The sequence below is a fragment of the Myotis nattereri genome (genome assembly GCF_964212035.1).
Source record: "Myotis nattereri genome assembly, chromosome: 18".
Classification (NCBI taxonomy): domain Eukaryota; kingdom Metazoa; phylum Chordata; class Mammalia; order Chiroptera; family Vespertilionidae; genus Myotis; species Myotis nattereri.
The window spans coordinates 13138774-13244551 of NC_138093.1; the positions used below are offsets into that span (position 1 = coordinate 13138774).

Here is a 105778-nt window from a genome sequence, read left to right on the forward strand (position 1 = left end):
GACCCCAGGTGAAGTCCGGGTTGGGGGGCGAGCGCTTCTGGGCTGAGGTAAGAGGGACTTTTTCCCGGCTTGTCCCGTCGGGTGGGGGAGGTTATTTTTGAAGAAAATGAAGCCGCCCCATAAGTGATGTAACTTTCACCTCAGGAAATCTGGTCCTAAAGAGAATTCCAAGGGTCTAGTTTGCATGAGGGGGACGCTGCAAAAAAACCGCAAAGGATTCGGTCCTGCTGGAGCCCGGGGTCGGCCCCAGCTGTTCCCTAAGGAGCAGTTTCCCTTCGCGGAGCCGGAGGGGTGTCGAGCGCGGGGGGTCGTCGTGCGCATGCGCGGCGTCTCGCCACGCCTGGGGCCGCGCGCGATCATCATGATGTTTCTCCGGCTGGGACTGGCTGTAGATACCTGTCAGTTACCCCCGGGGACCAATGGGAGGGACGAACGGGACCGCCTGCTCCGCCCACTACCTCGCGCTGAGGACACTGAAGGCCTCGCGCCAGCTGTGGCTACTTTTGCGGATTTACAAATCGTGTTTTTCTCCCGCGCGTGGCCGGAGTTATCCGCCGGGTTGGAGCCCTAGGCTCCCCCGCGCTGGCGCCGCCTGGAGGCCGGATCAAGCCCTGCAGCTAAGGACGCCTCCGGTTCGCTGCCTTTAGGCGTTCATGCCTTCTCGGGGAAACCGCCAAGAACAACTTGGAGAACCCTGGGATTGTTTCTACTTTGTGACCTGACAAGTCAAAGCTCTGCCCTAAGTGGTTTTCCTCATGTAAAAAAAAATGGGGTTGTTTGAGAGGCTCAAGCACGACAATGTCTAAAAACTTTCTAAAGGAGAAAGCATGGTGGCTGTGACGTGGTTTCCTCCAAACTCAGGCGTAGGCTATTCCTCACTTGTGACCTCCCGCTGAGTAATGTTTCCCCTTGGTCCTTACAACCTCAACTACATATTTTGCCCTCCAGGTTTGAAATGCCTTCTGGACACTGCGCACACCTCAGCGTGCCGGGCCGCACTGCCCTCCAGTCTGCGCTGCTTGCAGCTCGTGGCGCCGCCTGGAGGTTGCAGAGGGCCCCTAGGTCTGTTTCCCCTCGTTAGGTGCCTTCCTGAAACCAAGATGCTTAAAACCACTGCTAGCTTCTCGGATGGTGGAGGAGAGCCAGGACGGGGCGGAGAATCCCCCCAGGCACCCGGCTTCATTATCCTCTTCAAACCAAGGTGTTCAGCCGGCTCAGGGGCCCGGTGGGTGAGCCTGGACCTACGAACCAGGAGGTCCCTGGTCAGGGCGGCTGCTGCTCCGCTGGGGGCGGGCAGGAGGCAGCCGGTCAATGATTCTCTCTCGTCATTGATGTTTCTACCTCCCTCTCCCTCTCCCTTCCTCTCTGAGATAAATAAAAATATATTTTTTAAAAACCCAAGGTGTTAAAGCCAGATTAAAGAAAAAAAAAATTTAAGGCTGCATGCACCCCTTTCACCCGCCTCTGAGGGACAGGGAAAGGGGTATAAGTGATCCTTAGTTTAAATACAGACCCAAAAGAGAAGCGCAAGAGAGACTGAACCTGTGCCTGCAGGCAGCAGCAATTTACAGGTTGAAGTCCTGGTTTCGGTTTAGTTGTGAAGGGCGGTCACGTATTATCTGTAAAGCATGGAGACTTCTCTGGGCGTGCAGGACCTTCTCAGAGCGAGTGGAAGCAACTATGTTGCAGTAAGAGCAACAGTCCTTGGGCTCCGCCAGTTAATATTTTTGTGTGTGACCTTGGTAATGCAACTGCCATATCTAAGCCTCAATTTCTTTTGTAAAGTACGGAAAGAACATATGGCAATGGGTTTGTAAAGCAGCATATACATATATGGGTTTAAATTAAGTGCTCTGTGGGAAATGGGTATTTGCCCCAAATAGACTACTACCAAGTATGCAATTCATTAAAACTCATGATATACCTCATCCTGACAGACAGTCGTGAATACTAAATTAAGGGGATGAATTCAGAGAAAGTAGTATCCCTGACAATAGAGGGATAAACATGACCCCAAGTAAGGAATCGGCTGACAGTCTTTTTAAAAAATTAGGATATCAGCTCAAACTTTGTCTTTAGAAAAACTAGAATGTGCCAAAGGGAGGATGAAGTTGTCATCCCGAGGGATTACTAAGCTGATTTCTCAGAGGTGTCCTGGGAGGTTATGGAGAAACCAGGGCCCCAGGAGGCAGAGTTCATCAGCTTGTGGAAGGCTTTGGGGACCTGAACCACAGAAGGTTCCACAGTCACAAAGCTTGAAAAGCTGTTAAGCATCTTGGGTTCTTTGGGAGCTAAGCCACAGGGGTCCAAACTATTATTGTCTCTCAGATTTACGTCCCCTTGATGCCACTACCCCACACTTGGGAACCACACAGGTATGAGTCACTCTCTGCTACTTAATTCGGCAGCTGACCCTTTAGTACTGTTGACTCATAAAAATGTAAGGTTACATGTATGAGAGAAAGGTTCAAGTACATGGATGAAACCTATGGAGCCTATGAATCCAAAAGATCACCTGCTTTTACCAGGTATATTAGGGTCCAAACAGGAAATAGATGGTATTCTCTAAATAATGAAGGGCTGTTTTTAATTTATTGGAGAGAGAGAAACATCGATGTGAGAAACACCAATGGGTTGCCTCATGTACGCACCCTGATCCTGCAACTGGCACATGTGCCCTGATGGGGAATTGAACTCTCGACCTTCTGGTGTATAGGATGACGCTCCAACCAACTGAGCCACACCAGCCAGGGCATGAAGGGATATTTTTAAAAACTGTGGGCAAGGGATGGATGGGTCAGTAACTGGAGGCTAGTAACAGTCTTAGGCCTGAAAAGTCAAAGAAGGGTAGTGGTGACTAGGAGCTGGAAGGAGAGATGGCCTTGAGAAAAGCAGTGACCTTTAATCAAAGGCCCAGGTGACCCCAGGGGAGTGGAGTCTTCCCCTCCCAGTCTTCTGCCAGAGTTCTCTATTGGCTGAATCCATTATGAAGCCAAAGTGCAGGGAGCCCATTAATGAAATTCATGCAGGTTAGTCTCCAAGGATAGAGAATAAAATACAGGAGAGAGGAGAGGAATCTGGAAGGAATGAGAAGATATCCAGCATACCTAGAGATGAAGACCTCATTCATTCCCCAAAGAAAGGTTATCTTTGATTGTCCTTGCTCAAGTACTGCTGGCCAGCAACTTTATGGAGACGCCTCCTGAATTAGTTTTGGAACAAAATTTACTTTGGGGAGTTTGAAGGAGAGGTTGCTTGGAGAATTTACATTTCCTCAGGTTCTAAACTGCAAGTGGAGATGAATTAGGCTGCCCAAAGTCAAGTAAGACAGTACTCTGATTAAAGGACAAACGATAGAGGGAAGGACACTAATGACTGAGACAGCATATGTATCTATATACTGAAGATAATACAGAACTCGCAAGATAGATATGTTTGTGTGTATGCAAAGTGCCTCACTCATTGTCACACATGTAGCAAAATCTTAAAGCATGGAAGCTGTTATTTCTATTGGCCTCTTTTTAAATATATATATATTTGTAATTGATTTCTGAGAGGGAGAGGGAGAGATAGAAACATCAATGATGAGAGAGAATCTGATTGGCTGCCTCCTGCAGGTCCCCTACTGGGCTCGAGACTGCAACCGGTAATGAACCATGACCTCCTGGTTCATACATCAATGTTCAACCACTGAGCCACTTTGGTCGGGCTACTGGCCTCTCTTTTAAACATCAATTTCCTTTACAATAAGACTTTCTTAAGCTTCAGGACTAGTAGTTAGAGTCTCTACTAACTTATTCTATAAGACATCTTGCACAAATCTTACATAGGAATAGTTATCACTAGCAATCACTAGGTTGCTCCCATTTCAACTTCTCTTGTGTTTTCTACCGATTGATCTTCTTGAAATAGAAGGCTCACTTTCACAGAGAGAAAACTCTTAAGAAGTTGCCCTAGTTCATGCTTTCCCCCCATTATTTAAGAATATGACCCTTCTTACAACTCTAGGTTCCTATCCAATTCCCTTTAACTCTCCCATATTCTTGATGATTTCTCTCACTAGGATTTTTTTTTAATATATTTTATTGATTTTTTACAGAGAGGAAGGGAGAGAGATAGAGAATTAGAAACATCGATGAGAGAGAAACATCGATCAGCTGCCTCCTGCACATTTCCTACTGGGGATATGCCCGCAACCCAGGTACATGCCCTTGACCGGAATCGAACCTGGGACCTTTCAGTCCGCAGGCCGACGCTCTATCCACTGAGCCAAACCGGTTTCGGCTCTCACTAGGATTTTAATTCAACAAGTCTGTTTTTTGTTTCTCAAGGCTCAAGTCCCTGCTCTTTTCCTCTCAGCAAAGACTGCATGTACATTTATGGGGTGCCTGCCAGACCAGACATACCTTATAAATAATATGTACACTGTATTTGTTGCCTATATGTTATTTACCAAAAAGCAATTATCTATACACAGCCTAATCCATGGTAGGTGTTCAGTTCTCTAAATATTAACATTGAAAGCTTGCCTAGAGATTCTAATTGTTGAACACAGATGCTTATAAATCCTTGACTTTGGTATTACTCTCCTGTGTTTAAGAAAGGCAACCTCATTGCCAATGGAGCAGCTTTTGCAAACACTAGTGTACACTAGATAGGGACACTCATTTTGCCAGCCAGATGGGTCTATTCAGCCCTGGCTATCAATGGGATTTGTGCCACAACCAGACTGCTGCTTGTATTTATTTAATAAATGTATGCTGAATTGGACTGAGATAGCAACAAGCACCTTATTAACTAAGAATAGCTGAGAAGCCAACAGAGCAAATCCACTATTTTCAAGCCTTCCTGAACCTGATGTCTACCCCCTCCTTCTCCGCCCCCATATCTCAGTATTGACTTTACTCCCACACAAGGCGCATAATCATTTCCTTCAGCTACTGTTCTCTCCTGGTTAATTGCTTTTAGGGAAAGGAGTGGGGTGGGGAGGGTGAGAGAAAGGAGGAAGATTTAAATTTAACAAGCTAATCAAAAGCTCTCTCTAGTCTCACTTCTTTTTTTTTCTTTTCACTTCATTTCTTACCTCAACTTGCTCTGCCTATTAAGAATACCAGCTGAGCCCTGGCCAGTGTCGCTAAATGGTTAGCGCACTCCCTCAATGCCGACCTGCTACTTCTCCCTCATTAGCTCAGCTGGACAGGGAAAACTGTCTACAGTCATGTACCACACAGTGATGTCTCATTCAAGTCATGCATGCAGTTATAATACAATGGAGATGAAAAAATCCTTTCCCCTACTAACATCGAGGTTGTAATGTCTTAGTGTTTGTGGCAGTGCTGGTGTAAACCGACTGCACTGCCAGTTGCATTTATAAAAGTATAGCACATACAGTTATGTACAGTACATAATACTTGGTAATGATAAACAACTGTTACTGGTTTATATATTTACTACACTTTTTATTATTTTAGAGTACAAATGTTTGCTGTAAGACAGTATTATGCTGGCAGCAGCCTCATAGATCTTATTTTTACCATGTCTCTTGATTGCATCATTTTCTCTTGCAGTTGATTTACTCGTTTTGTTTTTTAAAGTAAATTTAGTGTAGCCTAAGCGTACAGTGTTTGTAAAGTCCGCAGTAGTGTACACTAATGTCCTAGGCCTTTCCACTCACTCATCACTCAGACACCCAGAGCAACTTCCAGTCCTGCAGGCTTCACTCACGGTAAGGTGCACCACTCTTCATATCTATCTATCTATCTATCTATCTATATAATTTCTTTTAAATATGTTTTTATGGACTTCAGAGAGAGGGAGAGGAAGAGATAGAAACATGGATGAGAGAGATCTTGTGCGGCCGCCATCTCTCCGCTGGCCCATGCCACCTGCTGCCCTCGGACTCACTATTTTTGTCAAATAAAGACATAAGCCCTCCCCTCACCCCCAAAGAAACATCGATGAGAGAGAAACATCAATCGGCTGCCTCCTGCATGCCCCCTAGTGGGGATCAAGCCTGAAACCCGGGCATGTGCCCTGACTGGGAATCATACCAGTGACCTTTTGGTGCATGGGACAACGCTCAATCCACTGAGCCACACTGGCCGGGGCCCATTCTTCATCTTTAATACCACGTTTTTACTGTACTTTCCTAAGTTTAGATACACAAATACCATTGTGCTACAGCTGCTTACAGTATTCAGTAGAGTAACATCCTGTACAGGTTTGTAACCGAGGAGCAGCAACTATACCATACAGCCTAAGTGTGCAGTGGGCGATACAATCTAGGTTTGTATAAGTACTTTATGATGTTCACACAACAAAATTGCCTAAAGATGTATATATTTTTAAAAGACGTTATTTTTCAGAACATATCCCCATCGTTATGTGGCACATGACTACTCTGAGATTTATCTGTGATCAGGGAGAAGATACAGTTTTTGCCCAGGAGATGTAAAGAATTTCAATGACACCCTGAAATGGTTTAAGACTTTGATATTTTATTAAGAAACATCTTTATTTTAAATGACAGTACAAAAGTTGTATATATAATATAGATCTGTATAGGTGTATATACACACAAATGTTCACTCACCCCTACATACATATACACAAACTTCAAACTTGCTCATCAGAATCAAACCCTATTTTATTAAAATTCTAAATAAAAAAGAGAAGTCTTTTTTTTCTTTCTGAAAACACACTGTACATAAAGCTGTCAGACAACCTGAAGAATGGAGGACATTTTAAGAAGTATCTAGGCACCCTACCCACAGTCTTCCTCTCCTCTCCCTCCCAACACCCTACTCCCACACCCCCATCCTCTGCCCCAACACAAATGGCCTTGACAGGTCAGTATACAGGGCAAAGCCAGAGAAGGGAGCTGCTATCATTACTGATAGAACAAGATGCCTGAAACCAAGTAGGAAGCACAGTATTATAGAGTATGACCTAAATTCTCAGAAACAAACCACTTCAGAATAAACAGAAATATGTAGTAGGGATAGAGGGGAGTGGAAAGAGGAAAGACAAGGCCCATAGATTAAAAATGACTAATTAAGTTCTAGTTCCTGGGAAAGACTCAATGAGATAAGAACAATGGGGTCACAGAAACAGAAGTAAGACTAGAAAGGGGAGGAGACAGAGAGATAGGGAATCACAATTTCCTGCCATTAACGAACCAAATTGCTACTATAGAGTCTAGGAATGTCACCCACCCTCTAATCCTAGAGAGGCTCAAAAAAGAAAATAAAAGGCAGCACCAGAGGCTCAAAGCTACTTAATTCAAATTTATATTCTTCTTGCTCAATATATTGGCATAGGAAATAAGAGTACTAACTCAGAAGGGGAAAATATTCACCACATAAAATAGACATAGATAAGAGCCTAGAACAGCATAGGGGTGCTCTTGACATGTATTCCATTCTTAAGCTCCTTTTCCGGCCATACAGAGATGTCTGCACAAGCAGTAGGGAGGTGTAAGAGACTGAACAAGTGCCAGTCAAAACAGCTGCCAGAGGAGTGGAGAGGCGGCTTGCTTTGTGGAAGGGCAGCTCCACCTCTACCTCAACACTGCTCTGAATCTGTTAGCTTACCCGGGGTCATCACACCACATGCTAATCAAATCTCTGTAAAGCCAGGTCCTGGCTCTCCCTGGGGCCTCACTCCTTAGGTTTCTCATTACTACCTGTTAGAGCACAACTCTCAGAGAAGAGCCAAAACAATGATTTTTCTTCCTCAAGCTCTTTAGTGGTTACAAAAGAAACCCTCTCTCATGCATTTAATGAAATAAAATATTTCCAGGTTATACCAGGTACTTGAGAGTTGAACCTCAAATAAAGAGAAAAGTGAGAAAATACATATACATTTATAAACATACACACTAATATACACCCAGCAAAGGGGCATTAAAAATGCCCTGGTCATGCCCCTCTGGCATAGCTCAGTTGGTAGAGTGTTGTCCTGTGCACCAAAAAGTTGCCGGTTTGGGTCTGGGTCAGGGCACATACCTGGGTTGTGGGTTTGATTCCTGATTGGGGAAGCATATAGAAGGCAGGCAATCACTCTCTCTCTCTTTCTCTCTCTCTCCCCTACACACCCCCTTTCTCTCTCCTTCTTCTCTCTAAGCATATTTTAGGGTGAGGATTGGGAAAAAAGCCCTGGCAGGAGACCAATCAATGTTTCTCTCTCTCTTCCTTCCTCTCTCTCTATAAAAATCAATTAAATATATATACGTATACACACACACACACACACACACACACACACACTCTCCTGGTCACACGATACCTAATTTCAACTGGGAAAGCCCTCTGGTGAGTTCTTTCTTTTTATCAGTATAAAGAAAGAAAGAAATGTTGTATGCCATATATTTCTAACATTATTGAGCGGACACACGGATTTTAATAACACAAGGGTAAGGCTGAAGAAAGGGGAAAGGCAAAGCCAAAAATAACTGAACACAGATCTGACAGAGAAAGACCATCCTTTAAGGCACTGAATTAAAAACATAGAAAACCTAAGGCCAAGTTTTCCAATATTTCAGTTAAAAGACCTCAACTCTGGCATTACAATGAAGAGATCCCACAGAGGTAGTGATAGGAAGAGAATGTACACACAGTAATTTTCCTGAAGTCAGGAACAAGAATAGCAACGATTAATTTTTTTCTCTACTTGAGGGGTAGGCTTAAGATCAAAATGCAAAGGTCCTATATTAATACTGATATTATTAAAGCAGCTTTATTTTAAAGCAGGCAATCATCCTAGGCTCCAGGTTCCTTCTATTCAAGTACCAACTCTGAACCACTTGACTGTTATTTGATTCTCTAATCCAACCTTGCCAAAGGCCAGTTGAAATCCTCTAACCCAGAAAATCTAGCAACATTTTCCCAATTTCCGTGGCTGATCCCAAAAGAAATGCAAAATCATAAAATGGTATTGCCATTAATGCATTTAGTGTTTAACTTCTAACTACTTCAAGGGATCCTGACTTACCATTCTCTCTACAGCAATACAACTGGAGATCAAATCTTATTTCCCTTCTCTGGGATGTTAAAAGCTCTATTCCAAGTAAATAAAAACAAATACCTCTTTGCTACCCACCCCTTTCCCGGTATTTCCCTTCTCTCTCTCCCTATCCCAACCCAATCTCAAAGACCCCATCATAAAAAATGACTTGGGCTGTATGCAGTATTGTTTGTGTGTAGGAATGATAGCCTCCTATAGAAAGATAAGAACGGATAACAGCTCCCCAAAGCAGTAGGGACTCTGTATACTCAAAAGGGAGTGTTGGATGGAAGCTCCCCACTGCCAATCAGAAGCTGCCTAGAGAATGAGGTGGCTGGACCTGGATATCTTCTGCAGTGTTCACCTCCACCCCATAACAGGGCAGAAAAAAAGAAATTAAAGTCAACATATACATTAAGAACATAAACAAAACACATCTAAAATGACACCTGATGCATCTATAGTTAAGCTGAGGCTCTGAAATGGCACACAATAGCAGCTTATTGTTAGCACCTGGTTCACAAAAGGACAGAAAAAACACACACATCACAAATAGAAACGGACAATTTGACAGCAGATACCATAATTTTATCCTCACCCTTACCTAGCCTCCTCCACTGCATTTCTCCATCATCCCAACAGCCCAGAGTAATCTCTGGCCAGCTGGGAAATGCTTGGTACTCAAGTCCCTCGGGAAAACCAAGTTAAGGTGGCAAGTCATCAAGATTAATATAAAAACTGACATTTTTGCCTAGAAGCCTCTAATAGCCAATTCTGTTTGTAAATTTGGTTTGGGGAGTTATGTTTTCAGTTTATTTTGAGCCCCAAATGATTTTTCACCTCTGGAAAATTGTGGCAAATTACTTCACTAACCAAGGTAAAGAGAACCATATTAAGTGTCATGTTTTATTCCAAATTAAAAATGTATGTTTTCCCTATGATCACTAATAAAACTATATTCTAAACAGTCACTCAAATGTTTACTTGGCACATCTCCCTCTGGTTTCTTGTCATTTACAACAAAGCAAGCAAGTCAAGAATGATGGGGGCCCAATTCCTCTGTAATGTAACCTCTCCACCACCTTTCTCTCTCCATCTATATTTACTTTCTTTTGAAAAATCTCCAAGCTGGCACACAAAGAATCCAAGCAATGAAACACTTTACAAAAGTGTCTCGGCAAAGGGAGCAGGCATAGTGGGCGAGAAGGGAGTAAGGCCGATGAAGTATCTCGCCAGAATCTTTGGTTCCCTGCTCTAGGCACTGACAGTTCTTACTCCTTTTGACGGCACACAATGAGCAGCTATAAGGCACAAAGCTCTCCATAAGGTCCTACCTTAAGGAAACAGGGCAATCTACTCATCCCAAATCCAATGGCAACAAAACAACACAACATCTTCAACATTCGTCTCTCTCCCCCTTCCTTTATTGCATAGAAGAGGATGTAAGTGCTACAGAAGGGCACATTTAGAAAACTCAACAAAATTTTATAAAGTTAAAGAATTGCTATTAAAGCTTGATATTACATAAATAAATGTTTGGAAGCAAGTTGTTCTAACAACAGACTATCATCCTGATTGCAATTTTGTAAAATCCAGCCAGAGCAAAGTTTGTATCTCAACACCAGGTTGTTTCATAACCCCAAGGAGCCTCTTTCTGGCCACTTTCCAGCATTGTGACAGCACAGCCTGGAGGATTTTGGATTTATATACACTTTTTCACATAAACGACTTTTCTTTCCAGTTTTAAAAAATTATATTTCCGTTTCTTAAACTGGCAGCTGAGCTATGGACACACAATGGATGCAAATTTAGTCAGGCAATCACAGATTATTTTCAGTGAAATTAACTGAGTAGGGGGATCGCTTGCTCCTTTGGAAGTGGAATATATTCCTTTCTCTTCCCCAAAGCTTGCTCCTAACCCCCCTCCCAATTAGTTTTCTTCTGTAACAGACACAGTACATCATATTTCTAAGGCAAATTTTCAGGTCACTTGATGGTGCAACTATTAAAGGATCTGGGTGGGTCCATATTAGGAATGTTATCTTAGAAAAATTTTTTGACAGAAAGTAAAATCTTTTGATAAAAAGTCAGTTATTGCAACAACCAACCAACCTACAACATGCAGCATTCTTTTACCTCTACGCTTAAAGCAATGATGTAAGCTGGGAAATTTGGTCCTTATTTTTTTGGCCTCTCAGAAGAAGTGTTCCCTAAATTTGGCTTTGATTTTTCCAGTTGCATAGAGAGCCTTCCTGAGCCCAAGCATTATACCCTGCTACAGTTTTCTTCTTAAGGAAATCCTTAAATTTTTAAACAAGGTTTGTCCTCTGTATTTTCTTTTAAAAAGAGAAAAAAAATGGACGTAGTACAAATTGTGGCCCTTGTACGTTAAGATGAAACAGTTTCTATGGAAACTCCATGATGAGGCTCTGTGGTCCCTCCCGCCCCAGTCACTTCCATCTCTCTCTCTTCCATCTCCCCCTCTGTGACCACTACAGCATCCACCTCAGCCACCTCTTCAACCATGGTGAAATCAACTCCATTGGGCTGCTGTCGGGCCATGGCCTCCAGCTTGAGGCGGTACTGTTCTGCCTCCTGCTCTTTCTTGAGGAGCTGGTGTCGGTACTCCTGGGCTCTTCGATTGGCCTCCTGGAGCTGCTGCTGCAGTAGCTCTCTTTCCGTGCCTTCCTGTCAAAGTAAACCACATCAGAGGTCCTGGTCACAGTGTCCAGAGTGCACACAAAAGGTAAAAGTTCTGGCTTTTGATTCTTTCCCTTCTCTTCTCTCCACACTGCCAAAAACATTACCTTGTTCTCCTCCACACTGTCTGTCATCTCTTCTACCTTTGGCTTCTTAGTCAATGGCAACTTCTCGTCGTCGTCTTCCTCTTCTTCTTCAATTACAGTCTCCGCTGCAACCTGACCAGCAGGTACAGTTAGAACTACAAGCCAAAGGACACCAATTGAAGGTGATGAATACATTGTAAAACAAAGAGGTTTTACTTGTTTCAAATTAGAAAATAAACTGAAATATATTCTCTGATATCTTATTTTTCATACACCTTTGGCTTTTAGAATCAGCAGGTAAATCATGGCCCTGCAGAGAGAAACAGAAAGGATTAGAGAGGCACTAAGAAGGTCTCTGGAAGGAAATGTAAAGATGGACAGGTTTGGAAGCCATGCAGTTAAGACCCAGGTCTGAGACTCTTATATAAAGATGTCAGGAACTATGACCATTTAGCTTATGATTCTGTAGGAATAACTTGTCTAAAGAAGGCCTGATGTCTTCACAGAATTTTTTTTTTTTTGTGTGGTTAATCCTCATCTGAGGATATTTTTTCCATTGATTTTTAAAAAATATGTATTTATTGATTTCAGAGAGGAAAGGAGAGGGAGAGAGAGATGGAAACATCAATGATGAGAGAGTATCATTGATCAGCTGCCTCCGGCCCGCCCCCTATGGGGATGGAGCCCACAATCTGGGCATGTGTCCTTGACCGGAATTGAACCCAGGACCCTTCAGTCCACAGGCTGACGCTCTATATCCACTGAGCCAAACCAGCTAGGGCTTTTCCACTGATTTTTAGTGAGAATGGAAGGGAGGGGGAGAGACAGAAAGAGAAACATTAAGCCGAAACTGGTTTGGCTCAGTGGATAGAGCGTCAGCCTGCGGACTGAGAGGTCCTGGGTTCGATTCCGGTCGGGGGCGTGTGCCTGGGTTGCGGGCACATCCCCGGTGGGGGATGTGCAGGAGGCGGCTGATCGATGTTTCTCTCTCATCGATGTTTCTAACTCTCTCTGTCTCTCTCCCTTCCTCTCTGTGAAAAATCAATAAAATATATTAAAAAAAAAAAAAAAAAGAGAAACATTAATATGAGAGAGACACATCAATTGGTTGCCTCCTGCACATGCCCCGACTGGGGCTGGAGATTGAGCCTGCAAATGAGGTACATGCCCTTGACCAGAATCAAACCTGGGACCCTTCAGTCCGAGGGCAGATGCTCCAATCCCTGAGCAACACTGACCTGGGCATCCCCATGACTATTTTCTAACTACCAATTTGTGTTTCTTAGTCCCCTCACCTCTTTCACCCAGTCCCCCAATCCTGCTCCCCTCTGGCTGGGGAGCACATTTGCCCTTTCTACTGAAGACTAAAGACTGCAATTCCCTGGCTAGAGCTGAAACACTGGAAAGCAGACTGGCGCGGGAGCAGAGAGGCAGGCTGGCGCAGAGTGGAGCCGGTCAGAGATGCCTAGCTGAAGAGGGGGCTGGTGCTGGGGGCTGCCTCACACTGAGCTGCTCCAGAGCCGTGCTGTTTCACAGCCGTGCGGTATCACCACTGAGTTGTTTGCACTGAATAAAGTTTCCTTCTTCACTGCATCCCAAGTTGGGGATTCCTGTTGGCGATGAATTGGTTCCAACAACCATCACTTGACAGCATAATATTATAATGGTATCTCAGTGCAGTATTTATTTGCATTTCTTATACAAATGAAGTAGGCTGAACATATTTCCATATTTTTAAGAACCATCAGTATTTTCTTTCTGTGACCTACTGGTGCGTATTATTTGCTCTTTCTACTAGATTACGGTTTTACTTACAAATTTTATTATATATTAGAGAAATTCGCTTTGCCAGCCTGGTTCTGTTTCTTTTTTGGAGCGTCTTTGCCCCATCTAGCATCTGGCATTCTCCCATTCCTACTACTTGCCTTAATACTTCATTTTTAGAGGAGAATTGAGTGTCTAAAATACCTTTCTTTTTTTAATCCTCACCTGAGGATATTTTTTCCATTGATTTCTAGAGAGTGGAAGAGAGAGGGAAAGAGAGAGAAATATCCATGTGAGAAAAACACATTGATTGGTTGCCTCCTGCATGAGCCCTGACCAGGGTCCAGGCAAGGGAGGAGCCTGCAACCAAGGTATGTGCCCTTGACTGGAATCAAACCACAGACTGACACTCTATCCACTGAGCCAAACTGACTGGGGCTAAAATATCTTTTCATAAACAACTGTCTAATGGGATAACTCACCTTGCTGTCCATCTTGCACAGTTACAATAAATGGCTGGCCAATGCCTCCAGTAGGAATTGCAGTTTGGATATTACCCAGAGGCACTCCGTCGGTCACTATGGTGATCACCCTCTGGCCTCCACTCCCCACCACTTGCTGGATTGATGAGTCAACAGAATTTCCTTCTATGATTTCCTCTGAATTAGCTAAAGACGACAAAAGTAAATTTAAGATTTTAGCTCTTTAGAAAACCTAAGTATAGCAATTTTAGCCTCCTTGAAATTGGTAATATTGAGTATAGGAAAACTAGAAAAAACACACATTAGATTTAGCAGTACACAAAAGCAAGCTCTGACAATGCTAAGTCAGAGGAGAAAAGAAATAGAATGCATTAAATATATTCTCTAAAATGTCTTCATTGAGATGTTAATAGCATTCACTAAAGATGGGTTCTATGTACTAATATAGTCTCAAAATTCTGGTTTAAATATGCTTAGAGTTTTTTGTTTGTTTTGTGGGAAGTATCAGAGACCCCAACAAGCTAATGAGCACTAGGATTCGCCAATATGGGGTAAGATATGCTAAGTTTCCCCAACATGTTTGATCTTAAAACTTTTTTTTCCCCAGGAAGCATCTTGAAAGTCTAACTCTATAAAGCTTAGAAAAGTAACTATAAATTAGAGTAAATCTATTTCTAGAAGGAAATAGAGACATTTAGTAGTGAATTAACAATATGTTAAGTAGTCAGAGCGTTTAAGAAGTCTGACAGACAAAAACGATAAGTGGCTTCTTCTATCTGACAGATCAATAATACTAATAGCAACTAACACTGACTACTCACTATGTACCAGAACCTTTCTAGGAAGTTTACATGTATTACGTTGAGTCAAGATTTTCAGTTGCTTAGTCAATGTCCTCAATAACTATTAGGGGAAACAGCTCCTGCCACGATGGCATTCTTCTATCTAAAGAATCACAAGCAGAACTTGGCAATAAGTGGGGTATGAACTCTCCATAGGAGACATATTCATGTAATTCAATGGAAACAGAGCATTCATACCACTTAGAAACAAGAGCAGTTAAATGTTAACAGATGAAAGACTGCGATGGGTAATCTAATCTAACCGTCATGCTAGAAACAAGGAAACCGAGACCTGAAAAGGGGATTTATTCAAGATCAAAGAAAACAAGCACAAATTTCATATACTGTCCTCCTTCTGCCCTGGTGCTCACCCATACACCTCTGAGGAGGGATCTTTTTGATTGCTGCCAGTTGGAAAAACAGGATTGGAAGAATGTTCTCACTACCCAAATGTCAATGGCAGAAAGAAATCAGAACAAACTGCTTTCATTTTGGATGGAGCATTCTGTGTAGAGGGTTCCAGAAAGACTCCCAAATGACTATTTAGCCATACCTATAACTGTCTGCCTCTACCTACATGAAGCTCTCAGCCTTTTCCCAATAGACCACTATCTCTAACTGACTTGAAACCTTTTTGTTTTAAATACCAGAAGGGCACGATGTAGCATGCATTTGCCCAATTCCGTTGGAAATGCCAAAACAGCATCTCCAGGGTAAGAAAACCCAAGCCAACCTGCAATCAGAGATGTGACAGTGACAGAGGTAGCTTCCCACGCACATTGATGCTTTAATATAATACAAGATACCCAGGCTGCTATTTTGAATCATTCTATGATAGCATCAGTCACAATATAACATAGAGTATTTCCAGAAAGTCTGCTTATATAAGACTAAGATATTTCAATCTGAAACAACTGGAGTCAGAGAAAACAAACTTCAAACTGCAAAAAAATAAATAAAAAAAATCATCCAAGGAATAACTTAGTCATCCTCTGATAATATCCAGCTGTCTGATTATAGTACTTAGTGATTTTTCTTTCTGATGCTCCATGACTACATCCTTTCTCCTAGTTGTCTCTAACCATAAGTCTTTAATATTTCACGCAAAAGAAATCTGCTGGAGATTTAAGAACAAAAGAAAAAATGGTGATTCAACCAGCAGCTATCCCTTACCTACCTGTGGCTCTGTGTGAGTTGGAGAGGGGAGCTGATGCCTCAGCAAGAGCTGCAAGGGTGGCCAGCACTGAGGTGGTAGAATTTGAGAAGTGTACTGTTGAGGAGGCATGGGGGTCACCTATTTCAGTAAAAAAGGCAAATGAGGTCCAGCAAAGAGAATAAAATTGAGATGAACTAAAATGATTGAGATGCCTTATTAAATCAAAACCTCAGCTTTTCGCTTGGTCTGTGTGGCTCAGTGGTTCAGTGTTGATCCGTGAACCAGGAGATCATGGTTTGATTCTGGGTCAGGGCACATGCCTGGGTTGTGGGCTTGATTCCCAGTAGGGGCCGTGCAGGAGGCAGCCAATTGATGATGGTTTTCTCTCACTGATGTTTTTATCTATCCCTCTCCCTTCCTCTTTCTCTAAAAATCAATAAAAACATAATTTTAAAAAGCAGCAGCATTAAAGCCCTATCCAGTTTGGCTCAGTGGATAGAGCATTGAAATACAGACTGAAGGGCTCCAGGTTCGATTCCAGTCAAAGGCACATACCTCCGTTGTAGGCTGAATCCCTGGCCCTGGTCGGGACTTGTGTGGGAGGCAGCCAATCAATGTGTCTCTCTCACATGTATATTTCTCTGTGCCTCTCCCCCTCCCTTCCACTCTCTCTAAAAATCACTGGAAAAATATCCTTGGGTGAGGAGTAACAAAAACAAACAAACAAAACAGAAGCATTAAAAAAAAAAAAACACCAGTTATTTGTAAAATATTTAAAAATACTTGAAACTCCTATATAACACTCTTTATAGTAAATCTTCCCACAGAGTAAAGACTCGTCTTCCGATATGATTACTCTAGGTAATCTAACATATTTATAAATTTTAGAAGAATTTCTTTTAAAAGGTAGGTTACTTATATACTTCTCATAGCTGCGAACTATCTTAAAGCTTTTGGATGAAGACTGTGGGAGTGGAACTAAAGGTAGAGATAGTGATGATATCTCTAAAATACTCAGGGAACCAAATGGTCTGAGCAGAACACAGTGCTTGACCTCCAGAAAGGAGCCTGTTTATTTAATTACTTCTTGCAGAGCAAGATCCAGCCTTTGCCCTATTTTTTCTGCTTGGTTCATGCTTTTCTCATCACTCAGCCTATCATAACAAATGCTGGTGTAAGAACTAACAAATGGTCTGGCTGGTGAGGCTTGGTGATTGAATGTCAATTGATGAACTCAGTGGGGGGCGTGCAGGAGACAGCTGATGATGATTCTCTCTCATCATTGATGTTTCTCTCTATCCCCCTCTCTGATATATATACATAAGTGATCAAAACAAAAAACTAACAAATGAGCTCTAGCAGGTTTGGCTCAGTGGATAGAGCGTCGGCCTGCGGACTGAAGGGTCCGGGGTTCGATTCTGATCAAGGGCATGCCTGGGTTGCACTCCAACCCCAGTAGGGGGCGTGCAGGAGGCAGCCAATCAGTGGTTCTCTCTCATCATTGATGTTTCTCTCTCTCCCTCCCCCTTCCTCTCTGAAATCAATTAAAAATATACATATGTACATATATAAAAAAATAACTAACAAATGAAAAAAATAAGGTACAAGTGATTTTTAAATATATGTACATTCATGGAAGTTGGACTATATGTGATAGTAAGTCACTAGCAATCAAAAAACAAGGCCACAATTAAAACACACACACGTGTGGATGCAAATACACACACACACTGGCCACCCAACTACAGAATAGCTGTATAGAATTGTTTCATGAGAAAAGCATTATATATGATTATTCCAACCTTAGGGTACACTCTCTCCTTAAGAAAAAAAGTCCTCACCCAAGGCTATGTGGTTTTTTTTTTGTTTTGTTTTGTTTTTAGGATATGTGTTTTTTATTGATCTTTAGGGAGAGAGAGAAACATGGATGTGAGAGAGAAACATCAATAGTCTGCCTCCTGTACCGGTGATAGAACCACAACCTAGGTATGTATCCTGACCGGAAATCAAACCTGTAACCTTTTGGTGTGTGGGAAGACGCTCCAACTAACTGAGCCACCAGGCCATGGTGGTAGTCTACCTTTAATTCAATAAAAATGAATACTTGTGAAAAATCAGATTTAGTGTTCTGACACACAGTTGAAATTGAAAAGAAATAATGCAAATGACCTCTTTAGACTTATCTCAGGCAGTTCTAGGAAAATAGTTTATTGTTTAATAATGTTAATTGTTTCCTTTTCCTCAATATAAGACACAACGTCAAATAAAGTAAAATGTGCATGGATACTGTTGCTTTTGGAAGAGAAAAGGCATCATCAGTGCCAATTCTTGTTACCTATTTAAAATGTGACATATAAATAAACTCTTCAGACCAGGATTTAGGGGAGTGTGCTATGGTAGGCTAGACAATCTCAGTAAGTTAGTGAAAACTAGATGCAGAAAAACTAAGTAATTTGCCCAAGGTCATGCAGCTAGTAAATATCAGAGCCCTGATTAAAATCTAATTCATTAGATTCTGAGCTAGTACTCTTTATGAACCAATTTAAAGCTATTTATATTTGACTTTGGAGTACATCTTATCATTCTACAGAAACAGGAAATTCCTCTTCATAACACTGTTTTGCCATGATTAATGTTTAAATTAGTCTGCCCTCCTAAATCACTGCACTCATGATGACTCATAACTTTAAAATTGAAAGCAAACTTTGTAATCTGGATTTTTTAAAAATATATTTTTATGGAGTTCAGAGAGGAAGGAAGAGGGAGAGAGAGATAGAAACATCAATGATGAGAGAGAATCATTGATCGGTTGCCTCCTGCACACCCCCACTGGGGATCTAGCCTGCAACCTGGGTATGTGCCCTGACCAGGAATTGAACAGTGATCTCCAGTTGGGCTGTCATCTGGATTTTGGTATCAAAAACATCTATCAGTATAATATTCCTAGGACTCTATCAGTTAATTCTTAAAAATATTACTGGATGAAAAAGAACATATTACTTGTTGATGGGAAATAAGAAGTCCACCTACTGTTCAGGTAAAGAAAATCCTTAAACCCAGGTGAATAACACAACCTGAATATGTCTAATAACTTTTATCTGTACTGATAAAGCATCAAGTAGGCCAGTCCCCTAAAGGGGAGAGCTAGGTAGAACTGCTTCATGGTTAAGATGACATCAGAGAGATCAGCTTTATTATGTGATAGTTTAGCAATTTTGATTTGCAATTGTCACCGTATGGAAGAGAGAAAGAAGAGCAGTTTGTCAAAAGCAACACAATAAACCTGATATAAGCCTATGGGAGTCAAGTCTAAGAATCTCTATCCAAGTGTCTTCAATTTTGCTTATCATTCCAAATCAGGGTCTGGAGAATTTCAGTAGTTAAAGATCAACTCTAGCTCTTTACACATGTTTGTGAACATGTAACATTATTAGCTTCTAAAGACTTTTGGATTATAAAAGCACTTGTTCTAATCAGTGTGGCCTCAACCACTACAAATCCAAAAGGCTATGAATGTTCTGATTACATGTATATGTATATTTAAACTAAATATTTTTAATCATTTAGTAGCTGAAAGCAAGGTGATATTAAATAAGTTGATGAGCTATAAAATGAAGGTCACTACTGCCCCCTTGTGGGAAGGACACAGTCAATCTTTACTGAGAAGTTAATTTCCATTAGCTCCTGGTATTACTGAAGCCCTGCTATAAAATGGATACTGGCAGGCCCGCGTGGCTCAATGGTTGAGCCACGACCTATGAACTAGGAGGTCATGGTTTGATTCTCCATCAAGCCATGTGCCCTGGTTTCAGGCTCGATCCCCAGTGTAGGGCATGCAGGAGGCAATCAATGATTCTCTCTCATCATTGATGTTTCTCTCTCCCTCTCCCTTCCTCTCTTAAATCAATAATTTAAAAAAAAAATTAAAAAATAAAATAGCTCTAGCCAGTTTGGCTCAGTGGATAGTGTTGACCTGTGGACTGAAGGGTCCCAGGTTCAATTCCAGTCAAGGGCACATGCCCAGGTTGCGGGCTCGATCCCTAGTGGGGAGTGTGCAGGAGGCAGCCAATCAATAACTCTCTCTCATCACTGATGTTTCCCTCTCTCCCTCTTCCTTCTTCTCTGAAATTAATAAAAATATATTTTAAAATTAAAGTAAAATAAAAATTGGATCCTGAAATACAAAATATCAGTCTCACAACCTCATAAAGTGGATATTATTATATCTCAATGTTATATGTAAAGAAGGCTTAGATAAGTAGTTTTCTTACAGTGAAGCATCTAATTAATTAATAAATCAATATCTGAATGCAGATCTGAATGCACAATTCTATATTTATTGTATATATGCTCTACTTTACCATCCTGCCTCTCAGTAATAACACTTCATTCAACATCTCTCTTTGATATTAAACTTAAGTAGGAATACAGTTGCTTATTTTTAAATGAAAGTCAGAAATGGAAAAAAGACAAGAGTCAGCTGGAAAACTTATTTAAATGAGGACACAAGTGCCTTTGTTGTCAAACAAATATTTGTGAAGAGATACTGAAAACAAGGCCAGTTTTCTTCCTTTTTAGATAGATGTTTTTGTTAAAAATATACAGATTTCAAAAGGTCAACACCAAATGTTTTGTTATTTTGTTGTTATATATGTTCTCAAGAACAAATCAAAACTCTCATACTTTATTCAAATAATCACATGTACCTCTTTTATATTAGCATTCCAACAACCACTTATGTTTCTTCTGCTTTATTTGTTCATGTTTTGGATTATGAATATTTTAACTATCTTCCTTAGTAGTACTATAATGAAGTACCCCTATTATTTTCATTTTGGGGGTTAGGTATAACCCTTCAACAGATTAATGTGTAGAATATTTTACTTTTAACACAATAAGCACTCAGGTATAACCCCTATGTATGACCTCCCCTTCCCCCAGAAAGAATACATACATTAGCTTTAAAATTGATTATAAATCCTTTATTTTGGGAAGATTTTAATAAAGGTGTGGGTATCAGAGAGGCTATTCATCTCATAGGAAAACCTGGGGTTCTGTTCATTTTAAGTCTAAAATAAATGCCATGTTATCAGAATATTACCTGAGGTTGTCTTGGTGCTGGTTGAAGAAACAAGGTTAGCGAGGTTGACAACTTCTCCTGCCGTGAAGATAAACGGGGCAGCCACAGTCACAGGGTTGGCTCTTTCGGGATTAGCATTCACCTGATTCTGCATTGCTTCCTATGAAACAAGGTGGGTATTTTAAAGTCAGAACACTTATTAACCTTAGTTACACAGTTGCTGAAGGGCCAATCCTCACCCCCAATGCTCTATCAAGCAGAACTAGTTCTAGCACACAATGTCCCAGGGAGCTCAGAATTCTCATTAAGACCACTATTTATTTCTTGTTTTCTGACAAGGAAAACAGAAATGTTAGGTTGCTTTCTCAAGCTTATATCTACTTTAGAAAACAAGGTGTATTATGTGTAAAACCTTCTACACAATTCACTTAACCTCTCCGGATCTTGTATTTTTATTTGAAAATAAGGGGGGGTGGCCTAAAAAGTAATTTCCAGCACTAATATTCTATGATCAATTATCTACAAGTCAATGTGCTAGCCGGAGATCCCTACAGAGAATCTATGGAGAAGAATATTCTCCAGAGTTTTGTCCAACAACTTGTTCCATTCTGCCCTGGAGAATTCCTCAGAGAATATATAACAAGCAAATAAATGAGTGCCAGATTTTAAAGACTAGTTTCATATGCTGCACTTTTGTTTCCAGGAATGTCTACACAATTTCAGTGAAAAGAAACTTATCTTTATTTTATTCTTTTTTTACTTTCAGAAGCAGTTTTGTGTGTTTTTTTACAAACAAACATGTTCACTACTTAAAAAGTCCCAATTATGAAAGGTCTCTAAATAAGGAATTGAAAGTTGAAGAGCATAAGCAGTTTACAGGGAACCATCTGTAAGAAACAACAAACAAACAAGCCACTGAAAATGCAGCAGAAATGTCTATGTTTTCATATATAATTATCCCCTTGACTAAGAGCTTCAGCTTAAAGCAGATTATCAATTCTCTGGTCACTGTTAAATTCCTTCTTGAATATGCCCCTTCTTCCATCCTCCACTATCATTCCTGAACTCAAGCCCTCTTGGCTCTTGCCTGGCCAAACGAAAGTCACTATATGGTTCTTTAGCATTAAATCTTCTCGCCAATCTCGCCACACTCCAAATAATTATCTTTTTTTTTAAGATGGCTGGTGTAGTTCAGTTGCTTGGAGTATGATCTTATGCACCAGAGGTAATGGGTTCGATTCCTGGTCAGGGCACATATATAGGTTGTGGTTTGATACCCAGTCAGAGTGCATATGGGAGGCAACTGGTCGATGTTTCTCTTTCTCTCTCCCACCCCGCTCACTTAAAAAAAAAATCTAATATCAATCCTATATTCTAAAAATTCTATTGGATCCCCATTACCAAAATAGTCCAAACTCCTTTGTATGCCCTATAACACCCCTTACATTGAGAACCCACCTCCCAAACTCTCAAGCTTTAGCTCCCAAACTCCACTTCCCTTAACCAGTCTGTAGTCACAGAACTACTTACTCTTTCCTGAATATTCCATGTCATTTCACACCTTTATGTCTTTAATTTGCTCTTTTTCTAGCCTAGAATATCATTTTCTCACTTCTCTGCCCACTTGTCCCTCAAAACTCAGTTCAGATTCTACATCCACTTTAATTCCTGCTTTAATCATCATTAACACTCCCTATTCTGTGCTCCTGTAATAGCTGGTAAAGCCCTAGCCGGTTTGGCTCAGTGGATAGAGCGTCGCCCGGCCTGCAGACTGAAGGGTCCCAGGTTCAATTCCGGTCAAGGGCACAAGCCTGGGTTGTGTGCTCGGTCCAACGTGCAGGAGGCAGCCAATCAATGGTTCCCTCTCATCATTGATGTTTCTATCTCTCTCTTCCTCTCTGAAATCAATAAAAATATATTTTAAAAAGTAGTTGGTAGATATCTGTTTATCACCAGAGTACTGTAATGCTTTATTTCTTGTCTGACCTTCATCATGCTAAACACTCCAAGGGCAGAGCCATGTCCTCTTCATCTTTCTATTCCTAATCCTGTTATTTCCTGATATACAAGTGCTGGTTTAAGAAATTAATGGGTAGAACCATCACAGGTAACTTTTTTTTTTACCCTTATCCAAGGACATGCTTAGAGAGAGGAAAGGAGAGAGGGAGAGGGAGAGGGAGAGAGAGAAAATCATCAATGTAAGGGAGGAACATTGATCAGTTGCCTTCCGTACATGACCTGACTGGGGATTGAACCCGGAACCCAGGCATGTGTCCTTGACTGGGAATCAAACTGGCAACTTTTTGGTGTGTGGGCAACGCTCAACCAACTGAGCCACTCTGGCCGGGCAGCTAACTTTTCATTCTGAGATGGCTTCCTTTAATTCTGAGATGACTTGATGGGCTTCAGAGCTATATACTGTCTCACATCCATTGATGTACATTTAGAAAACATAAAGAGACTTTTAATATAGTCCCAAGTCAAGTTTAATGAGAAAGAAAAATTTTCATGGAGAAAAACAATCATTCTAAAGCCAAGTAAATCTAGTTTTTGTATTGGCTGCCAACACTGTTATTCAATCTCCATAAATAATTCAATGCTTTATAGAATATATGTATTTAAATATACTAATGACACTGAATCACAAGACTAAAACACATTAGAAGTACTTCTTTGATACAATAGGGGAAATTCTGTTTTGATTCAGCTCCCATAATAAATCCTTAATTTCATTCAAGTATACTCTGGGGATTAAAAACAAAATAGACCTGGAGGATGACCAGGATCTCAGCATTGTTCTTCTCCAGGGCTATGTCAAAGGCAGATTTATCAAACTTGCTGAAAGCATGGACATCAGCTCCATATTTGATAAGCAGCTCTACAACATCTCGATGGTGGTATTCTGTGGCCCAATGCAAAGCTGTCATCTTCAGCATATCCTTGGCATTCACATCTGCACCATTCTGTCATAGAAAAGTAATGTTTCACTGGTTACAACAGCACAGGTGCAAGATCCCATCACCAATACAGAGACTTTCCATAGGTTACACATATTCAAATTTAGGTCACCTTTAAGAAATATCAAAAGGAAAAACATTTCTCAAATTATCCTGATGCTGACAGACACACTGCCTTCCATGAGTGGGTCTTCTAAGGACATCACTGGGAAATTATAATAGAAAGGAAAGGAAAAGGAAAAGAACAGATTTTTGCTGTATTTATTAACAGAGCCGAGTGTCTGAAAAAAACAGGCATAAGTGCAGAGAACACCTGCAGAAAGGGAATGAAGAAAAACCAACAAAGTCTGTTTCAAAGATTAGAATATAAAATTCTCACAGTCATTATTACTCTTGAAAGAGAGACAATTCAATGCTATAAACTGTCCTCAACTTGATCTTTCCCAACCTAGTTCCCTGCCACTAGTTTAAGAAAGGAAGGTAGGTGTCCTTTTTACCATACAGACCCGCCACTATTCTTGCTTTACCCTAACGAGCAGTTCCACGATGTGTGCATGTCCATCAGCTGCAGCCATGTGCAAGGGGGTCCTGTCCACTTTGGTTCGGGCATCCCTGCTAACGCCTGCTCGAAGGAGCACTTCTGCTGTGGAGTAATGACCATACTGGGCTGCAAGGTGGAGGGGTGACGTTCCAAGCTGTGGGAAAATAATACTCACTGAATATCAACTGTGTGCAGACTCCTAAATCATTACTGGAGAGACACAAATGAACAAGAGGTGAGTTTTATGGTTCCTGCCCATGGAAAGAGAGTATCTGGTGGGGTAGACAGGACTGAATAAATGAATTAAAAAGTTAATATACTAATAGAGGAATAAACATACTATCAATTAAATAAGCGCTAAATAGAATGGATTTAAGTCAGATGGATTTATCATGTAAGATTCCCTAAAGGACATGATTTTAAACAGGGCTTAGAAGATAAAATAATGGACAGACAAGAGGATTCTGAGTCAGGGGTAAAGGTTCAAAACAATTTCTAGGCAAAGGGCAGAGACTACAAAGTTGCATGTAGAACTTGGAGTGCTAATTTAATTGCTTGTAACAGAAGTTTGTTACCACAGTAAAGCAAGGCAAAAAGACTGATGAGATTAAGAGGCAATAAACATTTAGCAGCTAAGTCCGGCCAGCGAGGCTCAGCAGTTGAGCGTCGATCTATTAACTAGGTGGTCATGGTTTGATTCCTGGTCAGGGCACATTCCTGGGTTTTGAGCTCAATTCCCAGTGTTGGGCATGCAGGAGGCAGCAAATCGATGATTCGCTCATTGATATTTCTTTCTATTTTTTTATATGTTTTTATTGATTTCAGAGAGGAAGGGAAAGGGAGAGAGAGAGCTAGAAGCATCAATGATGAGAGAGAATCATTGACCGGCTGCTGCCTGCACACCCCCTACTGGGGATCGAGCCTGCAACCTTGGCATGTGCCCTTGACTGGAATCAAACCTGGACCCTTCAGTCCGCAGGCCTATGCTCTATCCTTTAAGCCAAGCAGCTAGGGCTCATCACTGATGTTTCTCTCTCTCTCTCTCCCTTCCTCTCTGAAGTCAATAAAATATATTTTTTAAAAATGTAGCAATCAAGCCCGGCTGGGCGTGGCTCAGTGGTTGAGCATCAACCTATGAACCAAGAAGTCACTGGTTTGATTCCCGGGCAGGGCACATGCCTGGGTTTAGGCCTCGATCACCAGTGGGGGGCTTGCAGGAGGCAGCCGATCAATGATTCTCTCTCATCATGGATGTTTCTATCTCTCTCTTCCCCTTCCTTCCTCTCTGAAATCAATAAAATACATATTTTAAATGTTTTAGCGCCAAAACCGATTTGGCTCAGTGGATAGAGCGTCAGCCTGAAGGGTCCTGGGTTCGATTCCGGTCAAGGGCGTGTACCTGGGTTGCGGGCACATCCCCAGTGGGAGATGTGCAGGAGGCAGCTGATCAATGTTTCTAACTCTCTATCTCTGTTCCTCTCTGTAAAAAATCAATAAAATATATTTAAAAAAAAAAAGTTTTAGCAATAAACAAGTCTATATCATCTCAAAGGAAATCTTGTAAGAGTTACCAGCATCCACTTTGGCCAGAAACCTATTCCTGTCTTTGCTTTATGCTGGTTTATTTAAAGCCTACTTCACTCATACTTTGCTTTTCATATATTCAGCCTCTGCCTGATTGGATTTAATTCACATTGCTCTTTTCAGGCCTATTTATAAAAATGCTAATCTCATGGGTTTCCTTTCTTCCTTTCAGTGAAGTGCTAAGAACCTGCTGTCCTCAGTCCTGGGCAGTGTGGCTCAGTTGCTTAGAGCATCTTCCTGTGTACTGCAGGGTCATGGGCTCAGGGCACCTGAGGAGGGCAACCAATGTTTCTCTCTCACATCGCTGACACTCCTCTCTCTCTCTCTCTCAATAAAGAAACAATACTAGGGTGAGGATTAAGAAAAAAATAAATAAATAAAAGAAACTGCTGGCCTCTCAACTTACGAATTAACCACTCCAAAAAAGAGGACACTCACTCATTGTATTGTTAAAATTAGGCAATGTTTACATTTGCTGGGAGCCGGTCCATCCTTGCTGTTTCAAGGGACCTGGCATATATGGCATACTGTTCTTAATATGTTTGCTCACCTTCTTGGCACTATGTGTTTTAACCAAGGTCTCTGAGAAAGGTGGTTTCCCCAGGTAGGGATTTTCCCCTGAAGTTAGGGAGGGAATAAAACCCCTCAACTAAGTGCCAGGCGGGTAATTAATCACTTTAACTACGAACAATCTTGCTTAAGCTACATAATCTTTACTCCCTGGACTGGAGATAAAAAACGCCCTAACCTTTGAAATAGAGATTGATAGGATTGGAATCAACTGGTATAAATACAGATGTAAGAAGACAGAACGGGGGGAGAGACAGAAATTGGCACAGAACCTACACAGAACGTTCTCTAGAGACAGAAGAACTTCGCTGGAGAGAACATGGCAAAAGATCCTGGACAGAAACTGGCCTCAGAACCTAGAGACAGAACCTAGCGAGAGAACATGGCAAAAGATCCTGGACTGAACCTGACTACAGAAATTGGCAAGAGAACCTGACTAGAAACTGGTGACTGAACCTGGCTGGAGAACCTGGACAGAACCTGGCTGGAGAACCTAGCGAGGGAACATGGCTACAGAACCTGGCTGGAGAACCTGGAGAACCTGGCTGGAGAACCTAGCAAGACAACACGGACACAGAACCTGGCTGGAGATCCTAACCAGAACTTCACTGAAGATCCTGACCAGAACTTGGCTAGAGATCCTGGCTAGGCTGCTGATCAACTGAACGCTGTCTCCATGTCATTCCTTGTTCGCCGACTCCGTCTACACCTCTGGGGACCCCTGGACCCGCTGGGGTTGGACCCCGGCACAAAACCTATGGATGCTAAGGAAGCCCATGTTATAATCTGGACCCGGATCTTCTAAACTTCTGCTCTCCAAGCTGGCTGTCTAGGATCATAAAATTACATCTTCCTTTTTTATTTATTTATTTGATTTTAGAGAGAAAGGGAGAGGGAGAGAGAAATGGAAACATCAATGACGAGAGAGAATCACTGATCAGCAGTCTCCTGCACCGTTCCCCCCACCCCCCGTCCCCGGCTGCGAGGATCGAGCCTGCAACCCAGGCACGTGCTCTGAAAAGGAATCAAACTGTGACCTCCTGCCTCATAGATTGACGCTCAACCACCGAACCACACTGACTGGGCTAGACTATTTCTTATTAATCAGGACATTTTAGAGAAAAGGAAATAAACAGTTTATTAGTTTAGAAAGGTACTTTTATTATACTGATTTTGTTTAATTTCTAGCTAATTACAGAAGCCTATAACCCAAGTATACTACAGGGAGAATTAAACTTTTGGAAAATACTCTGAAAAGCATTATAGAAAACCACAAGTATATAATACCTTTATAATTACCATCTATACATCCATAGGAGACACTTCCAATTTGGAAAACTAAAAGAAAATGAAAACCACATATTTAGCCCTGACCGGTTTGGCTCAGTGGATAGGGCGTCGGCCTGTGGACTGAAGGGTCCCGGGTTCGATTCCGGTCAAGGGCATGTGTCTTGGTTGCGGGCACATCCCCAGTGGGGGGTGTGTAGGAGGCAGCTGATCGATGTTTCTTTCTCATTAATGTTTCTAACTCTCTATCCCTCTCCCTTCCTCCCTGTAAAATATCAATAAAATATATTTAAAAAAAAAAAAGAAAACCACATATTTAGATGAGAGAAAGAAAATAAAACTTTGTGAGGAGAATGAGGCAGAAAGTGAATTAAAAAAAAAAAATCAATAAAGTCTTTTTAGCCTTTAAGAAAAAGATTGGTGTCCTGGCCGGGTAGCTCAGTTGGTTAGAGCATCGTTCTGATATGCCAAGGTTTCTGGTTCTATCCCATCAGGGGACATACAAGAATCAACCAATGGCCCTAACTCAGCCGTGGGCAAACTACGGCCCGTGGGCCGGATCCAGCCCGTTTGAAATAAATAAAACTAAAAAAAAAAGACCGTACCCTTTTATGTAATGATGTTTACTTTGAATTTATATTAGTTCACACAAACACTCCATCCATGCTTTTGTTCCGGCCCTCCGGTCCAGTTTAAGAACCCATTGTGGCCCTCAAATCAAAAAGTTTGCCCACCCCTGCCCTAACTGGTTTGGCTCAGTGGATAGAGCATTGACCTGCGGACTGAAGGGTCCCAGGTTCGATTCCCGTCAAGGGCATGTACCTTGGTTGCAGGCACATCCCCAGTAGGGGGTGTGCAGGAGGCAGCTGATCAATGTTTCTCTCTCATCCATGTTTCTAACTCTCTATCCCTCTCCCTTACTCTCTGTAAAAAAAAATCAATAAAATATATATATTTTTAAAAAGAAATCAACCAGCCGAAGCCGGTTTGGCTCAGTGGATGGAGCGTCGGCCTGCGGACTGAAGGGTCCCAGGTTCGATTCCGGTCAAGGGCATGTACCTGGGTTGCGGGCATATCCCCAGTAGGAGATGTGCAGGAGGCAGCTGATCGATGTTTCTCTCTCATCGATGTTTCTAACTCTCTATCCCTCTCCCTTCCTCTCTGCAAAAAATCAATAAAATATATAAAAAATAAATAAATAAAAAGAAATCAACCAATGAATGTGTAAATAAGTGGAAAAACAAAGATGTTTCCCCATCCCCCTCTCAAATCAATCAATAAAAAATTTTTTAAAATAAGGAAGAAAAGGAAAACGATTGGTAACAGCACACATTGGGAATAATCAGGAGAACTTACCCAGTCGGTGGTGAACGGGGCACCATTTGCCATCAATGTCCTCACTTCATCATCTTGGCCTTTTCTTGCTGCCTCTAGCAATCTCTTCCCCAAGTCCACCAAAGACATCTTTATGCATAGGAACAGAAGTTTTCAGGAAGCTGTAAATCAAACATAAGGAGAGCTGTCTGTAAAAAGGTTTTAGAAGACTTCTTGTACTTTAATATACTTTTCAAGGTGACTTTCTGGTAGGGCGTTTCCTCATCATCTAACACAAACAATTAGATATTTGGAAAAATTTCAGGTCCCAAACAACATTTCCCTCACTTTCAATCTCCAGAATAATAATAATAATGATGATGATGATGGTAATAAATGCAACACATCACATTATGACCTTTCTAGTTTAAGGGATCAATAAAACAGCATTTCATCCTTTTGAAATGACCATGGGTAGAAATATGTCACAGGAAAGAATGACAAATAGACAAGCCAAGGGATATGGCAGACACTTTTTTAAAAATGAACAGAGTGAACCTCCCACTTCAAAGCAAACAAACGACAGTATTTATTGCCAATTATCAATTATAATTTCAGCTTTCAAGCAAAAATTAGAATTTGGGGAAATATACCTCAACCATGAGTTGATGTTTACTACAAACTTTTTGATGAAATTCATGGTGACACTAATGAGTGTGAATTTTTCAATATTGGGTAATAAAATGCATCAACACTTGGATAATCTGCATAATCTGGTGAACCAATATTTTTCAAATGACCAATGCATGTTATAAAATCATACAGGGGTAGGAAGAAGGGAAAAAGATGGCTGAGGAGAAATTACATTCACTTCCTCCCAGGCCCAAACTGGAATTACAACAAAATTATAGAACAACCAACCTGAATAACCAATTGAAAACTAGCCGAACAGAAGCCTTACAACAGAGGATTTATAGAAGCCACATCAAGACTGGACCATGTGACAGAAGGGCCACAGGACCAGAGAAGCCCAGTTCTCCGAGCTGATTGTTTAAAAGAGCTACTCAGAAGTGTGGCACCTACATTGGACTTTGCACGATTAAATATAAACCTTGCCCTGGCTGGTGCTGCCAAATGGTTTGAGCAACGGCCTGCACACTGGAGGGTTGCCAGTTCCAATTCCAGTCACGGGCATGTACCTGGGTTGCAGGTCTGATCCCCTCACCTGGCTGGGGCGCATATGAGGCAACCAATTGATGTAACATTTCTCTCTCCTTTCTCTCTCTCCCTCCCTACCCAATCCTTTCCACTCTCTCTTTAAAAAAAAAAATCCTCACTGCTCTGATGAGAATTTTTTTCTTATTCCCCCACCCCCAAATATATTTTTATTGATTTCAGAGAGGAAGGGAGAGGGAGGGAGAGACAGAAACTTCAATGATGAGAATCATGGATCGGCTGTCTCCTGCACGCCCCCTACTGGGGATCTAGCCTCCAACCTGGGCATGTGCCCTTGACTGGAATGTAACTGAGACCCTTCAGTCTGCAAGCCAGCGCTCTATCCACTGAGCCAAACCACCTAGGGCTAAAATGTATTTTTAAAATAACAGCATTTTGGCCGAAACCGGTTTGGCTCAGTGGATAGAGCGTCGGCTTGCGGACTGAAGGGTCCCAGGTTCGATTCCGGTCAAGGGCATGTACCTGGGTTGCGGGCATATCCCCAGTGGGAGATGTGCAGGAGGCAGCTGATCGATGTTTCTCTCTCATCGATGTTTCTAACTCTCTCTCTCTCTCCCTTCCTCTCTGTAAAAACTCAATAAAATATATTAAAAAAAAAAAAAAAAAAAAAAAAAAAAAAAAAAAAAAAATAACAGCATTTTGGGGGGACTAAGTGCCATTCTCCCAGTACCCACCAGATAAAAGATGTAATCTAAGAGCCCTGTCCTGTGTGGTTCAGTTGGCTGGGCGTCGTCCAGTGTCCTGGGAGGTTGCCAGCTCAAGGGCACATGCCCAGGTTGTGTGCTCCATCCCTGTGGGGGTTGTGCAGGAGGCAGCCAGCTGATTGATGTCACGCTCTCACATCAACGTCATCGATGTTTCTCTCTCACTCTCCCTTCCTCTTTCTCTAAAAATCACTGTTAAAAAAAAAAGAAAGAAAAAAGATGTAAGGGAAAACATTCTCCCTTTACTGTATGTATCTCCACTTTCCCTTCATATAAAGTGAAGAAACAAAATTTGATCTAACTTGACTCTCAGGACTTTGAAGATGAATAAAACACCCACATCCCCTCCCAAACACACACACACACACACACACACACACACACACACGAGCTTTCAATAACCGTGTTTTACTAATGAAGTGCTTGAGCTCTTGACAACAAAGTACTCTATTATTAGCCAGTAATTAGAGACTAATTACGTTGGTTGGTAGAAGAAATCGGGTGGGGATGACCTTTGTTGGCGTAAGTACAGCTCTGAGCAGAGAGACAGCTAAGTGCAGGGAGAACCGGCACTGAGGACCATGGTCTGACCTTCTTGATTTTCCCTTTTTCTACCCCACGGGTCCCCACTGAGCCGCCAGCTGCACAAACGACTGTGCAACTGGAGGCTGAGGCTCAGCTGGTCACAGCCTCCTCCCCTGGCACCCAGGCTGCAGGCTGGTCCCCAGGGCACGTACAAGCCGCAAGCGGTGAACGCAGAAGGAAGTGGAACGACAAAATGATGTTTCTCTCCCTTCCTTCCTTTCTCTCTCTCTCTTTTTTTTAAAAATTATATTTTATTGATTTTTTGCAGAGAGGACGGGAGAGGGATAGAGAGTTAGAAATATCGATGAGAGAGAAACATCGATCAGCTGCCTCCTGCACAGCCCCCACTGGGGATGTGCCCGCAACCCAGGTACATGCCCTTGACCGGAATCGAACCTGGGACCCTTCAGTCCGCAGACTGACGCTCTGTCCACTGAGCTAAATCCGGCAGGGCCCTTTCTCTCTCTCTTAAAAAAAAAACAAAACAAAAAACCACAAAACTGGAGGCGGGGCCTTTAGCCCCCTGTTCGGATTAGCGTGCTCACTGAAAACCTTCAGGCTCCTGCTGGGGCCGGGCATGAGTCCCCGTTTTCTCCTAATGGTCTGTCTTTCGGGAAGAGCCCGGGAGCCCAGGTCTCCGCGGAGGCAGCAGCCCGCCCGGGCTCCGCGCTGCCCCCTAGTGGTCACCTCGACGGCCTTGGCTTCCCTTGGTCCAGCTCCCCAGCCCCGGGTCTTGCACCCACCCCCTCCTTCACCTCCTCCCAGTCCCCTCCCCTTCCTCCCGGCAGCATCCCCTTCCTCTGCGTCCCCCGGCCCCAGGTTCCCCCGCTCCGACGAAGGGGCGCCGCTCTGTCCGCGCCCGGAAGTTCGGCGCTGTGCCGGGAAGCGGTGCAGCTTTCCACGGCCCCATCCCGCGGGCCCCCCCACACCCCCGGTCCACGCATCTTCTCTTCCCCCTCACCTCCTCGTCCGGGACGCCGCCGGTGGCGCTCTCGCCGGACCCGCCAGTTTGGTGCCGTCTCCTCCTCTCGTTTAGACTCCCTGTCAGTGACAGTTACTTTTTGGCCTTTGCATATTTTGGGGGCCTTTAACCCCCCTCGTGGAGAAATGGAGGCAACAAAATGGCGAACCCGGAAGTAGAGACTGCGGAAAACAATTTCTGGCGGAGGGATCTGTGAAGAAAAAACGAGGCTGGAACCTGCATTTCCATTCGAACAGAAGGATGAGGCACCTCTGAGGCTCGTTTGCTATCCGCCGAAGGCTCCTGGCGGTGGGAAAGCGTGTATCCGGGGAAATCCTCGGCGGGACTCTTTGGCGACGCGGAGGGTTTCGATGACGTGCCTTTCGTGACGCATAGACCCGGCAGGGGGCGGGCCCGCGGCTTGTTTTGGCGCCAAGAACCAGGCGAGCCGCTAAAGGGAAAGCGGTTCTGCCCAGGTCCTGCTCCTCTTTGCTGGCTTCTTGGGAGGCCAGCGCTAAGGATGGAGAAGCCTTGTTCCCGCGTCCCCGCCGAGGGCCAGGCTGAGGGGGACGGCCTGGCTTTGCGCGAGAAACGAACTCCTGTGCCTGACGGACATGGTTCCCCTCCCGGCCTGAGCGGAAGGACCCGGAGCCCAGCTGTCAGCGCGGACAGGGAAACCAGTAACCGAGGCATTTCTTGGGGGCGGGGGCTGGAAAACGATGGAGCGTGATGAGTTTGCAAATCCAATCCGGCGTCTCATTTACCAAACACTTGTAGCCGACCTCTGCCCAGCAGGCGCCACGAGGAAAGGACACGTCACGGACCCATCCACCCTCCATGAGATGTTGGCTTTTGACTTGGACGGTTGGCCTTTCCTGGCCTGCGAGGCGGATCTGCGTGTCCCCCCCTTTCCTGGACTTCCCTAGGTCGCCTTCATGTCATCTTGGACAGTGTTTGCAGCACGTCGCCCAGGCGCTGCCCATGTCCGTATGTCCGGCTGCCCTTTTGAAGTTGTTTCATTCCCGCTGACATCATACTCTCTGGCTCCGTGCCTTTCCCTGGAGTCGGCACCCAAACACGACTTGGAAATGAGCACAAATGGTTGCGCGGTGGTGGTTTTTTAAGTGAGCGTTTTAAGCAAGCAGGTGACATTTGGGTGCACTTGTTGGTTGTCTCGGGCACCCCGGCCGAGATGCAGAGCAGACTTCGAGCCGCGGGTGCCTGCCTTCCGAGCGCCTGGAATGACCAGCTCCAAGGTCAGCAGGCGGAGTGATTGGTCACAGCTTCCTCCCGAAATAGTTCTGCGTGGATTTCACCCTGGTCACCTACCTTTCCAACCAGAAGTGAATCATTTTAATGTATAAAGGCTACTCAAATCATTCTTCCTTCAAGTTGAAAGAAAAAATATACAAGCTAGGCCCTGACCGGTTTGACTCAGTGGACAGAGTGTCGGCCTGCGGACTGAAAGGTCCCGGGTTCGATTCCAGTCGAGGGCATGTACCTTGGCTGCGGGCATATCCCCAGTAGGGGGTGTGCAGGAAGCAGCTGATCGATGTTTCTCTCTCATCAGATGTTTTTAACTTGCTATCCTTCTCCCTTCCTCTCTGTAAAAAATCAATAAATTATAAATATATATATATATACACACACACACACACACACACAAGCTGAATGTGAAAGTAAGGCTAACGTCTGAGGTCCATACTGCTTTCCGGTGGAGAGAGAAAACTAGAATGCAGTCCTGGGGTTGAATGTCTTTATTAAAGAAATGACTAAATGCAGCACAACCAGCAGCAGGAACGATGGGAGGAGTGGGAACAGGCTGTGGGGTCAGAATGTGGTTGTTGGCTTCGTCGTCCTAAGGTAGCTGAGGCCCCGTGATCAACACACATCGCAAACGCAGGAGGGCAAGCCTAAGCTAAGGACCCACCCAAGGCCTTTTAGGAACAGAATCCAAACCTTACCAGGTACCACGATAGTCAGCAAGATTGCATCTTAAGATTTGAAATCGAGTGACTTTCCTCAAGCGTTTTCAACCCACGGTTAGGAACCAAACAGGACAGCGAGGAGGCTTGACGGAGAAACACCCTTTCGAGAGAGAGTGTAGCTGTTTCTGAAACGATCCAGGGCTTTCCCCTAGTTTCATTTTCCAAGATATATTACTCCTCTTGTTTTATACCTTTCCCCCCAATTTCTCTGAGAAAAAGAATTTATTACAAGAAGGAGCAGAATCAAAAAAGCAAGTGTCTTATCACCTTAGCCTTTTAGAAATCCTACTGTCCTGTAGCAGATAATCTCAAAATTTACTCTTCAACCCTTGAAGAAATATTTGTGTGTGCTGGCGTAGAGCAAGAAATTAGGAAAATTGGAACAATCTCAAATGAGGTCAGAAAATCAGCCCTTCCATTTTACACTACGATACTACTCTCTGGTGCCCCCATCAGGCCTGTTTTCTGGAATTAATATGGACTGGGGGGGGCGGGGGGGGGGGGAGTAACTACTCCATTGCTTGAACCCTTTACTTTGTGACTTGAGGGCTTTTGAGAGAAACATCCATTAAATAAATAAATAAATAAATAAATAAATACACAAATAAATAAGTAAGACACAACTCTGGCAAATTCATCAGCACCACCTCAACACAATAGAGGGAAGAAAGCAAGATTAATAGGGGAAGGGATGGACAATGCAGGCGTGGTGGGAGAGAAGGCTCCGGCTTAGAGCAAGTCCAGGTCGAAGGCATGGATGCTGGCGATGGGGGCCCTCCAGAAGTTGAAGGTGCTGTACGGAAGGAGGGCGTCGCCCTCGGGGTGCTTCTCCTGCTCTGTTTCGGTGGCTTGCCCGGTCATTTTGCCAGCGCTGCTGTCCTTGACCTTGTAGATGGATGTGTCTGACAGACCCAGGCTTTCCAGCTCCGACAGATCCAGTTCCGGAATGGGCATCCTCCAGAAAAGAAAGGAGCTGTACTGGCTGCTCACAGGGTCCCTCATGACTTCCTAAAGAGAAACCGCTGGTCAGTCTTCACGGTACAACAAACTCTTTGTGGTCCATTCATGGCCTTTCCCTACTTAGAATCTTCACATCCCCATCGGCCCCAAGTTCCATGGGATAAGCTTCAGGGACCCTTCCTCTTTTACCATTTTCTACTACTTCCTAACTTCCCCCCAACTTGGAATGACTTTATTTACTGCCTACTGTTTCAAGTCAATCTTTTTTTTTTTTAATATATTTTATTGATTTTTTACAGAGAGGAAGGGAGAGGGATAGAGAGTCAGAAACATCGATGAGAGAGAAACATCAATCAGCTGCCTCCTGCACACTGCATACTGGGGATGTGCCCGCAACCAAGGTACATGCCCCTGACACATGCCCCTGACCACATGCCCCTGACCGGAATCAAACCTGGGACCCTTGAGTCCACAGGCCAACACTCTATCCGCTGAGCCAAACCGGTTAGGGCGTTTCAAGTCGATCTTGAGGCTGGTTTTCAAGGCCTCTCAGAATCTGGCCCTATTCTTCCGAGTAGTGGTAGTGGTACATCTCTGCTACAGTTAATACTCATCACTCACTCCACTTTCCATCTTAAAATACTACCCAAGTTTCAAGACTCCACTCAAGTCCCTAGAGGAATTTTTTCCCTAAATTCCTATTATGTTTGCAAATACGGAACTTCTTCCTGCCTTTGGTTCATTAGGTCATGGCACCTCTCTCTGAAAAGGGCGTTCAGGACAGTTCAGCTTTCTGTTTTCCTCCCTCTCTCCTAAGCCCTATGATAGCCCTGGCCGGGTAGCTCAGTTGGTTAGAGCATTGTCCCTATACACAAAGGTTGCAGGTTAAATCCCCAGTCAGGGCACATGCAAGAATAAACCCAATGGCCCTGACTGGTGTGGCTCAGTGGATAGTGTTGGCCTGCACACCAAAGGGTCGTAGGTTCGATTCCCGATCAAGGGCACGTACCTGGGTTGCAGGTTCTATTCCTGGCCCTGATCGAAGTGCCTGTGGGGGGGGGGGGGGCAACCATTCAATGTGTCTCTCTCACATCAATGTTTTTATCCCCCTCCTTTCCATTCTCTCTCTTAAAAAAAAAAAATCAACCAATGAATGCATAAATAAGTGGAACAACAGATTGATGTTTCTCTCCCTTCTCTCTAAAACAAAAAAAAAAACTTACAATAAAAATAAATCCTATTATAAATTCACCTCTTTCAGGAGGACTTCCTTAAACTTATTCGGCTCCAGCTACCCATTTCTTCTAGCATCTCCCTTACCACTGTAGTTTTACCTGACTGTATCAGTTTGGGGTTACAGATCACTGTTACAAGTGTAGGGATAGTCTTATCTCCTTCAAGAGACTGAGAGTATCCCCAAGGGTAAAAACCAATCTACTTAGTACTTTGTGCAAAGCCCACAAGCGCTGGGCTTTGCACACAAAAGACATTCAAGGCTGCTGATTAATTTTCTCTCACTCTTTATTTAATACAATGAATACCTCGCCACTCCCATCTATTAGTCTTCAGATAAGCTTTAACAGCCTATCTATTTCTCTCTAACCTACCTCTGCTTCCGAACAAAACCCAGGTGCTAAATGAGTTTTCCTATGCTATAACAGGTCTCTTCTCTGGTCACAATGCTAGAATATATCTGATGATGGTGAGAGCAAATGGATTAGAAACTCCAGGTAAGTAAGGTAAAGTTTAGATTGGGAGGAGAAGGTGCTTTAACAGAATTAGATACTTGTCCATGCTTTCATCAGTACTTTTATCACCCTCTCTGCTCATCCTTCCCATACCCTGATGTTATGTGACTTATAAATTACCTCCCCGCAGCCTCCACTCTGCTGCTTGCTAGCCAAGGGAAGGGGCAAGAAGCATTAGCTGAAACGTTCCCAAAGGAGCAGAAAGAACATTCCACCACTGCCTCCAAAAATAGAACCCTGTTTCAAAAGGACTTCCTCCAACACACTCCATTGGCTCTCATCAGGCCTTGAGATGCCTAAATAGTGGCCTAAAATAGGTTCCAAAATGTGTTAGGCAGACATGATAACTAGTCCTGACTGGTAGTTCAGTGGTTAGAGCATCAGCCCTTGCACCAAAGAGTCATGGGTTCGATTTCTGGTCAAGGGCATATATCTGGGTTGCAGGTTCAATCCCTGGCCCTGGTCAGGGTGAGTGTGGGAGGCAACCAATTGATGTGTCTCTCTCAAATCAATGTGTGTGTGTCTCTCTCCCCCTCCCTAAAAAATAAAATATATTGGATGAGGATTGACAAAAAAAAAATAAAAAAATATATATATGTATATATATGTATATATATATACATATAATATATATATATATATATATTTCTAAACAACAAAAAACATGATAACCAGTACCCTACAGAAACCCTATCAACCCATATAATGTGAAATGTCTCTAAGTAAAAGAGGCAGAAAAAGAATGCATTAATCTAGAATATGTTTCTGTGTGAGTGTGGGAGCTTTAGGAGGGGTAAGTAGGTAGACTCAGATGTTTTTAAAGTTAAAAGCAAATGCTGAGTTGCTCTTTTTTGTCTTAGGTTCAAGCTCCAAAATAAACCCCAAGCAGAGAAGTTGCTTAGGAGTGTGATTCGGGGACTGGGACAGGGTGGGAACATGTTAGAAAGGTGAGGTCATCATCCTATGATAGGCAGCTCTGATCATCGCCGCAATAATCTGCAGAGCCATGTGCACAGAGAGTTGCAAAAATGGTTGTACCTATTAACCAATCAACCAGGGTTATAGAGATCCTAAGAAGCAAACCTTAGGAGACAAAGTGTTACTTCTGTCCACAGAGATATTTTACTAATATTATTAGCTATTTGCCTGCATAACGGGCTTCTTTTATATCCCCGCCCTTACCAGTTTTCTCCAGTGAGAGCTTAGTATAATGCTGGGCAAATATAATAGGCTCTTTAAAAAAAAAAATAGAATCGTAAGGAGGGGAGGAATTAATAGATTTTTAAAACTAGAAAACACCTTAGAAATTATCTAGTGACTTGTGAAGCCTCCCAACCAGTTTGGATTAGAACCCAGGTCTCGTAATCCCCAATCTGGACTTCTTTGATGTGTTGTACATAGATAGTTGCCTTTAGCTTTACATAATCCTATACCAATATTCTCAAAACTTGCAAGAATTCTTAGTTCCTGGAGAGCAGATACTCAGTGGGTTAGGTACTGATTGTTCTGTGGTTCCGATCTGAATGGTGAACATGCAATAGGCAATGGAGAGCAAGCTAGAATCCGAGAAAGGGAGAAGGCTCTGACAAACGGACTCCCTTCCTTACAGCCAGCATATGTCTCAAAGCTCTCCAATCCCTGAGTATCTGGCAGGGCTTCTCTTGACAATTAAAAAAGCAGAGGGAAATTGCACGAAATATTGACTTAAAAGGCCTAAAATCTCTAGGTATGGCTCAGAGACATCTACAGAGAGGACCAAATACATTCTAGAAAGATACTCATACAAGTATTGACAGCATTTAAAATCAAGTCCAGCGCATTACCTACACAGAAAATGGAAGCTAAAATAGCCTTTATGTTGATAATGAAATTTTAAAATTTAATAGAGTGAATTTAATTCCCAACTACCCAAATTTTGCAAGAGGTCTCTTTTCAGCTAGCTTTCTCTTCCCCTCTCCATTTGCTTGATTAGCAAATATATATAAAAAGAGACATTCTCACTGAACCACACAGACCCGCCCAAATACCCTTTGTCCAGCCCCCCAGTGGGAATCCAAGGTCTACCAACCAGGCCTTGCTGTGTCATGCTGCCACCGTGGGGTGGAAGGACAAGGCATGGTAACGGTGGGGAATGGAAGGGCTCCGGCATCTCACTGCATGCGCCTCATTCTGGGCTTGGATCTTTCTCATGGCCATATCCTTCCCCCACCGATTCCACTGAGCTGCAAATAAGCATTCCTTTTCCAGAATCTGTCCCTAAACCTACTAGCTTTTGTGTGCTGTACTAATTCAATATGGGATCCGGTAGTTCTCCAACACAGAGCCCCCCCACCTTCCTACCTCAAGCTGCTGCTTTCTTCGGAGCAAACGTTTGAGATGTGGAGGAGATTATTAAAGGAAATGTGAGGATTAATCTCAATATTATCTCATCCCATCCCCCAAACTGCCTCCTATGGAGACAAGTTTGGGGTGAAGGAAGACACATCAATAAGACACTACAGGGAAAAAAAAGAAACAGAGGGAAATAGAGACTAGAGCAATACAGTAGGACTAGAGATTCATAAGAAGAAGAAAAAAAACACACCACACAAATTATAGCTTGAAAGAAAGATAGAGATAACTAGACTGAAGATAAAATACACAGGACAATAAATTGTAGGCAAATAGGTACTTGACATGAGATAAATGCTAAGAAATAACTACAGGTAAATTGTTAAAAATTAATGTCTGTGTTCAGGATTATAAGGCATGGATGGAGATGTGAGCAAGAGATGGAAAACGGTGAACCAATTAACTACCGTTGTTCATAGCGGCGCCTTCTCTCCGCTAGAACTGTCCCCCAACCTCATCCTTATTTGGGGGTCCCTAACCTAACCAGAAGCAGCTGCTCTTCTATCTCTGCAGCCCCCCTCCCCCTTCCCCCTCCCCCAGTTAGTTTACCTGTTATCAGTGAATTACTAGTGTGTTCCGAAGATGGAGGGAGGACCCCAGGCTCCGGTCCCTGCTCTGGGCTGGAGAGAAAGGCAGCAGCGGGGGCTTGGCCGGCTTTGTCTTCTCGCTCCCGCTCCCTCTCCCTCTCCCTCTCCAGTGACTGAGGCTCGCCGCCGCCTCCCCCTGCAATGCAGCCCCTCCTAGGAAGGCGGGGGGCCTCCGCCCCTCCCTGCCTGACTCGGCCGATTCAAACCATAGGCTCCCGGGCGCTTTCGGAGGCAGCGGGCTGAGGCGCCTCCGCAGGCTCATTGGTCTGCACGGTGACCCCAGCCCTTCCAGCGCCCCCCGCAACCCGAGGTGCACTGAATAGGCAGCTATTGCCCTCGGATTTCAGGTTTATGGCTTAAGCATCTTCACTCTAGACGACAATGGAGGCGTGCCCCTTTATCCCCCCGATTTAAGGGTTTCAGGTGACCAAGTATTTTTGAAAATCAGGGAAATTCTCCCTCCAACCCTCCTCCTCCCGACTCGCCTCCCCACCCCCATAACGGGTGCCCTGCTCCACTGGGGGTAGAACACAGAAGATGGGGGGCGGGGGGCTCGCTGCGTCTGGGAAACTCGGGACTTGGTGGGGTCCGGGGGACATGGGGGGTTTAGGGACTCCGCTTCGCAATGCCTGGCGCGCAAAGAAAACGTGCGATTCCGGGGGGCCCAGGTTGGGTGCCGGGTCCCCGCCGACAGGTCCCCACTCCGCAGTGCGCCGAGAGGGGCGGCGGCCCGAGGGGGCTCCCGAGGCCCCGCCCAGGGCCCGCCCCGCGCGCAGCCGCCTCGGTCCGGGGTGGGGGGAGCTGTGCGCCCGCCCCCAGCCGGACGAGTTTCGTAATCGCGTCGCCGCCGTTTCCGCCCTCGGCCAGCCCCACCTCTGCCGGCCCGCCCTCGGCTCCCCACCGCGCCGAGGAGCGATCCCGGGGACCCCACACTGGCGGCCACCGAGCGGGAGCCCCCCAACCAGCTCTAGCCGGGCGCCTCGATGCCGGAGCCGAGCAGGTGAGAGCGTTGGACTTGGTCCCCGGGCGGTGCGCCCCGCCCGTCCCGCCGACCGGATGCTGGGGGTGGGGGAGGCGAGCGTCCAGGGCGGCGGGCGGGCTGGGTCGGTGGGAAAAGGGGTGCGTCCCCTGAGTAACCGCCGCCGTCCTCGCTCACGCGCCCCCCGCCCCCCCAGTGCGGCCCCTGAGGAGTAGAAGGGAAAGGGGGCTGGGGTGTTGGGGAGGTGGGAGGGGAGGTCTCCTCCGAGGCGCACTGGCCTCGGGCGGAGCCGAGCTGGGTCCGGGGAGGTCTACACCCGGGGCTGGGGTGGCCACGGAAGACCCTGACAGCGCCCGAAAGATGCCCCGAGGGGCCCCAGGCCCGGTGCAGCGCTGGGAGGAGCAGCAGAGGGTGTCGGGGTCGAGTTGGGCGGTCGGCAGAAATGGAGTTTGTGTGGCTGAAATGACAGCACGGAGGGGGTTTAGGGCCGGCTCCTGTCTCATCTGACGCCCCACCAGGCCTTCCCTGGGGCAGATGCCTGAAAAGGGGGCGTCTACCCCGACTGCCCTCGAGCCCTCGGGAGCTCTCCTGGCCTGGAGGCCCGCGGGGGAGCAGCTGCAGCCCCGGGCTGATTGCCCCTCCATTCCCTCCATGCGCTCTCTCTCCAGCTGCTGCCTGTGAAGGCTTGTCAGGCAGCGGGTTGGAGGCCTTGGGGCTGCAGGCAGCGGGACCGGGAAAACCGGTTTGGGGCAAGAACAGGACCGGGGAACTACCTATGAACATCCTTCCTCCCGGAACCTTCTCCCATCCCGTCTCCCGCTCACCCCCCATAGCTCCGCAGCTGCTCAGCCCTGAGCCCCGGTGACCGTGGTGTCCCCCCAGCTCCAGTTCGCCCTTCCTATTTGGGACTTAGGCCCGGTTCTCGGAACCACCCGACTGTCAGGATGTGGACCTCTGTGCTCTAACCCTGACCCCTCCTGCTGTTTCTCCTTCACTGGGCTTGGTACCTCTTTTAAAGAAGGAGAGTGGCAGCCAATCACTTACTTTTCTGGCCTTGTTCTCCCCACCCTCCCAGCCCCAGTTTCACCCTGCCCGGTTTTCTCCACACGCTGACACCCCCCCCCCCAAGTTTTAGGCACCCGGAGGTCCTGTGTCCGAGGGAATGGAATTTCCTGGTCACTTCGCATCATCACGGGTCATTTCATGCCAAGTCCCACACACACACTTTCCCTCCACCCAGCTCTGGCCAGGTCCCTGGAAAAGGAACAGACCCGTCCTTGTTCCCTCCGTTGCCCGGTTCCCTCTCCCTCTCTCTCCTCTCCCCCTCTTTTCTTCTCTCTCCTCCCACCATCCACTTCTGTCCACTCAGCTTTGAGCCAGGGGGGTGCTGGGGAGAGTCCAGTCTCAGTGCAGCCTGTCTGGTGGTGTTGGGGGTTTCCTCTCATTCTTCATTGTTGTCCCCATCACCCCTGCCTCCAACCCTTACCACTGGCTGCCACCGCCATCACTACAAACCCTGTGACTGACTTCCCCATTGACCACAGCTCCCCTCTCTGGACAGCTGTGTTCTGACTTCCACCCTGTCTCGTAACTCCTCCCCCCAGCAGTGGGAAGGGAAGTTAAGAGAAAGGACCTGCGTCCTTCCCGTCCTTAGAAGCTGTATCTCATGTTTGTGTGATCTCATCTCGGGGCTTTTTAAAGCACCACCAGCTACGACTCGGTTCTTAGATCCGTCTAGGTTGCCAGAGCTTCAGGGTTCGGGGCCTGGGACTGGAGGGACAGGAGGTCCATATTCATGCGTTGATAGTATTTATCAAGCTGCCCTGTCCGTGGAAACGCTGAGCTTGCCTGTGTTACAGGACTGTGGAAACGCAGTGAGCGCAGAGAAACTCAGCTGTGCCCTACCCTGGCCGGCAGTAATGAGAGTTCTTCCTGGGGCACTAACGCTTTGGGAAGTTCCTTGGGGCTGGAAGTGGTGAGGACGGAGGAGAGAACAGGTCACGGCATGAGGGGAGGAGAGAGGGGGAGAGAGAGGCGGGCGCGGAGCGGAGTGGCACGATAGGACCTGTGAAGAGGGCGGGGAGGCTGGAGAAAGATTCCTCCCGGCCGGCAACCTGTGCACAAGTCACACACACGGAGATACGGCCATGCCACGGGGGTGCACGTGCAGGGGTGCGGTGACATGGGACACAGAGAAACAGTGTGTGCAGCCTTGAGGCAAGATCTCAAGGTCAAGTCATAAAGGCGCTGCTAAATGTCTTTGGGAGGGGTTGGATCTCCGTGGAGGGAAAGGAGGAGGAACCAGGGCAGGGAATAGAACGAGAGGGCGGGAATTGCTCACTGTGGCAAGTCTTTCTTGAGGATCAACCTGCCGTACTTAGTTACCTAGGACTGAGGTGGTCAGGGTCTTAAAGAAAATGTAGGTGTTGAGGGTAAGGTAAGGGAAAGCGGGGGAGGGACAGGGGCGGAGGCCTTGTTTGTGAGAACAAAAAAACCACCATTTCCTCTTCAAAGTCACTTCGCTGCCCCTCCCCTTCTGGCCTGTACCCAGGGAGAAGGGAGGTAGAGCTTGTAGTACCCCCCAAAGTGTGCTCAGTTATGCCAATATCCTTTGGTCCCCTCCCATCCCATCATCCTAGATGCCTTCAGCCCCCTTCCTCTCCCTTGGTGCCAGCCGCTGCTACGCCTTAACCCCTTGGTGCCCTTTGGTTCCTTTCCTTCCTTTGAGAGTCTCCCTGTGAGGTTCTGCCGACTGAGGAGGTGAGGAGGTGAGTGTCGGGCACAGGACTAGGGCTTTTAAGGGAGAACCCGTGCGTCTGAGCTCTGTAGGAGGCTTCTCAGGGAGGGAGGGATTCCCCGTTCACCTTTCTTCTCTCTCTCCTTTCTGCTCCTCCAGGGTTCCAGGCCTGAGAAAGAGAACCGTGCGCCTGCCTGCCCACCTCACTGCCTGGCCCTGCTGGTTTCCCGGGGTCTGAGACACGGGCCTTTCCTGCGGCGTGAACCCAGGGTGTTGCGACACCTGAAGGGAGTGAGGAGTGGGCGGTCCAGGCACCAGGGCCAGAGCCCTCTGGGGCCTCGGGCAGCGGAGTGAAACTGGAACCATCAGGGAACATGAGTGAATTTTGGCACAAACTGGGCTGCTGTGTGGTAGAGAAACCCCAGCCGGTGAGTGTCCCTGCCCCCACCCCCACGCACAGAAATCAGTTACCGTATCCTGTCGGGGAGGCTCACCGTCTAGGACCTGCAGTCTAGAGAGCACTGGTCTAGCCTCCCTCTGTCGGGATTGTTTTGGGTGGCGAGGCAGGTGTGTGCCACAGTAAAGGGGGCCTGGGTGATGGGAGAAGTGACTAGTCCTAGCTCTCACTTCCTGTCCCTGTCCCTTCTGAGTTGGGTGGGGGTTGTAGGTGGAGCTTAAGACCTGTCAGTTTCCCCCATTGTTTCCTCATCAGCCAGGGGTGACTTTGATGTGTCCTTTCCTTGTCCAGTGTTCACTGTGCCGGCCACTGCCCTCACAGCCCTGCCTGTGTCCTCCCTGTGCTATTCCAGCGTTGCCTTTCACACCCTCGTGATTTATTTCCCTATTGTAACGCCATATTCCCTTTCCTACCGGGCCTTAGCTCTTCCCTTGGTGGTTTTCAAGACTCTTTTTTCCTTCCTCCACTGTGACTGCAGGAGGGGCTTTCAGACATAACTCCCCTATTTTCTCCAAGCAGAAGAAGAAGAGGAGGCGGATCGATCGGACCATGATTGGGGAACCAATGAATTTTGTCCACCTGACTCACATTGGCTCCGGGGAGATGGGGGCCGGAGATGGACTTGCCATGGTAATAAGGGAATGTTTGATAATGGGGTTATGGCCTAGAACGGTTCCTCTTTGAAAGTTCGAGCAGGGGTCATAACAGAATGCTTGATGGGGAAGTAAGCAGCGAGGATTCTAGTCCCGGTCACCAGTTGGGTAAACCTGGGACCTTGGCATTTCAGGTCTCTGGCATTTTAGGCTCCCTCATCTTTACAGTTAACAGATTGTTATTAATTGGGGTGGGAGATAGATACGTCTTTAAGAGTTACTTGGACGGCTTTTTCCAAAAACCGTATCCCTTCCTTCTATTCATTAAGAACTGCTGTCTCAGTGCTGTAGTAAGTCACATTGCGGTTGGGATGTTGGGGCAGGAAAAAGGCCAAGCACCTCTGTCCTAAATAACGTCTAATATGTATTTTGCTCTCAAAATAAGGGAAAGGGAAATGGGGATGGAGATGGTGAAGGAGTCTTTTCACCAATTGCAGAACTTAGATAACTATGATAGGGTCCTTTGTGGGAGGATCTTATAAGTAAAAGAATACTTTTTCTTTTTAAGTCCTCACCCAAGGACATGCTTTTATTAATTTGAGAGAGAGAGGAAGGGAGAGGAACATTGATGTGAGAGTGAAACATCAATGGGTTGCCTCCTGCACGTGCCCCGATGGGGGAATCGAATCCACGACCTTCCGGTGTATGGAACCATGCTCCAACCAACTGAGCCACACCAGCCAGGGTGTAAAAGACTAATTTTTTGTCTCATCCTCACAAAGGTCAGTGTGAAGGGAGGCATGGGAACCTCCCTTGGAAGGATGGTGATTAATTTCAACCTTTCCAGATGATTTTATCTTCAAGGAGATGGGGTCAGCCTCTTCCATGGAGGGCACAGGGGAGGTTTCTTACTGTGAGACATGAAGACTTGGGAGAGTTTCACACGTGCTTTTCCACAGACAGGTGCTGTTCAGGAGCAGATGAGATCCAAGGGAAACCGAGACAGGCCATGGAGCAATTCTAGGGGCTTGTAGCTCCAACAGGAATGGTGAGTAAATAGAGAGCACCTCCAGCACCTGCTGAGCTCTGCCTTGGAACCCTGGTCCTCTGCAAGAAAGGGAATCGAGGGAAGGAAGAATTAGACCGGGAGAGGTAGTGACGTGGGATCCAGAAAAGCAGAGAGAGAGGGACGTGCAGACAGGAATAGAGAAAAGAGCGCGCTGTGGAACTAGTCTGCACTAGGTGGTGCCTTTCTCCCCAAGACCATGGTTTTCTTTGAGGCTAATCTTTTTTTTTTTTTTTTTTTAATCAGTTTTTGCTGTCTGAAGTCTCCACTCTGTGCCCAGCCCAGAAGAGATGCTGCCTCCACCAGATCCTCCGAGAACCAGTGTCCTCAAGGCCCCCTTTTTTCCTTATCTGCCTGATAGTGCCTCAAAAGGCTTGGGGGCTGGACTCCCCCCTCCCTCCTCTGGCTGTAGCCCCTCCTGGAGATGGGGTCAAGGCAGCAGGACTGACCAAGTAACTACTGGTTGGCCAGAGGAGCTCAGCTGAAGCCCTGGACACTCTCAGATCTGAAATGGGAGTTTCTGGAAACCTGGAATGAGTTCCCTCCTCCTGAATGACAGTCTGGGTGCCACCAGTTTTTAATCTATTAGCCTGAACTCCTTAAATGGCAGGTGGGTGAGGTTACCAAGCTGGAGCTGGCTTTGCTGAGAGCTCCCTACCTCTCTGCCCTTCTCCTTCCTCCTGGAATGAACTGAAGCAGACCTCAAGCAGGGGCTGGGAGGGGGACCACTGCCTAGTCGACTCTCTTTAAATCTCAGACCTTAAGCTCACGGCCCTTCAATATCTCTCTGCCAATACCAGCGTCTTTCTCTAGGTAGGCCTCTAACCCTGTTTCTGTAGCATTGCTAGCTCCCCAGTATCTTTCCTTTTTAAAAACTAATTAAAAAGTAAATTTAAGATGCATTCTCGTAATTACCCCCACCCTGCTACTACCTCCGTCCTTACCCTTAGAAACCTTATTGTTCCCCATTGAGTAAGACTTAAGAGATGGGTCTTAACCTGATGACATTCCAGTTAGATCTTGGGGACCTGGACTGCCCTCTGCCAACCTCCCTGCTGGCCTAGGTGAGAGGAGGAAGAGGGAGCTGGAGAGAAATCCAGATGGCAGCGAAACTAGGAGTTCTGTCTCAGGTGGACTTCCTGACCCTGGAGGATGGAAGGTGGGGAGATGAATTGGTTGAGAACAATCACCTGGGAGTTTAGGAATCTTAAGATCCTCACAACCTGGGCGCAGGGAGACAGCAAGGTTTCTCAGCCTGGACACTTTTGACATTTTGGGCTGGATCATTCTTAGTACTGGGGACTGTCCTGTGCATTATAGGATGTTTAGCAGTGTCCCTGGCCCCGCCCTAGTTATCACACCCAAAAATGTCTCCAGACATTGCCAAGTGCCTCCCAGGGGGGCAAAAGCGCCTCAAGATCAGAACCAGCGCTCTAGAATCAACACATTTTTCTCTTGAGTGATTTTTATCCCCTACCACACCCCCATCCCATTATTCATCCTAAGCCTGAGCCTGGATGAACTAGACCCCCTGTAAACTAGGCTTAATAGTCTCCAACAATTTTTTACTCATTGTGTTGCTTGTGCTTGCATGGGTTGCTTGTGATGGACATGCTTCTCCCTTGCTCGGTGGAGGAGGGGTTCCTGCAGTGGTGGGATTGGGGAAGGGAGGGAGAGAAAAGCAGTAGAGCCGTAGACACCCCAGCGCTGTCCTCCCCAAACTTGAAGCTCTGTTTCTGTGCCCTAGTCCTGGAACCAGACACAAATAAGACTCAGGGAGTTTTGTCTGAAGAACGCCCCACCTGGCCGAAGAGCCTGCTTTAGGTGGGGAAGTAAGGGAGGAGCAGGGTCTTCCGGCACTTTCCATTTTCTCAGGTGTGTTTGGTCCTGCCCCCTTCCTCATGGGGAGATTAGGAGGCAGCACAGGACAGATGAGCTCCTGCCTGCTCTGTGTCCAGAACCAGGGGTCTCTCAGTAGCTCAGTAGCAGGAAGCATGGTGGTAGTGGGGGGTCAGGAATGGGGGAATGAGGATCCACTCTGCTGATTCTACCGTCTATGAAGTTTGCCCCCAGCTACAGTGACTGAGGTTCTAATTTTTTCAAGTTTCAGTGTATTTTCTAAAGTTTTCCAAGGTCTAAGATTGCTCAGAGATAACATTCCAAATCTACTCTGTGCCAGTCAAGCTAGTTGCTCTGAAAGTAGTTCATCTTGTTGCCCCAAAAGTAGCTCAATAGCATGAGGGTTTTACTAGATCTAAAGGGTTGACGGGATCGGGTAGGAAGATGGAGGCTCCTGGAATCTGGTCGCCCTGATCTTTTAGCCTCATTCTTAGGCCAGTTCTCTGGGCACGATCTTTCCTTTGGTTCTCTCTCTTTTAATTACCTTCTCTGATGTGTGTGCTGCCATCACTTTAACAATATTTAGAGTGATGGGAATGGGTTTGAGAGTCGTAATTTATATTGAAAATTTGTTGGACTTCTAAATATACTTTTCAAATAAAAAGTTGAAGCAAAATAGTCACAGAGTAATCACTACAGGTGCATATTGGATTAAACGATAGATACGGCTGATGAAGGGTAACTCCTCGAAAGTGGTTGGTGTGGGATTTTGTACCATTGTCCTTTCTGAGGAGAAGGCTAAGTATTGTGAAGGCAAGACCACCATCATCTAAGGGCTCAACTCCTGCTGAGATTTTTTCAAAAGAAGGACTTGTTTAAAAAAACAACTCTGGAAATAAGGAAGATGAACAACAACCATTTTATCCTGGGGGACAGGAGAAGCCCAAGCCAGATGCTGCTAGCTACCCAGTTCAGTTTCACAAAATTTTTGGTCTCTCCTCCCTCAGATACCTCTGTAAAAAGACACAAGACCAAACAACTTTTTTTTCTAGTTTTGTTTTTCTGTACTAAAAATACCCAGTGGGTGCTGGGATTGAAAGGGGAGGAGAGGTTGAGATGCTGACACCTCTTCTTGCAGATCAAGTGGCCATTACCTCCGGTTTCTGTCTATCTGGGTAAGGAAACAAAATAGAGAAAAGGGGGAATATTATAATGACATCTATTTCGTTTTTTCCTTGCTTCTCCCTCTGCCCACAAACCCTCATTCCCTCAACACGACTGCCCCCTATGGATGCTTTTTTATATTGAATGATGGCTTTGGACACACAAGGAGAGACACAAAAACCATTAAAATGACCATGCATACATTTTATTGTCCTTCCTCTCTCCCCAAAGGTCCTGTCATTCTGTCAACTGAGAATATTTTAGCAGGTCAACGAGAGCCTTCGGTGGTTCTTTTGGTAAAGCATAGGCCTGTTCTTCCTTAAGAATTCTTAGGTTGCTGGGGATAATACCAGAACAATTCTTGGGGATAGTGATGGTTAAGAGCATCGACACTAGAGTCAAATCTGGTCTAAGTTCTACTGTAACTCTGCCACTTACTGGCTTAATAACTTCAGTTGTAAAGTGGGGATAATAATAATACCTCATAGGCTGTTGCAGGACTGATCCAGGTAAAGTGCATATAGCAAGACCTCAAATATTGGCTGTTGTTGCTCTTAAACTGCATCAATAAGCTGAAAACTTAATTATCTTCCATATCCATCAATTATCTGCGTCAAGAATTCTTAACAATTTGGCCAGTTATCATCTAGTGACCAATAATACATGTTGCCTAATGACCAACCAGTTGTTCAAGATGTAACAGGTGGAATCCATGGCCAACAATAACGTGAATAAACCAATGCATATTAGGAATCAGTAACCAGACAGATAAGTAGCAGTTCATGCAAGCACCCGGGCTGGTTCAGGGCTTTGCAGAGCTATCGACAAAGATCCTGGCTCATCACCAAACACTTACCGGTTGCATCTTGGTGAACACTGAAGAGAGGCTGTTCCAAATATCCTCCAGCCCAGCCCTGACCTGCTTCCAAAACATAAGCGCTGGGCTGGGGCTGGGACTGGGGATGAGCCTGGGGATGGGCATGGGGGTGGTGGTGGTGGTGGTGGTGGTGGTGGTCTGAGTTTCAGACCAGAGGGCCGTGTCCAGGGGGCACTCTTCAAGACGCCGATCACAGCGACATTGCTGGTAGGTGCAAGGCCGGTGCTCTGTGCGGAGTTGGCTCAGTGCCCCAACTCGAAGGCGCCCAGAAAGGCCCTGCAGCCTCCCGGCCCGGGTCCTGCTCATGGTGCCCGACTTGCAGTGGCAGTGCCACGGGCCCCAGGGCATCAGCACCAGCCGCAGGTCCTCGGGAGGTGGCATGGATGAGGGTGAGATGCGAGACCAGCGCCTGGGGCTGGAGCCTGCTGTTGGCCAGCGGGTCAGGCTGGTGTCGTCCAGCGGCTGGTGCTCAGTGGACCTCCAGCTGCCGGGCGGCAGGCTCGTGGTCAGCCTGTATTCCGGCTCCTGGATATTCGCTGCAAACCTGGAGGTGAACCTCCTCATGGTGCTGGAAGGCGTGCTGTCCATCCCTAACTCGCTGTTATTCTTTTGGGCGTTAATCACAATCCCCTCCTCCAAAGACCCATCCTGGTCTTGCTCCCAGGAACGCAACTTGTTCATGTCCGTGAACACCGTAGAAGCCAAGAGCTCGTCGACGGCGGGGCCCGCCAGGCGGTCGGCAGTGGCCGCCACGTCATCCTCATCCTCCATTATTACCCTTCTCTTCGGGGGGACCCCGGTCCGGGAGGTGGGCCGGTAGTGGCGGGTCATCGGGCCCCTGGAGCGGAACCTGGTCGGCTGCTTCCCCGTTGAAGCCAGGCCCTGGGCCCCCGCCCCCGCCCCGGTGCCCAGGCTCAGCAGCAGCGCCCAGAGCAGCGCGCCGGCGGCGGGGACCATGGGGCTGGACCGTGTGGGGCTGGGAGGGAGGCCAGTGACCGAGGCCGGGCTCCTCCTTTCTCTCCCTCCTGCCTTCCGCTCTCACCGACCCGCCGGGTCGTTAGAACCGAGGCCCGCGGCGGGGCTCGGGTGCGCGCGCCACGCCCCTCCCCCGGGGCCCTCGCCTCCCGAAGCCCCAGGGGCTGAGCTGGAGATCCGCGGGGACCCCCGGCAGCGAGGACGCTGCGGACGGACAGACGGATTGTGATGTCAGGGGCGGGGGAAAGAGCAGGGCACTTCGTGGGCGCACAGCTTCAATCTCTCGCAATTTATTGAGCACTGCACATCTGGATTGAGTAAAGAAAGGTTTTGAAAACACTCCTTCCCAGGCTCACAGGCAGCAGGCAGGACTAAGAAGGAATGAGCGGCAGACAGCGGTTCTCCAAGCTTTTGGGGGGGCGAGGGGGGGAGCCATGGACTCCTTGCTGGCTCCCACAGGCAGGCTGGCTGTGCTCGGTGAAGCCCTGCTCTTCCCATGGCCCCTCATCGGGCGCCTGGAATACCCCAGGTGGAGAGATCTCAGCCCCTTCCTTGAAGAGGATGCAGATGACTCCTGGAGATGAAGTGACTGCCCCCGGTTCTACAGCTAAAGCAGGATGAAGACCCACAGCTTTGCACTGGCCCATACAAAAGACCACTCCTTGCTGAAAAGAAAGTCACCTGCAGAGCAGGTTCCAGACCTCAAGCTCTGCTTGGAAGGCAAGGACTGGGGAGGAATGACACACTGAGATGTACAGATCCCGTGGTACTGCGGTTGACGATGAGATGATTTACAAAACAGCTTAGATGTTTCGGGGGTAAAGGTGTAGGCAGACTGATATCTTTGCTTGGTTCGAAGGCCTTTTATTCCAATCCCAGGCTAGGTCCTTCCTGAGTCATGGAGATCCTGGTCCAGCCTAGGAGAGAGAAGAATAAATAGTACAGGAACAGGACCTGGGTTTTCTTGTTTATTTGGTATATATATATTTAATTGATTTTTTAGAGAGAGAGAGAAAGAAACATCAATCAATTGCCTCCCGCACACACCCTGACTGGGGATCAAACCCGAAATCTAGGTATGTGCCCTGGCCAGGAATAAATCCACAACCTTTTGGTGTACAGGATGATGCTCCAATCAACTAAGCCACCAGGCCAGGGCAGAACCTGGGTTTCACTCGCTGGTTTGGGGAGAAAAGCCAGGTGAATGAAAGTTGGTGATGCTTGCATTGGTCATCATTTAGGGTTCCTTTGCTCCCCAGCACCCCTCCCCGACTGGATAGTCTCTCCAATTTACTGCCAACAAACGTCCCTTTCTAATTTCTGAATCTCCTCTAAATTCTGTGCTGTGGTTATTCCTTCATTCCTTGTTGCCTCGGGACTCACATGTACAGATTTGTATTTGTTTGTGTTGGATACAGTAAAGTCCTGTCCTTAACTTTTTCTCTGCATATGTGCATATTTGCCCAGATGCTTCGGAACATCTGAAAGCAGGGCCTCAGGTTTTTAGTTCCTTTGTGTCTCCCCCAAGGCATTAAGGAAACGGATACTGGCCCTAGCTGGTTTGGCTCAGTGCATAGAGCGTCGGACTTCGGGTTGGAGGGTCCCAGGTTCGATTCCAGTCAAGGGCACATGCCCGGGTTTCGGGCTTAATCCCTAGTTGGGGGAGTGCAGGAGGCAGCCGATCAATGATTCTCTCATCATTGATGTTTCTATCTCTCCCTCTCCCTTCCTCTCTGAAATCAATAAAAGAAGAAGAAGAAAGAAAATGGATACTGGCTTTACACATCCCACCCCAAACCACTATCCTTAAGCTCAGGACTCACCGTCTGACAGCTTCTGGGATGTGGACCTGATCCAAGGAGATGAGTTGGCCCAGTTCTCCCAGGCTGTTCAGAAAACGAATTTTTCGTGTGAACTTGGAACTGAAAAGAGGGGATAAACCATATGTGTTGTATACTGGGAAGAGGGCTCCTGGAGACCCTTACAACGGGAAATGGAACAGGTGGAGAGTGGTTGAAAGACGGGAAAGAGTCATGATGGGGCCAGTTCTTCTTGATTTTGAAAATGGGAAAGAAGTGGGGAGCATCTGAGATCTTGTTCTAGAGCTTATGTTGTCAATTTGGCTCAAATGAACTCATTTAAAAAAAAATGGGAAGAAGGTAGGGGGTCCTTGTCCCCAGAGCTCCTACCTGATGAAGGGCCGAAGCAGTGCCAGGAATGCCTTCATATACCACGTGGCATGGACAACCACCAGGGCACGCAGGTTTTTCCTTAGCCTGAAGAAGAATACGAGATCATCCTATTTCTTCTTCCATCTTTCTACCTGAAGATCAGGTGGAGCTATATTCTTTAACTTCCTTCCCTTTTCTAATTTCTGGATTTTTCTGGCAACTGGGTCTAACCCCCATTCTTTTCATTACAATCTCAGCCCCATCCATCTTATTCAACCCTCCATGCTCTCATTCTTAGGAAATTCTCCTCTCAGAATCCCTCAGCTTGATCTTTGATGCCCCATTTCCCTCCCGTGTCCTTCCCTCCTCATATAAGTTCCTTTGCTACACTTCCCCATCCCTCCATGACCAGGCCCATTTATAAAACTCCAGGTGGAAGAAGGCCAGTGAGGGGAAAATAAAGAAAAGGGAAGAAGAAAGAGACAAATGAGCAAATGGAAGATGGGGGAAGAAAGGAACAAAGGAGGGGAAAAGATCTGTGGGTCAGGGAGGAAGGCAGAAGAAGAAAATGGATTGGAATTTGAAATCAATGGCAAGACCACAGGGGAAAGGTAGGGTGCCTTCTAAATGCCCGGCAATATGCCACTCTGATCTACTTTATTTTCAGAAATACCCCGCAGCAAAGGTATTTTGCCATTTTGCAAATAAGGAAACTGAGTCCCAGAAAGGTTAAAAGGTTAAGTGACTTGTTCAAAGCCATAGAGCTGATAAAAACAAAATAATCAATCCCCCTGCCTTCCCTCCCCGCCCCCCCCCCCCCCCATGCGCGCACACAAATCCAAAGTCACATAGCTGGTTGGCAAAGGCAAGATTTGAAACTTGATTTCTCTAATCCCAAGAGAGAACAGAAGACAGGAAAGGCTTGGAAAGGGGTGTAGAGGGACAAAAAAAGAGGAAGAACTAAATGGAAGTAGAAAGAATGGAAAGATGGAAAAGGGTGAGGATTGATAAAACAAAACAAGATAAAATAGGCTCATAGCCCCTTCTTCTGAGGCTCACCGCCGATCCAGAGTCCGGTAACACTGGCGTATCCAGCTCAGAGGTGGAACTTGAGCCCTGCTTGTGCCTCCATTCAAATGAACAAGCAGATAATTTTCTGCTACCAGCAGCTCCAGAGTTCCCACCATATACCTGGAGGGACAAAATTATCAGGAAAGGTTTATGTTTTGTGTTGTGGGAAATGAGGGGGACCTTACTGTAGACTCTACAACCAGCTACTGAGCAAGAAGGGGTTTCTTTCTTACTTTTCCCTCCCTAACCTCCACCCTGGAGCCCTTCAGGCCTTCCATCTCACCTAAATAAGTGTTCCATGACATAGGTATAGTTGGGAATGCTGCTTCTGGGTAGATAACAGGAAGCAAAGAGGATGACAGCATTGAGGCCCTCACCATGGTAACCTGGGAAGGATAAGGGAAAATTGACAGACCTGGTTAGGTTGAGGGACTCTGAGGATTGTGAACCCAATAACAAGGTTCCAGCTTAGGCATTTTATTCCAGAAGTCACCGTTCTCACCCCTCCACTTATGCTAGCCATTACCTCCATGAGATAGGACTTTCTTATAGGGCTCAATGACAGTCATGTCCACTCGCTGCTCCCTCTGCCCTGTCCGGAAAACCCGCCAGCGATGGCCGTCTTCTCCAGCCACATCCCACATACAACCCTGGCCCAGCCTTTCAGCTGCCTCACTGGCCCCCAGGCCCTCTGCCTGGGGTAGCTCATCTGAAAGAGAGGGATGGGGAACGATCAACAGGGCGGAATACACACCTTCAGTATCCTGTACCTTCCCCAGATGCCTAGAGTTTATTACTCAACTTCTCATTCCTCAGTTTTTCCCCATGACTCTAGCCCTAGTGTGTTCCATACACCCAGACCCTGGCAGGTTTCAATTTCCTGTGACTCGTTTTCCTCACAGTGGTCTTGAGGTAACCTTGACTCTGGTAGGTCAATGGCCCTTGACAGTATCAGTTTTTTTCCTGGATTTTTTTATTTCTTTCTTTCCACACTTCTCCTTGGGTGAGCTCACCTATTCCCATGTTTCAGTTACCACCAATAAGGTGATGACTTCCAAATTTGCCTCTTTAACCCAGGCTTCTCTCTTCACTCCAGACCCATGTCCCTACATGCCTAGACTGGACACCTCCACCTTGTCTGTCTCTGTCATCTCCTAGTCACCAGACACAAAGTGCAACTCGACGACATGCTCTTCCTCCTCTCTCCCATATTTCCTTTCTTGGTGAATGACCCATCTCCCTAGCTTCCTGAGAGAGAAAATTGTACATCCTCCAAGACTCTTTCTATCAGCCCTCAAGCCAACTGGACTCCAGATCCTCATTCTTCTACCTCCATTACATTCTTTCCACTATTACTGTCCTGGTTCAGGTTCTTACCTGGCATCAGTACAACGCTTCTAACTGGCCTCCCTGCCTTTAGTCTGTTTTCCTCCATTCCACCCTCTACACCACCACTAAAGCAAGCTTTCTGTTCTCCCCTACCTTCTTTACTGAAATGGCAATATACAATACCAGCCGTGGGCAAACTACGGCCCGCGGGCTGGATCTGGCCCGTTTGAAATGAATAAAACTATTGAAAAAAAAGACCGTACCATTTTATGTAATGATGTTTACTTTGAATTTATATTAGTTCACACAAACACTCCATCCATGCTTTTGTTCCGGCCCTCTGGTCCAGTTTAAGGACCCATTGTGGCCCTCGAGTCAAAAAGTTGGCCCACCCCTGTACTATACCCACTAATTCTCCAAAATCTTTCCATGAAAATGAAAGAGCTGCCTCATCTTAAAAAATAATTGCCTAGTACTTAGTATTCCACTGTATGGATGCACCATAATAGCATTAATATTCTACTGGGGGAGCCCTTAGGTTATTTCCAATCTTTTCAGAGCAATTAAATCTGATCATGTCATTCCCTTGATTAAAAGCATTCAATGACCCCACCCCCCAATTGCCTATCAGATAAAATCTAAATTCCTAGCATGGTAGCAAGGATCTCCATGATTTGACGTTGCTTATTTAACATAGCACTATTTTTTGTCATTCTCGCTTCACCTCTCAGCCCTTCCTATCTGAGTGATATTATAGTTTGTTGTTGTTATTTTGTTCCTGGCTCTGGGGACAGCTCCTGATGAAAAAAAGTGAAAAGGTGTTTTGTTATTCATAACAAGCCCCTTTCAAAAACATGGGTTTGTATTAATGAGGTGACATTGGAAAGCCCCTAAGGATCCGTAGCTGGTTGCCAGGGGAACCATCCATGTGATTAGAAGGTTGGAACTCTGGGGAGGGGAGAGAGGAGAGAGAGGTTGTGTTAATCACTAATGGTCAGTGAATTAATCAGTCATGTCTACATAATGGAGCCTCCATAGAAACCCTATCAGAGGGGTATGAAGAGGCTCTGGGTCAGTTAACGCATGGAGGTGCTAGGAGGGTGCTGTGCCTGGAGAGGGCCTGGAAGCTCTACACCCCTGCCCACTCACCTCGTCCTATGCATCTCTTCCTTCTGGCTGTTCCTCTTATAACAAATCTGTAATCCAGTAAGTAAATTGTTTTCCTGAGAGCTAGTGAGCCATTCTAGCAAATTATCGAACCTGAGAAGGGGGCATTGTGTAGCCAGTTGGTCAGAAACACAGGTGACAACCTGGACATGCCACTGGTGTCTGAAGCGGGGGGAGGGGCCACAGTCTCGTGGGACTGAGCCCTTAACCTCTGGGGTCTGTGCTAACTCCAGGAAGTTAGTGTCATAACTGAATCTCAGATACCTGTTAGTGCCTGGGGAGTTGGAGAATTGGTTGATGTGAGGAAAACTCACACGTCCGGTGTCAGAAGTGTTATGCGTAGAGAAGAAACAGTTTTCCTTAATATCTAAATAGTCCTGCTTAATCCTTTGAGTTCCCAACATGTCATGCTATAGTCCTAGTTGCTTCTCCAACCACCTGATAAACGACTGCTCAGAATCACCTCCTCTGTGAAGTCCTAGGCAGAACTGACCTTGTCTTTCTCCCTGCGTACATTGTACCCTATACACAGGCAGGTCATAACCTTTAACTGCACTTATTTGTATATATGTTTATTTCTTACCAAATAGGTAATTCTCTGAGGGTAGGGATCTTATTCATCTTTATAACTCCAATTTTAGCTCGGTGATGGCATGCAACAGCCATCCAATAGTTTCTCTTGATAAACAAAGGACCCCACCCCTCCTCTATTGGACTACTCTCCCATTGGATTTCTAGGTTCTACCTTTCCATCCTCAAGAGCTAATTTTGCTGACCTTACCTCTCAGTCCCCACCTTATTAGTTCTAACTTCTGAAGGGACAGAACGGAACTTGAAAGAACTAAGCAGAACTAAGCAGAAATGCACCCTCCTCCCTCTTCAAGGACGAAGCAGGGACATACTCTTCTCCCTCTCCTCTATCTTGTCTTGCAAGGCTGGGCCCTCAGCCCAAGCCGCCCCCCCCCCACCCCAGACTGACCACAAGAATGCTGGTATTGTCCTAACTCTCCCAACCACCCACCTGAGTGGACCAATGAAGCTCCAGAAATGTAGCTACGGTCCTAATAAGGCTATAGTGGAGGACGGCTCCAACCTTCAGAATGTGATGGTCACTTCCTGACCCTTATGCTATAAAACCCTGACCAATCTCTGTAACTCACGCCACCCCTAAAGCCCACCCCAAATAGCTAGCCCTATATAACCTTTGTTCTCCTGGGACACGCTCTCTCGCCTCACCGCTGCGCCGGATAGAGGCTGGGAGCCAATTCTAGAATTGATCAATAAAGACTCGTTGCTTTTGCATCGGAGGAGGCTCCCTGGTGGTGGATTGTTGGGGACCCCGAGCTCTGGGCATAACACTTCAGTCCCATTAAATCCATCCTGAGCTTTATCACGGGCCTCTACTTCTACCTGATTGTCCCTCAGGTTTCTTTCCCACCTTCCCATTCAAATTCATGTCCACTGTCCAGCTTCTCAGAGTCTGAAGGTGTCTCCAATTCGTCTATTTCCAGGTCAGTACTGTCATCAGGAGAGGAAGGTACAGAGTGGATGGGAGAAACACCATTATCTCCAGGCCCCTTCGTCAAATTCAGTCGTAACTCTGGGGCAGAAAGACGTTTACGCATGCGGCGCTGGCCACACAGGGCTAAAGTGCTGGGGGTACCTGGGTAGGGGTAGGGGGACAAAAAAATAGAAAGATGCGTGTGTGTTGGTTAGGATTCTTTGTATGTGGAATTGATAATATGGGGCGAATTCTAAAGGACTAACACAGGGGACGGTTGGGAAAAGGGAAGTAGAACTGCAAAGGGATGAGGGCGGCATAACCCTCCACTGGATTAGAATCAAGAACTTGAGGCCTAGGTCCTAATTGACCGACCTGCCTGCGAGTCTCTTTTAGGATCGTCGGGGTCTTCAGAAGAGTCAGACTCCTCAGGAAGCAATCTGGAGGGGGAAAAAGATGAAAAGGGGGGAGAAACGTAGGCTAAAGACACCAAGCCAGGTATCAATTCTCTCTCCCTGCCATGAGTTTGTTTACACCTCTGCTTTCCTACTCCCACCTCTTCAAGTTCTAATTTGCCATCCTTGCCCTCCATTTGTGACCATCACTTCCGTCTCCCAACCTCCCGCTCACCTCCTCACCTGGGGAACTCTTCGTCCTGCCATTCCTCCTTCAGCTCCAGTTCTCCAAGTCTCACGGAGGCCCCCAGTCCTGCTGCTTCTGCATTCTCCCTGACCCTAAGGTCGTCCCCCGGCCCCCGGAAGAAAAGATGATCATGAGACAAACTAGGTAATGTCTTGAGGGAACTGGATTATACGTAGGAGACACAGGAATGAAGAATAGTAATTAAGGGGCAGAGCAGAGAACAGGCCTTGAAAAGAACTTGTCTGGTAGATGTTTCTACCATCTTCACCACTTTCTGGAAACAGGTCACCCCGACTGTTAGGGCTAGGAGCAGAGGAAGGGGAGATGTCAAGCTCATCATATTTACCTCTATGGCAGTTGCTCCACCTACACAGTAGGGGTGAGAGGTATTCCACATGACAATTGGCTGGAAGCCGACAGACCTGCCCAGCTGTCACTTGGCAAAGTCCAGGAAGATGGCACCTAGGCAGGCCTGCCTTTCCTCCACCTGCTGGGGAGTGGTCAGGGGAAACCAGGTCTAGGTGGAGGGGAGAGGAAGAAGGTGAGAAGGAAGAGATTTGCTGGCGAGAGCCTGGACCCAAACTTAGTTCTGGGTCGGCTTTCCTGACAGCCATTCTGGAGTATGGGGGTTAGAAAACAGAGAATAGGGGCCTATTTATCAGACACAAAATATAGGAACTTCCTTTACAAAAACACACACTAGGGAATTACCCTGGACTCCTTAGTCACCAGTTCCCATACCATACCAACATTTCCTACCTAAAGCCACCCATCCCTTCTCTGTAAATTAATTCCTACAGCTTTTGTTTTTAGGTTGTAAAAGTAAAAATTTTTATTTTGATTGATTTCTCAATAATTCCTACAGCTTTATCGCCTCTAGGACCCAAGATTAGACGTGGTGAGAGTTGGATGGTGGGGAAAGTCCCAAGAGTATTCACTTTTTGTTTCCAGCCAAGTTAGCTAAGGTGTTACTTACCCAAGAGCCAATGTCTTTTCTCCTGCCTCTTGTGTAGTTCCCATCTTCACAAATGTGCCCCCTTCTTTAAACACCTGGAGTCCTCAGGGAATTGGTCGCCCCAGCTCTCCAACAATTCTCTACCCTTTCTCTGCCTCAGCTGTTGTTGTCTTGCCTCTAAGGAGGAAGGTGTGGAAGGGAGGTAACCTCACTCTCAAACAGGTTTTGCCACCTCCCTTCTCAATGAGCAGGTTTGCCCAAAAGAAAAACCATGCCTATGTGGGGGCGGACTTTGGGGGAGGAGAGTATATTTTCTTTTCTTTTTTTAATTGATGTTTTTAGAGAGAGGAATGGGGGAGAGAGAAACATCGATTGGTTGCCTCCAGTATGCGCCCCAACTGGAGATTGAACCTGCAACCTAGGTATGTGGCCTGACTGGGAATCGAACCCACCACCTTTTGGTGTATAGAACGCTCCAACCAACTGAGCCACACCAGCCAGGGCGGAGAGTACATTTTTTTAAACGGCCAGTCATGAAGGGCTCTCGGGAGGCAATTTGCTCTTCTTTCTAGACTCCTTATAATCTGGTAGCTGCTCTTAAAAAAAAAAAAAGGCAATGGCAAAAACCATTTGGTTGTAGGACTATCTTGGTCCTACACCTTTTAGAGCATAAGCAAAATCAGCGACACAGGAGTATATTATAAGGATGGTTCTAGAAGAAGAAACAAATGGAAGGAAAGGCTGAGGATGGGGAGAGCTAAAAGACTGTTGCTCCTTATTCCCCACAAGAGTCAACTGAAGGAAGATATTAAGTACAACAGGAAGAAAGGAGAAAACATTGAGGAGGCTAAAACAATTACCTGATGGAAAAGCCTGATTGTAGTTGTAAAAAGAGACACTAAGACCCCAACCAGGAAAAAATTATTTAATACTTTAACAAAATGCAAAATAAAGTACCCAAGTTACAAAACATAAATTCCTTTGGTTCAGTAATCACACTACTATTTTTATCTTCCAATGGCTACACACATCATCCCCTCAAAGTGAAGTCACACGGTTGTCCCCTTCGCACTGAAGACATCATGCCAAAACCATCACATACCTCACTATTCAGTGAAACTGTTGGCAACTTACATGGAATAGAGCCTGGGGGTAGGGAAAGGGGGAACAGGTTGGTGTGAAGAAAAAAGGGAACTACACATGCAAAACGAGTCGGTGGGAGGGAGCGCTTTGTTGAATCACTATGGCACGAATCAGACCCCGGTACATGCTACATGAGGCTGAGTCCCTCGGTACAATCACAGATAAATACAGACAATCCAGTGACCCTGAGCACTCCCAGGGAAAACAGAACTTCTAGTCTAGATCCTTAGTTTTATTGATGGGGAACATGAGACCTAGCGATGAAGTGTGTGGCCAAAGAACACACAGCTCATGGCAGTCCCTATTAGGACTCCATGTTTCCTTGTAATCAGACCAAGAAGAGAATGACATGGACAAGAGATTGACAGACCCGCTAAGGCAGGGGACAGAGCTGAGGCTCTCAGTGCAGTTCTGCCATCTTTGGGGAAGAGCGCCCACGAGGCCTTTCTGAGTGCCTCCTGAACGCTCAGGGGTCTTCTGAGTTTCTTCAGGCTCCCTGTGGCTTTGGGACAAGGGACCCAAAGGAACTGAGAGCCAGGCCACATGATCAGGGCAGAAGATAATGGCCTCTAACCTGCTCCCAAAAAACCCTAAAAGAGTCACAATAAGTTCAGGAAAAACATTTAGCCATCTCAGAATCAGACACCATTACCTAATGGGGCAGAAAGAGGAGTCATGGAGCTGGAAATCTAAAGGCTGAAAGCTGGAACAAGAGTTTCCGAAGCACTCTATTTTCTGCCGAGCTTAGAGTAGGTATTCCATCAATACTTCAATCAATGAGAGAACAAATGAATACATGGAGACAATGAAAGTTTGGTTCCATGGGAGATACTGGTTCTGTGAGAACCTTGCTGAGGGCACTGTTGGGGTGCACATTCTTTTTGTGCCACGCTGCTGGAACAGCATAGGAGTTACATTGTACCCCTGGGGAGTCAGTGCAGAGCTAAAGAATTAAATTAAATAAGAGAATCTGACTGGGGGAGATTGGGGGGGAAGGTAGAAAGCCATTCCTAAAGCAGCTGCTTTCTCTTACTTCTTTCTCCTCCCAGATTTACGAGAACAGGACAAGTGCACCAGACCCTGGAGCAATGAAGACAGAATTGCTGAAGCCTCTCAAAACATGCATTCGAGGTGGTTCAAGCAACCCCGCCCCCCGCCCTCTCCCCTCCCAATAGTCACTTCTTGGACAGGAAGGCAGCGGTGGATTGTGACAGCGAGATCTGGCTGCACTTCTCAAAGATGGCCTCGGCTGAGAGTTTAGGCAGCCCCTGATCCAGAGGGCACTCATCCACCAAGCTGTTCATGGGTGTGGGGGGCAATGGAGGCTCCTCTTCATCTTGACTCAGTCCAGGAATCAGGGAGGTACCTGCCCTGTCCGATTCCTTGTCCACCTGCTCCCTGGCAGCCTCAGGGTGCCCCGAAGGGATTGTCATGGAGTCAAAATATGCTGACAGGGCTTCCTGGAGCAGAGGCAGAAGTTTCTTTCGAGAGACCTGGGTGTTGCCTTGAAGATAGGCCTGGAGGTTAGGGTGAGTGCTTGGGGCAGGGGTCAGCTTCAGGGCCGGGGAGTGCGACCGTTCCAGGGCTCCACAGATCTAAAGGGGCGACAAGACGGGGAAATGGTATTTCAAGTGGTGAAGCAAACTGCGGAGGCAAACTGTTGAGGCTTCTAAGTTGGGGGCTTCTCTTACAGAGGAGAAAACATTTTTAAATCACCCAGAGTTAAGCTTTATTGCTGGCAACAAAAGGCATATCAGCTAATATACATAGTATTTTATTTATTTATTTATTTTGTAGTTAATCCTCACCCAAGGATATTTTTTCTCCCATTGATTTTTATTTATTTTATTTTTTTAATATATTTTATTGATTTTTTTTTACAGAGAGGAAGGGAGAGGGATAGAGAGTTAGAAACATCGATGAGAGAGAAACATTGATCAGCTGCCTCCTGCACACCCCCTGCAGGGGATGTGCCCGCAACTAAGGTACAGGCCCTTGACTGGAATCGAACCTGGGACCTTTCAGTCTGCAGGCTGACGCTGTATCCACTGAGCCAAACCGGTTAGGGCTCCCATTGATTTTTAGAGAGTGCAAGGGAGGGGGAGAGACAGAGAGAAACATTGATGTGAGAGAGACACATTGATTGGCTGCCTCCTGCACATGCCCCGATGGGGTCAGGGATCGAGCCTGCACTGCAATTTAGGTACGGGACATGTACCTATACTGAGGTCAAGGGAAGGACAGAGGCAGAAAGAAATGAATAGATCAAAGTGAGGGTGGGAGGTATGCCAGGGATGGTGCCAAATCTGGCCATTTATCAATACTGTATTACCTCATTTAATCCTCACAATTGCTTTATTAGACTGGTATTGCTATTACCCTCACTCACAGGTAGGGAAACTGAGGCTTAGATCAGGTGACTTCCTAACGTCATAGTATGAAGGAAGCAAAGCTGACACTGAAACCCAAGTCGGTCACCAAAGCTGGTGTTCTGAATCACCGTGTTCCTAAAACAGGAGGAAGAGAGGCAATGGTAGGGCTGACTGTGAGAAGAGGGCCCATTTCCCAGCACCAGGCAGCCTGGGCCATGGCAGTGCCATCACAGCTCCAGGGAGCAGCACCGAGGGGCTGTGGTCGGGAGAAGGGGGAGAGATACAGGAAGGTGGAGAGAGGCACTTCTACTGGCCAAAGTACCTTTTCCTTTATGGCATGATTCGTAGGAGCCACCTTTTACCCAGTGTTTACTTTGTGCCCAGCAATGTACTATTCATATATTATGTTTAATGATCACATCCAACTAATTAGGAGGTAATATTATGCTATTTACAGGCTCAGAAGTCAACTGACTTGCTTTAGCTCAAAGAGAAAGTAAGTGGCAAATCTGGGACAGAAAAGCACGTCTATTTGCCTTTAAAAACTGTAGTCTTTCCACAGTGCCCAACTTCCTTCCACTGAATGAAGTGACACTCGCTTCCTCGAGGAGGAGACAAAGGCAGAGAGGTGTGGGAAAGGGCGGGCGTACCTTTTACAGGCTCAGAGGATGACCTGGCTGTATTCAGACCAGTCTTCAGCGGCCATCACACAGCCCAAGCCACCCAAAGAGGCCCTGGACTGCCGTAGGTCCACTTTCAAATTCTCCCCGGGGCTGATGAGTAACCCACAGAGGAAAAGAAAGGGAAGCCCAGGCAAGAAAACAAACCTGCTCCCGTCACTTCCCCACAGTCAGCCTATACAGTCATTACTCCCCGCAGGGTGAGTAGTAGAAAAAGCTCTTTCCCCTGTCCAGGGCGATCGGGTAAAGAGAAAGGAATTGACTTTCAGGGGTGAGGCGTTCATGATTCAACAAAGAATCAAGTTTAACTCCAGATTCGTTTACATTCACTTTTAACCTGATTTTCAGATCTCTTCTAAGTAGGAACTCCATCTCTAATTCTTTTTGGAGTCTCTCTTTCTCAACCACAATATGATTGGGGGAATTCACAGAGACAGAGATGGAAAACGTGGGAGGGGAGGTTCTGGAAAGAGGCCAAGGGGCCTGTGTGTAGATGTAAGAACCAAGGAGCGGTCTTCACAGCGCAGGGCGGCGTGTGCAGGCAGCGCTCCGTGTGCAGGCAGCGCTCCGCGTGCAGGCAGAGCTCCGTGTGCAGGCAGCGCTCCGTGTGCAGGCAGCGCTCCGTGTGCAGGCAGCGCTCCGCGTGCAGGCAGCGCTCCGCGTGCAGGCAGCGCTCCGTGTGCAGGCAGCGCTCCGCGTGCAGGCAGAGCTCCGTGTGCAGGCAGCGCTCCGTGTGCAGGCAGCGCTCCGTGTGCAGGCAGCGCTCCGCGTGCAGGCAGAGCTCCGTGTGCAGGCAGCGCTCCGTGTGCAGGCAGAGCTCCGTGTGCAGGCAGCGCTCCGTGTGCAGGCAGAGCTCAGGCAGAGCTCCGCGTGCAGGCAGAGCTCCGCGTGCAGGCAGCGCTCCGCGTGCAGGCAGCGCTCCGTGTGCAGGCAGAGCTCCGGCGCTCCGCGTGCAGGCAGCGCTCCGTGTGCAGGCAGAGCTCCGCGTGCAGGCAGCGCTCCGTGTGCAGGCAGAGCTCCGGCGCTCCGCGTGCAGGCAGAGCTCCGCGTGCAGGCAGAGCTCCGTGTGCAGGCAGAGCTCCGCGTGCAGGCAGAGCTCCGCGTGCAGGCAGCGCTCCGTGTGCAGGCAGAGCTCCGGCGCTCCGCGTGCAGGCAGCGCTCCGTGTGCAGGCGGAGCTCCGTGTGCAGGCAGCGCTCCGTGTGCAGGCGGAGCTCCGTGTGCAGGCAGCGCTCCGCGTGCAGGCAGCGCTCCGCGTGCAGGCGGAGCTCCGCGTGCAGGCAGCGCTCCGCGTGCAGGCAGCGCTCCGCGTGCAGGCAGCGCTCCGCGTGCAGGCGGAGCTCCGTGTGCAGGCAGCGCTCCGCGTGCAGGCAGCGCTCCGCGTGCAGGCAGCGCTCCGCGTGCAGGCAGAGCTCCGTGTGCAGGCAGCGCTCCGCGTGCAGGCAGAGCTCCGCGTGCAGGCAGCGCTCCGCGTGCAGGCAGCGCTCCGCGTGCAGGCAGCGCTCCGTGTGCAGGCGGAGCTCCGTGTGCAGGCGGCGCTCCGCGTGCAGGCAGCGCTCCGTGTGCAGGCAGCGCTCCATGTGCAGGCAGAGCCCTCAGGCTGGAGGAGAGCGAGACTCACTGTCGTTCGGAGTGCGGCATGGGGACAGAAGACAGCCAGCTGCCGCACTGGCTCGTTGTGCGCGTTGAAGAAGATAGTCATGGCGACCAGGGCGTCATAGCCGTGAGCCTGGCAGAAAGCATGGAGGTCTGCAAGGAGGCCAGACCTCTGCAGGAAGGCCTGAAAGAGAAGAGACGGGCAGGGATGAGGGCTACAGCTGGAACCCCCTTGTCACCACCAACAAAAATGCTTATGAAGAGTTTCTTCGCATCTTAACCTGGGACTTGTACTCCATAAGAAAGGGTACCTAGTACTTACTCTGCTATCTATGTGCTGGGAGGCAGTGTGTAGAATGGGCAGAATACAGGTTTTGGGTTCAGACAAAATTGATTTGAAAATCAGCTCTATTACTTATTAGCTATTGATCAAGGAATGATATTAACCTCCCTGGACTTAAGTTTCCTCATCTATAAAATGAGCATAAAACATCTATCTACCAAGCATGACTCTTTTACTAGGGAAAATGATAATGTTTCCGATCCTTGGCTGTGATTATGGTACTTGGTAAGCCTTTTACATTCTATTGTTTGTTTCCCAAACTAGATTATGAGTCATAAGGGAAGAGGTCATGCTATTTTGTTTTTATTTAATTATTTAGTATTTTTATATAGCATTTAGTAGAAAGCTGTGCAGACTATGAGAGTATGTGTTCAGATCAGGCTGTTGAAGGATTTAAACCAATATGATATGGAACCAGGAATTAAAATACCATTATCATAGTTATATTCATTTACCCATTCAACAAAATTTACTGAGCATCCACTTTGTGCCAGGTCCTGTCAAAGGTGCTGCAGGTATAGCAGAAACAAAAGAAATAGGGCCCTTGCTCTGGCAGAGCTGATAAACGAACAGAGGAGTATAGACGATAAACAAGGAAACCACGAACTATGATTATTTCAGTGTATTGAGTGCTAGGAAGAAAGTAAGATAACAGTTAGAGATTTTTGAACAGGGAGGATATTATTTCAGTTAGGATGGTCAGGAAAACACTCTTTAAAAATATATATTTTTTTATTGATTTGAGAAAGGAAGGAAGAGGGGGAGAGAGATAGAAACATCAATGAGAGAGAATCATTGATCAGCTGCCTCCTGCATGCCCCCTTCTGGGGATCGAGCCTGCAACCTGGGCATGTGTCCTGATAGGGAATCAAACCGAGACCTCCTGGTTCAGAGGTTGATGCTCAACCACTGAGCCATGCTGGCCAGGCTGGAAAAGCCTCTTAAAAGAGGAGACTCCTGAACTAAGACCTGAATGACAGGAAGGAGCCAGCTCCTGTCAAAGGGAAAAGCAAGTACAAAGGCCCTGAGTTGGGAATGAACTTAATGATTCCAAGGAACGGAAAGGGAATCATATGGCTGCCGTACTGTGAGTGGGGGGAGCAGGGCTGGAGTGAGGTCAGAGAGAAGGACAGGGGCCAGACCAAGGTGGGCCCTCTAAACCATAATAAGGCCTTTACGTTTTATTAGAAGTGCAATGAAAAGCCAGTAAAGGAAGGGGGTGATATGATCTAAGTTACTATTAGTGTCATCACTCTGGCTGCTGTGGAGAGAATGGTTTGTAGGGGTACAAAAGTGGAGGCTGGTAAACTGTGGGGGCTAGTATAGTAATACGGTGAGAGACAATGACTGTGGGAGTTACAAGAGCTGGAGAAACACAGGCAGGTACAAGGTGTGTGTGGAGGAGAGTCAGATGTGAGGGGCAAGGTTATCTACATAACTGAAGGTTTTCTTTCCCCATCTACATCTTGCTTTTACCTCCAAATCCATATATATTGCACTAATGGCCACCTTGATGCCTTGTCTGAAAATGGTCTTCTGGTCCTTTCTCAGCATCTGCTCAGTGGTCAGGCCTAGAAAATAGATGTGAGACTATGAGTCAAAAAAGAGAGCCCAGGGTCCCAAGACTAGGAAGAGGAAGACATCAAGGTGGGTCATGGGAGAGGAAAAACACAGCCTTTCTTTTGGGCAATAAAAAGGGCTAACTGAAAATGTGATTATATGATAAAAATTACCTTCAATTACTGGGTCACAACAGTTACCTTTAGAGCAAGGGACTTGGAGAGAAGGGTACATGTAGTATTTTACTTTCAACTAGAGGCCTGGTGCATGAAATTCGTGCACAGGTAGGGTCCTTAGGCATGGCCGGTGATCAGGGCCCTTTGTGGGGCAACTGGCGGGGCGATCGGGGGGCCCCCACTGGCACCTGCCTTGGTTGGCCTGGGGCCTGCAGGCTGAGGGCAGCTCCTGCGTTGAGCATCTGCCCCCTGGTGGTCAGTGTACGCCATAGCGACCAGTTGTTCCGCCATTCGGTTGATTTGCATATTAGGCATTTATTATGTAGGATGATGAGAGAGAATCATTGATTGGCTGCCTCCTGCACACCCCCTACTGGGGACTAAGCTCACAAGCTGGGCATGTGCCTTAACTGGAATTGAACCCGGGACCCTTCCACAGGCTGACGCACTGTCCACTGAGCCAAACTGGCCAGGGCTATTTATTTTTTTAATCAGGAGGTAGCTGGGTGGAAAATTATGTAAGTTTTTTTGTTCTCTTTCTTTGTCCTTGGTATAGTCACCCTGTTTCTTCTGCTGCCCTAACCAATTATCTAGATCTCAGTCTGATAACTTAGTATTCCCTCAGCATATTTTATTTATAAGTCTATATTCTCTGATTAGATTGAAAACCTCTGAGACTTTAGTATATTCCTCCTATCTTCCCCAATAGCCCAAACAGAACAATCCAGTAAATGACTAATTAGTTCCTGATCAGACGCATACACTACCTCATTTATCTCCAAAGCTTAAGCCATTACCCAAGCTCTGAAATTGTTTTGATGGTGTTTTCTCCTGTAGGAAGGAGAGAAGTCAGTTTAACACTTCATACCTGACACATCAAACTTTGCCTTTTGCAGAGAATCAAAGATGTCATTTCTCTTGGGCAGATCTGTGAAGAGGGCCTCCAGCTTCTCCACATATTTCTTGTCCTTTGGGGTTGCTTTTCCAATTTTAAGGTCCATGTTGACACAGTCCAGGATGATTGTTGCTGTGGAAAAGGAAGACGGCAGAACTCAAATCTTGTGGCCCTCCATTTATGACCATGGAAACACACATAACCCTCCAAATAGTCCCAATACAGAGGAGACTGTATGCAAACTCACTGAAAATAAAACAAGAAAATGGGGTTATGCCCTAAGACCTCCCAAATCGAAACTAAAATGCAGGCAGGGAAATGGGGAAACAGTAGAAAGAAAACCCGAGCATCTCAATCCTTGGAGATTGTGAGACCTAGTAAGAGAAAGATGACTTCTCTTCAGGAGGCCAAATTCTAGTAAAGAACCTTTTTTTGTTTTGTTGTTAATCCTCACCTGAGAATATTTTCTCCACTGATTTTCAGAGAGAGTGGAAGGGATGGAGGTAGAAGAGAGAGAGCAAAACATTGACATGAGAGAGACACATTGATTGGTTGCCTCCAGCACATGCCCTAAAGAGGCCAGGGAATGAACCTGCAACCCAGGTACATGCCCTTGACTGGGAATCAAACCCGAGACTCGCTGGTCGATGGGCCAACGCTCTACCACTGAGTCACACCAGCCAGGAACCAGTAAAGACAGTCTAATCTAATTCTCTCTCTCTGTTTTTTTCCTCTTTCTCTTTTTTACAAATGGAGAAAAAGAGAACAAGAAAGGTTAAGAGATTTGCTCAAGGTCACATAACTACTTCCTGAGCAGAAATGGTACTGGAATCGTTTCCTGCTTCTTTGGCTACCTCTTTTCTTTCTCTTTCTTTTTTCTTTTTCTTTTTTTTAAATATATTTTATTGATTTTTTACAGAGAGGAAGGGAGAAAGATAGAGAGTTAGAAACATCGATGAGAGAGAAACATCGATCAGCTGCCTCCTGCACATCTCCTACTGGGGATATGCCCGCAACCCAGGTACATGCCCCTGACCGGAATCGAACCTGGGACCCTTCAGTCCGCAGGCTGATGCTCTATCCACTGAGCCAAACCGGTTTCGGCTCTTTTTTCTTTTTTTAAATGGTGTCTGAGTGTCCTACACCATTTGGGTAAACTTTCCCCTCATGGTTACACATATAATGGGCTGCATTTATTTATTTTTTATTGATTTTTTACAGTGAGGAAGGGAGCGGGATAGAGAGCTAGAAACATCGATGAGAGAGAGACATCGATCAGCTGCCTCCTGCACACTCCCTACTGGGGATGTGCCCGCAACCAAGGTACATGCCCTTGCCCGGAATCGAATCTGGGACCCTTGAGTCCGCAGGCCGACGCTCTATCCCCTGAGCCAAACCGGTTAGGGCTGGCTACCTCTTTTCATTACATAGTGCTGCTGAGGCAGCTTCTAGGTCCGTTGCCCCTGCTTCCCTTCTGCATTCTCCAACAAAGTATCCCACAGCCTTTTAATACCTAATTGCCCCCCTGAAAGAATCCCAGCCTTCAGTATGGGCTGACTGGCTCTGAGAGGGTATGGTCAAGCTGGAAGAATCTAGACTTTTCAACTGTCCCTTCTCTGGGACAGGAATGGAGGAACTACGGAGTCAGGCCCCAACCAAGCCATCCTCACCATGCAGAAGGGCTGCAGTTTGCCTGTCCAAGATCTCTGGTGCCCCCTGCAGGATTCTCTCGGTCACCAGGGTAGCGCAGGACCCCACCAGCTCAACTGAAACATGGCAGGGAGGGCAGCGCGTCTGCTCGATGGGCCGATGGTCTAGCACCTCTGCCACGGCCTCCTCTAGGGCTGCGTCACTTCTGTGTGGGGAAAGGCGGTGTGGGAAAAAGAGAAACACAGGTAGGTAGGAGCACTCCAGCTGCTTCTAACCAATCTCCACCTCACTCAGGAAGGAAAATGCAGGCGTCTTAGGTAAACACTTAGACCTCTGGTCACTTCTACCTCTGCCTCACTCCTTTCAATTCTTTTCTTTCATGTTATAACTGAGGTCATCTTTAAATAGTGTATACGTGATTTTGGCAAAGTGTCTGCTACTCATACCTTATCCACATATTTGAGGTCCTTTAGGGGTGCCTTTCCAATTGACACCCTTGATACCCAACATCTAAATTGCTCCTGTTCCCTCAGTTCACTTAATACCCAAATTCCATGCACGTCACCAGATCCTGTGGCTTCTATCTCAATTTCTATTTATTTCCTCCTTTTCAACCCTCTGCTACTGCCTTATTCTAGACCCTCCATAACTCTCATCTGGATTATTCCAATAGTTTCCTAACCAAACACCTGCTTCCGATCTTAGGCCTTCCGAAGCTGTCCTCCACAATGCTGCCTGGATGATCATTTGAAAAATGCAAATCTGATTCTGTTAGGGCCTGGAGTAAATATAATTAGCAACAGCTCCCCACTGCCCTAAAACAAAGTCTGATCTCTTTGGCAGGGTCTCCATGATCTGGCCTGTCTACCTCTCTAGTCTTATCTTTCTCCATGTCTTATTTCTCACTCATATTTTATGCTTCAGCCATGCAAAACAAATTCCGGTTCCCCCAACTCACCATGCTATTTCATGCCTGCCTGCCTTTGCTTGAATTAATCACTCTCTCTGGCTGGATGCTTTTCCTCACTACCTTACCTCCCCATTCCCTGAGTAAACAGCTAGTCCTCTCTCAAGACTGAGATCAAGGGTTAACTCTGTTAGGAAACCTTTCCTGACACCCTCTGCTGCCCCCTGGTATATTTAACCACTCCATCCTTCCTCACCTGCTGTCCCCTAGAGTGATGGTTGTCCCCTACCTCTAAGCCCCTTACAGTGATCTGTTTGCCTAGTTCCCTCTTCCTGACTGAAAGCTTCTTGAAAACAGGGGCTCTGTCTCACCTTCATCATCTAAACAGGAGTTTATTAATGAGTGAATGGACAGCTACCCTCTGTCAATGTCCTGCTATAGCCAGTGTGCTCAAGGAAAAAACACATTTTAATACTAGCAGGAGCCAGATAGACTTACTTATGTTGCTTTGTTGGCAGTTTTTTTCCAGTCTTAAATTAGGGATGGAATTATTATAGGTGTGTACCTTTATTAAAGACACTAATAAGATACTGTCTTACGTAGAAAATAATTTTGCTAACTTTTTAAAAATTAAAAAGAGTTGGAACCATTATTCAAAAGTTTCTATTATAATCAATCTGCCATGAAATCTTAAAATATAATAATACCAAAGGCAGACTTAAATGATTTCTGAGTTATCTTTTAATTTGAACTCTCCAAGTTTCTACTGGCAAACTGGAGAAGCGATAATATTTTCTGTATCCAATATGACCCATCAATTACCATTAGCACGTGAGACTCCCAAGAGCAAAAATTCTTCCTCTCTTTAGATCTTACTCATCAGAGCCCAACATGGCACATGATTCAGTATCAGCTTAATGTCCTTCCACATACCTGGGTAAGACATGGTGGTCAACAAGGATTAGGGTGAGTTGGCCAGCCTGGTGCAACGTGTGGAGGTCAATCTCATCCCGGAAAATTAAGAGGGATTCTGGAATGTGAATCTCCTGAAGGAGGAAGACGCTGTCACCTCGCAGAGGTAGCTCAGAACGTTTTATATTTAAAACTGGAACAAAGACATCCTCAGTCTCAGTCGTCTGGAGAGGAAAGTGAAAAGAAGGTATGGCAATGTTTTGGAACAGGCAGGAAAAGTAACAAGACAAGTGGGACCAAGGAAGACATGATTTTGGGTGAGTTACTGCTCTTCTCAAAGCCACAACTACCAAGTCAATAAGAATAAAAGGACAACCCTTGCCCTTTCTCATTCTTAGCAACAACATGAAGGTCAACAAGAAAACTCATGCCCTAGCCGGTTTGGCTCAGTGGATGGAGTGTCAGCCTGCAAACTCGGGGGTCCCAGGTTCGATTCCGGTCAAGGGCACATGCCCAAGTTGTGGGCTCGATCCCCAGTGGGAGGCTTGCGGGAGGCAGCTGATCAATGATTCTCTCTCATCATGGAAGTTTCTATCTCTCTCTCCTTCTTCCTTCCTCTCTGAAATCAATAAAAATATATTTAAAAGAAAACTCATGAAAAAGAGCTAGTTCTAGAGATGCTGCAGAGAAGGGATTATCAGCCTTCAAGAACTGACGTGGACATGAGGCATACACATTAGATTATGGATACCCACAAGTTACTCAATAATAAACTCTTGCCGAAACTGGTTTGGCTCAGTGGATAGAGCGTCAGCCTGCAGACTGAAAGGTCCCAGGTTCGATTCTGGTCAAGGGCATGTACCTTGGTTGCGGGCACATCCCCAGTAGGAGATGTGCAGGAGGCAGCTGATCGATGTTTCTCTCTCTCATTGATGTTTCTAACTATCTCTCTCCCTTCCTCTCTGTAAAAAATCAATAAAATATATTTTAAAAAAACTTAAAAAAAATAAACTCTTTGAATATTGCTTTATGGTTTACACATTCTTATTTTTGAAAATTTGTGAGTTAATTTGAGCCAAACTGATGATAACTACCAGGAAGCACGATCTCAAATGCTCCCTGTTTACACATTCTTCAAAATACGTTTACTCATTTGATCCTCACAGCAACACTGTAAATTATTTCAGACTTTAGACTCGGAAAAGTTAAGGGATTTAACTTACCCAAGACTAGATGGTGTTAAGCAGCAGAGCTGAATCTTGAATCCAAATCTTTTCATTCTAAGAGATTCTGTTCCTAAGTACTCACCTTTGCCAGGTAAAATGCCAAGGCGAGAGCGGACACCATGGAGTCCAAGTCACAGGCTTCATTTCCCAGCACGACATGCAGTGGCTGGGACTCCTGGAAGGAGAATGGGAAACTGGCAGAAGCATCTACGCATTTGCCTTTGCCTGGCACTCACGTAGGGCTTCACACGCATTCTCTCACTGATTCCCACCGAGGAGGTGAGCAGGTGGATCTTACGGGTCCTCATTTCATGGACGAGGACATCGACTCAGAGGGCATCTGTGTTTTGGCAAAGCTTTGAGCATTCCACGCAGATCCAGTTAGTGGGGAAGTGCTCTTTTCTCCCCGCTACACTGTCTCCTTGACTGTTAATTTACAAAAAGCCAGCAGTAAATAATTCTGATTTCTGATGTTGCTTTGGGCACTTGAGAAGTCAAAGGTAAGCTGATGTACGAGTATTCAAGCCATGGTTTATTTTTCCCCCATTTTCAAAACAGGGAAAAGAATCCTTAATACTTCAAAAAATCAGATCCAGTCCATTACCTAGTTGTCCATAGAAACTTCCCCAAGGAACCTCCATGATAACCAGATATAACCAACGCCTCAACCAGAGAAACAGGCCACTTTCCCAGTAGGTTTAGCTTAAAGCAAGCACAGTTGTTGCTGCTGGAACTTTTACTTTACGCTTTGAAAAGTCCAGCTGCTGATAAGAATGGGGTAGGGAGGGTTATTATTAAACTTGTTCCCCTGATTCTCCCTAGCTATCAGAGTTTTAAAGAAAATACATTACAATCTACAGTGCCCACAACAGCAGAGACTAGGGTTTGGTTTAGTTCTGAGACATTTAGAGTGTGCCATGTACTATTCAATAGCTTAATGTGCACAAACTAAAATTTAATCCTCAAAACAACCTGAAGAGGTAGGTATTTTAAGAGTGATGATTTCATTATAGGTGTGAGCATTCAGCCAGATGAAATGAGACCTTAAAGTCTATGGTTCAGCTTAGGGCACAAGAATTCTCTCTTACTGATTTGCTTTTGAACTTCTCTCTCAACTTGCTTCTGAGGGACGAAGGGAGAAGAGAACAAATGAGAAACACTAGTTATGGCAGAGTTTCTTAATTTCAGCTCTATCGGCATTTTGCACTGGTAATTCTTTGTTGTGGGGGCTATTCTGTGCCTTGTAGGATGTTTGGCAGCAGCTCTGGATTCTACCCACTAGATGCCTATAGCACCCCCAGTCATGACAATCAAAAATGTCTCCGACTTGCCAAATATTCTCTAGGAGCAAAATCACTCCTGGGAACCAGGCTGGCGTGGCTCAGTGGTTGAGCATTGACCTATGATGTTGGGGCACATGCCCGGGTTGCGGGCTCGATCCCCAGTGTGGGGTGTGCAGGAGGCAGCCAATCAAGGATTCTCTCCCATCATTGATGTTTGTCTCTCTCTCTCCCTCTCTCAAATAAATAAATAAAAAATATTTTTAAAAAATTACTCCCAGGTAAGAACTATTGGGTTATAGAAAGGTAAAGTTCCAAACATTCTGGCTGCTTCTATCAGGGAAGATTTGCTAAATGGGAGTTTAGAACAGTAGGACAGGAGTTCAGAGGAGCAAAACATAACAAGGAGCAGTTATCAAGTAATTAATTTTAGGGGGGAAAAGAATCTAGAATCATCTTCCCTGTATTGGCTAATCTCCCCCCACCCCCCACATACACACACACACACACACACACACACACTCCTCCACACCATTCTCCCAGAAAGAGACAATTTTAGAAGACTTCTGGTGGTATAAATTGCTTGATCTCATAATTAAGTTCTTGTTTTTAAACTACCCTCTTTCCCACCTCCTATTCCCACTCCTAGAGAGAAGTACAAAAGGCAGGGGTCATCTGTCAAGATTTTGGGCAAAGGGTCTCTGGGGAAAGTTTGCCCTGAGATTCTCCCCTGCGCCCATTTATTTAAGCCTAATTCAACAGGGTGGCAGCCAAGACCCGTTCATACTAAGCAGCATGGCAGATTCTTTTCAATATTAAACTCTTTCCCAACACAATATGAGAATTCTGTGCCTAAGACCCCCCCTGCTAGAGGCACTTTCCTGACTTGTGATTCCTCCTCCTGATACCAGAGAAGGCCCCTCTGTTCCCTGGACACCAAGAACTGCCCAGATGGCAGTGGACCAGAGTGACAACAAAGCACTTGAGATAGTGGCTGCCCAGATAACTTGCTCACTGAACCAGTAAGGGGGGCACAATGTTCTCTAGAGGGAACCATATAAACACAGCGGCCAGATGGTCCTGGTTCTGGAGCAAAAAGTGAGAGGAACAGAGAAAAGGCAGAGCAAGGGGGCCCCGGCCGGGTGGCTCAGTGGACTGGAGTGTCATCTTGAACACCCAAAGATTGTGGGTTCGAGTCCCAGTTTAGCGCATGATGGGAGGCAACTGATTGATGTTTCTCTCTCTCTCATCAATGATTCTCTCTCTCTCTCTCTCTCTCTCTCAAAAAGGGGGGGGGCAGAGCAAAGGGGAGAGACCTATTGTGGGCACGAAGAGGCTCTTTCTAAAACTCACATTCGTGCTGCTTCATTTCAGTGGCAGAGGAATCAGGGTCAGTCAGATCGTCAGCGTCGAGAGAAGGCTAAGCAGCAGAGCAGAAAGCAGGGACTAAATACAACTTCATGGCTGAGGTGAGGAAAAGTGATTTCCAGAGGAAGATGGATAACCAGCCCCTTGCACTCAGCCCCGTGCGGACAGCAGCCCAAAGGAACGAATACAAAAGGAACACTCGGGAACCTTTAGCTAATCTGGGAACAGGAGCGGCCAAGGGCGGTGGCGGCGTTCCTTTCCCCGTCAGCACCCACCGTTCCGCAGCCTGACTGTCTATTCGCCGCCCGCCCGAGAACCACCCTGTGCACATTCCCGGCTCTGCCCTTGGTGCTGCTGCTCTGCTCCGTCTGGAAGGGCGAGCTGCCGTTTGAAAAGACCACGGACGGTTGAACCTCAGCCCTGCTTCTTACTGGCTGCAGGACCTGGCCTCCCTAAGCCTCGCTGTTTTCACTTGAAAAATCAAGACAATCCTGCCATCAGTTCTATGAAGTGGTGATGAGCATTAGATGAGACGGCACAGTAAGTGCCCGCTCTGTGGTAGTAAAGATGCGCTCCCTGCCATCTCCTTCCCTGCCCCTCCCTGTGCCGTCAGGCCCTCCGGGAAGCCCCCTCTCTCTACGGAGCCTTTCCCGATACCCAGGCCAGAGCAACCCGCTTCCTCTAAACCTCCCACTGCCAACATGAGGCTCTCCTATGGAGCTTAACTTCCACTTCCAGGAGCTCACCGCCTTTTCCTGGATACGTCCCAACTCCATGACATGGCTACAAGGTAGGTGACCGTATGCTTTGTTGTTCAAACCAGGGCACTTTTTGAGAAGGAAAGGGGGTTGCAATCAATGGTGATGTCAGAATAAACTAAGACGGTCCTGGGCAGAGCAGGTGTATGGCAGCCCAACATATAAAGCAACATTCTCCGCCTCATTTAGGAAAGACACAGTCTCCTCACCCCATCCCCCAACAGCTGTCAGCACAAGCCAGACAGCCTCCGTATTCTGACCATGGGGGGAGAGTTCAGAGCAAACACAGCTATACTTAGAGCATGAGGAAACCTGAGCTGCCAATGGAAGAAATACAATCTGAGAGCCACAAGTAAATATAAACTTTTTCTTTCTTAAAAAACAAAAACAAACAAACGAACAAACACACCCACTACTGAAATGTTATATCCTGGTGTCCACTGTGGCCTCAGTGGGGGGAGAAGAGATGGGTTCCAGGGCTGGCAAAGCAAACCACTCCCTTTCTGAAGCTGAATATGGTCTGAGGCCTACTCTACAAAATAGTTAAAGAGGGATGGGGGGTGGGGGTGGGGGGGAGACAAGGAGCCAGAGATAGAGAAGCCCTCCCAGCAGAGAAAATGGGACTAGTCCTGGCGCCAGGACTATAAATTCCTAAGGATGGCCAGCCACTCCTGGTCCCTGCCTCATGCCTGAGAAGTACACACAACACAGATTACCCGCAGGCTGCTGGCCGAACACCTGACCTCGAATGCAGCCCCACCCTGAAGCAAAAATTTTCCCCCACTTGGCATGAGTGGGGAGTTCTTTTAAATGGAACACACTCCTGTCATTGTGGCAGAGGCTGTAGAAAATCCCTCTGGTATCAAATGCTAAAAATATGGTATCAACAAGAGAGTTGTCTGGGTTATCAGCCATTTCTATATTACATAAAAGTAAGCATTAACTGAAACACTCAAACTTAAGTGTCTCTAAATCATACTTTCTTTTTATTTTTAAAGATTTTTATGGATTTTTGAGAGAGGGAGGGAGAGAGAGAGAAACATCGATGGGTCGCCTCCTGAATGTTCCCTGACCTGGGATCGAATCGGCAACCTGGGTAGGTACCCTGACCAGCAATTGAACCTGCCACCTTTTGGTGTACGGGTGACCCGCCAACCAGCTGAGCCATCCGGCCAGGGTTAACTCACACTTTCTTTACACAAGAAACAAGTGCGGCCTCTGGGGAATTAAACGGGGAGAGAAAAAAGGATCTTTTTCATTTCATATCCATATTGTATTTTAAAATGTTCACAAAAGCCGAAACCGGTTTGGCTCAGTGGATAGAGCGTCGGCCTGCGGACTGAGAGGTCCCGGGTTCGATTCCGGTCAAGGGCATGTACCTGGGTTGCGGGCACATCCCCGGTGGGGGATGTGCAGGAGGCAGCTGATCGGTGTTTCTCTCTCATCGATGTTTCTAACTCTCTCTATCTCTCTCCCTTCCTCTCTGTGAAAAATCAATAGAATATATTTATTAAAAAAATAATAATAAAATAAAATAAAATAAAATAAAATGTTCACAATGGCCCTAACCGGTTTGGCTCAGTGGATAGAGCATCAGCCTGCGGACTCAAGGGTCCCAGGTTCGATTCCGGTCAAGGGCATGTACCTTGGTTGTGGGCACATCCCAGTGGGGGATGTGCAGGAGGCAGCTGATCAATGTTTCTAACTCTCTATCCCTCTCCTTTCCTCTCTGTAGAAAATCAATAAAATATATTTAAAAAAAAATGTTCACAATGTACATTTACAAATTCTGTAATTAAAAGCAATCTAAGCTACTGGTGTCCACCTGTATGTCCGGCCCCAGTTCATCCACTAACCTTCCTAGAGTCTAATTTTCTCATTTCTCCTGGCCCAGGCTATGATGAGAGCTCTAAGATACCGCCTCACCTTCCCAAATTCAAGGAAAAATTGAGATCTAGGTCTTGCTCCTTGAGGGATGATTGCTGGCAGAGCAAGGTCAGGATACCAGTAATATTAGAAAATTTCAGTATTTTCAGCTTCATACCACTGCAGAGGATATACTGTTAACCTGAAAAGGGAAGGGATGATCTGGAGAGTAGATGCTATAGTAACAGATGCATGCAATGAAATGCTACTTGGTGAGGTTTCAATTCCAAGGGCTCTTTACCAAATGATGGGAAAGACACCAGTCATTCGGGTTATTGCAGGGGGAGCAGTGTGAGGGGTGGGGGTACAACTGCTTAGCACTCGGAATGGTGCCACAAAGACTCCAGATCAGTGGTGGAAATGGGAAGTGACCAAAATGAATTAATTCAAATTTGCCTCATGCATTAGAACAACTTTCCCAAAATTTGTATTTCACAAGTAATTGGTGTTAAAAGTAAACTTCACTCCTATTCTTCAGGTGAGGACATTCATTCACACCAGGAGCTGAGTCTGCAGGCAGAATCAGGTGGCTTTGGGGTTTTGTTAAAGACCAGCATCTATCGCCCAGGGGTATTTTCGGAACTTCAGATACTTAAGAAAGGAAAGCACAGCCAACCATCTGTCTAGGTTTCTGCAGGGGCAGCGCAGCCTAAAGTAGGGGGGCCAAGTGGCCTCCTGGAGCCTCTCTCTGGCCAGCTTTTGCTGCTAACTGGGGACAGCAGCCTGAGGCTGCTGGCCGGGAGATTCCAGCTGGCTCAGAGTCCCCAAAATAAGCCACAAAGCATTCAAGTCATGCTTACAGCTTTGATTCCAAACACACTTTGTGTTTATCTGCCAGGCGGGTTTTTTTAATGGAATCTGTGTGCCTTCAGGCCAAGGAAGAAAACTGGCGGCAAAGGGGTGCAGGTTTGCTGGTCAACAGAGATATACTGCGTATGTTTATCTTAAAAACAGGAAAACACCACGACCACCTCTCGTCTAGGAGGAGTCCGGAGTGCCGGAAAGAACCAGCCGTTCAAAGGCAATAAAGCCATGGGCACAGGTTTCCTGGGACCCCCGGGGTTCACCTGGCGGCCAGTGGGCCAAGGAGGCCTCGTGACCGTAGAACGGAAGGGTTCTAGGGTGACAAGGAGCATCTCGCGGGGCACCCCAGGCGGCGGCACAGCCCTGGACCTTTTGGCGTGACTGACCCAGGCGACAGCGTTCAGTAGCTCAGATACAGGACCAGACCCACGATTCCTCCTTCCCGCTCCCGGGGAGACCCGAGAAGCAGGGCGTCAAAAACCGGGAGCCTGGGCAGCATTTCCACTCTCAAGACTAGATTCTCACTGACCACTGCCCAGGCCCCAAGCCTGAGCAGATCCCAAGCCCCCACCCCACAATTCCCCGTTCCTTCCACACAGACCCTCCTCAGACCCCACATCTTCGTCCTCCCTAGACCCCATGTTCCATTCCCTACGATCACAGACAGTGGTCCGTTACCTGCAGAGCAGCTCGACAACCCTGCAGGTAGTCCTCCATGGTGAAGCCCAACGTGTGCCACCGCCCCTTGCAGTGGAGAGGTTACCCGGAGAATGCGCCCCGCCCCGGACTCGGGGACTACCGGTGAGAGTCAGGAGGCGGGACTCGAACTCGCCACACGGCGATTCGGCCCCGACGCCGGGAGGAAGTGCGTAATCCGACGCTCCGAGAGTCCGACGTCGCCCCGCCCCCAGCGGCGGAGGCGGAGTTCTACGCTCAGCGTCTCACGGGACACCTTTCCGGAGGCGCCAAGTGGGACCTGGCGCAGGGCGTCTTGGGAAATGTAGTCCAGAAGCTCAGAAATGGCCCCAAGAATTGAGCGGAGGAGAATTTTCTGAGATCACTCATTTGACACGCAACGTATGTGTGTCACAGTAACCTATCTTTGTGACATCCGAACTTTCCCTTTCGAGTCAAACTAAGGATAGTAGATCTTTCCATCTATTACACCGAGCCTCTGGTTGACATCTTAAATGACACGTGGCAAAACAGCTCTTCTTCATCTTCCTTTCTCGAATTCTCTCCGTTTAGCAAGCTGACCCATTGTCACCAACGTTGGGATTGTCCATTTTTTTAAAAAATATATATTTTATTGATTTTTTACAGAGAGAAAGGGAGAGAGATAGAGAGTTAGAAACATCGATGAGAGAGAAACATCGATCAGCTGCCTCCTGCACATCTCCCACTGGGGATGTGCCCGCAACCAAGGTACATGCCCTTGACCGGAATCGAACCCGGGACCCTTCAGTCCGCAGGCCGACGCTCCATCCACTGAGCCAAACCGGTTTCGGCGGGATTGTCCATTTTATAAAAACATTAGAATAATCTGTGGGCCCTCTTCTTAATGCCTACAATTTCTTGCCAACTCCTGCTGCTTCTTTCTTTACAACTCTGTGGCCTGTTTCTAATAGTCTCTGAAATTCTCCTCATTCTTCTCCCGAAGTGTTGTAACCTGTGTTCTTTGCTCCCTGCCTCCCTAATTGTCTCAACCGCCCTTTCAGCCTTCAGAGTTGCTTGAGGTTTCATCCTATGGCAACCCTGTAAGTAGAGTACTGAGTTTGGAGGACCCTTCAGAATGTAGAGTTAGGTCCCAACCTCCTTTAACTGCCACCTTCCAGCCCCCGACAGCCGTGCAGAGTGCTGCACATAAATGTATTCTCATCGCCAAATGTTCCCTCCTTTCTTAACCCATCCCTTTATCTCCTGCCACCAGACTGACACCGGCTTCTCCTGCTCCCCACGCTAGGATCTGAGAGGAGGTGGCTGGTGTAAGTGGAAGCCTGTGGTGGGACCCAGGAACAGAGCCCAGGGATATTGGATCTCCTGCTTGCTCAGCTACTTCCCTCCCTGCTGCACTCTTCTTCCCACAGCCTGGGCTTTCTTCCACACCTCCTTCGGCAGGCACTACCGGGGGCATCGCCCAGCCAGTTTCATTTCTAGACTGAAAAGGTGATAGAGTGAGGACTTGGAAAGGAGCAGGATTTTTAAAAATTTAAATGACTGAACATGCAAAATATCTTGCTCTTTGGCCCTGCTTCTGTGGATCCAGAGCAAAGGACTGCTTTACCCGGGGAGAAAGCCCAAAGCCAACACACTGCTGCTGTCCAGCCCTGCTCCTCCCGACTCAGCGAGGGCACTTGCTCTTCCCTGTTCTCACCAGAGAGGCACAAGCGCTCCGTCCCTTCCAGCGGCAGGCGGAGGCAGGAGAAAGGGTCTGTTGTTTTTCTCTCCTTGTTTCTCTCTCTCTCCCTGCTGATCACCAAGCTGCTGACCGGGTCAGAAAGCCCTGATGGAAATCCTCCGGTGCTGGGCAGGCCCCTCCTCCTCCAAGGAGCCTGTCCTTGACTAATTTTTCTTTGTCCCGATGGGAAGAAAAGAGCGAGAGAGAAAGACGAAAAAAGAAAAACCTCAAACTTCCTTTGAAAACCAGCTTGGAGTCAGGGCCTGAATCGCACACTCGGCAACTCGGGAATCCTGAAGACACGCTTGGAGCCACGGGGGAGCACCTGGGCTGCACCCCTACCTGCCCTCGCCCTCCTCCCGTGCCCTGGGTCCTGGGCGTGAGTCCGGAAGTGGCCAGGACCCAGCAGGACCGCCCCTGGCTCATAAACCTGTGTAAGCTCTGGCGTTGACAGCTGGAAGGCAGCTGGGACTGTGGCGGCGCCCCCATCGAATTGTCGGAGCTGAGCCCACCTTCTCAGTCCTGGAACAGCCTTCTTTAAGGTAAAAACTTTGTTTTATCCGCATCCTTCAGCTCCTCTTCGACTCCCAGTTCTCTTTTTCCCCTCCAGCTCGGGGGAGGCAACAGTGACTGTCCTTCCACTCTGGTCTCTACAGGTCTGGATTGGGAGAGGAGTGAGGCAGGGAGAACATGTCAAAGGGATGCTGCTTGCTTCCTTATTTATTTTTCTTTTAATGAAACCTTCCCCCTCTCCACGGCGAGCGAGCACTGTGGTGGTGGTTGACTTACTCCGAGGGGAAATTTTAAACCATTAGTTGCTTGAAGATTTGGGTCAGACTGAGAAGGATATCGGAGTGGGACAGTAAGGGACACGCAGGGAGAGGGAAGTTCCTGGGATGGGGTAGGAGGGTGAGTGTCTTCTGGAAGCTCCCCACCCATTTTATAGGCTTCTTCCAACTTTTGGCTACTGACTGCCACTGCTAGGGAGGGGCCAGGGCTATTTTAACTCCCTCACCCGCAGCCAGAAGATCATTCCTGCTGGAGAGAACATGTAGGACTTGAATGGAGAAAAGAGGAAAAGAATGGAATCCTGATTTGTTTGGGTACCCCCTCCCCAATCCTTTCCTGCTCGGAAATACTCCATGCCCACCCCACCAGGTGTGCACCTTACAGAGTGGGAGTCCTCCACTCCATTTCCTGCCCCGCCTCTTTGCTTTGCCCAGTTTTTCTGTGACCCAGCTCCCTCACGTGTCCAGCTCCTGGTGTGTGTGGGCTCATCCCCTTAGCCAACTAGCTGCCCAACCCCCACTTAATTATTGATCTGGCATTGGACAGAAAAGATAAAGGAGCCATGCTTTTTAAACTTTCCCAGGCTTGGCCCCTGCTTCCCAGGCTCATCCTAAGTGTCATCCGGGAAGGGAGGAAAGAAGGAGAGAGAAAAACAAAGTGTCAGGCCTGTAGGCATTTTTTTTCCCCCTGCTCTAAATGAACAACAGGCAGATGAGATACAGCTCGCATAAATTATGTCTGAATCAGGAGGACGATCCATTTGGGTGACTAGGCTTATTTTGTGAACTTTTATGCTCCTCATCTTCATCTTCCAGGCCTTACTCACCCTTCCCCTAAATTCCTGCAGGATTGCAAGAAGAAAGCATAGTCTCAAATTAGGAAGAAGCCAAAGAGAAGATTTCTGACAAGTTTAATTTCTTTCTTTCTTTCTTTCTTTCTTTCTTTCTTTCTTTCTTTCTTTCTTTCTTTTTTTTTAATCTATTGAGTTTAGGGAGCAAGAGGAAGGGAGAAAGGAGAGTGAGAGAGGGGGAGATAGATAAACATCAATTTGTTGTTCCACTTAATTATGCATTCATTGGTTGAGTCTTGTATGTGCCCTGACTGGGCCTCGAACCCCGCAACATATTGGGAGCAGGCTCTAACCAACTGAGCTACCCCGCCAGGACAAGTTTCATTTCTCACCTTTTTTTTACCCTGAGTCAGGGGTGAGGGGAGCATGTTTTCCAGAAGGCAAAGTTTGTGGCTTTTTATTGTTTATGATCCCCAGCAGTAATTAAATGTCTGTTCCTGCTGAACTTGATGCTTACTGCTGATAGAGAGCAGGTAAAACAGGTCCAGTGCTCACATCTAAAATGACCTGGATGGGCAACAGGCAGAACATGTGCACACATCAGTGAAGGTAGAGGGGGTATTTTTTATGTAAATCGATAATCATTTTTATATTCCGTATAAAGAGTGGCAAGAGAGTATCTCTGGGTTAAGACAGTTTGGGGAGCAAAGAGGAACTGGGGAGAAGTTGGTATCTCACCTCCAGAGAAGCTTACTGGAGAAATGGAGGCTGGGGTGGAGGGTGGGGGGTGTGTGTTACGCTCCTAACCTGAAGTTATTTATTAGCACAGTCTCTGTTCAAGGCCCTGCGGCCTACATTTCCCCTCTCTGGCCCACAGGAAGCCCCTCCCAAAACCTTTGTGCTCTGGTTTGAGATTGTGTAAAGTTCAGGGGAGCCCTTGGAGGAGAAGGACTTCTTTCTCAGCCTGTTCGTCTTCAGGGGCACGGTACTGACTCTGCATCTCTCCTCTTCACCCCAAGCACTATGTGGCTGTTCGTCTTCCCGCCCCCGGGATGAGGCAGAGAGAAGGTAGTCGGAAGGATGCCTTCTGACAAATGTAATTGTGTGTGCTCAGGACGACCCATGAACAGCCAAGGGCGGGGTGTGGTGTGGGGCAGAGGAATTACCTCGGTCCCGGCCAGGGTGGGAGCTACCAAGGTGATGCCTGTTACAGGGTGAGCTGGAGATCACTGTGTTAATAACCATTAGTATAGTTTTGTTGTTGTTAATCCTCACCCAAGGATATTTTTTCCATTGATTTTTAGAGAGAGTGGAAGGGAGGGAAGGAAGAAAAGGGATAAAGGGAAGGAGGGAGGGTTGGAGCGAGGGAGGGAAGAAGGGAGGGGGAGAGAGAGAGAGAGAGAGAAAGAAACGATGTAAGAGCAACAGATCTACTGGTTGTGGGGATCGAGCCTGCCACCCAGGCACGTGCCCTTGCTGGTAATCGAACCCGCAACCCTTTGGTGAGAGGGCTGACTGTCTAACCGCTGATCACACTGGCCAGGCAGCATTAGTGTAGTTTTAACATTTCTTTCTCCATCTCCTTCCCTTCTGTCTTTGTCCTTTTCTTTTCTTTTTTTAAATATATTTTATTGATTTTTTACAGAGAGGAAGGGAAAGAGATAGAGAGTTAGAAACATCGATGAGAGAGAAACATCGATCAGCTGCCTCCTGCACATCTCCCACTGGGGATATGCCCGCAACCCAGGTACATGCCCCTGACCGGAATCGAACCTGGGACCTTTCAGTCCGCAGGCCGATGCTCTATCCACTGAGCCAAACCGGTTTCGGCAGTCTTTATCCTTTTCTCTGTCTTTTCTGCATTCCTTGTCCTTATCTGTTCCAGGGAAGCTGATTCCACCCAATGTCTTCCATCATCTCACTGGACTCGTCCCTCTCAGACCGGAAAGCCCCGCACACTCTGGTCACAGCGAGTTAGAGGTGGACGAGCTCAGCCGGCCGCTCTTCTCTTTACTCTCGCTGACGAAGACTCTGCTCCCGTCGCCAGGAGTAACTGCGGACACTGCAGCCTTCCACACCGCATTCCTCTTCTAAGACTTTTCTGGGCCTATTTGCTTTCCAGCCCAATGATTTGCTTCTTATTCGATCGGTCTCTCGGTTGCACATCAAGCCTAGATTAGGCAACTTCCTGAGGACTGTGAAGTCCTTTGGTGCCCCTCCATTGACCTCTTCTGACCATGGAACACCATCCACCTGAACGTCCAGTCTCTGGCAAGGCCAAGACTGCAGAGGCCGTCAGCCCTGAAAACCATGAGGTCCTCTCAGTACCAGATGAGCACCCCCAGGACAAGGATGCTGGAAATGCTACTGGGGCGGCCAGAGATGCTACTGGGGCGGCCAGAGATGCTACTGGAGCTGCCGGAAATGCTACTGGGGCGGCCAGAGATGCTACTGGGGCAGCCAGAGATGCTACTGGAGCTGCCGGAAATGCTACTGGGGCGGCCAGAGATGCTGATGGGGCAGTTGGAGATGCTACTGGAGCAGCCGGGGATGATGATGGGGCAGTTGGAGATGCTGATGGGGCAGTTGGAGATGTTACTGGGGCAGTTGGAGAACAGGAGCCAGTAGATCAAGGGTCACTGCCGGTCCAGGGCCAGGATAATCTTGAGTCCCCTCCGCCTGATACGAGCTCCAACCAGCCAGGGCCAGACCACAGGACGCAGCCTGAGGTAGAGACAGTGGGGGCATGCTCCGGGCCCCAGGAGCTGCCCCAGTCCCCCAGGGCCCAACAGCTGGAGCTCGATTTCTACTGTGTAAAGTGGATCCCCTGGAAGGGAGAACGGACACCCATCATCACCCAGAGCACGAATGGCCCCTGCCCGCTCCTCGCCATCATGAACATCCTCTTTCTTCAGTGGAAGGTAAGAGAGTTTGGGGGCGGGCGGGGGGGGGGGGGGGAAGGAGGCGGGGCCTCAGAAACTGCTGAGGAGGGTCTCTTCCCTGACCCACTTCCTTGGTCATCCTGATTTTCACAAGCCAGTCAAAAGTTTTCAAGTTACTCTTCCTATTTCTCCAGCTGGAACAAATGAAAGAAGAGGTTCATAAAAACCAACAAAAAGCAGTTCTCTGTCCTCTTCCTGTATTGCAGTATTTCACATTCACTCCCTTGCTTGCTTGCTTTATAAGCCTTCTTTTTTCCACCACACCCTCCCTCTAGGCAACCCCTGCCCTCCCCCACCTCCTATGGGTCTCTCCCGAGGTGCCCGGCGAGGGGGAGCAGCACAGACTGACCCTCTGATCACTCTCTGCCTCCAGGTGAAGCTGCCCCCTCAGAAGGAAGTGATCACATCAGCTGAGCTCATGACCCACCTTGGTGAGTGACTGGGCCTTGAAGAGGAATTGCACAGAATTACGAGCACTATCCCCTCAGCCAGAAATCCAGAATATTGAGGGACTTCCCATTCGGGGTTCCGATGTGTCAGGGAGGGTGACGGTCTCTGGGTGTCAGGAGTCCTGGGTTGTAGCTTTCCCATGTGACCCTGGGCAGGCCCTTCACCTCTGTGAGCTGATTTCTTCCTCTGGGACATGAAAGGTTGGGACTCGAATCTAAGGCCCTTCCCAGCTCTTGAAAACCAGTGGTTCGGTGACATTACCCCCACCCATTCTCAGGAGAGGAGGACGCTGCTTTGAGGGCCATTGGTGGGGTAGACTGATAAGGAATCCTGTCTTGTAGGAGACTGCCTCCTGTCCATCAAGCCCCAGGAGAAGTCAGAGGGACTTCAGCTTAATTTCCAGCAGGTGAGCAAAAAGGTCTGTGGACAAAGAGGTTTTCAGCCTGGCAAGGGGACACCCAGGCCTATGAAGGGAAGCCTTTCTTCTGCTTCTCAAGAGGGTTCCTTGAACTATGATTTTTTTTTTTTTTCCTGCAGGAGGAAGAGGTGGGTAAATCTCTGTCCTAGAAAATAAGTTTATCTACATAAGATAAAGAGGGGTTGAGGCAAGGGAGGAATGGAATGGCTTGTAAGAGAACCTGGGAAGAAAAGCAACAAGCTTAATATTTTATTTCTGGAGGTGGGACTGGAATGGAGGGGAGGGGAGGCTAGACCATCATGTTCTAAGCTTCATTGAGATATGTAAGTTTAAGATATACAATGTGCTGCCCTGGCAGGTGTGGCTCAGTGGGTTGGGCACTGAAGGGTTGCAGGTTCAATTCCACGTTGGGGCATGTGCCTGGGTTTTCAGTGGCGGGTCGGGGTGGGGGTGGGGTTAGGGGAAATGCAGGAGGCAGCCAATCCATGTTTTGCTCTCACATTTATGTTTCTCTCTCTCCCTCTTCCTTCTTCTCCCCCCCCCCCCCCAAAAAAAGAATCACCCAACCAGTGTGGCTCATTGATTGAGCATTGACCTATGAACCAGGAGGTTATGGTTCGATTCCTGGTCGGGGCACATGCCGGGGTTGCAGGCTCGATCCCCAGTGGGGGGCATGCAGGAGGCAAGCCGATCAATGATTCTCTCTCATCATTGATGCTTCTCTCTCTCTCTCTCTCTCTCTCTCTCTCTCTCTCTCTCTGTCTCTCTCTCTCTCTCTCTCTGCCTCTCTGATGAAATCAATTAAAAATATTTTAAAAAATCAATAAAGAGCCCTAACCAGTTTGGCTCAGTGGATAGAGTGTCGGCCTGCGGACTGAAGGGTCCCAGGTTCTATTCCTGTCAAGGGCCTCTACCAGTGGGGGGTGTGCAGGAGGCAGCTGATCGATGTTTCTCTCTCATCGATGTTTCTAACTACCCCTCTCCCTTCCTCTCTGTAAAAAAATTAATAAAATAAATTTTTAAAAAATCAATAAAGATATGCAATGTGTTAATTATTTAATATACCCGTCGATTTCATTGCTACCCCCAGAATGTGGACGACGCAATGACCGTCCTGCCCAAACTGGCCACCGGTCTGGATGTCAATGTGCGGTTCACAGGGGTCTCCGATTTTGAGTACACACCCGAGTGCAGTATCTTCGACCTCCTGGGCATCCCCCTGTATCACGGCTGGCTTGTCGATCCTCAGGTGAGGGCGAGAGGGCCCAGATGAGAGGCTTGTCCAGCTCAAGCGACAGAGAAGCAGCATTTTGTGGGCTGGGGGTTAGAGAGGTAGGGGGTAGGGATGTAGGGATTCGATTGGCTTTGGAGGGAATCCGGTTTAGAGGCAGGACCCAGTGGAGAATTCCTTGAACCTTAAACATTTTTGGTAACATTCAAATACAAGCAAATCATGGGCAGTTATTGAGACGGCCAAGGTTTCAGGAACCTTTGGTCCTAGGGTTGCAGTCCATTTCCTTCCTAAAAAGATCTCAATTTTTTTTTTCTATTATTACCCCACCCCACTGCCCACGCAGAGTCCTGAGGCTGTGCGTGCGGTTGGGAAACTGAGCTACAATCAGCTGGTGGAGAAGATCATCACCTGCAAGCACTCCAGCGACACCAACCTGGTGACAGAAGGTGAGCCCCCACTTCTCTCCTGTGGCTCTTATGTGGAGGGGACGAAGGCTGCTTTGATTTATTGTTCATTGTCTATCTCCCCCCGCCCCCCCTCCCCGCAACCACATCCCACTAGAAAGGGAGTTTGGGGAACACATTAGTCCCCCTAGTACAGTGCCTGGTGGGCGCGAGGTGGCTGCTCAGCAACTGTTTTTTTTTTGTTTTGTTTTTTTAAAAATATATTTTATTGATTTTCCACAGAGAGGAAGGGAGAGAGATAGAGAAACATCAATGAGAGAGAAACATCGATCAGCCGCCTCCTGCACATCCCCCACCGGGGAAGTGCCCGCAACCCAGGCACATGCCCTCGACCGGAATTGAACCCAGGACCCTTCAGTCCACAGGCCGATGCTCTATCCACCGAGCCAAACCGGCTTTGGCAGCAACTGTTTGTTGAATGAATGACAGCAGCCAGGCTCCAGGGAAGAGATTTCAGAGGGTGGGACCGAGGGTGGGCCCCCCCCCCCCCGCCTTTGGTCTGGGTGACCCCCGTTCTGTGGACTTGGGATGAGAGCCAAGGCCCGCCCCCGCTCCTGTGCCCTCGGCAGGCCTGATCGCCGAGCAGTTCCTGGAGACCACCGCGGCCCAGCTGACCTACCACGGGCTGTGCGAGCTCACCGCGGCTGCCAAGGAGGGCGAGCTTGGCGTCTTTTTCCGGAACAACCACTTTAGCACCATGACTAAGCACAAGGTGATGGGGCGTTGGGGGTGGGGGAGGGCTGGAGTGCTGTTTGTTTCCTCATGCCTTTTCCTTCTGGGTCCGTGTTTTCGGTCAGGGCAGGGGAGATCAAGCGCTGATAACCAATGACCCCCACCGTCCCTGTGGTTTCCTGCAGCCAAGGTTTATTCCCCACGAATGCGGCGTGGCCGCTGCAGACACTCGCCTCACCTTCACTCTGGGTCTCAGGCTGACAGAACAGCCTTTACCTGGGATGTAGTGCTCCCACCCGGAAGTGTCATTTCTGCTAACATCTCATTGGCCAGAGCAAGCCATAGGAGCGAGCCTGCCATCCATGGGACAGGAAAGTATAATCCTGTCCCATTGGAAGGGACAGGAAGGGAATTTTTATTTTATTATTTTTAAAATATATATTTTATTGATTTTTTTTACAGAGAGGAAGGGAGAGGGATAGAGAGTTAGAAACATCGTTCAGCTGCCTCCTGCACACTCCCCGCTGGGGCTGTGCCCGCAACCAAGGTACATGCCCTTAACCGGAATCAAACCTGGAACCCTTGAGTCCGCAGGCCAATGCTCTATCCACTGAGCCAAACCAGTTAGGGCTATTATTATTATTATTATTATTATTTTTTAATCTTTGACTGAATTTTTAATTGCTCTTACAGTTATTTGGCCAGTTATTTGTGTGTGTGTATGTGTGTGTGTGTGTGTGTGTGTGTGTGTGTATGTGTGTACCTTTTTAAAATCTTTCTTGACTCATGCAAGCTCAAGGTGTTTGCATGGTCATGGAATATTATTCATTTCATCCACATTTTCAAGTATATTTATATAAACCTTACATAGTTTTAAGGTTTTAAAATTTATTACACATATAGCTAAGCCCCACTTTTCATTTCCAAAGTTGTTTTCATTTTTTTTTTCCTGATCTTATTTGCTGTACTGCTCTTCAAGTAACAATCTGTAGCATTACTGACCAGGTAAACTATTTTCTTTTCTCTTCTGTATCTTTATCTCTATATACCCGCATCTGGCTTTTATTCATCTTTTTGGGGGGATTATTATTATTTTTAATTTATTGATTTCAGAGAGGAAGGGAGAGGGAGAGAGAGATGGAAACATCAAGATGAGAGAGTATCATTGATCAGCTGCCTCCTGCCTGCCCCCTATTGGGGATCGAGCCTGCAACCTGGGCATGTGCCCTTGGCCGGAATCGAACCTGGGACCCTTTAGTCAGCAGACAGACGCTCTATCCATGAGCCAAACCAGCTAGGGCAGGAAGGGAATTTTCCAACAGTACCAAAGTCTTCCCAAGTTAGAAATCGTTTTAGCTCTCTAGGACTTGAGTAGAAGAGGGAGCGGTCTTTGGTTCTCGAAGGATTTCCCCACATGGCCATCAGGTGAGCCTCAGGAACAGTGGAAAGCAGGGGAGGAAGCAGGATCCCAGCTCTGAGGACTCCATGCCTGACCACAGGGACCGCCATGCTCTCACCCAGCTGACCGTCCACTCGGACGTCCCTTCTCTCTCCCCTCAGCCGCTCATTCTCATACAAGACCCGCAGCTCACACTGACATGTTCCAGCTGGCACCCCCATTGGCTCAGATGGTCTCCGGGCATCTCAGATGACGTGGGGCCGGCAACCGCCTCTAGCTCACCTGTCCCACTAATTAGCTCTGTCTCTTCCTTGCAGAGCCACCTGTACTTGCTGGTCACCGACCAGGGCTTCCTGCAGGAGGAGCAGGTGGTGTGGGAGAGCCTGCACAACGTGGACGGGGACAGCTGCTTTTGTGACTCTGACTTCCACCTGAGCCAATCCCTGGGCAAGGGGCCTGGAGCAGAAGGTGGGAGCGGCTCCCCGGAAAAGCAGCGGCAGGTAGACCAGGTGTGCGGCGCTTTGGGGAAGGGCGCAGAGAGCACGTTTCCTTCAGAGACCTTTTTGCCTGTCTGTGAGCTGTGTGCATCGCGTCATCGAGCGATGATTACATGACACCCCTGTCCCTTTCCTGTTACCTGGGGGCCATCTCCACGCTTGGTGGGCATTCTCTGGCACCACAGAGAACGTGCTTGGCTGTGTGGTCTGCTCTGGAGGAGGAGGAATGAGAGAAATGGAAAGATGAGGAGGAAAAACTGGTTTGGGAACCTAAGCCCAGCCGGAATATCTCCCAGGCCGCAGCCCACCTCACAACCCTGCTCTCTCCCGCTCTCTGCAGGACTACCTGATCGCCTTGTCCCTGCAGCAGCAGCAACCGCAAGGCACGTTGGGTCTCAGCGACTTGGAGCTGGCCCAGCAACTGCAGCAGGAGGAGTACCAACAGCAGCAAGGGGCCCAGCCGGTGCCAGCACGGGCCCCGTCGCCACAGGTGAGCCCGCTGTACCCTGTCCTTAGCAGTTGTTATTCTTCAGGGTTTCCCTGGGGGGCCCTTCTCCTGTCTGGCCCTCTCCCCTGGATCCCTTCCTCTCTTCCTCTCCCCACTGCCCCTCCCCATCCTGACCCGCTTCCATCCAGAATCTGTCCTTGTGCTCTGCCCAGGCTGATGGACGACCACTTGTTAAATCCCATACAGGGGAGAGGAGCCCCATCTGGACGCCCGGCAGGAGAGCGGCGGCGGCGGCCCAAGCCGGAGTCCGACTGTGTCCTCCTGTAATGCCCGGTGCCCGGTGCCAGGCTGCCCTGCCTCTTCTGTCAGAGGCTGTGACTTATTTGGCTTGCTCTCCCAGGTCACCCCCTGAGATATGCAGGGTAACTTATTTATGGACTGCTGGGGATCCGAGCGGGAAGGAAATGTCAAGGTCAGACTCGGCGACATTCTTGCTCACTCACTGCGGCCTTCTCTTCCTCCCAGTCACCCAGGGCAACAGCGGGACTGCTGGGGTGAGGATGTCTGATCCCCAACTCCCTCTGCCCAGAATATCACACTAATATACAGACTCAGGCTCCAGGGTGAGGTCCCTGCCTGAAATGCAACTCCCCTACCTCCCCCCTGACTGGCGGGGTCCTTCCGGCTATCCTGCAAGTCCGTCTCCCTCTGTTTCAGGATTTGATTTGGGTTTCTATCTTCATTATTTGTAATGCCTTCCTAGGGTTTGGAAATAAAAATTGTCTCCTGAGATCTGTTGTTTGCCATACCCTGCAGCAATGGGGTCAAGTGGTGAAGCATTTGACCCAGTTGAGGAATGCAAAGGGGGAGGGAAGGTAGAGGTGTGAGGGGGTTGCCTGTCATATCGGAATGAGCCAGCAGGGGGAACCAGAGCCCGCTTTTCCCTTCGCTGTTTGCGTTCCTCTGTTTCTGCTGGGCCTTTGGGAAATAGTCCTCTGATTTGGAGGTGGGTTTCCAAGTCCCCCTTTGGACAGATGAATGTAGGGATTGTGCTCCCTGCTGACCGGAGAGACTTCCCAGGCAGGCAAGAGGCAGCTTGATCCTCGGCTTGCCTCCCAGTTTTGTACAGATGGTCCTTTGCTACCTCTGACCATTTCTGACCTTGTTCAGGTTCCTGTTTCTCAATTATTTTGCCTAAAATTTCCTGGGGAAGAGAGAATAATGGGGGGGAGGGGGGTGCGGGGGGGAGAGACAACCCTAAGGGAGGGAGGGGGGTTGTTGATAACTGCAGCTCTAAAGTCCAAAACAGGATTCCTGTTGAATAACCAAATGCACTTCAACGTCAAGGCCTCCTCCCAGCCCCATGTCCTGCTCCACCCAAACTTCAATCAGGGAACACAAACAAGAATGAAATTAGTTAAAAAAAAAAAAAAAAAAAAACTACCAGTGTGGGTGAGATGTTCTGCCCAGGGTATGGGAAGAAGGAGCCGGGCAGAAACTATCCAGGAGATCCCACTAACCCACACCTAGGACAGAGCTAGGCGACCCAGGTGCAGCTCCCACTTTGAGATGAGGACAATGAAGGGATTTAAAAGAAAACTTCGAGTTCCAGCCTCAACAAGAAGCTGGAACATGTAATGCTCAGTGAGGGGTTATCCTATTTGGAGGCTCGGCTGGTCTCCCGCAGGCTCAGCCAAACGTGGGACGCTCAGATCCTTGCATGTCATGTGGGAGTGGAAGGGGGAGGGGGTCTCAAAGGTCTTCGGCTCTGCACAGGGCTAGTAGGGCTAGACGGCAGTCCCCTTTCACGGCATCCTGCAGACAAGAGAATTAAAGGTTAGAAGGACCAACTACCGCTGTGGCCCAGGACTCTGCCCCCGCCCTCGTGCTGGTACAGAACTTGTCTGGTGCCCGGAGTCTTACACTAAGTTAACCGGAGACTCCAGGGCGTATGCTCAGCTGTGTGCGGGGAGCGCAGCGGGGAGCGAGGGCAGAGCGCTCACCTGGAGGGAAGAGTAGAGGGACTTCCCAAACTTCCTTTTGAACTCAGCTCGGATGCTTAGAAGGTCAGTCTCACTTCTAGAGATAAGGATGCGCATCAGGGCTTGGTAATTGGGCTCCGTTTCCTAGTGGGAGAAGAAACAGAATGGGGAGGGGGATGGCAGTGAGATTCTCAAAGAATAGGGATTAGATGTCACGGTAAATTATTCTAGAAAGTGGAGGTGAGGTGCGTGTCCAGGGGAAAGAGAAGAGGTTATCTAGGGCAGCGGTTCTCAACCTGTGGGTCGCGACCCCTTTGGGGGTGGAACGACCCTTTCACAGGGGTCAGCTAAGACCATCGGAAAACACATATACAATTACATATTTTTTGTGTGATGAATCACTATGCTCTAATTATGTTCAATTTGTAGCAATGAAATTGGGGGTCACCACAACATGAGGAACTGTATTAAAGGGTCGCGGCATTAAGAAGGTTGAGAACCACTGATCTAGGGGGAAAGTTATCTTTGTCCATCCTCATGGAAGATGGCGCAGCAGGAAAGATCAGGCTCCGGCAGAAGCTGGGGTACTATTCTCCCCTTCCACGTCTTTCCTGGCCAGGCCACTAGCTCAGAGCCTCGCTCCCCAGAGCTCGGTTGTTCGTGGGCAGCTCCAAAGGCAGGCACTCAAAAGACATGAATTCTCCAGGGCGTATGCTCAGCTGTGTGCGGGGAGTGCAGCGGGGAAGTGAGACTTGCTACCTGTAAAGGCTTCCAGCATGAAAGCCAGGGAGACAGTTTTTAACTCCCAAGTGAGTGACTGTCCCAGAAGGATACACCACCCTACCCCTAAGCCGGGGTGTTGGGGCTCTGACCGGGAACAGTCATGGGACTTCCGGTTCTGATCTGGGCCCACCAGGGCCATCTCCCTGCCCCATCTTTACACATCAGTTTCTCCTGGTTGGACCCCTGGGGTTCAGCATCCTGGTCTTCCTCCTCTACCTGCACCAGGCCTCCCGCTTTCTGGTTAAAGACGGTAATGGAGGGTCCCATTTAGACATAATAGCGGTACAAAACATGACCGGGTCATGAATGACAACTGATGATCATAAGTAATGTGCTATCACAAGAGATTGCAAAATAAACATTTTTGGTTGCAGAAGTCCTGTTTGTGTCATGAGCTGTGCACTGGTGCTGTCCCCATTTGCTACCACCCTCCTTTTCAGAGTTTGCTCAGTCACTTGACTCCCATGATCCTTCCCAGAAGTGCCTGCAACCCACACTCATGCCATTCCCACAGATCTCCCATGAAGAAACAAAAGAAAGTGATGAAAAAGAAAATGCTATATTTCATTTGGACTCATTACCTGATTGGCAGTGGGCCTGATGGCTACTTTATTTTAAAAATTTCACGTGTCATCAGTTTTGTGTCGTGATAAGGATTGTAATTGCTTCCCAGTCTCCCTTCTTCCAACTCTTGTTAGGCCAAAGGTGTAGAATTTGGGCAAGGGTCACTCATTAACTGAATATTCCCACTGGTATACAAGTACCCTCCACACCAAACCTATATTAAACATAAACCTAGTCTTGATACTTGAGAATGTACTTGGCATCTGATTGGCAAGCTTTTTGGAAGTTTTCTGAAAAAATTTATTCAGAAAAATGGGCCTATATTATTTTTAGACTCTTCCTTCTAAGATAAATCTAGCATTTATATTCAAGAGTGTGAGTCCTGTAATCCAAATACATACATTACAATTATTTACGGCTGGGATACAATTTGTTTTTATGACGCAAATGAGATAACCACAACTCTAGTGCTGACTCACTATAATAATACAGGCTTTCTTGAGTAAGTATAATAATCCACTGTCAAAATGGTAATCTCTAGATGATAGAACAAGTGCTTATATGCACTGTCTTTGTTTTTTGTTGGTACTGTCTTTTGAATAGCTGTCAACCAGTCATGATGGCTTCTCAGCCAGTATACAAAAGGCTAGTCCATTGGCCAAAATAATAACCATTTTTATATTCTTCACATTTTCGAGGATTTATTTTTTTTACTTATAGCTTTGGGGGACCTGGCTCAATGAGCAAAATGACTAGATTCTGCTTATGAAATTATTCAAACCAAAGTCACCAATTTAATTATGAGTACTATAGAACAAAGTCTGACAGTGTGAACACATGAATGTGTTCCTGGTGCGCTTACGGTGGGGTTTCTAGCACAGGCACACCTTGGAGGTATTGTGGGTTTGGTTCCACACTACCATACTAACGCGAATATCACAATAAAGCCAGTCACACAAACTTTTTGGTTTCCCAGTTCATGGTAAAAATATGTTTGCACTATGTTGTAGCCTGTTAAGTGTGCAATAGCATTATGTCCAATAAAGCAATGTATATACCTTAATTTTAATATACTTTACTACTTAAAAAGGTTAACCATCATCTAAGTCTTCAGTGAGTTGTCATCTTTTTGCTGGTAGAGGGAGGGTGTTATCTCAATTTGTAAAAAAACTCAATCTCTACACACTCAATAAAACAAGGTGGGACTGTATAGACCAACACCTATGGGATAGACGAGGAGTTGACATGTGACAGTTCAATGTCCTACAGGAACATTATGTGTTTTGTAAGGAGACTAGATGACTTAATAGCTGTGTGACCTTGGCAAGGTGTGTAATCTCTCTGCTTCAGTTTCTCATCTATAAAACAGGCATTATCTGAAATGAGGGCAATGTGTTCAACATAAGCCCTGGTGCACCATGCACGCCTAAGCAATGCTGGTTCTTGTCGTTATTCTTGCTGGTGTTATAACCATCACCGTTCTGGCAAGAACTAAAACTGGGAAAGGCACTGTCCTCCAGCACAAATTCATATCGATATGTGGCCACCTGGACGTGAATCGGGCCAAAATGTTAGCTTGAGTGCCCTTAAGTCAACTAACTTAGCTCTAACCACAGCTCACGCCTCTACTCTTGGCAAGACAGTTTGTAGACCCGAGAGCTGCTATAAGTTTATAAAGTAAATATGAAATTGTTGCATTAGCAGCAGCAATGTGAAACTTCCTCTCTCTTGCCCAGGAAGTGTCTCCCCCAGCTTTTGTCCCCAAGGCGGAAGAGAAAAGGAGTGTCCCTCTTACCTGAAGGGCTTGGTGAAGTTTATCGGCAAAGTACAGCGCTGTGTTCCTGATCACCGAGGCTGGAAGCAGAGAGGGAGAGATGGAGAGAGGTAGCTCCAGTTCCCGGGAGACCCCCTACCCACGTGGCCTGAGCAGGCCCCTACCTAGGCTGAGCAGAGCCCTCTGGGCATCTCCATGGAAACGGTTCCGGACGGTGTGCTCCAACTCATGCCCGGTGCGCCGCTGGTACTGATCAAACACTTGTGGTGTGAGGAGGAGGTGGTTAGAAAGATAAATGCGGGGGCTGATTATCACAGAGAAGGGTGAGCTTCCTCACCTTCCTCAGGCAAAACTCATCATCAGAGCAAGTGGGGGAGGCAAGAGGGCTCATGTGTACCTCGGACGAGGTGTTCAGGGTTTCTCTGGGTGAGGATAAGGACCCATATTCCTTCTGTGCTGGGTCCTTCAGCCTGCTTCAATGCCTGGGAGTGGGGAGTAAATTAGGATCGTTGGTTGGGGGCTGCAGAGCCATGGCTACAATGTTCCCAGAATCCATCACAATGATGGTGGAAATACGATAAGGGTGAAAAAATTTATATCTATCTATCTATGGGGGGGGGGGGTGGCCAGGGTGGCTCAGTAGTTGAGCATTGACCTATGAACCAGGAGGTCACAATTTGATTCCCGGTCAGGGCACATGCCCAGGTTGCAGGCTCGATCCTCAGTGTGGGGTGTGCAGGAGGCAGCCAATCAATGATTCTCTCATCATTGATGTTTCTCTCTCTCTCTCTCCCTTCCTCCCTAAAATCAATAAAAATATATTAAAAAAGGGGGGGAGGTAAGAGTACAAGAGGGCTTCTGCCCTCACAGCTCCACCCCCCATTTTGGGAAATTCTGGCACTGAAGGAATGAAATAATCCCCCAGGGAGAGTCTGGGCAGGGTCCCCCAGCCCAAAGGCCAATGGGAGTTGATGAGCTCACTTCCTGTGAGGTCAGGAATCAGAGGTTAGGTGAGTGAAAGGTTTCAGATGTGACACCACCTGACACCCCATGCCCCCATCACGCCGCTGAGGACGCCTTCCCCAAGGCAAGGACAGGCTTGCGGGACAAGTGGGTCCATGGGTTGCTGGCTCTAAGCTATGATAGAGGAGGTGTCTTAGGTGCGTGACTGTGCCAGCTCCTCAGCCCCTGCTCACCTGGACGTCCTGTTCTGCCAAGTTATAGTCAATGATTTCGGAGTAGCTCTCGCGGGCCCCCTAGGAGGAGAAACTCTCTCAGGAGGACTCTGTGAGGGGCAGCTTTTCATCTCCAGGTCAACAATCCAGACCTAGTCCCCTCCCAAAGCCCCCTCTTGTCCATTACATCAAAACAATGCTCTGCACTCTGTCCCACCTCCCCCAGATGGTGTAACTCTCATTCAATGCAAGTCAGTCCTCCTCACCTTGGCCAGGGCCAGGAGCAGGTCCCGCAAGGTGCCACTGGTCTCGGATTTGATGTCCTCCTCTGCCTCCACCTGGAAATCTGGGGAGGGGTCAAGAGCTCTCTGAATCCTCCTGGTTTTCCCCAAGGTGCATTCCTCTAGGACCTGTCGAATGTCTGGCCACTGTGCCCTGCCAACCCTGCTACGTCCTGCTTGCAGTAGCTCAATGGCTGCTAGTCCCCAGGATGGAAGGCAGAAGCACCATCATGGCCACCCTGAAAGCATCCCTAAGCTGTGAGCACCCAGGTGCTGTGGGATCACGCACCGTGGCGTGGCCTCATCCGCAGGCGCCAGCCTTCTGCGGGCAGGAGGCACCTGTTATCCCAGTGGTCGCCAGGCAGTGAAGAGGAGATAAGAAACCCACGTGATGAGGCAAGAGGGCGAGGGCCTGGCCCCTCGTTGGAGGTTAGGAAAGTGATGTGAGAGGTAGGATATTACAAAAGGAAACGAACAGGAAAGAGAGAAAAGAGAAAAACAGAAGCAACAGGGGAGAGAGGTAGGAGAAGGATTAAGAGATAGGCCAAGCTCAGCCGATGTGGCTCAGTGGTTGAGCATCGACCTATGAACCAGGAGGTCACGGTTTGACTCCTGGTCAGGGCACATGCCCGGGTTGCAGGCTCAGCCCCCAGTAGATGGTATACAGGAGGCAGCTGATTGATGGTTCTCTCTCATCGTTGGTGTTTCTGTCTCTTTCTCCCTCTCCTTCTCTGAAATCAATATATATATATATTAAAGGGAGAGATAGGCTAAGACTGGATGTCCAAGGAAAATTGGGGAAAGAAAAAACATGGGTAGTGACTGAGATGAGGATGGGAAGGAGCTGGGTCCCAATTAGTGGGTGAGGCATGTGGCAGCCAAGCGAGGCCAGCAGGCAGGAGCCGAGAGGGGACACCCATGATTTAGAGAGCAGGCCCCCACCTTCCCCCCTGGCTGCAGCAGGTGCGATTCGGCCTGGGCCGTGGTGTGAGTGGTGTGATGGCGGAATGAGCACGGGGCGTGAAGATGACACAGCTACCCTAGGGACGGTCATCGTGCCCAGGTCATCGTGCCCAACGCTGCCATTACCGTGGAATCTGCCCTGGAGCCCCAGACTAAGGTGGTTCCTCACTGCCTCTTTCTTTACTGATCACATCTGGCTGTCTCCTGGGGAGACGGGTCCCTGGGCGGGGGCAGGAGGGAGGAGAGAGCCCCAGGTAACAGGACTTGGGCAGACAGGCTCCCCGAGGGCTCGCCCGCCCGGACAGAGGGCAGGGAAGGTAAGGAAGGTCCTCGGCTCCATTTCCAGCTCCTGCAACTCCCTCCCTCGTGCTCTTACCGTGTTTGTAGGCTGCCAGGCACTCCTGCAGCTGGGGTGGGGTGCGAGTAGCAAGGATTTCCACCCCCACATCCTCAGCAGCACCCGAGTCCTACGAGAAATTGGGGGGGCCGCTCTGAGACTGGGCCACGTCCTTAGGATGGCAGAGAGCAGAAGCTGATCGCCTGTCCTCCTAAGGCAGCGGTTCTCAACCTGTGGGTCGCGACCCCTTTGGCGGTCGAACGACCCTTTCACAGGGGTCGTCTAAGACCGTCCTGCCTATCAGATATTTACATGACGATTCATAACAGTAGCAACATGACAGTTATGGAGTAGCCACGAAAATAATTTTATGGTTGGGGGTCACAACATGAGGAACTGTATTTAAAGGGCCAGAAGGCTGAGAACCACTGTCCTACGGTCAGGACGGGATGGTCAAAGGGGGCCTCTGCCCAGTCTGCTCCTCTGGAGTAGGCAAAGGCAGGTCAGGCAGCCTTCTCCTTCCCTCCGGGGTGACCTCACTTCCCAGGCCCCCCATCAAGCCTCCCGTCCTGGTACCTTCAGGGCTGTCCTCAGTTCCCGAGCATCCAAACGGGCTGCCGGCTGCAGCAGAGCCACCACAATCCCCTCGAGGTGGCCGGAGAGCGCCGCCTGCAGGGACTTGAGCAGGTCCTGCACGTGGCCCCCGTGGCAGAGGCGCGGCATGAGGGGAGGCCCCAGACGTGTGGGGAGGTTTGGGAATATTTGGCTGGTTTTTATCTCAGGCCTGAAGCACCCCCCCCCCCATTTAACCAGAGGGCAGGGGCCGGCCTGCTACTGCTGGACCCCAAGTCTTCAGGGACTTCTCACCCCAGTGCACTGCCCCTGGGAAGCCCTGGTGGCCTCACCTGTTGGGTGCGCTCCTGGAAAGCTTGAGCGATGAGCTGCCTTTGCTCTCGGCTCCGATTGGTCAGCACGTCCACAATGGCGGTGCGGTCCACCCCTGAACCAAGATAAGGGCTGGGAAGACCCCAATCAGGGTCTTTACAGGGTTGGGGGTCCTTCGCTCCTCAGGCTTGAAGCCTCCCGAGGAGGACAGGATGAGATCCCAGAAAGGGCTGGAAGCACAGGGGCAGGGGTCCCATCACCCCCCACTTCCATTTGGTTTCAAAAGAAGATGCAGCCTGGCCAGTGTGGCTCAGTGGTTGAGCACTGACCCAGGAACCAAGAGGCTGCCAGTTGGATTCCTGGTCAGGGCACATGTGAGTTGGATCCTCTAGGGGGCGCGGGGGTGGGGGGGTGGGAGGAGGCATGCAGGAGGCAGCCGATCAATGTTTCACTCTCACACTGATGGGTCTGTTTCCCTCCCCCTCTCCCTTCCTCTCTCTCTTTAAAAATAAAAAATAAAATTCAATAAAAACATTTAACACAGAAAATGCAAATGAGATGCCAAGTGGCATGCAAATCCTACCCAAATTTAGGCAAAGGTGGCCTGTGTGGTGGGGAAAAAAGTGGCTTTTGGGGATCAGCAGAGTTGGATTAGGAGTCAAGCTCTGCCACTATGAGCTGTGAGACCTTGGGGAAGCACCCTCACCTCCCTGAGCCCCAGTTTCCTCATCCGTCCGATGGAAAGAATAAGACAGCTCACAGGGTGTTGTGAGAACCGTGATGACACACCTACCGTGGTACTTGACATACAGGAATTAAGGCATTCCACGAACGTCTATTGAGTTCGTCAGTCCTCCCTCCTCGCTCTGTCCCGGTCTACAGACTGGCTTCCAAGAGCAGAACCCCCCCAAGTGCAGAGGGAAAGGGGCTCACCTGGGCCCGTGATGGCCCTCAGCAGCCGCTGCACGTCCTTGTCCACACTGAAGCTCAGGAAGGTCCTGAGGGTGCCCAGGGTCCCCCACGCTGCAGTCTTAAGAGCAAGGAGGCATCACGGGGCTGCCCAGGGCCTCCCCAGAGCCCCAGCCTGACCCTTGGCCTGGCCTCGGGGCCTGTTCCGTTTCCCTGTCCCCAGCCCCCCTCACACCTTGAGTTGATCAAGTAAAAATGGTTCCTACAGGCCTGGCAGCCCCTACCTTGTTGGCAAGGCCCAGGTGGCTGAGGATCTCCTGGGTCAGGGAGAGCCCCATCTTCTCGCTGGTCACAGACATGGCGCCACTGGCTGCCCTGGGGAACAGTACCCAACTGAGGGTCACTTCCGGCCCCTCTGGGCCTCTTTAGGACCCCCCGGCCCTGAAACCTGGGCTCCTGTTGCCCACCCATTTTCCTTGTTGCAGAAAAAGAGAATCTTAACCTGCTCGGCAGGTTTGGGAGCCCAAGTGGAAGGGTGAGAGGGGAGCCCCCACCTTCCCCACCTCCCTCGCACCCTCCTCCAGGAAGCAAGAGTTGATCAGGGATGCTGCCAGAACTGGCACCAAACGAGCCCTCAACCCTCCCTGCCTCCAGGGCTGGTCCCCCGGCTCCCAGCCCTTGGCCTGAGATGGATGACCGACCCCCTTCTGAGGTCCAAGGCCCCTGGCCTCCGTGGCCCTGCTGGGTGTTCCGGGGGCAGTGAGCAAGTATGTAAGGTGGGAGCTAACTTCTAAGAGCAGCACTCCCGCCTCGGCCCCAGCCCACCCGCTGCCTACCTGCTGTCTGCCTTTCACCCTCAGAGTCCCCAGCTGGGGTAGCTAGACCAGCAGGTGCACTTTCTGAACTGATGGGTGTTTATGTTCTTGTGGGTACATGGGTGCCTGGACCAGGGAGCAGGTACTCATGTCGGAAAGGAAAACCCATTTCTCCCGCCCCCAGGAGATCCGCAGGCCGCTTCTCTACCCCCCCCACCCCCCCACCCCCCCACCCCCCCACCCCCCCACCCCCCCACCCCCCCCACCCCCCAGCCTGGGGGCCCAGACCCAGTGCTTACCCAGAGGTGCTGGGGGTGAGCAGGTGTCGTTACAGCCTGGTGGTGTGCCCGTGTGGGCACCAGCTCCTGTGTGGCCTGGTAGAGGAGAGGGGGGTGTGTACAGTCAGGTGGAGCAGCCGGTCAGATGACCTCTCCAGCCGACCAGCCCAGCTGTTGTCTCGGGCCCTGGCCCCTCCCAAGCGTGGGAGAGGACCAGGCCGTACTGGGTCCCGCAAGCAACACCTCCCGCCCGAGCATCTCTCCTCCCAGACACCCGGCCTCAGGCCGCGCGCGAGAACCCTGCTCGGCCTCAGCAGCTCCGCCCGACACAGGAGGCTTTGTGCACAGCTTCCCCAGCGGGGCCAGGTGGGACCATCGCAGCCCAGCCTCCAAGCCCAGCCTCTGACCTGGCTCTCTGCCTCTGCCTCTGGCTCTGGCTCCCTGGGGGGGCAGGTCAGACAGGCTCCAGGCTGATTTCAGGCCGATAGAGAAAAACCTGTTGGGGCACATACCAGCAAGGCACCCCAGCCTTCACCCCAGAGGGGGTCCCAGCCCAGAAACTCCCTTGACTGCTGCCTCATTAGGGTCAGCCAGCCGGGACGGGCAGGGCCCGCGGACGGCTTCTATCTGTGGGGAAGGAAGGGCACAGGTATTTGGGGTGGGAGCAGATCGGCAGAGTCAAGAGAGAAAAATGCAAAGGGTGTTCCCTCTGGACAGAAGTGCCAGGCTCCCTCAGGGCAACAGGGAGATAAGGGAGCCTCCCTGGGTCCCTGCTTCTTAGATTCCTTCCACTGCCTTTCGGCTGCCAGGACTGTTTGAGCCGCCGGTGATGCGGCCTCAGCAGCTGGCTTTGTGCTGCTGTCTGTGCACAGAGCAGCAGGTGAACAGTCTTGGGGAAGAGCGTCGGGGCCCCAGAGCAGGCAGTTACTCGAACCTCAGCCAGCTCCCCAGGGCCTGTGAGCAGTCTCCTCCTGCCTCCCTAGAGGGGTCAAGTGGGGGCTGGGCACCGAAGCCTGAGCGCTGTCTCCATTCCTCGGCCACTGTTCCAACCCGGGAGGCCCCTCCCTGTTTTTTCTACAAAAGGAGGTGCGGGCAGCTCGTCCACAGATCAGAGCAGGGAGGGAGATTGCCGTGGGGCAATCACTGCTCGTTACTTTTCTCTCCTGTTAAAGTGAAAAAAACAGGCACTGGTTTTTGCTGGAGAACGTGGGTTCAGGCCCCAGCTCTGCACTGGGGCACCCGAGAAGCTTTCTGGGAGGATTATAAATGAGGTTAGATATGTGATGGCCTCTGACAGAGAAAAGTGCCTTGTCCATTAGGGCTGCCGGACTTAGTAAATAAAAATGCAAGACACCCAGTTAAATTAGAATTTCAGACCAACAACACGTAATTTGTTGGTATTAAGTTTGACCCAAATATGTCATGGGATATACTTATGCTAACACATTATTTGTGGTTTGTCTGAAATTGTAATGTAACTGAGCAGCCCGTATTTTACCTGGCAATCTGAAAAATGGGACTTCGTTTCAGAGTTGCTTTAAAAGGGGTTCTAGCCGAAACCGGTTTGGCTCAGTGGATAGAGCGTCGGCCTGCGGACTGAAGGGTCCCAGGTTCGATTCCGGTCAAGGGCATGTACCTGGGTTGTGGGCACATCCCCAGCAGGGGGTGTGCAGGAGGCAGCTGATCGATGTTTCTCTCTCATTGATGTTTCTAACTCTATATCTCTCTCTCCCTTCCTCTCTGTAAAAAATCAATAAAATATATTTAAAAAAAAAAAAAAAAGGGGGGTTCTGAAACCGGACAACCAATGGGTCCGGGCTGCCTGCCACTACTTGCACCGATTAAGCAGAGACAGGGTTAACTCATATCTGAGCGTTTATCCCAATAATGCCGGCAGCGTGGGAGAGCAGCAGGTCGTCCACAAAAATCTGCTTTCCAAGATCCCCCATAAGCCAGCTACTTATATGGGTTCAAGGACAAAGATTACATGGGAAGTGGGAAAAAGGAATAAAAATGGGTATAATGGTTACTTATTACTGGCAATGCAGTCTGGGGGCTTGCGAAGAGCTAGCAGCTCCAGTTTCAGAAGCAAGGTTGTTAATCTTTCCATGATAATAGGTAGCTCTCGGATGAGGAGGATGGGCTGCATCTGGGTCGTGTTTCTTTATTTTTTTTTTAAAGATATCTTTATTGATTTCAGAGAGGAAGGGAGGGGGAGAGAGAGATAGAAACATCAATGATGAGAGAGAATCATTGATTGGCTGCCTCCTGCACATCCCCTCCTGGGGATCGAGTCCGCAACCTGGACATATGCCCTTGGCTGGAATCGAACCTGGGACCCTTCAGTCTGCAGGTCGACGCTCTATCCACTAAGCCAAACTGGCTAGGGCCAGGTCGTGTTTCTTTAATCAGAAGGAAACAATCATGGTTCACAGAGTACGATTAACATTTCAGATAATTAATAGCTAGTCCCCAATATTCTATTTCTGCCCCTCACATTTCTGAAGCCAGACTCTTTAGGCTGAGAATTCTGGTCTACAGCGTGACCGCGGCAACCACCTTCAACTTTCTGTGCTTGGTTTTCTCATCGTCAAAATGGAGTAATAATAGTGGTTTCTATTATAGGCGAATGTGTAAATTAAATAAAGTAATACCTGTAAGGCACTTTAGCAGAGTGCTGGGTACAGACTGGTAAGTACACATGTCAAAATGTTAACTACGATGTAATAATAAATATTGCTATAATGTTGTCTTAAAGTGATAACTGTTATTAACTTGCCTCCCCAGGAGTCCAACCTTGGCTCTCTTCTGCCAATCTTTCCTGCCAATCTCCCATCTGGTCACAAGAGGGCATCAGCAGCCACCGGGGACCGAGAGCCCCCTAGCGG

General features: G+C 47.7%; 8 protein-coding genes across 12 annotated transcripts; 2 read left to right on the plus strand and 6 right to left on the minus strand.

The window, feature by feature from the left end:
* Positions 1-10401: 10401 nt before the first annotated feature.
* Positions 10402-32977, minus strand: GABPB2 (GA binding protein transcription factor subunit beta 2). Its single transcript, XM_081112444.1, has 10 exons — positions 32853-32977; positions 31277-31498; positions 29409-29548; positions 24598-24765; positions 23882-24076; positions 21135-21273; positions 16055-16171; positions 14036-14221; positions 11811-11944; positions 10402-11691 (listed from the first exon to the last, which is right to left on the minus strand). Exons 3-10 carry the CDS (start codon positions 29514-29516, stop codon positions 11392-11394), a joined length of 1347 nt encoding a protein of 448 aa, XP_080968570.1. The 5' UTR covers positions 29517-29548; positions 31277-31498; positions 32853-32977; the 3' UTR covers positions 10402-11391.
* A 1617-nt stretch (positions 32978-34594) lies between these two features.
* On the minus strand, positions 34595-40654 carry MLLT11 (MLLT11 transcription factor 7 cofactor). 2 transcript variants are annotated; one of them, XM_081112502.1, is made up of 2 exons: positions 40489-40654; positions 34595-35844 (listed from the first exon to the last, which is right to left on the minus strand). In XM_081112502.1, exon 2 carries the CDS (start codon positions 35840-35842, stop codon positions 35570-35572), a length of 273 nt encoding a protein of 90 aa, XP_080968628.1. In that variant the 5' UTR covers positions 35843-35844; positions 40489-40654; the 3' UTR covers positions 34595-35569. The 2 variants fall into 2 exon arrangements, with proteins under 2 accessions (XP_080968628.1, XP_080968627.1); XM_081112501.1 differs by having other exon boundaries at positions 34595-35848.
* Positions 40655-41403: 749 nt separating this feature from the next.
* Positions 41404-48873, plus strand: CDC42SE1 (CDC42 small effector 1). Its single transcript, XM_081112860.1, has 5 exons — positions 41404-41526; positions 44402-44670; positions 45219-45329; positions 46252-46340; positions 46605-48873. Exons 2-4 carry the CDS (start codon positions 44617-44619, stop codon positions 46324-46326), a joined length of 240 nt encoding a protein of 79 aa, XP_080968986.1. The 5' UTR covers positions 41404-41526; positions 44402-44616; the 3' UTR covers positions 46327-46340; positions 46605-48873.
* Positions 48874-49347: 474 nt separating this feature from the next.
* Positions 49348-51195, minus strand: LOC308534375 (protein MENT; the record flags this gene model as incomplete). The annotated part of the gene is made up of 2 exons (XM_081112861.1): positions 49348-49368; positions 50218-51195. 2 exons carry the CDS (start codon positions 51193-51195, stop codon positions 49348-49350), a joined length of 999 nt encoding a protein of 332 aa, XP_080968987.1.
* Positions 51196-51489: 294 nt separating this feature from the next.
* BNIPL (BCL2 interacting protein like) lies at positions 51490-59165 on the minus strand. Its single transcript, XM_081112951.1, has 9 exons — positions 59083-59165; positions 58828-58892; positions 58390-58614; positions 54982-55164; positions 54739-54841; positions 54444-54575; positions 53403-53489; positions 53037-53135; positions 51490-52130 (listed from the first exon to the last, which is right to left on the minus strand). Exons 1-9 carry the CDS (start codon positions 59112-59114, stop codon positions 52094-52096), a joined length of 963 nt encoding a protein of 320 aa, XP_080969077.1. The 5' UTR covers positions 59115-59165; the 3' UTR covers positions 51490-52093.
* A 1794-nt stretch (positions 59166-60959) lies between these two features.
* PRUNE1 (prune exopolyphosphatase 1) lies at positions 60960-80467 on the minus strand. Of its 2 annotated transcripts, none has more exons than XM_081112953.1 (8): positions 80322-80467; positions 73505-73682; positions 72303-72505; positions 70483-70667; positions 68786-68944; positions 67658-67752; positions 65864-66022; positions 60960-62787 (listed from the first exon to the last, which is right to left on the minus strand). In XM_081112953.1, the coding sequence occupies exons 5-8, from the start codon at positions 68916-68918 to the stop codon at positions 62368-62370; spliced, it is 807 nt and encodes a 268-aa protein (XP_080969079.1). In that variant the 5' UTR covers positions 68919-68944; positions 70483-70667; positions 72303-72505; positions 73505-73682; positions 80322-80467; the 3' UTR covers positions 60960-62367. The 2 variants fall into 2 exon arrangements, with proteins under 2 accessions (XP_080969079.1, XP_080969078.1); XM_081112952.1 differs by having other exon boundaries at positions 73590-73682; positions 80322-80374.
* Positions 80468-82046: 1579 nt separating this feature from the next.
* MINDY1 (MINDY lysine 48 deubiquitinase 1) lies at positions 82047-93562 on the plus strand. 2 transcript variants are annotated; one of them, XM_081113146.1, is made up of 10 exons: positions 82047-82583; positions 85506-86541; positions 86936-86993; positions 87354-87418; positions 88521-88679; positions 89008-89110; positions 89698-89840; positions 91517-91708; positions 92037-92186; positions 92391-93562. In XM_081113146.1, exons 2-10 carry the CDS (start codon positions 85858-85860, stop codon positions 92469-92471), a joined length of 1635 nt encoding a protein of 544 aa, XP_080969272.1. In that variant the 5' UTR covers positions 82047-82583; positions 85506-85857; the 3' UTR covers positions 92472-93562. The 2 variants fall into 2 exon arrangements, with proteins under 2 accessions (XP_080969272.1, XP_080969271.1); XM_081113145.1 differs by having other exon boundaries at positions 82218-82583; positions 92357-93557.
* On the minus strand, positions 93440-102986 carry ANXA9 (annexin A9). Of its 2 annotated transcripts, XM_081113150.1 has the most exons (14): positions 102912-102986; positions 102634-102738; positions 102082-102172; positions 101822-101918; positions 100909-101003; positions 100580-100693; positions 100043-100133; positions 98689-98768; positions 98444-98503; positions 97645-97729; positions 97412-97507; positions 97269-97327; positions 94148-94270; positions 93440-93959 (listed from the first exon to the last, which is right to left on the minus strand). In XM_081113150.1, exons 3-14 carry the CDS (start codon positions 102154-102156, stop codon positions 93897-93899), a joined length of 1038 nt encoding a protein of 345 aa, XP_080969276.1. In that variant the 5' UTR covers positions 102157-102172; positions 102634-102738; positions 102912-102986; the 3' UTR covers positions 93440-93896. The 2 variants fall into 2 exon arrangements, with proteins under 2 accessions (XP_080969276.1, XP_080969275.1); XM_081113149.1 differs by lacking the exon at positions 102634-102738 and having other exon boundaries at positions 102912-102983.
* Positions 102987-105778: the final 2792 nt, after the last annotated feature.

Coding starts and splice junctions, on each gene's coding strand:
- ANXA9 (XM_081113150.1), bottom strand. CDS start 102,156: ATGTCTGTGACCAGCGAGAAGATGGGGCTCTCCCTGACCCAGGAGATC. Junction 101,004..101,821: donor GAGGGCCATCACGGGCCCAG/GTGAGCCCCTTT, acceptor ATCTTGGTTCAG/GGGTGGACCGCACCGCCATT. Junction 98,769..100,042: donor CCTGGCAGCCTACAAACACG/GTAAGAGCACGA, acceptor ACCCCTCCCCAG/ATTTCCAGGTGGAGGCAGAG.
- CDC42SE1 (XM_081112860.1), top strand. CDS start 44,617: ATGAGTGAATTTTGGCACAAACTGGGCTGCTGTGTGGTAGAGAAACCC. Junction 44,671..45,218: donor TGGTAGAGAAACCCCAGCCG/GTGAGTGTCCCT, acceptor TTCTCCAAGCAG/AAGAAGAAGAGGAGGCGGAT. Junction 45,330..46,251: donor CCGGAGATGGACTTGCCATG/GTAATAAGGGAA, acceptor GCTTTTCCACAG/ACAGGTGCTGTTCAGGAGCA.
- MINDY1 (XM_081113145.1), top strand. CDS start 85,858: ATGGAACACCATCCACCTGAACGTCCAGTCTCTGGCAAGGCCAAGACT. Junction 88,680..89,007: donor GCTGGCTTGTCGATCCTCAG/GTGAGGGCGAGA, acceptor CTGCCCACGCAG/AGTCCTGAGGCTGTGCGTGC. Junction 89,841..91,516: donor GCACCATGACTAAGCACAAG/GTGATGGGGCGT, acceptor TCTTCCTTGCAG/AGCCACCTGTACTTGCTGGT.
- GABPB2 (XM_081112444.1), bottom strand. CDS start 29,516: ATGTCTTTGGTGGACTTGGGGAAGAGATTGCTAGAGGCAGCAAGAAAA. Junction 16,172..21,134: donor CAGCACCAAGACAACCTCAG/GTAATATTCTGA, acceptor TTACTGAAATAG/GTGACCCCCATGCCTCCTCA. Junction 11,692..11,810: donor ACAGTGTGGAGGAGAACAAG/GTAATGTTTTTG, acceptor TTACTTTGACAG/GAAGGCACGGAAAGAGAGCT.
- MLLT11 (XM_081112502.1), bottom strand. CDS start 35,842: ATGAGGGACCCTGTGAGCAGCCAGTACAGCTCCTTTCTTTTCTGGAGG.
- BNIPL (XM_081112951.1), bottom strand. CDS start 59,114: ATGGCAGGACGAAGAGTTCCCCAGGTGAGGAG. Junction 54,576..54,738: donor GTCATGGAACACTTATTTAG/GTGAGATGGAAG, acceptor TTGTCCCTCCAG/GTATATGGTGGGAACTCTGG. Junction 53,136..53,402: donor CTGCTTCGGCCCTTCATCAG/GTAGGAGCTCTG, acceptor CCCTCTTTTCAG/TTCCAAGTTCACACGAAAAA.
- PRUNE1 (XM_081112952.1), bottom strand. CDS start 80,360: ATGGAGGACTACCTGCAGGGTTGTCGAGCTGCTCTGCAG. Junction 66,023..67,657: donor CAATATATATGGATTTGGAG/GTAAAAGCAAGA, acceptor CTTCTCTTTCAG/GCCTTCCTGCAGAGGTCTGG. Junction 62,788..65,863: donor ATGCCGCACTCCGAACGACA/GTGAGTCTCGCT, acceptor TCGCCCCTTTAG/ATCTGTGGAGCCCTGGAACG.